At 50.0% G+C, this 137230-nt stretch overlaps 7 protein-coding genes and 1 non-coding gene across 16 annotated transcripts in view; 4 read left to right on the forward strand and 4 right to left on the reverse strand.

Annotated features, from left to right (window-relative positions):
• Positions 1-10426: 10426 nt before the first annotated feature.
• On the forward strand, positions 10427-13404 carry HYI (hydroxypyruvate isomerase (putative)). 3 transcript variants are annotated; one of them, XM_061412242.1, is made up of 8 exons: positions 10432-10813; positions 10893-11004; positions 12017-12131; positions 12527-12605; positions 12695-12744; positions 12846-12915; positions 13092-13136; positions 13247-13404. In XM_061412242.1, the coding sequence occupies exons 1-8, from the start codon at positions 10615-10617 to the stop codon at positions 13318-13320; spliced, it is 744 nt and encodes a 247-aa protein (XP_061268226.1). In that variant the 5' UTR covers positions 10432-10614; the 3' UTR covers positions 13321-13404. The 3 variants fall into 3 exon arrangements, with proteins under 3 accessions (XP_061268224.1, XP_061268226.1, XP_061268225.1); XM_061412241.1 differs by having other exon boundaries at positions 10433-10813; positions 13002-13136; XM_061412240.1 differs by having other exon boundaries at positions 10427-10813; positions 12846-13136.
• SZT2 (SZT2 subunit of KICSTOR complex) lies at positions 13397-65310 on the reverse strand. Of its 2 annotated transcripts, XM_061412232.1 has the most exons (72): positions 65208-65310; positions 53599-53724; positions 53124-53297; positions 52657-52827; positions 49233-49364; positions 48336-48477; positions 47821-47927; positions 44104-44314; positions 43752-43922; positions 43163-43397; positions 42846-42975; positions 41781-41923; positions 41379-41531; positions 41132-41246; positions 40706-40923; positions 40408-40623; positions 39937-40015; positions 39653-39747; positions 39219-39387; positions 38936-39050; positions 38707-38820; positions 38348-38518; positions 38133-38227; positions 37773-37896; positions 37517-37681; positions 37226-37430; positions 36816-36931; positions 36461-36707; positions 35523-35664; positions 35322-35414; positions 35089-35167; positions 34694-34987; positions 34389-34530; positions 34115-34210; positions 33964-34027; positions 33547-33732; positions 33060-33230; positions 32885-32972; positions 32715-32786; positions 32336-32537; positions 31438-31537; positions 30607-30736; positions 28701-28853; positions 28496-28598; positions 28305-28410; positions 28108-28219; positions 27463-27581; positions 27191-27355; positions 26865-26949; positions 26565-26729; positions 26313-26480; positions 24955-25088; positions 24400-24566; positions 24189-24286; positions 23967-24099; positions 23737-23867; positions 23498-23598; positions 23248-23424; positions 22792-23059; positions 22609-22688; positions 22401-22526; positions 22097-22296; positions 20697-20787; positions 20392-20472; positions 20235-20309; positions 17524-17737; positions 17010-17163; positions 16747-16869; positions 16247-16652; positions 16017-16133; positions 14388-14456; positions 13397-14229 (listed from the first exon to the last, which is right to left on the reverse strand). In XM_061412232.1, the coding sequence occupies exons 1-72, from the start codon at positions 65232-65234 to the stop codon at positions 14086-14088; spliced, it is 10290 nt and encodes a 3429-aa protein (XP_061268216.1). In that variant the 5' UTR covers positions 65235-65310; the 3' UTR covers positions 13397-14085. The 2 variants fall into 2 exon arrangements, with proteins under 2 accessions (XP_061268216.1, XP_061268217.1); XM_061412233.1 differs by lacking the exons at positions 52657-52827; positions 53124-53297; positions 53599-53724; positions 65208-65310 and adding an exon at positions 49823-52269.
• A 23-nt stretch (positions 65311-65333) lies between these two features.
• On the forward strand, positions 65334-90976 carry MED8 (mediator complex subunit 8). Of its 5 annotated transcripts, XM_061412234.1 has the most exons (15): positions 65334-65418; positions 67001-67119; positions 68081-68225; positions 68762-68902; positions 69097-69178; positions 69538-69786; positions 70516-70576; positions 86205-86311; positions 88819-88878; positions 89009-89199; positions 89419-89499; positions 89601-89657; positions 89748-89853; positions 89936-90072; positions 90241-90976. In XM_061412234.1, the coding sequence occupies exons 1-15, from the start codon at positions 65413-65415 to the stop codon at positions 90460-90462; spliced, it is 1764 nt and encodes a 587-aa protein (XP_061268218.1). In that variant the 5' UTR covers positions 65334-65412; the 3' UTR covers positions 90463-90976. The 5 variants fall into 5 exon arrangements, with proteins under 5 accessions (XP_061268218.1, XP_061268222.1, XP_061268219.1 ...); XM_061412235.1 differs by lacking the exons at positions 65334-65418; positions 67001-67119; positions 68081-68225; ... (2 more) ...; positions 69538-69786; positions 70516-70576 and adding an exon at positions 85606-85690; XM_061412237.1 differs by lacking the exons at positions 65334-65418; positions 67001-67119; positions 68081-68225; ... (3 more) ...; positions 70516-70576; positions 86205-86311 and adding an exon at positions 87016-87089.
• Positions 71067-85570, forward strand: LOC133244704 (transmembrane protein 258-like). Of its 2 annotated transcripts, none has more exons than XM_061412244.1 (3): positions 71067-82638; positions 83245-83291; positions 85485-85570. In XM_061412244.1, coding segments are annotated over exons 1-3 (270 nt in total). In that variant the 5' UTR covers positions 71067-82416; the 3' UTR covers positions 85486-85570. The 2 variants fall into 2 exon arrangements, with proteins under 2 accessions (XP_061268228.1, XP_061268227.1); XM_061412243.1 differs by lacking the exon at positions 85485-85570 and adding an exon at positions 84864-85075 and having other exon boundaries at positions 79225-82638.
• Positions 90977-91150: 174 nt separating the features above from the next.
• Positions 91151-95172, reverse strand: CDC20 (cell division cycle 20). Its single transcript, XM_061412239.1, has 11 exons — positions 95026-95172; positions 94665-94853; positions 94402-94550; positions 94219-94315; positions 93930-94058; positions 93633-93829; positions 93428-93522; positions 93055-93283; positions 92772-92897; positions 91757-91874; positions 91151-91408 (listed from the first exon to the last, which is right to left on the reverse strand). The coding sequence occupies exons 2-11, from the start codon at positions 94843-94845 to the stop codon at positions 91230-91232; spliced, it is 1500 nt and encodes a 499-aa protein (XP_061268223.1). The 5' UTR covers positions 94846-94853; positions 95026-95172; the 3' UTR covers positions 91151-91229.
• A 4010-nt stretch (positions 95173-99182) lies between these two features.
• On the reverse strand, positions 99183-114209 carry MPL (MPL proto-oncogene, thrombopoietin receptor). Its single transcript, XM_061412245.1, has 12 exons — positions 114045-114209; positions 113747-113879; positions 113224-113402; positions 112430-112728; positions 111634-111796; positions 111142-111268; positions 106179-106357; positions 105874-106016; positions 103401-103560; positions 103112-103208; positions 100983-101070; positions 99183-100777 (listed from the first exon to the last, which is right to left on the reverse strand). The coding sequence occupies exons 1-12, from the start codon at positions 114121-114123 to the stop codon at positions 100490-100492; spliced, it is 1935 nt and encodes a 644-aa protein (XP_061268229.1). The 5' UTR covers positions 114124-114209; the 3' UTR covers positions 99183-100489.
• Positions 107250-107353, forward strand: LOC133245417 (U6 spliceosomal RNA). The gene has a single exon (XR_009735681.1). It is a non-coding gene; the product is annotated as a U6 spliceosomal RNA (small nuclear RNA).
• A 16454-nt stretch (positions 114210-130663) lies between the features above and the next one.
• TIE1 (tyrosine kinase with immunoglobulin like and EGF like domains 1) overlaps positions 130664-137230 on the reverse strand; it is a 19859-nt gene continuing 13292 nt past the window's right edge. The window contains exons 15-23 of the mRNA XM_061412246.1: positions 136140-136350; positions 135868-135978; positions 135469-135659; positions 134367-134480; positions 134186-134256; positions 132989-133029; positions 132791-132887; positions 132606-132705; positions 130664-131132 (exon numbers count right to left, since the gene is read on the reverse strand). Of these exons, the coding sequence (XP_061268230.1) occupies positions 131061-131132; positions 132606-132705; positions 132791-132887; positions 132989-133029; positions 134186-134256; positions 134367-134480; positions 135469-135659; positions 135868-135978; positions 136140-136350 (1008 nt within the window). The 3' untranslated portion in view covers positions 130664-131060. The remainder of the gene's footprint in view (positions 131133-132605; positions 132706-132790; positions 132888-132988; positions 133030-134185; positions 134257-134366; positions 134481-135468; positions 135660-135867; positions 135979-136139; positions 136351-137230) is intronic.

Below are 137230 nucleotides of genomic sequence, written 5' to 3' on the forward strand. Positions count from 1 at the left end.
CAAGGTAACTGTGCACTAGTGAAAGGCACATACTAGATCTTCCAGAGGTTAATAGACATTGGCTCTGAATTCACGCTGATCCCCAGAGCCCTGAAGTGCCACCGTGATCCACTAGTGAGACTGAGAACTAATGAGAAGCAGATGGTGTATGGAGTCCTAGCCCAAGTCTAAGACAGTGTCCTTGGGGTCATGGACGCACTGTGTTTCCCCCACCCCAGCTCCCAGAATAGATGGTGAAAAGAAAGATGTTAATAACAGGTAGAATTCTTATATTAGTCTTTTCACCCATGAAATGAAGGCTATTATGATGAAAAGGGCAAAGTGTAAGCTCTTAAAATGATCCCCCCCATTTACATGCCCACCGCACCAAGAAAGTCAGTCAGAAGCAGCACTTTCACCCTGGGGAAATTACAGAGATTAGTGCTACCATTAAACTTAAGATGTGCAAGGCTAGTGTTTCCCACCACATCCCCATTTAACTCACTTAACTGGCTAGTGCGTGAACCAGGTGGGGCACACAGAAGGAGAATAAATCTCTGCAAACTTAGATAGTGATGCCAATCATGACTAGAGCACCAAAGAGGAAATCTTTGCTGTTTGCTGGCAATTCAATACAGCCCATGGCACCTGGCTTTCAGCTTCACCATTTTCCATTTCACCTGGAAAATATTTTCTTTCCAGGAAAAGCTGAAGCAATTTGAATTTATACAGCAGGGAAAATAGTATAACTTTACCATCTTTACCATGACAATGTCATGTCTCGTCCTCCCTGCCATAATATTATGTGATGAAAAATTAAGCATTTCTGTCTCTGACAGGACATTCCCATTGATGGTATTATGATCAACTGATCTGTGAGTAGGAAGTGTCTCACACTCTAGAGGCCTTTGTAAGTTAAATGCGTCCCTGAGGCAACCTGACCCACCATACAGGGGAAGTATCTAGGGGTTCTGTGGTCTGGAGCATCCTTCTGAAGGAAGAGACAAGTTGCTGTCTCTTGAATTTCACACCACAAAGCAAGAGACACACTGAGGTTGGAGGGAGGCCACTGTGGACCCCTCCATCTTGGAGGGAGCAGAGGTTGGTTCTCAGGGAGTAAATACATATTCCGATTGTCTTCTCTGTCTGAAGTTCTTCTTCCAAGATCATTTGTAGAGTTACAGAATGCCTTATCCTTAATTATGCTACCAAATGCTATACCATCACCTCTGACAAGGGGACATGATTTACAGCATAAGAAGTGTGAAGTACTCAAAGCCACCCACATTCCTTCTCCATCTCCAAAGCCACCGCTGGACAATTTCTCATGCACTAACTCCAAATCTCTTTCAGCAGGAAGAGCTCTGGCCCTTTTAAGGGCTCACCTAATTAGGTCAGACTCATCCAGCTTCATCTCGCTTTCATACCTGATTGGGACCTTAATTGCATCTGCAAAATCCTTTCATAGCAATTATCTAGACTAGCGTTGGATTGAGTGACTGGGAGACGGGGCGTGTACACCAAGAGCAGGAATTTGGAGAGACTGTCTCTGGATTCTGCCTACCATCCCTCTCCTCACTTTAACCTGATTCCTTATTTGAAGAACGCCAGTGGCAGTAAAGCCACGGTGTCGGGGGGATTATGCAGATTGAGAGCACCTCTTGATGAAATGGTAGTCAGTGCATCTCGTTGACAAGAACACGAATTTTTTACCCAGATGAAGAATGAAAGTGCACACCGAGGAAAGAAAGAGAATTCTGATGGATATTTTCTGTGTGTCTCTCATTGTATTCTACTCCTTGCTCTCTGTCCGAATAGATGGACCAGTGTTGGCTCCATCAACAGGTTCCCTTTCCCTCGGGCTTTGACTGGTTTATCTAGTGGGAGGCCCATCAGGAGACTAGAGGGGAGAAGAGTCAGGTAGGGTATTTATTTTTCAGGCTTCCTCCATACAGGCTGCCTTAAGCTGCCTGTGTCCTGCAAGTGAGGGCTTCTGCTCCTTGCTATAGAACCCTTTCCTCCTGGATTTCAGTCCCCTTGCCTGCACCCCCTTCACCCTTTCAAGCTTGGGAGGAGGAGCAGCTCTGCTGTGACAGCCCTAGGGTGCTTCACTATCTCATGGATCCCCCTCATGCCCTGCCCACGCCTTCATAAATAGTCCCTTTATTCAATCTTCCGAATTATCCTAATTTGAATGTGCCATCTGTTTTCTGTTTGGACTCTGACTGATACAAGAACCTATTAGGAGATAGGCACTGGAGTGTGGCAGATGGAGATACAAATATTACCTTTATTACCACTACAACTGACACTGGACAATATGGCTTAGGTCTGCTAGGCAAGCAGGTGGCTGAGACTTCACCCCGAGGTCAGCCACATGAGGGCTCAGCCCTGTAAACCTTACAGTGGGGGGAGTGGACCAGAAAGGTACTTTTTCACACAGAGAGGGGAGGATGGAACTCAGCTGAGCATTTAGGCTCCTCTCCGCCAAAAGAGTCACTCTGCTTCCCTGGGGAAGACCGGGAAGGCCGGGCAGGTGCCCAGAGCCTTCTATACTGGGCAAACTTCCTTCATATTGGGAACACGAAGCCTGGGGGAAAGGCAGCACTGCCCCAACACTCTGGACAGCAAATACTAAAGACAAAGATAAGTAAAACAGCCAAAGACTTAACATCCAGAATTTCTATAAGGAACATCTATAAACTAATTAAGAATCCTACTGAAAAGCGGACAAAGGCTGCAAATAAGCAATTCACAGAAAAGGGAATGTTCATGGCAAATAAACATCTGAAAAGATGTTCAACTTCAGTAATAAGGAAGGACTTGATTTTTTAAAATGTTTTTTCCTGCGTCAGATTGGCAAAAATCCAGCGTTGATGAAGATGTGGGGAAACAGGCACTCAGGGGCTGTCAGAACAAATGTAAACTGATCAAGTGTTCTGAAGGGTGCTTTGGCAGTGAATGAGAACTTTAAATGCGCTCATCCTTTGACCAAGCAAGTCTACTTTCAGAGACATATACTGGAACAATATTCACATTTGTACCTACATACAAAAAGGCATCCACCAAGATGTCGTATTATTGTTGTAATAGTGATCGCTTGGAAGCAATCTTTTTGTCCATCAATAGGGGAAGGATAAAAACTTTGTATTCTGGAATAAAATGCAGTTATTCACACTCGCACCCTTTGAGTCATACGCACACTGGTTATATTTAACAAAGTTTAAAGATTGCATGTGGATGGGTGTGTAACGAGCTAACACTCCATTAACAATACTGCCGAGAACAACATGCATATGTAGGGGAGGGGCACAGAAGCGTTTCTGGACACGATCCAGCCACTCAGTAATAGCATTTAGAAACTAAAGATAAAGGCCCAGTTATAGGAGCCTCCTTTTAAAGATAAGGGTGTATAACATGGAACAGCAAATATTATTATATTCTTCCAAGAATATAAGGATTGTTCATGCAAGTACAAATTTTGTAGAGTGATTCAATGCTGTTTCACATAATGATATTATTATTCAATGTACTGTGTGAATGAGATGACTCTGTTTAAATGTGCTGAAATTTTAGTTGTACAGTCCTAATGTAGATGTACCATGGGTACTCCTCTAGGACATACTTGGATACAACAGAAACCTATGAAAGAAAAACTTTACCAAAGATTTAGTTTCCTTTTTGACACAGTTACAAGCGATCATGAATCCATGTGATACGGACTATTACTGGTAAAATTGAGTAAAGTAGAAAGTTAAATTCCGAAGCCTTGGAAATGCAAACTCAGTGGCTCAGACAAATAATAATAATAGAGTGACACTAGATTCTTAAACGCAGGCAGCTGTAACTGAACACATGGCTGGATGTGAAAATACCTAACATGATATAGGGAGCCTGATTTGAACATGCCATATAAAAATGATAAAAAAGACTGGGAGCTCAAATAAGAAAGTTAAAATAGAAAGGAAGATGCTCTTGTATTAAAGCAAGGTAAGAAAGAGCTTAATGAAGATTGGGTGAAATAAAAATCATGAGCATAAATTCATTACTTTGAAAGATAAAGATTCTCTCATAGACACTGAGATCCCTAAGTTGCTGTGAGTCATTTAGCTTACTGCTACCAGCTATATGAAATTATATAAATTCATAAAATTATGCAAATACATAGCCCAAGTGCCCATGGTCCAAGTCTTTAAATTTTTTTTTACCAAAAGAACCAAGTGTTTTTTGAAATGTGCACAATTCTTGGTTTGGTGATGGGAAAAGCAAGTTAGTTCTGAGACATCTCTTTCTGGGGAAGAGTTAAGATGAAGCAAGAAGACTATCCTGATTGATTCCCTTACAGAAGTGAACACAATGCCTCTCTCAGTTTTTCTTGCCACGTTTCTCTGTTGTTGCTTAGTTGCTAAGTTGTGAGCCCTCTTTTGTGACCCTATGAGCTGGAGCCCACCAGGCTCCTCGTTCATGGGATTTCCCAAGCAAGAATACTGGAGTGGGTTGCCATTTACTTTTCCAGGGGATCTTCCTGACTTAGTGATTGAACATGTATCTCCAGCATGGTAGGTGGAGTCTTCACCACTGAGCCACCTGGGAAGCGCTCTGTACATCAACTTTATTCTCTCTGGCCAAGTGTCATCCTGCTTATTTTATTTATATGCAGAGTACATCATGTGAAATGCCGGACTGGATAAATCACAAGCTGGAATCAAGATTGCTGGGAGAGATATCAACAACCTCAGATATGCAGATGATACCACTCTAATGGTAGAGAGTGAAGAGGAACTGAAGAGCCTCTTGCTGAGGATGAAAAAGGAGAGTGAAAAAGCTGGCTTAAAACTCAACATCCAAAAAACTAAGATTATGGCATCCAGTCCCATCACTTCATGGCAAATAGAAGGGGAAAAAGTGAAATCAGTGACAGATTTTCTTTTCTTGGGCTCCAAAATCACTGCAGACTGTGACTGTAGCTATGAAATTAAAAGATGCTTGTTCCCTGGAAGGAAAGCTATGACAAACCTAGACAGTGTGTTAAAAACCAGTGACATCACTTTGCCGACCAAGGTCCATCTAGTCAAAGCTATGGTTTTTCCAGTAGTCATGTATGGGTGTAAGAGTTGGGCCATAAAGAAGACTGAATGCCAACGAATTGAGGCTTTTGAATTGTGCTGTTGGAGAAGACTGTTGAGAGTTCCTTGGACTGCAAGTAGATCAAACCAGTCACTCCTAAAGGAAATCAACCCTGAATGTTCAAAGGACTGATGCTGAAGCTAAAGCCCCAATATTTTAGCCACCTGATGTGAAGAGTGGACTCATTCTAAAAGACCCTGACCTGGGAAAGATTGCAGGCAGGAGGAGAAGGGGACAACAGAGGATGAGATGGTTGGATGGCATCACTGACTCAATGGCCATGAGTTTGAGCAAACTCTGGGAGATGGTAAAGGGACAGGGAAGCCTGATATGCTGCAGTCCGTGGGGTCGCAAAGGGTCAGACAGGACCTAGCAACTGAACAAAGTGTCCTGATGAGGTATGGTTCAACTAAGGAGAAAAGAGGGAACAGACATTGGGTAGGCAACCAACAATGTCTATAACAGGTACTCTGGTTGGTCTAGCTTGGGTCAGGCGTCCACTCACTGACCAGTCACTGTGGCTGGGTCGAGAGAGGAACTTGTAAGAAGACGGTAGAACCTATTCACACTTAAGATGAAGAAGTGGTGAAAGTGATATAATTCTCCCAAACAAGAGAAGAAAGAGAACCTCTATTAGATATTGATTGCTGCTAACAAATTACCCCAAACTCAGGGACTTAAACGACAAATGTTTACTACCAAAGAGGTTCTGTAGCCAGGAATCTGGGTGTGGCTTAGTTGGATCTCTCTGACTCAAATCTGGTCTGTCATGAGGCAGTCAAGGCGTTGGTCAGAATACAGTTATCTTAAGGCTCAGTGGGAGTGGACCTGCTTCCAACCTCATTCACAGGTTGCCAGCCAGAGGCATTGGCTCCTAGTTGCTAAGTTGTGGCCAGTTCTTAGTCACTTGGAAAGAATCTTAGACATAGATCTTTCCATAGGACAGCTCACAATACGGCATCTGGTTTTCTTCAGAGCAAGTGAGTGAAAGAGGATACCCAAGACATAAGCTAAAGCCTTTTTGTAACCTAATCTCCGAGGTGACATTGTACTATTTTTGCTGTATTCTATTTGTTTGAAGTGAATTGCAAGGACCAGCCCATATTCAAGGGGAGGGGACATGACGACCAGGAGGTGGAGATCACCAGGGATCACTTTACAGGCTGCCTCCCACAGGTTCTGAGCAGGTAGTACAGAAAAGGACCACTTGCCTGAGTAGAGACATGCTGAATCTAAAAAGTAGCAATTATAGTCTAACACAAACAAGCTGAGCCTGTAGAAAAACCCTGAGATTCTCATGATAGTGAAATGAAGATATGAATATAAAATGTGCCAACAAGTGGTAATAAAGCATATCAAAAGTTTTAAAATGCTATCATTTTAAATATAAAACAGGTACAAAATATTTATAAAATATATGTAAAATACAGAGAATGTGATAAAGAAAGGTATGTGATCACAACACACCAGAAAAAGGGGACGACCCTTAATCTTGAAGTTTCCAACACCACCCCCTTCTCTCCCCCTCCAGAAGTCACCATCATCTTGGATTTTGTGGTCATGATCACTTGCTTTTCTTTATAGTTTTACCACAGATGTTTGTATCCCTACACAAGGTGTTGCTTGGTTTTCCCTGCTTTCAACTTCATGTTAGTGGAATCACACTGTATATATTTCTCTGTGATTTGCTTCTTTCACTCACAATTATGTTTCTGAGATTTATCCATTTGATGTGTTCATACTGATGTTTTCAATTTGATCCAAAGTCACTAAGTCTTCATGCATTACTCTAATCCAAGAGCAACTCAATTTTATCATTTAAGTCACCTGTTTTCCCTTCACTTTTATAAACAACACTGCAGGGTCATACTACATCTCATCTATATATGTATCAATGGACATTTGAGTTAGTTCCTTATTTTTGCTGTGTAAATAGTGCTGTTATGAACATTACTGAATTATTCTGGGTACTCTTCTCCACAAAGTTCTCCAGGGGATAAACCTGGGCATGGAACTGCTGGATCAAAGGTATATGAATGTTCAGTTTTAAGAGATAATGCCAAATTAATTTCCAAAGTGGTTGTAGTAATTCATACTCCTATCAGCAGTGATTAAATGTTCCAGTTGTTTCAAATCCCTTCCAATACTTGCTACTGTCTACCTTTTAAGGTGTTTTTTTCTTTTTTTTTTTTTTGCCAATCTGGAAAGTATAAAATGAAATTTCATTAAGGCTTTGGTTTGCATTTCACATATGAGCTGTAATATTTTTTATGACCTTGGCAAGTGCAATCAGTGATCAAATGAGACTCTGAACTCTACGTGCAAGTTTCAGCCATTATCCACATACTTATTTACAAGCTCTTGTTCTCTTAACTGATCATCATACCTGTACACATTCTGTGATTAAAGTTAAATGCAGGGCCTCCCTGGTGGGCCCGTGGTTAAAAGTCTACCTTGCAACGCAGGGAAAACCGATTCAATCACTGCTCTGGGAAGATCCCACATGCCATAGCTTGCTAAGCCGGGGAGCTGCTGCTACTGAGCTCACGCTCCGCTTGCTACGGAAGCCCAAGTGCCCTAGAGCTGGTGTTGGACAGCAAAAAGCCACTGAAATGAGAAGTCCATGTGTAGCTATGAAGACTCAGTGCAGCCAAAAATAACTAAATACATTCAAAAGAAAAGTTAAATGCAAAGAATCAAGATTTGTAATAATAACTTAGTGTAATGCTTATTTTGCAAAGTGGGATAAGGTAATGGCAAATGATGACTAAAGAAAATAATTTTCCTGGACATTATTCTCCTCTTGTATATGCTTTGATACATTATGTGAAGGTGGATATAAGGAGAAAAGTGAGCCATGAACATCTAGTTTATACATTATCTCTGCTGCCCTAAAAAGGGTACACAAGCAAAAAACAAGTAGACCATTGGAGCCTGGACAAATCTTTTTCCTGGTGAAGACCCAAGAAGATGGTGGTGTTTTTAAAGTCTTATATAGAAGTTGCATACTCAGAGATTTATAGTGAAGCAATACTTCGGCCACATCATGCGAAGAGTTGACTCATTGGAAAAGACACTGATGCTGGGAGGGATTGGGGGCAGGAGGAGAAGGGGACAACAGAGGATGAGATGGCTGGATGGCATCACCGACTCGATGGACATGAGTCTGGGTGAACTCCAGGAGTTGGTATGGACAGGGAGGCCTGGCGTGCTGCGATTCATGGGGTCGCAAAGAGTCAGACACGACTGAGTGACTGAACTGAACTGAACTGTTGATAAGGAATTACTTACCTTAGATGTTACTCCACATTGTCAACAGTGGATCATAAACATGCTGAACTTGAGATTGATTAAAATGTTAAACTTAGTGAGGCCATATCCTGATTGGACAGTGCCCAAGAAACATGAAAGGCTTCCCTGATAGCTCAGCTGGTAAAGAATCCGCCTGCAGACCTGGGTTTGATCCCTGGGTTGGGAAGAGCCCCTGGAGAAGGGAAAGGCTACCCACTCCAGTATTCTGGCCTGGAGAATTCCACGGACTGTATAGTGAATGGGGTCGCAAGGAGTCGAACACGACTGAGTGACTTTCATTTTCACTTTCTTCCAAGAAACATGTTCCTGGAGGAGTCAGAGTTCCAAGCATAATGCAGAGGGGCAAGAAATAAAGTGATTTGATTTCAGGTGAGCTGACATCCGTCTGTTCGTGGAGGCAGTGCTGAAGAAATAGTACCTGACAGGAACTTGGATTAATTTTAACTCTCAGCCTGGACCCGGGGTGGCTGGGTGAGCCTGACTTGAGTTGCAAGTGAGCAGTGGCAGAAGACAGTGGACACTGGGTTCTCCTGATGTTGCACTTCAAGCTGCCTTTTGTCAAAGTTAGCACAGGAAGCAGATCAAGATGACTTCTATGCATGTGTCATCTGAGCATAAAATCACATTTTTGAGAAGCCATTCCCAGGTGGTGCTAGTGGTAAAAATCCGGCCTGCCAATGCAGATAGACTTGGGACGGGTTCGATCCCTGGGTCGGGAAGATTCCCTGGAGGAGGGAACGGTAACCCACTCCAGGTTTCTCCCCTGGATAATCCCATGGACATGGACAGAGGAGCCTGGCAGGCTGCAGTCCATAGGGTCGCACAGAGTTGGACACGACAGAAGCAACTTAGCGCCTGCAGCACATTAGCACAGTCATAAAAAACTTAAGCATGGCCCTACTTTTTCACCATGTAATCCCAACCTGGAATCTGCCTATTCAATTGGGTTAGTGGGGCTGAAATAAATTTATTCGGATGATCTGAACAAACACCAGGAGACTACAGACACAGAAACCAGGGAAAGTCTAAATATCCTGGCCTGGGGAAGCGTAGACCTGGGAGCTGCCGTGGGTTTGGTCAGTCCTGGGAACTCTACAGCAGCGGTATCTCAATGTGCTACGCCTACTCGTAGTGTTCGGTTATTCTCCTTCTCTGTTCTAATTTTCTTCACCACCTGACTCCAGTTTATTTAGTTTCTACAGCCAAACCCATCTGCCAAACCCACCGCTTACTTGGCTCTCAGGATTTCCTTGTTTGAACTCTCCAAGAGGGAATCTAATTGGCCAGATTAGCTTTACAAACTGGACAAGGGTCTCGGGGCCGATCGGCTGCGCTTGGATCAGATGTCTTTCCGTGGCCCAATCAGCTGGGGCTGAGAGGGGACAGCCCGCCCACAGCCGCTCGGTGCGGAGTCCAGGGGGTAGGGGCAGTTTTCCTTACAAGGGACTTTGAACTTTGTACCTACAAGAGGAACCTGAGAAAACGATTCAGAGATGGAACCAAAAGGTGCATTAAAGAGCTTTCATAGCACATGCGCGCGCGCACACACACACACACACACACACACACACTTTGAAACCCCTGTAACATGATCAGTTCTAGGCTGTTCAGGTGTGGAACGAGCAGCTAATTCAAGGTTTTCTCGGGGAAAACGAAATAATATGCTATAAGACCTCATATACACTGTGATCAGGGTTTTCTAAGACAAGACTGCGCATGTTGAGTTTTTGCCCTGTACAGGAAAGTTAACGGCTGCGTGGTGCGGCACATGGCTTTCAAAAGTTCTTTAATGAACAAGATACTCTGGTTATGATGAAGGTAAACACCAAGCATTTGTTAGCATCCACGTTCCTTCACCCTAACTGGGCCCGCGCCCCCTCCCCATGCCTTCCTCTCGCGTCCGGAAAAGTGCACTTTCCTGGCAGGTCCTCGGCCCTTACCACCCACGGGTCTCCCAGCCGGAGAGGGCCGGCACCCAACTCGCGGCGCCAGCGCGCCCCCGCGCGGCCGGGCCGGGTTCCTCCACCACTTCCGGGTCCTCCACGCCCCGCCCCGCCGCTCCCGGCAAGTGCGGCCCTCCAGTCTTTAACCCGGCCCTGCACGCAGCTTGGGCCGTGAAGTCCCCCGCTCAACCCTGCCCGCCATTGCAGCCTTCTAGCTGCGGAGACTCCGCCCCGCGCGCGCTCTCGAGAAGCCATGGCTCCGCTTCGCTTCTCGGCCAACCTGTCGTGGCTGTTCCCGGAGCTGTCGGGCTTTCCCGCGCGGCTCCGGGCCGCGGGTAGTTCAGGCTTCGAAGCGGCCGAGATCGGCTGGCCGTATGCGGAGCCGCCAGAGGCGCTGGCGCGCGCGGCGCGGGAAGCCGGGCTACGAGTCGTGCTAATCAACACGCCCCCGGGTGTGCCGGGAGGGCCCGGGCCGGGACAGGGTGGGGCAGGGGGGAAGGAGCAAGGAGCTGAAGCCCATTCTTTCCGCAGGAGACAGAGAGAAGGGGGAGAATGGGCTCGGGGCTGTTCCCGGGAGGCAGGCGGCCTTCCGAGAAGGGCTGGAGCAGGCGGTGCTGTACGCTAAGGCTCTGGACTGTTCCAGGTAACCTCCCCTCTCCATTCCCCCGCCCCCATAATCCGCGAGAGAAGAGGCTCAGGGGTACTCTCTGCCTCTTCAGGCCTGGGCCCTTGTAAATTGCCTTTTGCATTTCATCTGTGTGTATGTCACTCTCAGTTTGCAACTCTTTCTTGCTCACCTCATGCTGGGAACTCAGTATGACCTAGGACATAACATAGTCAACAAAGCAGTGATCCATTAAGAGGACTGGTCAGTTCAAGGAGACCTTGGGAGCAGAGCAGGTACTAACTCGGTCTGGGGTCAGAGAAAGCTTCTTAACAGGTAGTGATGTTGAGCTGGGTCTCCGTGGTGGGTGCTTTCTTGACCAAAGGAGCATTCCAGGCAGGGATGCAGTAGCCACACGCCCCTGGGGGCTTGGTGTATTCTGCAGAGATTATGAGGCTGGAGGTGAAGCCTATCTGCTTTGGAGGTGACTGAGAAAGATGAGGCGGTGAAGGGAGAAGGTGCGGGACTCAGAGTGGGGCTGATAAGGTGAATGTCAAATCCTGCACAGGGCAACCAGGCTGAGAAGGAACTGGCAACAAGCAGTTATGGGGCAGAGGGAGGAGTGTGTGTGCAGAAAACAGATGGGGAGCAGCTAAGAAACAGATGCAAGGAGGAGAGACAAGCAGCATGGAATAACTGAGCGTAAGGGTCAAAGTAATTTTTTAAAGGTGAGGCTTGAGGAGAAGGGCCATGGAAAAGGAGAATCTGGATGTACAGGACAGGCTGCATGAAGGCCTGTGGTCTCTGAAGCAGGAGGATGGTGGGCCTTCAGAAGGAATCTGGGAAAGGTCTTGGTCTTAGGTTGACACAAGTATCTGAGGGCACCGGGAGGCCTGAGCACCACAGCCAGGTCCCAGCTGGAGACCTGGGGAGACGGGAGGCTGGTGCAGTTGAGGGCAGCTGGAAGAGAAGTCCCCAGGGAGCGTGGGAGTGAAGGCTTCTTCCAGGAGGATGGACTCCACAGCCCCCTCCAGTCCCATTTTCCCCACAGGATTCACCTGATGGCTGGCCGAGTGCCCAAGGGGGCTGACAGAGCCGCAGTCAGGAGTGAAATGGAGATAGTTTTCCTGGAGAACCTCAGGCATGCAGCTGAGGTTTTGGCTCAGGTGAGACAGTGAAAGGGACTTCTCAGATGGCACAGTGGTAAAGAATCTGCCTACCAATGCAGGAGATGTGGGTTTGATCCCTGGGTCAGGAACGTCCTCTGGAGGAGGAAATGGCAACCCACTCCAGTATTCTTGCCTGGGAAATCCCATGGACAGAGGAGCCTGGGGTCACAGAGTTGGACATGGCTGAGCACGCACACGAGACAGTGAAAACACACAGACACACATACTCCATGCATGTACGTATGTGGAGGGGAAACACAGTAGGGAGAGCAGTGAGGTGCAAGGCTGGGCCCTGGCCCAGGCCAGAAGGGCTGGAGATCGGCTTGAGCAGTGACTAACTGAGGGGGTCGAACTTGGGGAGAGCTCTACCCATGGATCTGGCCTGGTGCTAGGAGAACCTCGTGGGACTGCTGGAGCCCATAAACACCCGCATCACGGACCCCCGGTACTTCCTGGACACGCCCCAGCAGGGTAGGCCCCCGGCCCCCTGCCGCCTCCTGTCCATTGATTCTCCAGCCCTCCTTGAGTCTCATGACCCCCCTCCCTGGTTTCTCTCCCAGCGGCTGCCATCTTACAGAAGGTGGGAAGACCCAACCTCCAGCTACAGATGGTAAGTGGGGGAGAGGGCGTGCTTCTCAGAGGGCCGTGTTCTCCAAAGCTGGGGACAGTGGTGTGGGCTGCAGGGTCTGACTGTGGGAATCTCTGCCCCAGGACTTATTCCACTGGCAGATCATGGACGGGAACCTGACAGGGAACGTGCGAGAGTTCCTGCCCATTGTTGGTGAGGGCCCCTTTCTTGGCTTCTTCCTGGTCTGCGATGAGGCTTCCTCTGTCCTTCCACTCTCTCTACCCCAAATCTACCCCCAGGGCACGTGCAGGTGGCACAGGTCCCGGGTCGGGGGGAACCCGATAGCCCTGGAGAGCTCAACTTCTCCTATCTGTTCCAACTGCTGGAAGATGAAGGCTACACAGGCTTCGTGGGCTGCGAGTACCAGCCTCGAGGTGAGGGTGGGCTGAGCCTGGCCCCAGGGAAGGCCTCTGGAGGGACAGTGTTGGACAGGGGCTGTCTTCCTCCTCATGGGCTGAGATGCTGCGCACCCTGCTCCCCTCAGGAGACACAGCAGAGGGCCTGAGTTGGCTGCGTTCATACTGGGAGATGAGGGGCCGCCCACAGGCTGGCCAGTGAGGTCCTGTGCTCCAGCCACACGCCTCTGGGACGGTGAGCAGCACGACTGAGTCTCCTCTAATTAAAGACAACCTGCTGAACGTTTCCACGTGTGTGTGTTATTGGAGGGGAGGGGAGGACACACAGTGTCTAACTCTTCAGTTTCTTTGGGTCGCTTCCTCCTGCAGAGAAGGGCCGTACAGCTCCTGTTCAAGTCCTCCAGTCTGTGCCGGTGTTGCTGTGTCCGTGCGCCTTGTGTACAGATGAGAAACCAAGGGTACGACGGCCAAGGGACTTGCCCACGGTCACAGCTGCTTCAGAGGCAGAGCTGGGATTCGAACGGAGGTGTCTTATCTCAATGGCAATGGTTTGGCAATGATGTCCCAGTGGGAACTGATGATCAGAGGACTCGAGATGGGGGTGGGGGAGGTGGGTGTCGGACAGGATTCAGGCAGAGCAGCTCTAAGGGGTCTACCTGCCACCTGATATGAAGAATTCCCAGACTCAGCCAGGTGAGCAGAAAGGAATCTCCTTCTGGAAGGGCCCGGGGACCTGAGAGGACATGGGCACCTCAGGAGGTGAGTGGACCCTCTGGAGCCCTGTGCTGGTCAGTGGCAGCAAGTGTTTAGGGAGCACAGCTCCTGCTACAGGCCCCCAAGACACATTCACACGACCTCTGGCGTCCCTCAGTGTCCAGTCTTGCCCAGGGACCTGGAAGGGCTGGCCAAGATTTCAAGAGGGCAACCTTCTAGACCCATGATTCGAGGACATTCAGTGGCCCGTCCCTCAGAGGAGGCGGGTCCAGAGGGTGAAGCAGGCTGTGTTGATGACGGACTCCAGGTGGTGGTAGGTGGAGACCAGCTGGGCGGGGGGGCTCTCGCTGTCCTGGGGCTGCACAGGGAAGGGCTCTCGGAAAACCACTGTCAGAGACTAAGAACAGGGAGTGGGTGCAGTGGTGAGAGGCGGGCAGGCTGGGCCCAGGAAGCTGGGCTCCCCAACCTCAGCAGGCTCTGGGGTGGAGCATTTGGGGTATAGCCTCCCACTAGGGCTGACACAAAGCCCCTCAACAGCCCCCCACCCGTTCTCACCGTCTTTCCCAAGTGGGAGTCCAGAAACACTAGCACAAAACAGTCCGTGAACTTCTGATTCAGCACGACCTAAAGACACAGACAGAACGAGATGGACAGTGCGGCAGACAGACCCTCCACGAGCGCGTCCTGGAGGTGGGGCCAGCATGAGGAAGGCCGGCTTTCATCACCACCTGACCCCCCTTGCGCTGCAGCCTTGCTTCTCATCCTTACTGGCTCCCAGTCAGCCTGTGCAGGACGTCAGGATGAGGGGAGTGGTCCTTGACTGGAAGGCCCTACACAAGCTGGCATCAACACCTGAAGCCCATCAACAAAGGGAGGCTCTCTCCCCTCGACGAGAGTCCTCCTTGCCTCCTGGGTTTTGTGTCTCTGGCCTCCCGGATGTCTGTCCCTGTAGCTCAGCTTTGTAATCTCTCCCCAAGCAGTTTCTTCTATGCCCGGGGCTTCAGTGACCTCCTGTTCATATAAGTGCTGCCTACACCCCTCTCCTGAGCTCCAATCCCCGATGTCCACAGACCTTCCAGACTGTGGTCCTGCAAGGTCCTCTTGGGCCTCAGACTCAACTCATTGCCCTTCCCCCAAACCCGTTCCTGCTCCAGCATTCTTGCCACCCACAGAAGCACCCCCATCTGCTCTCACTCGCCCGCACTCCCGCAGCCTTACCCTAACTAACCTCAGCTTCTGGGTGATGCTTTGTCACACCTTGAAACTAAGTCTTCCCCACAAGCACCATGTGGCAGGACCCCTCATCATGGGCCAAGTACTATTTTTTCAGAAATCTTTTGAACCTTACCCCTCCTAAAGTGCTGCTCTCAACTGGGCCATTCTTGAGCCTTGCAGTCCCCAGTGCCCACTGCCATAACTCTCTTCTCTTCACTGCCCTTCCCAGCAACCTGTCAATCTCTAATGTGCACATCAATCACTTTGGCTGCTGCTGCTAAGTCGCTTCAGTCGTGTCCAACTCTGTGCGACCCCATAGACGGCAGCCCACCAGGCTCCCCTGTCCCTGGGATTCTGCAGGCAAGAACACTGGAGTGGGTTGCCATTTCCTTCTCCAATGCATGAAAGTGAAAGTGAAGTCGCTCAGTCGTGTCCGACTCTTCTCGACCCCATGGACTGCAGCCCACCAGGCTCCTCCATCCACGGGATTTTCCAAGCAAGAGTACTGCAGTGGGGTGCCATTGCCTTCTCTGGAGATGGTGGAAAAACAGCTGCTGGGCCAGCAGGTTGGGGGTGGGGCCTTGGACCTGCACTCAGCCAGCTCCCAAGTGGGGCTGATGCTGCTGGTGTGAGGACCACACTTTGGTAAAGAGTCCTGAAAGCCCAAGAAGTCCTTTCTGGGACTTGAACCTACATGAACTAACTACTTATGAGGTTCCAGAGCTTGGCCCCTGGGATCACTAGCCAAGGTTTGTGCCTTTGAGGGTCCTGAGAGCATAGCTCTAGGTTCTTCTCAGTGAGTCACAGGCTATGGCTTGGTGCTTGAAGCATTTTCCTCCTATCTACCTGTGTCATCACTCCCTCTCAGCCTCCCTCCAGAGCCTATGTAGTCAGGCTGGGGCTCCTTGAGGGGGACCCTGTCCTCCCTCTAATGAGGATTTCTTTCAGAGGAAGGCCAAGGAAACTTACCAGGTACTGAGTCCCCAAGTCTGGGCTCTGGAAATGGCGACAGCTCTGGGGAAAGCGGCTCAGGAGAACCTTGATCAGGCTTTGGTACCAGGAGACTGTCATAGACAGGAAGCAGTCCTGGGGGAAAGGTCCACAGGCATGGATCTGCTGTCCCAGAGCCACCTCTGAGACTCCCGCAACCTTTACCCTGGCTGCTGGTGGCATTCCAAGCACCCACCCCAGCCCCTTACCAGCTGCGGGTCAATGTCCCCAATGGATTTGGCATGGACTGCTTCTAGGAGCTCCTCCAGCTCGGCCAGGGCCAGGCGCCCCCCTAGCCTCAGCCGATCAGGTCCTGGTGGTTCCAGCAAGAAGAGGCGCTTCCAAAGGGTGTCCCGACGGCAGTGCCCTCCAGCCAGCCGGACCAACTGAGCCAGCCGTGTGCGTGCCACGCCCACCTCTGCAGCCAGTGGGGGGAAGAGGGGAGCTGGTCCGGGGGCCAAATTGGCCCCAGAGGCCTCCCCAGGGCTACTGGCTGAGCTCCCAGGAGCCTCCGGCTCTGGCGTCAGTCTGGGCGGCTTCCGGAGCCGGCGCATGTCCACAGTGAGTCTGGGGAACAGCTCTCGTTGGCTGGTGAGCACCACGAAGAACTGTAGCCTAGGGTGGGGAGGAGGTAGGAGCGTGATGGTCACAGTAGGGGAGACGGCCATTTCAGGGCAAGAGCCACGTTCAAGGTAGGGGATCTGCTGACCGAAGAACGTGCCGCTCGGCCTCTCCTTGCTCCTCAAAGGGTGCAGCACAGTGACAGACAAGCAGAGACACGTCAAAGTCGTCCTGGTGACGAAGTCCCTCAGAGTCGAGGTAGGAGCCAGAGCTGAGCAGTGGGGGTGGGGGAGACGTCAAACCTGAGGTTCTGATGAAGCCAGGCCCACCCTTTCAGCCTAAGAGAACACGGGTCCCCCTACTGCAAGGATGGCCCTGGCTCCAGCTCCACCTGTCCCCATCCCGCCTTACCTATGCCATGCCGACACCAGGGCATACTCATTGTGTTCCGGGCCTCCTGGCCGGGCCATCCGAAGCGGCTTCATGTGGTAGGAGCTGGCATGGTCGGCCACGTAGTTGTACAGCTGGTGGGCAGCGATGAGCGGGGTGGGCAGCTCCAGGGTCCCTGAGAGGCGAGTTACAGTAGACACTGAGCCCCAGACAGACTCAAGATCTGTGGGCTGGAGGACAAGAGTCCCTGAGGCTCTGACTGACAAGCAGGCTGATTCTTTCTGGGGAGCTCCTGTGGGACATGGGGGTGGGACAAAGCGGCTCAGGGCACACGGGGTATAGGACCTAAGCTTATGAAACAGACTGGGAGTTACTTAAGACAGAAAGGTGAGGACAGGGTCCAGGTGACGCAAGGCGACTGACGACACAGGAGAGGGGGGACAAGAGACAAGGTCTGGCCCCCGAAGTGGTCCCTTCGGTCCCGGCTCGCGGCCTGTTCTTTTCCGGGCTCCCTGGCTGGCCCTTGGGCACTGACCTTGGTAAATGTGATTGCGGCCAAAGTGGGGCCCATCCGGGTGGTGGGCCAGGAAGTGTCGCAGGAAGGTGGTCAGCTGGTAGCCGTGCCGTAGCGCCAGGTGGGCGCCCAGCACGTGCTGGTGCACGAGGCGCAGGTGGAAGTCGTAGCTGAACGAGTGCACGTGCATCAGGTCCCGCACCCGGTCGCACTCCTCCGTGAACAGCATGGACAGCTGGGGAGGTGCGGGGGGCCAGGTCAGGGGACGACGGCAGGCGGCCCAGTGCACCCCCACTTCCCTCCTCCTGCCTGGGAAAACGCCGCTCACAATTCACCCTGTCCTGTGGGTCCCTCTGCCAGAAACGCTTCTGTGAGAAGCCCTCCTCATGACATTCAACTGTGTTGTAACTGTTGACATGAAACTGACCATTTTGAGAGATGAACCTCTGAACTCTGTATCCCAGAGTCCACTCAAATCCAGCACAGATTTACTCATGTAATAAATACTTGCTGAGTGCCTACCACCTGCCTACCTGGTACTGTTCTAGGTGTTGGGGATACACACCCTTGCCCTCAAGGAGCTTACAGTCTAGCAGTGGGGACAGGATAATAAACATCACAGTAAATGAATACACAGCAGATTAGTAGATTGTTATGGAAAATCAGGTGGTAAAGCAGGTGTGGTTTTAAACAGGGTGGGCTGGGTAGGCCAGGTGTGTAATTACTATTAGAAAGGTTTTTCTGGGCACTTCCCATTTCTCCAGCTTTATCTTCTCATCAAATTACTTGCTGTCCCCAAGTATATATCACATATTTTCTCTACACTTTTGTACCAGCCATTCTCTTTGCCTGAATGCTGCTCCCACTGACCCCCAAAGCTGGCTAACTCCCACTCATTTGTAAAGCTTCATCTGGGACATCCTGTCAAGGCTAGCCCAGGGTGCTGCTGAGTCACTTCAGTCGTGTCCGACTCTGTGCGACCCCAGAGACGGCAGCCCACCAGGCTCCCCCGTCCCTGGGATTCTCCAGGTAAGAACACTGGAGTGGGTTGCCATTTCCTTCTCCAATGCATGAAAGTGAAAAGTGAAAGTGCTCAGTCGTGTCCGACTCTTCTCGACCCCATGGACTGCAGCCTACCAGGCTCCTCTGTCCATGGGATTTTCCAGGCAAGAGCACTGGAGTGGGTTGCCATTGCCTTCTCCCAGCCCAGGGTAGGCCTTCTCTAGTTGATCTGCGAAGGAATGAATGAATGAACAAACCACTGATGCAGGAAGAAAGGAAGGCAGAGACACGGAGCTGGGCTTCTCTTGGAGGAAATCAGCATTACTGAGAGTGTATTAACAGTTGGATAAGTGAGGCTGGAATGGCAGAATCTACATGAGCATGCCCCTTGGTGGCACTGGGCAAAAAACTAGTAGGAAAGGAAGTCAGTGACTGTAAATGAGGCAATTGCCTAGGAGTCAGAGTAGCTGCAGGACCCTGGGTAAGTCACAACCTCTCTGCTTCCGTTTCCCCATCCACTATGGAAATAAAGGAAAGGCCCTCATAAATCTGAAGCAGCGTGATAAACACTGCAGTCGCCAAGGATGAGCCTCAGATTGCAGCCCCAGTACTGCCACCAACTAGCTGTGTCCCTGGGGCACACCACTTAACCTCTGTGAACCTCAGTTTCCCCATCTGTACAGCAGGAATAAAATTCTCTTTGCTTAGAATGTATACTAAACACTTACTAACTAATAGCAATAATAAAGCATCTTAGAAATCTAAGTAGGAATACAGATTAGATATGCAGGGGCAGAGAGAACCAAGCTGGACAGAGATCAGGGGTCAGGGAAGTCAGGACTTCAGGAAGCTCAAGAGAATAATGAAGTGGGTCCGTCCTGCCAATACTACAGTAAAGTGTGGAAGAGTACCTGCCCGTCCAATCTCCCTGCTGTGCCCTAGGCCAGGTAGGTTCCTGCACCGAAGTCACCAAACTTTCCTGGATCTCACTCTCCTGTGATGACTAGACGAGGCATCCATACCCGAGTCAGAGCCCACCACCTACAAGCTGGATCTGAAGCTGTCCAGATTTGGGAAGAGTCTATGCCGTCTGTCCTGGAGAGTGACAGCCTGTGCCCAGTCAGACCCTGATCTCTTAGAAACTCAACTTGAGGTACAGGGAAGGCAGAGGCCCTTGCACGACAAGCCTGACAACCCAAAGGGGCCAAACTCGCTCAAGGCTGGAGGGCTTCAGGTCCCTGACCACACTCGGTCCTGACTCATTCATTCATTCTGAGCCCTCCTGAGTGCTCAGCCCTCATGGGGTACAGAGGCCCTGCCTTCAGGCAATCAGACAGGGCTAGAAATAAAACCAAGTGTGGGGGTATGCTGTATGGGTGGGGACTCTAGTCCACACTCTAAGTGTTAGTGACTATATGAACAGTGCCAGGCTGCCCCCCCTCTAAGCCAGGACTGGCACTGGCCCACCCATGTGTCATATTACCATTCAGCTCAAATGTCCTCACTGTCCACCCATCTACGGTCAGTGCCAGAATGACTCCAGGGCCAGACTGGCCCCTGTGCTGCACTGCCTTCTGCCCCCAGTGCCATGCCTGAACACAGCTCTGGACTATCACAATGTGACTGGTAGATGGGCCAGTCATGGCACTGGAATGACCCAGCTACCCACAGTAGCAAATCATTGCTGGGGTTACACTTAGACCCCACAGCCCTCTGTCCCCACCACTTACCTGAGAGTTGACAGCTTGCCCCATGGGGATTCGGGAACATTCCAGGGCAAACTGTTTGACACAGAAATAACAGCCCTGGAGAGAAGACAAAGATGAGGTCAGGAGGGCAAGAGACAGGAGGGCCTGGCTCTCCTCACATGGTGCTCCTCCTGTTTACCTGAAAAGCCAGCTCCATGAGGATGATGCCCCCAGGCAGTGCCCGCTGCAGGTGGTATGTGGTGACTGGAGAGCCCGTGCTCTGCAAAAGGAGAAAGACTGGGGTTAGGGGCAAGTATGGGGGCTCTTGGGGAAGCAGGCCCCTGGGCCAATGACTTTAGTGGTGTCAGGCTGGGATCAATGACCTCAGTCATTATCCAGGGCCCCTGACTTTAGGCCTTGGGCAAATAATTCAGGCTTAGTGATGCTGGTGTCTGAGGCATCGCTGATTTCACTGCTGGGGAAGGCACATGACAATGTGTTTACCTTGGGGCTCCCTTCAGCCTTGGTTTTCGGGCAGGAGAAGGAACCCCGTCCTTCTGTTCCAAGGATAGCCATGGCCCGAAGCCGACTGGTGCTGCAGAAAAGGAAGAGGGACAAGGGGGTGAGGCAGGCTTGTGGGGTGAAGGGTCCCTGCTATCAGACCCAGAACCAGTTCACATGGAGTCACTGTGGAGGCAAGGAGACAGGCTCAGAGGTAACCTGCTTGGGTCCCACGGTAGGTCAGTGGGCAGGCTGAGACTGGAGTCCGGGGCTAGACTGTGGTGCGGGGCTCTCTCCACAGCAGGTGCTGCTCTAAGGGGAGGTGGAGACAGGTCCCTCTCTTCCAGCGAGAGGATGAGTGTGGGGCCGGCGAGGCTGCCATGACTAAGGGGAGACCCCGGTGGGATATGGCAGTACCTGCTTGTTGGAGGCAGCAGGGGAGGGTGGGAGGGGAGTGGGTGATGTCCATCTTGAGACTTCACGGGGAAAGCTCAAGTGGATGCTTGATGCCCTGGTAAGGACAGTTCCTCTGAGAGGGAAAAGGGGTTCTCTTTTGAGCTGGGAAGGTCAGTTTCAGTGATCTAAAGCCTATTGTCCTTCCTTTCTCAACTCAGAGACAAAGGGGAAAAAGAGAAGTACTGTGAATGAGGACAAAATAGAAAGAGCCAATGAGACCCACTTATCATACTCAGGACTACAAACTCCTGGAACTATTGCTGGGGGTGGCGGGGTGGGCAGTGGTCAAAGCCTTTGGCAAGAAGAAATGTCCCACTTAATTCTCAAGGAAATAGGGATCAGGCCTATTGATTGGAGAGACTTGAGAGGGAGGAAGGTCTGATTTAAAATTTTCCTCTAGAAACATATATTTAACCTTAGTGTCTTTGGTTTTAAAAGGGCATTCTGACTTTTGGGAAGAACATAGCTGAATGGGAAGGACGTGAACACCAGAGAAATCCCTGCCGCTGGGACCTGGCTGTGGAGGGCAATGAGCAGAGTTCCTCCTGGGGTCTGTCCCAGAGAAATGAGAGGGGCAACTGAATGAAACATCCTGGAGGCGCAGGCTTGTCCTCCTCCTAAGGCCGGGGAGAGAACGGGAGGCCGGGGAGATGGAGAGCTGGCTACAGAAACACTAAGGAGGTGGGAAATGGCTTTCTGGGCCTAGGGGGCATCTTGAGTAAGAAAGCATGACTTACATTTACTACTTTGAAAAGGCATCAAACTGAAAACAGGAGGGAGAAAACAAACTCACATATCTGGATACGTGAAATGAACTGTCATAGCGTGGGCCTGGTGAGCTGAATGTGCACATGGCCCTAATTACCCAAACAGGACCCAAGGGGAAGGGAGTGTGGGCCCTCACCTGCCATGGAGGAGAGGAGAACAGGGAGACAAGAGGGGCTCACCTGCGGGCAGGCGAGGGGGGCCGCAGCGGCACCAGCACAAAGCCCATGCTCTGCAGATACTGCACGTACTGCTGCAGGAAGGCCAAGCTCAGCTCCTTCAACCAAGGCTCCTCCCGGGCGCCCAGCGGAGGCCCGTCCGAGGAGTCGCAGTTGGCAGGGGATTCTCGACTTCCAGAGGCCGACTCAGGGCGATGGCGCCGCTGTGGGAGTGGAGGTTAAGAGAGACTCTACCCACCGGCAACCACCCTATCAGGGGTCAAGGAACAGAGGTCCTCCCGGAGAAATCCAGAGTCTGGAGCCTCACCTGTCCCTCCAGGGGCCCCGAGGTCTCTGGGGGCCCATGCAGCCAGGCTGCAGGGTCAAAGAGCAGGGCCGTCGCACAGTAATGCACCAGGCGGGATGACTGTTTCAGGGTCTCCAGCTCCCCAGCCTGGAGAAATAGAGTGAGCGCTGGGCGAGGGGCCAGGGCAAGGGTCACGGGGCAGTCCGGAGGACGCGGGCGGGGCACTCACACTGATGGGCATGCTGGCTGGGGCGGAGCGCTGCTGCCACGTGACAAACAGGTTCTCCATCTTCATCTGGCGCTCCAGCTCTAGGGGTTGGAGGCTTTTACTGGCAGACCCCAGGAGCAGCCACCCCTCTTCCTGCCGGGCTCCACAGCTGGCCCTGCCTGCCGCCCGGCCCAGCACGCTCACCTCTGCGCTCTGCCATCTTGATCTCCAGGAACTGTTGTCCATGGTAGGTGACGGGATCGGGCGGTCTGGGCACAGGGCCGAGGGAGGAGGTGGGGCGGGCGGCCGTGATATCCCGCAGGGCCTCATCGAAGGGGAATGTGTCCAGGGGAAGGGGGCCCCCGCCCCGCGAGGACCCACTCAGCCGGCCCTGCTCACGGCTCAGCGGGGGACTTGCACTCCGGATGAGGGTCTCTGCTTCTACGGTCGGCAGCAGGAATGGGTTTGGCTCCTGAGAGAGACGAAGTCTCACAATGGGTCCAGGGCCTCTGCCCTCAGACCTCCTCTCCTACCCCGTGGCTGCTTCTCTGACTCGCCCTCCCTGCGACCTCTGCTCTCAGTCTGTCCCCTCTCCTGTTTCCGGACGGCAGCTTCCTTTAGCTGACCACCCAGGAGAGGAGGGGCCCAGACGGCAGGCACCTTTTCATCCCGCACTGGGAAGTCCAACTGGCCGTAGTGGTGGAAGAGCCCCAGCTTCTGGCTGAGGAGGCAGAAGATGAGGTGGGCGCGTGCGTTCTGCCACTGCACGAGGCGAACCAGAGCACGGCCCAAGGCTGCGCCCAGGTCTGGAGCCCAGTTGTAGGTCAGTAGCTGGAGCTGGAAGTCAGGGCTCAGCGTCAGTGGGATCACAGAGCCCCTCCTACCACCCAGCCCCTGGCCCCACGCCTACCTTTTTGTCCACGACCTCCAGCAGCAGGAACCTCTGCCGGGGAGCATTTCGCCCCATGCTCCCGTCACCTCCCGGCTCAAAGCGCTGCACGGCTTTGGCAGCTATGGGGTCAAGGGACAAAATGAAGGTCTTGGGACTGATCCCTCTCAATCCCTCACTGACCCCCAGAGGGTCAGAGGCTACAGGATCAGTCATTCTGAGAGCCCCACCCCCACCCCTACTGCAGGCTGTGGCCTCACCCTGCTGGGTGGGTCTCCTCCACTGTGAGAAGTTCCTGCCCAGAAGCAGCAGGTGCCGTTCAGCTGCCGGGCGGGGCGGTGGGCCCAGCTGTCCAAGGGAACACGGACTGAAGAGCTCTGGCTCAGGAGTCCTAGTGGGAGGGAGGGACGGACAGAAAGCAGACCATCCATGGCCCCATTCCCTGGCCATCGCCTCTCCCACCTCAGCTTCCGTGAGATCCCAAACTCACAAATGTTGCTCAAAGATGCGGACACTGGTGTCGCCAGCCATTGAGGTGACCAGAGTGGTGAACTCAGACAGGACGGATGGGAGGAGGAAGCGGGACACCATGTGAGTGGAGCTCCTGGACACCGAGGCGCATCCTGGATCCCGGGCACAGAGGTTGTGGTGGGGCTTGGGGCTGGGGGTTGGGGACTGGGCCACAGGCTCGGGGGTGGGAGAAGGGTCTCACCAATCTGAACCATGAACTCCATCCAGTGCTGAGCGACACGAGCAAACACAGGCTGCAGGGTGCCCGCCTCGCCCTCTTCCAGCTGTGTGGTCCTCCGTCTGAAGACACAGCAGGAGTAAGAGCCTCGCACCCACACACAAGACCTGTATGGTCACACGCGCTCAACAACCCCTGTGACCTCACAGCACATTTTCCATGACAACACACATACCTTTGTCTCTGGGCCCCAGACTCTGGGCCCGCTGCCCGCTCAGTCCCACCTGGAGTCCGAACGCTTTCCGTTTTGTGACGCCTCCGGCCCCGAGTGTCTTCTGGCCGATCCAGGACAATGTCGTCAGTTGTTTTGGGGGAACCCAAGTCCCCACATTCTGTTTTACTCTGGGGGCAATGCAGTGAATGAGGAGGGGCTACTGGGAAGGGGAATGTGGTGGAGGATGGAGGCACCCAAGAATAGTTACAAGAACCCAGAAGAGCTGGAGGCTAACCGAGCAGCCTTGAGCAGGCTACTCAACTTTCCAGATCCTCAGGGGCCTCGCTAGTAACAGGCCTGCTGAAATCTTGCAGGCTGTGAGGATCTGACAAGGAAAGTGGAAATGAAAACATTTAAGCTGAGGCTATCTGTGTATAAGTGGGAACGTGCCATGTTCTGTATACTCCTGTCTAAGGGACACAGCTCTGAGGCAGGGCCTCCAGGGAGTAGAGAGGGGAGACAGGAGGCAGGCAAGAAGGCAGAGGTCAACCTCACCACCTCCCTTTATTCCATTACCAGCATATCCCAGAAGCTACGCCGGCCAGCTTTGCTGGGGGGAGTCACAGGTTCGCCAGGGCCAGGGCTGGGGGGAAAGGTGCTGGCTCGGCCTGCAGGGCTCTTGGTGTCCAGCGACCCACTCCTGAGACTCCCTGTGAGCAGCAGGCATTACAGACTCTTGTCACTGACCGTCAACCCTCTTTCAGACAACCCAGCCAGCCCCAAGACTGGTAAGAGACAGATATGTATTTACATACTATACCTGTTTTTGAATGGCAGGGTGTGTGTGTGTGTGTGTGTGTGTGTGTGTGTGTGTGTGTGTATGGAGTTCCTGGTTATGTGTGTGTGTGTGTGTGTGTGTGTGTGTATGGAGTTCCTGGTTGTGTGTGTGTCTGTGTGTGTATGGAGTTCCTGGTTGTGTGTGTGTGTAGGGAGTTCCTGGTGGTGAGTGTGTGTGTGTGTGTGTGTATGGAGTTCCTGGTTGTGTGTGTGTGTGTGTGTATGGAGTTCCTGGTCGTGTGTGTGTGTAGGGAGTTCCTGGTGGTGAGTGTGTGTAGGGAGTTCCTGGTCGTCTGTGTGTGTGTGTGTGTGTGTGTGTGTGTGTGCAGGGAGTTCCTGGTTGTGTGTGTGTGTAGGGAGTTCCTGGTTGTGTGTGTATGTAGGGAGTTCCTGGTCCTGTGTGTGTAGGGAGTTCCTGGTCGTGAGTGTGTGTAGGGAGTTCCTGGTCATGTGTGTGTGTAGGGAGTTCCTGGTCGTGAGTGTGTGTAGGGAGTTCCTGGTCGTGTGTGTGCGTAGGGAGTTCCTGGTCGTGTGTGTGCGCAGGGAGTTCCTGGTCGTGAGTGTGCGTAGGGAGTTCCTGGTCGTGTGTGTGTGTAGGGAGTTCCTGGTCGTGTGTGTGTGTAGGGAGTTCCTGGTCGTGTGTGTGCGCAGGGAGTTCCTGGTCGTGAGTGTGCGTAGGGAGTTCCTGGTCGTGTGTGTGTGTAGGGAGTTCCTGGTCGTGAGTGTGCGCAGGGAGTTCCTGGTCGTGTGTGTGTGTAGGGAGTTCCTGGTTGTGTGTGTATGTAGGGAGTTCCTGGTCCTGTGTGTGTGTAGGGAGTTCCTGGTTGTGAGTGTGTGTAGGGAGTTCCTGGTGACAGACCCCCAATCTCAGCGAGTGACAGCCGCACACAGGCACTTCCATCAGGTGTGTCACCGTGCTGATGCGGAGAAGGTGATGGACAGCCGAGAATGTGTATCTTAGATGCAGCCTCCGCCACATCTCCCCAGACTCTCCTTGCACCCTGACCTGGAACACCATCTCACCTGGATCTCTGGGGTTCTCCCCTCAGCCCTGGCCCTGGCGAACCTGTGACTCCCCACAGCAGGACTCCATGTACCTGCGGATGTATCCTCTGTACACAGCGGCGCTGGCAGCAGCCAGAGCTCCATGATGGCATCCGCCAGGGCCTGGCGAGCTGCTGTTCGGAGCTTCTCCTCCAGCTGCACAATGCTGATGTTGCCCTTTTCCCACACATCCAGTCGAAGCCGTGGGGCCCCGCTTGGAGCTGGAAGAACAGGGGCCACTTGAGTGTGTCCCTGGTTTCCACAGCATTAAATGAACACCCCCTCCTCTGACCAAGCCGCCCCACCTGAAGAACTGCCCGGCAGGACTGGGCAGCGAGTGACTTGAGTCAGCTGCTCGAACTCTTCCTCCTGCAGTGGGTCTGGGGGCCCTGGAGAAGAAGTGGGCCATGATGCCAGCGAGATGGGGGCTCCCTCCTCATCCACAAAAGCTAGAGTGATGCAGGCGACCCCTGGGTAGAAATCCAAAAGGAAAGCTCAGCTCTGCGACTTCTGGGCCCTGCCCTCCCCACCCCCCATCCAGCTTCGGGACAGGAACAGGCTTTCCCACACCCCGTGGCACCACGGGCCCAGGGGCTGCGCTGTACCTTTGCCCCCAGTGCCCTGTCCTCCAGGCTTGTTGTACAAGTAGATGTCCAAGTCGGGGAGGCCACCCTGCGGCGGGAGTGGATGCTGCGGAGAGAAGAGCCTCTGAGCACTAAGACCAGGCAGATGGACACAGGCTTCAGGGAACAGGTATCCACGGGGAGAGTGGGGAACAGGCACACGCAAGAGCAAAGGGAGACACAGGTAGGTGTTACGGGCCGGGTGTACAGAGGTCCACGGGCGCACAAAGGTACCCGGGTGGGGATCTGCAGAAAACAGCTACTTCAGCAAGCATGCACGCAAGTGTGGACGGGGGGTGCAGCCTCACCTGGAAGTGGTTCCGGCTGTTGCTGTCCGTGTACTTGGGGGAGTGCAGGAAGATGAGCAGGTTCTGCCGCAGGTACCAGGCCAGGGCGGGAAGCCAGGGCCGGCAGCAGGGTGGCAGGCCCAGCTGCAGCACCTCTGAGGGCAGACTCCCTGGGGGCTGGATGAACTGCAGAGAGGGAAGGAAGGGGAGTCAGAGCTGAAGAAAGAGGTTCTGGCTGCGACTGTCCCGGCGGCTGCGGTGGAGTCACGCAGGGAGCCTGGGAGGGAGCTGACCTCCACGTCAGCTGGCGTCAGCTTGCAGTTCCGCACGAGCATGACCGTGATGACGTCTAGTGTGGCCTCATCCAGGCGCCGACGCAGAACCCGTACGAGCTCATCCGTGATCTCAGGACCTGGACACGGCCACGGTGCGGAGGTGGAGACACTGGCAGAAGATCCAGCCACCCCATCTCATCCCTTAACCCCAGACTCAAACAGGCTGCCATACATCAGAAGCTGCCAGCACTAATTTCCAGTTCTGCCAAGCTACTCAGCGTGTGACAGGCGAGTCTTACCTCTCAAAGCCTCGGTGCCCCCCTCATACAGTGGGAATAATAATAGCATCTATCTCATCAGTAACATTCTTAGTCCAAGGCTAGTATACATTTATTGAGCCATAAATAAATGAGCCAGTTGCCTACTGGATACCTTGGGTTCAGTGTATCCCAAACCCGCCCCAGTATCTGGCCAATGGGACCACCATCTATCCACATATTCAGTCAGTTTAGACGTCTGGCTGCATTTTAGCCAGCTATAGGTCCTACCCTTCAACATCCCAGGAGCCTGTCCTTTCCCACCCAGCTCCTGCTCGAGAGATGCCCGGAGCTAGTGTAAGAAGTCCCAGACAACTGTGGAACCACATCTGGCCACTCCCCTCACCTGCCTGCCCCACGCCATGCACCAGCAGCTGGATATGTCTGTCCACTTGGCCCACAGGACGAGCAGCATCGGAACTGCGGCTGGACGCCATGTCCAGGGGAGAACGAGGACCCTGCAGGGACACTGTGGTCAGGGCCTGGCTCCAGGGAGCAAAGTCTGCAGGAGCACGGGGCAATCGGGGAGTGGGGGATACATGCCGAGGCTTCCTCGGAACAGATGGGCTCCTGGCTTCGGGACAGAGCAAGGGACGGGGGCAGGGCATCACTGTCCCACGGCCGCTCACTGCAGGACGTCTCCAGGAGCCTGGGAGAGAGTGGCACGGGAGGGCTTTGGACCACAGCTCCTCCACTGCCCCAGGCTGTAGCCCGGCTTCCCAGGACCCACATACCGCAGGTAGTACACAGCTTTTGTTGCTCGCTCCTGATAAACAAACATGTTCTTCCGGTTCACCACAGAGAAGGCATTAAGCACAGAGCGTAGGGCCTGGATGGCTGTAGGGGGAACCTGGGTTTAGAAAACTCTTTTTTCCAGATTCCCCACCCCCACCCCTGACCCCGCTACACTCCACCTGCCCTCTCATGCCAATCACATACCCCGAGAGACGCCCATGCTGGGTCCCATTTTGAGGCGTGAGTGGACTCGAATCACGGTTCCCCATACGACGTCACAGGAGAAATGGCCAGGGACAAACTGCATCGTGGCGGCCAGGTACCCTCGGGGCCCACAGCTCTCATCGGCAGCATAATCTGGGGGACGGGAGATGGTGGATCAGAAACAGGACACAGCCCTCTGCCCTCAGACTTCTCACCTGTGAACTGGCCTACCTGTCCCCAACCCACGACTCCTCTGGCCGATCGCTCTGTGGGGGGAAAGACGGTCACTTTGGGTATTAAGATAAGCTCTTAGGAAGACAGGTCATAGCACAGAGGTTTTCAGAACTATCTCAGGAAGACATGGAGAAGGAGCTAAGAAGAGGTATCAGGAAAGGCAAAGCATAGTCCTGGGGATGCTGCCAGGACACTCTGAGCCTGTCGGAATCTAATATAGAACATATCCTACTCATGTACTCATTGGGCAGTGCAATAATAATACACACCCCACGAAAACAGAACGTGTGTGACTGCTCACATACCCCTACGGCAGGGGCGACACTACGCCCTTTGCTCTGGAGGACAGCTAGCCCAGAAAACCCGAAGGGTTGGGTGGCTCTTTGCAAGACTGTGGCTGCAGCCCACGGCCTTGACCGACCCCTTCCAGGTTGATGAGGAACCTTCCAGTAGGTCAAGGTGGCAATCTGGTTTCCCACAGAAGCTGCTCTAAGATGTGAGCAGTGTACAGGACACCCAGGGGGCTGCACAGTCTGGACTGGAATGCTGGTTACTAAGGGTTTCAGCGAAACCATATGGAAAGACTAAAATGAGGAAGGGCTGGGTCTGGGCTCCGACTAGTCTCACATCCTGGGCTGCTGGGAGCCACTGGGAAGGAGCGCTTGGCGGTTGCAGCTCATACTCAATTTGCAGAAGATGTCTTCTAAACCCTGGGAAGTCCATCAATTACGGGGATTCTGCTTTGATATGGAACACATCCCAGGACGTGCTGAGAGACGCGCTCTCCCGTAGCTGTTAGCAACATTTGTCTACAGACTTGCCAAGCATGTTAAAGATAAGGCGTGATCTGACATGACTTTTAGAACTGAGGGAAAACGGCAAAGGAATGGCACAATCTGGCTTTTTCCTGTGAGCTGGGGTGAGAGGTCATGAGGAATAAGAGAAGGGAGCAGAAGTGTGGAGATTTTGATTCCCATCTCAAGTAGATGATCATGTGTTTTCTAACCCCAAAGGTTTCTGTGCCTGCCTGTCCGGAGGGACAGCCAATCAGAGGGAAAATCCTATGGGCACTCAGGCTCCACCCCTCCGGGCTTCTCGCCTGTGACCTGGCCTACTTGTCCACCACCCCCTGCCCTTTCCTTGGCCCCGGCCATCACCCAGCAGGGGCGAGATGGTCATTTCAGAAAACAAGGCAGGGCCAGTAGAGCATGCCCTTAGGAAGACAGGTCACAGCGGCGCCTGCTCCATGTCCCTTCTCTCCTGTATTCTTCAACGGTGCCCCCTCTGCTGGCTCTTTCCCATGGAACAGAAACATGTTCAAGTCTCCACCTTATTTTAAATTCCTGCCTTGCCTCCCACCTTCCTTTAGTTTCTGCCGGATCTATTTGCTTCTCCCTTCATTGCCAGGCGACTTGAAAGAGGAGTGCCTCCCGGCTCCTCCAGCTTAATATCCTTTCATGTTTCCACTTCCTCTGGTTTCCTACTCCTGTCTCCACTGAAAGCACTTTCACTAGCCACTGATGACCCCGTGGCAGCCAAACCTGGTGATCCTTTTCAGTCCTCTTCTCCACTGTATTACCTGGCACTGAGGACCAAGTAATGGTGAGTGACTCAGTCCTCCCCCAGCTTCTCAGCAGTCTTCGGTAAAGGAAGGCTCCTGAGTGGGACTCACCATCGCTGGGCAGTGGTACCCGCTGACGGGAGTGGAAGGGGGTCTCGCTACGCCACAGGTCTTCTTCGCTCTCAGCCACCAGAAGAGAGTTGCACACATGACTGTCGTGCAGGTCCTGAAGAAGCAGCCGCTGAGAGAAGAAGGAACCAGCTCTCAGGGAACTGAAATACTCCCGCATACACTGCTGGTGGTGGTGGAGGGGGTGATCAAAGGCTAGAGAGAATGCCCATTATCACTGGGGGTCGGAGGTCAAAAAGAGCATCAGTAATCACTGGGAGCTCAGAGATGGTGTCTGACAGTCACTGGGCTCTGGGTGCTGCAGCCAGTGAGGGACATCTGTCCCTCCTCTTTGCCAGAATCTATTTACTGCCCTTCAGATCTCAGCTTAAAAATCTCTTCTTCCCAGCTTTCCCTGACACTGCAGATGGTCAGATCCCTGTTAAGTGTTCTCACAGTCTCTGCTTTTCCTCTGCAGAAGCCTTCACAATTGCAGCGGAAATAATTTGTGTGCTTTAGTGGTTTCATATCCATCTCTCCCCATTTGACATAAGCTTCCCTCTGTCTTAATTCATTATCTCATCCCTAATGCTAGCTGAGTGCAATGAGAGGGAGCATCTCACAGTCACTGGAAGGGAATGAGAGAGTAACCCACTCTGGGGGTGGGTTGGGAGAGCTCCTCAGGTTGTAAGGACACAGGGGAGTAATAGCATCCCAGTAACTAAGGGTCAAAGAAAATGTCCAAGTTGGATCAACAGCCTCCGAAAGTCAAGTTCCTAGAAACTCCTTCCTTATCTGGGCTGCATCCCATGCCTGGAGAGCCCTGCCCCTTACCTGGTTGACCTCCCTGCAGATCTCCCCAACTCGCCTCACCAGGAGCTGCTGCAGGTGGCGACACTCGGTGCCTGGCCCCCCATCCTCCCGAATCAGGCTCCTGGGGAGGATACATCAGACACAGAATTGCAGTGGGGCGGGAGAGGCGGGAGGGGGTCATGGGAGGAAGGACCAAGAGGAGGGAAAGGAAGGAGGACTGGACAAGGCGAAGTAAATGTGAAGGGAACTAGGAAAGATGGAATTCTCAACAGCAATTCTGGAAGTCTGGGCTCCAGGCTGGCCTCACAGCCTCCACGTAGGTACCACCTGAGGTTTCCCTCATGTAGTTCACCTCTTCTTTATCCTCCGATCTTCTTTGTCAGAATGGTGGGCCTCCCTTCTCTTAACATGCCCACCCCCATGATTAGAGATGCCTAAGTATGACGCTGCTGCTTACTAAGTGGGACCTTGAGCAAGCATAATATAGCCTATGTGTGCTGGAGTTTCTTCATTCTGACCGTAAGGATAATAATACTTCGCAGGTATGTTACAGATGAGTGATCCATATAACAAGCAGCACAGTGCCTGCCACATGGCAAGTACTTGTTAAATACTACCTATTATCCCTTATTTTTATATGCCTACAGCTCCTGAGCTGCTGTGAACTATAGATTCTCTTAATGCTTGGCTAGGAGCCAAAATCCTCATCAGCTTTTCAACTCCATTAGAAGAGCGGAGTGATACGCTTTGTTACAACCTGTGGGAAGTGGTCAGGAGCCCCCAACCTCAGAGCACAAGTCAGATCCCTACCCAAAACCTGAGTCCCAAGTCTAGCCTTCTAACAACACTGAAGAGGGGAGTTGTGGGACCAGGGAGAGGCTAACGTCGGCGTCAGGGTGCAGGCCCAGCTTTTCCTTACCTCGCATGTGCGTACACTTCCACACGGTCCTGCAGCACCCGGACAATGAGCCAGAAGTCAGGCAGGCAGGGTCCAGGGAGGCCTACGAGCGAAGGCTGTGGAGGTGGAGGCCCGGGTGGGGTCCGCAACATGAAAGGGGGCTTCTCCCCTGGGGTCTCACTGGGACCCTCACTGTCTGAGCCACTGCTGCCACCATCGTAACCTGTGTCAAACATGCTCAAGTTCGACCTTACCCTTAGGCTCATGTGAGCCCCAAATGCATCAGCTTGGTGGGCCCCCCTGGGTTAGTCCCTACTGATGGACCTGCCCAGACCTTTCACTATGCGGCCCTGAGTCCACTTCCCATCAGCTTGGTCTTCCCTGCTCTGCTCCAACTTACCTAGGTGGTCCGAGTCCACACTGCCCTGACTGGACATGAGACTGAGTCCCCGGCTGGGCCCAGGCTGGCTCCCTGGGAAGAGAAGGGAAAGCCTGGAGCCTCTCTCGATCCTGCCAAGGACGCTTTCTGAACATGGGTGCAGGGCCAGGGAGGTGCAAGTCCTCTCTTACCTCCCTGGGGCAGGTTGGGCAGACTGATGAGCAGGGGGCTCTGAGAATCCTCTGGGGAGCCAGGGGCTTGGGGGCTGGCTGTCAGGGCCTGAGGGTCAGGAGGTCAGGTTGGAGCACAGCCCCATACTTCCACCACCACCCGCTCCTTTCACAGGTCAGCCCAGGCAAGACTCACCTCCCCTTCAAGGCCTTCAGCCCTGTCCTCCTGGCTGCGCCAAGCCCAGGCCGGGGAAGTCCCAAGCTCCCTGTGGGACCCACCTGGCTGTTGGCCCACTGCCACAAAGAAGAAGCCACTGTCAGGGTCCTCAAGAAGAACATGACCAGGGAGGTGGAGGCGGCGGAACTCCTAGGGAGCAGGAGCCAGGCAGAGGTTAGGCAGGAGCAGCTCTCCCTACTGGTGGGCCCCACACTTCCTCATCAGACCCCTCACAAGTAGCCGGTGAAGCACAAGCTAGCATCCCCGTTGTGATGAAAAGGCTCAGTGACTCGCCCAAGACTCAACAGGCCCGGGGGCAAGGGTGAGCTGCCAGGCATGGGGTCAGAGTCAGACCACAGGGTGAGGAGGTGGACTCCAACCGAGAGAGGGCCTTCTGGTTCTATCCATGCAGCCTGGGGAAGGACGGGCCCCAGGGTGACCAGGGAGCGTCTCGAGGGCAGCATACCTCCTTAAACTGTGTGAGAGAACGCTCTGGCCCAAACACAAAACTCAGGGGCAGCGTTTGGCGCAGGCAGGTGGAGCGTCCGGGTGAGCTGTGGATGTGGGCGGCTGCGCGGTGCAGGGCTGGGCTCTGGGGGATGCCCCCTCTTCGGAGCGCCCCCACCATCTCATCCTCCAGCAGCCAGCGGATCTACAGTCAGAGAGCGATGCAGGGAGTGGTGAGGGGCACCCCCCACGCCGACTGGGGCATCACTGTACTCCTCTATCAGAAGACACTGGAAGAGACTCTGCCTCACAGACTGGGACAGGCCTCACTGGACCCCAGAATAAAGGGGGTGTCTTATGTCACCATCTGATGGAAAGGGTGTCAGTTACAGTGCTGAGGGGTGGTTACTTAGGCTGGGGGAGGGAAGGCCCTCACCTCACTCATGGTCGTCTCAACAGCCAGTCTGTGGGGTGTGGCCAAATTAGACAGTCCTGGGTGCCTAATTGGAAGAAAGGTTTACATACTGGTTTCCAGAGGACAAAAACCAATGGGGAGCAAGGAAGTCTAAGAGGGAGACAGGAAATACCTGTCTTCTCCTGGAGGTGGAAGTGGGGGCCCCAGCCCATCATCGGATGGCTGCCCTGGGGACCGTGGGAAGGACGCACTGCTTTCAGAAGTTGACCTGAACAGAACAGGAGCAAAGATCAAAGGTCAGCACCTATCATCCTCCCAAGGCCTCCTCCGCAATCCTTTCTTGGAATCCTTAAGGTACCTTTGGTCCCCAGGCACCCCTAAACTCCTTAATGGTTCCCATTAAGGATCCCAAGGCCCCAGATCCCCCACCAAACTTGCTGCCACACCGGTGGTGCTGAGGATCTGAGGTCGGGGGAAGCTCCACTTCCAGGGGCAAGGTCAGCACAAAGACGTCCAGAGTGACACTGAGGTCCCGCAGAGCAACTCGGCCTCCAATAGGGGGGCCCTCCAGGCTAGAAAGCACCTGGCCTGGGAGAGGGGGGAGGTTAGGGGTCACTGGAGCCCTGGGACAAGCACAGATTCCAAGTGTCTAGGGCTAAAGAGTTATACCCAGAGGCTCTCTCCCACCCCCAGACAGGCAGGCAGGCTGGACCAGGTCCTATGGCCCTCCCCTGGGGACCTCTAGACTCACCCAGGCAGGTGGGCAGGCTGCACACAGGTACTGAGCTGTGCTGGCCACGCAGCCGCACGGAGCACGTGAGGTGCAGGAAGAGCGGCGGTAGGTCATGCGCCAGGCTCTCAGGCCCCGTGGGGGAGTCGCCCCCCAGGATACTGAAGGAGTCTTCGTCCGGGTTCACGGTGTCTGCATCTGACAGCGAGGCACAGTCCAGCCCAGCAGGCCCCAGGTCTGGTTCACGGCTCTCGCGGTACTCCACTTCCAGCTCTGGGTCACTCTCGGTGACCACGCAGCAGGCAGATGCGTCTCCTGGAGACACATGTCACGTGGTCAACAGGAGAGGCTGGCGGCGGAGGCCCTGGATGCTGGCTGGAAGCAGCCTTTACCCCTGTACCCACTGGCCTATGTACCTTCCTCTCCCATGAGCTCAGCCTCTGAAAACTCCAAGTCACTGACTTTTCTGTCGACTGTGTCCCGGGGGCCCTCATCCTGGGCAAGAGAAGGGGACAGCTTGACCTGAGGTGGGGCCTCAGGGGACCAAGCATCAGGGATCAGGAGGATCTGGGTGGGCCAAGCAGGCTTTCAGGGGCTACAGGCTGTGGGGAGGGAGGGAGGGAGGGAGGTAAGGGAGATGGCCGCTCACCTCACGCCTGCTGGATGGAGGGCAATAGAAGAAGTAGTGGGGGTTGGAGGGCACGGTGCGGAAGTGGAGACTGCTGATCTCCAGGAACTTCTCCTGTTTGGGGTTAGAAGGCTACGATGTCAGCTGCTATTTGGCTGAGCTTACACACCCCCAACCATGAGGGACCACTGCCCAGCCAGGGCTCTGTCTCTCTGCCCTCACCTGGATGAGGCTGTGAAGAGCATCATGGGCCTCTCCTCTGAGCTGGCAGACATCTGTCAGAGAGATCTCCAGGCCCGGGTCTGGATGCCCAGGGACACGGGTGCTCTGAAACTCAGGCTCGCTTAGGTCCTCGGTCTCTATGCTGAGCAGGGTGGGGGGTAGTGAAGTGTTAGGAAGCATTGCGTCCTAGAGGAGCCTGCTTCCCAAGTGGGAGCAGCACACGATGGTCTGCCTCCGCCTCTCAGAAGGGTGCTGAGCACAGGACGCTCGCAGGAGAGGGCGGGAGAACCCACCCACCCGTCTCCGCTCTAACCGCCATATTGCTTGGTGGCTGGACATTTCTGTGCAACAGAGTGAGTAAGGCTGATTCCTGGCTTTCAGCAGGTGGAGGGAGAGGTCATTCATCGTGGAAGAGAGACCCAGGTGGAGAAGCAAGGTTTGGTGGGAAAAGTGCACTCATCTGGGGGGCATGAAAGGTGGGGGATGCAGACCTCCAGAGAGGGAACTGGGCACCACCAGTGTACTCAGCCCTCTGCTCCTTCCGTTCCCCCAGTGTTGACCCCTGCAGACACCAGACACACAGCTGTCTGCCTGCCTGCCTCTCTCACTCAACAGTTTCTGTCTGAGACTCAGCAGTTTAGGGGATTATCACTACAATCTGGATGTCCTCGGACAAGCTTCTGCTTTCTCTGATGGCCACTGGCAACTCCCCACCACTAACCTAGCTCAACACTCCACACCAAAACAGGAAAGCTGGGAGAACCAGGAGAGTAAGACAGGGAGACTGCTGCCCATGTTGAATGGGAGACAGAAGCCTGGGCAGGAGGTGGGAAACCAGTGACCAAGCATGCCTGGTCGCTTCCCCAGGGCAAGAGGCCCCAGGCTATAGGGGCTTCGTCTGTGTGCCCCCTTATACATCATTCAAGAACCATCCCAACCTGGACTCAGAAGCCAGGACAGCTCGTTCCCGAGGCTCGGGGCCCTCCTCCATGCTGCTGCTGAAGAGCCCTGGGCTGAGAGGACCAGGGCTTGGGGGTGCATGAGGCAAACCCCGAGTGTGGCCACACAGTGCGAGCAGAAAGGGGGTGATGTCTATTTCCTGCAGCAGCTCCTCACAGGCATCCACTGCTATCAGCAGGTCCTGCGAGGTCACACTCTGTGCTTGCTGCAAGCTCCGGAACAGCCCTGGGGGAAGCAGAAGGGGCCACGAGGTCAAGCTCTGCGAGGACCTCTCCAGTCCCCATGGCCGTCATCTGCAAAGTGGGCTCCTCCTTGCCGCGGCGTCGCACTCACCGCGGACGTAGCATCGCTGTGCGTGCTCCTGTAGCAAGGCACAGTGGCTGGCTGCCCCCTTGTGCCTGGGCTCCATCCAGGCTGAGGAGAGGGAAGGCTGGTCGAGGAACTGAGTCCTAGGAAGGGAAGGAAAGAGAGGGCTTGGCCAGCTCCCCTCAGTGACAGCCCACACTCAACCATCCCCACCTTCCAGTGGATTGTCCCTAGGTCCCTACCAAAGGCAGTGACGGCCCAGAGACTTCAGCTGATGCACTGAAGGAAGTCTAGCACTGGGCAGGCAGGACATGGCCAAGAAGCTGAGCTCCTGACACTGATCATCAACTTGTGTGTCTCTCCCCTTGAGCCATGGCTGGGGGCCATGGTTGGCTGGGGGCGGGGAAAGGACCCAGGTCAACACAGAGGGCACTCACCGGAAGACGAGATCTCGGGGTGGCTGAGGGGGCTGCATGCCAATCATCTGCTCCCTCAATGCTTCCAGAGAACAGCTATAGATGTAGACAGGACACCGGGTCCGGGGCCCATCTGCACCCTCTGTCTGTGAAGCCTGGCGCCCAGGGTAAGCTGGTACGTCCTGACGGAAGGGTGGGCTCAGCTCTCCTGGATTCTGGGCACTGTCTGTGGGCAAGAGGTAGCCCATGGCATCCAGCCCTCTGTTCCCGTTCCCGCTGCTGCTTAGCTGACTTAAGAGTCAGCAGACTTACCACTGGCTGGGGTGACACTGAGGGTGGGGACCTGGGACTTTGTCACCGTGACCCCAGTTTCTGCCAGATCTTTCGGGCTGGGGGCCCCGTTCCAATCTTCAAACTTAGGCCTCATCTCCTCTTGAGGGGGTCCCTCTAGGCCATATGAAGCCAGATGTAGGACATCTGCAGAAGAAAAGTGAGACATAACTCAGAGCCGCCTGGCGGGCCAGTGAGGGAGCTGAGGGGATGTGTGGGAGAGGTCAACAGTCAGTACCTGAGAAGGTCGCGGGGAGGAAAGTCAGAAAAACATGCTGGGGGGTCACAAGCCTTGCATAGCAGCGCCACTGAGGGGGCTGGGCAGAGCCGACGGGCCCGGGAGTTTCAGGAGGGCCTGGACTCTGTACAAGAGAAGCAAAATCAGAGCCGCCTGAAGGGACCACCCAGTGCCCACTTCCTTCCTCTGCCCGAGACTCCACGCTCAGGGACAGCTTGCAACACTGGCGACCAAGAGGAACGACGGCACCCTGTCAGTGGCGGGCGGCACTGAGCCTGCCCAGACTTAGAAAGCTGGGGAGGAACATGTGGGGACGGCAGGAGGTCACCATGATGAAAGGCCCGATGCACCAGTGCTGACCAGGTTGGGAAGACCGGGGTCTCCGATGGCCTGGGCGCTGCTGCCTGCTTGATCCTTTAGGATCCCAGGGTCCCCCACTGGTGGCCCCTCTGGACCTACAATGAAGGTAGAGGTGGATGGGAGAGCAGAGCTCTGAGATGCAGGAAACGGGAGGCCAGAACCCAGACGGGAACCGCTCTGTAGAGTCTGGTGCCTGGAAAGAGGCGGGGGCTCACCTGGACTGTGGCGGGTCCGCCGAAGCACCTCGCGCAGGAAGGCCGCCTGGTCGGCGGCGGGCAGCGGGAGCTCCCGGTCACTCAGCTCCTGGCCCAGGCAGCCATGCAGCAGGCACAGCACCATGTCATTGGCAGGACAGGGCCCCTCGGCGGGAGGGACGCCCTCTGGCTCTGCCCAACACACACTCCACTCAGCACCCAGGGCCTCCTGCTGCCCAGCGCCCCCGGCTCTGCCCCGGCCAGCCCGGCCCTCCTGCAGCCGCCGCCCCTGACACCCTCTGCTCCTTCGCAGACTCATCTGCTTTCTGTGCTCTAATACCCCTTGGCTGGCCGGCTCTCTAGGCACAAGGTTCACCCACCTCTGGAAAGCAGGAGGAAGAACATCTGGAGCTGCTGGCACTGAGGCAACAGTCCCATGAGGTCAAAACGGAAAGGGATCTCGTGGACGCAGGCGTCTCTTCCCTGGTCCAATCCTGGGAGGGCGGTAAGGGCGGGGGAGACGAGCGCAGGGAGGCCTGGAGTTCCCGTCTGCAGCTGACTTCTCCCCACTCCTCCCCTGCTCCTGCCCAGAGGCCCCTCCCCACTGACCGGCAGAGACCCTTGGCTCCAGGGGCAGGGGACTCCACTCCTTGCTCTGGCAGAGCTGTATTAGGTACTCGAAGCTCAGCATGGAGCCTATGCAGGCAGCGTCCCGAGGGTGGAGCTAGGGGAGGAGTAGCAGAGGGCAGGGGTGAACTCCAGCTTCCAGCTCTCAAGGAAGCCCCACCAACACAGACATTCAGAACACAGAGACTGAGAGGGACCAGGAAGCCATCAGGCTGTGCTACTCCCAGGGGACTAGGGAACGGTGGGGTCCTCCGAGGCCACTCACAGCTCGAGGGATCTCACAGTACGTCAAGTCCTGGAGGTGCCTCCAGCTCTCAGGGCCGGGTCCCACCCGTCCATGCTGTGGCTCCACCCACACCTCGGTGACCAGGTTGAGTTCCGAGTCCCCCTCCAGGGCCTCCACCTCCACATCGTTGTCATCATCTGTTGAGAAGCTAAAGGAGGAAGGACTCTAAGCCTGGAAGAAAGGAGAGTCCAACCCACCACCACCTGGTCAGGAGTTGGTCTACAGAGGGTGGGAAGGCCAGGGCTCACGGGACAGCCACAATTCACACACGGCCTTCTGTCACTGTATCTGCCCCATGAAGCGTCTAAAGACAGTATCCCCTGCCCTGACTTTCAAGGTTGGGAGACAGACCTTCAGGGCGCAGTAGGGGGAAGGGGAACTGGAGCAAAGTGGCTCCGGGGGTCGGGCCTCACCTGTCCTTGGTGGAGGTTGAATGAGGCGGGAAGAGGATGTACTGGACCACGCACGTGTGCCTCTCCTCGGCTGCAGCCTGCCCCGGGGGCTCGTTCTGAGACAGGAGGGGAGAGTTTAGACCCACCCCAGCCCTGGCCTTCAGAACTTTAGGCCCCTCGCCACACTCCTGGGATTGGCCCCAGGCCACAGGGTCCCAGTGAGGCAGTGTTTCCATCAGCGCCGAACCCGCTCAGAGCCCTGAGATGACGATGGACCTTGGTGGGATGTGAGGGATGGCACGTACCTGAATCGGGAGCTCCAGGACCATGGTGATGATGCCTTCCCCACTGCAGGCGAAATGGAACCCTTCCGAGAGCCGAACTCTGAGGCCCCAGAGAAGCAGCAGTGGGACGGGATGAGATGGGGAGAGACATTCAGCATACAACCCCTGGCTTCCGATGCCACTTAAGACGCCCACTTTCCAGTGGCCATCCAGGCAGACTTGTCTGCTGGTGGCCCTGTTCAAACCACTGGTCCTTCAGGGGCAGCAGGTCCAATGAGAACCAGGGGCCAAAGTCACCAAGTTGTGGGGAAAGATGGTGGGCAGGGGAGCAGCGTGCCAGCTCTGTGCTGGCTCTTCTGCAGAGCTGGGGCCTCAGAGATGAGGGCAGAGAGAGGGACCATGTCTGGCTTAGGCTTTCTGCCAGCATCCAAGCCCAGCGTTGATGCTTGCTCCCTCCCTGCCCCCCGTGGTCCGGTAGGTTGAGTGACGTACTCAGTGAGGATGGAAAGGAGCTGGGCAATGGCGCTGAGCGGCAGCGCAGGGGCCAGTCCTGACGGGACGCTCCAGAGCCAGCGCTGGTGGTACAGGTAGCGGGACAGTGATGCCAGGCTAGAAGAGGCTGAGCGGCCTGACACCAAGGGCAGTGGCCCCGGTGGCTCCAGGGTCAGCAAGAAGGGTGCCCGGTAGTCCAGGGGCAGCTTCTCATACCTGGGCAACAAGGGCAATTCCCAATTGACCTCTACTCATGCCCAGCTCATGTTCCTGGCCTGTCCTCACCCTCTCTACCAACCTGATGAGCAGCTTGTCCAGTGGCTTATGCAGGACCACAAGGCAGGGCCGGTCAGACAGGGCCTGCTGTGGCCCCAGCGTTGGGGGGGACTTGGAGGGAGAGTTGCCTCCACCGGTGCCCCCCAGCCCTTTTCGTTTCACCTTGGGTGTTGGCTCCTTGCTTTGAACCCGGTGGGGGAAACGCAGGCGCAGGATTTCTTCCCGCAAGTCCGACACAATCTGAGGGGAAACTGTGATCACAACCTCCTGCTCCCATCTGCTATGGACATGCAGAAGGGGTCCACAGACGAGGCAGGAGAGCCTGGTGCCCCACGGCTTATTGGTCTGGGGGGCTCCTCCTTCGACTGGCCCCGGGAGTGCTGGGGAGAAGGAGCCTGTTGACACTCCAGGGCTTGTGGGTCGGAGAGTGAGCTGGGGCCCCGCTCACCTTGTGCCGAGCCTGTGCTGGTGTGCCGATGAGGAAACCCAGGCGGAGCACCATGCACGGGGCCTTGGAGATGATGCGGACCATGTAGAAGGAGGAGGGGGGCTGGTCTGGGGCACTGGGGAGAAATGGAGGGTCCGTGAGCAGCCCTCGGCTGGGAGAAGATGGGTTTAGGAGGAAGGAGGGAGAGGGTCTGGGGTGAGAGGAAGAGACACGGGATGGGGGGAGGAGGGGACATCACCGCGCCCACCTGGAGAGCAGCTTCACATAGGAATAGCCCTCAACTAGCACGAAGCTGCTCCAGTCACGGAGCAGGGAGGTCAGCGAGGAGTGCGAGATCCTGCACTGGACGGTGCTGTATCGGCCGTTGCTGCCCGGGGTGTGCAGGTGCTTGGGGATGGGCCTGGGGAGAGGGTGTGCGGTGAGGTCAGCCGGCCCGGCCCCAGGCTGGGGGAGGGGGACAGGCTGCTACTTCTCTCTTCCAGGCCCTGTCTGAGGGTCTGGAGGCTCAAGAGCAGGAGGGCTAGGACAGCTGGAGCTTTCCTTGGCCAAGTCGGTACGGGCTCATCCACTGCCTCCCTTCCCCGTCACTCCGCGTCCCTCCCACGCCCCGCTCCTCCACCCCAGCTGTGGCCCGACCAGGGATACCCACGTGTCGTGCTCCAGGACGAGCACCAGGCGATGCATGTGCAGCCAGCGCTGCCACGAGTTCGCGTCCATGGACAGCACCGGCTTCCAGTAGGCAGCAAACTGGGCATGGGAGGAGTCGGAGCCACTGTGCTGAAGCGACAGCACCTGGGGCACGAAGAGGTCATGAATGACCTCTGCAGGGCATCAGAGCCTGGGGTGGCGGGGGGGTCAGAGGCGGCAGTGGTGTAGGGCTAAAGGAACCTTCAGCCCCGCCTGGGACAGAGGCAGAAACTGCCTCCAATAGGAAGGCTAGGTCAGGGGCCCCCAGCCTCTAGAATCTCATGCCTAAGGGTCTGAGCTGGAAATGTTGAAATAATAGTAAGAAATAAAATGCGCAATAAATGTAGTGCACTTGAATCATTCCAAAACGACTCCCTCAAACCCCAGTCTGTGGAAAAATTGTCCCACAAAACCAGTCCCTGGTGCCAGAAAGGTTGGGGACCAATGGCTAGATTAAGACAAATGGGCCCAGGGACAGGCAGCGTGGCCTCTTAAAGCTGAATCCAGACACAGGATGGAACTTCCATCACTGACTTTGGGGGAAAGCCTCTGAGTGATGGCAGGACCTCAGGAAGAGGGTATGATTCATACCCTCATGAGGGTAGAATAAGCCCCCAGCCCCTCAGTGCTAGGCTGACAGCTGGGGCCAAGTGTGGAGAAGGCAAAAGACAAACGGAGCCACAGTCCTTGAGAAGCACAGCAGTTGTGGCTGGCGGGAAGTGCGGGGCAGGCTGGAGGGCGCGTGTGGAGATGGCGAAAGGGCTTGCAGCTGGCTGGGAGACCACTTCTGAGACATTCTGCTACTCTTGACCCTGGACTCCAGTGATCCGTGGAGGGTCAGCTTTCTCTAGAGACTCTTTCCTCCCCTGGGGTGGGGGGTGGGGGTGGGGAGGAAGGGGCTCTGACGGCTAAAGTTCAGGGTCCTGGTTTGGGGGCCTCAGATTTGAGAGGTGAGGAAAATGAACGTGGTTCTGGGCTCCAGAGGGAGAGCACAGGACAGGGAGAACGCGCGTCAGGGCCCCCTCACCGGGGTGGTGGAGCCGGGTGGGATGTAGAAGAGAGGCACTCCGCTCTTGGTGCTGTCGGGCAGCGTAAAGTGTTCCGGGACGGAGGAGAAGGACTGCAGGTGGGCGAGCATCTGATCCGTCTGGTTAATGCTGCACAGCAAGGGCCACCCTGAGCCTCCCCGGCCTCTGGGGAGTCAGGGGAGGGGAGCCCCGGGGCACGTGGGAGTCTGGACACAAGCCCGAGTGCTCAGGGTGACTCTCTCCAGCCCCGCTTTCACACCTCCGCCCCTCCACACAGCGAGTGGGGCCTCCATCACTAAGCGGCGACCCTGCTTACCTCTGCAGCGTGTTCCAGAACCGTCGGATAACGTGGGTCCGATACAGCGAGCGAATGGGTTGTCTCAGCGCGCAGGACACGTCATGCAGGATGTCATAACCGCCTTCCATTGTCACTTCCACCCGGGTGCCTCGAGGGCCCTCAGGCTCCAGGGGCCAGGGTGCAGTAGCCACGTACTCAATGCGCATGTTGTGTTTCCACAGCAGCACCAGCTTCACCTCCAGCTGGGACCCGCCTTCAGGGGAAGCAGGAGGGGAGGAGGGCCTGGGACTGGGTCCTGTCCGCAACCTCCACCTACAGCATGCAACTCTAGCCTGGCCAAAGGTTCCAAGCCTGGTTCCACAGAGTGCAGGCCAAGAGCCCGCCAACAGACACAAACTGAAGTTCGCAGGCAAAATCTGAAAACAAGCTAAGTCCAGGACACTACACCACTCTCAGCTGACTCACCTGGAACAGAAGGAGATGAAATTGGGAAGCTAAATGCGAAGAGAAGCCCAGCTCAACTGACAGGCAGAGTCTGCCATGCATGGTACACGGGGGTCTCCTGCTCTGTTTAGATGTGTGGGATACAGCAGGGCCTAGACCTTACCTTTGGCCAGTGTGACCTCTCGGACGCTGTAGCCCTCTCGAAGCCGCACAGACACGGTGCTGACCAAGTCAGCGGGAACCTCCTTCTCAGTGTGCTTTTTCCGGCGCAGGGCCAAGGCAGGGTTGCTGCTTGCGGAGACCAGGTGCTCATTAAACAGGCGGTGCTGAGAGCCTAGGGGCCGAGGGGAGGGGCAGGGGACAGTGTTACCTGTCAGCTGATGGAGGAGAACAGGGTGAAGTCATCAGCCCAGTTACACTGCCCGGGGACTCGAGCCCTAGACAGATACCTGTATCATCTCTGGGTCCACACTAGGATCCCCCAGTTCCCACACCTGCCCCAGTCTGCCCCTCACCGCAGTAATATTCAGGGTTCAGGGCTTCCCCGCTGCGCAGGAAGGAGTAGAGGAGAAATGCCCGGTGGTAGACAGTCAGACCCAGGTTGCCTGGTTCGGGCTCAGGACAAGTGGACAGGTAGGAGCCGAATGTTGCCATGGCGATAAACTTCATCAATTCCACGTTGGGTACATGGCCAAAACTGCAGTCATAAGAGTAAACTCCTCCCACCTGAAGAAAGTGAGCAAGTAGAGACCTAGCTCCAGGAGAGGCAACGGAGAAGGTGGTGCAAGAAGAGACTGGGCTGGGTGGCAGCTCCCATCCCTGGCCCGCACAGCGGCAGCTTTCCTTCCCTGAGCCCTTCTGTCTGAAGCCAACGCCAGCTGGCCACACCCCTCTCACCCCACATCAAATACCAGCCTGACCTCATTCACTAAGATTTTGGCCAATGGCTCACCAAATTCCTACCATCATGTTAAGACTGCAGTGTCTGACAGGGTGCTTCTCAAACTTCAGGGTGCACACAAAGCACCTGAGGTCTGGGGTGGGAGCCTGAGATTTTGCATTTCTAACAAGCTCCCTGGCAATGCCAAGGCTGCTGGTCTGTGGACCGTAGTTTGAGCACTAAACCTATAGATCAGAGACTAGCAAACCACATACAACCTGCGGTCAACTCTAGTCTAGCATCTATTTTTGTAAATAAACTTTTATTGGAACACAGCACGCCCATTCATCTTCCTACTGTCCATGCCTGCTTTCAGGCTACAAGAGCACAGCTGAGTAGCTGGGACAACCATACGGCCCACAAAGCTGAAAATGTTTACTACTTGGTCCTTTGGAGGTATACTCTAGAATTTAGTAGTCCCCAACCTTTTTGGCACCAGCGACCAATTTCATGGAAGATGATTATCCCATGAACCAGGGTTGAGGGGGATGGTTTCAGGATGATTCAACTGTATTACATTTACTGTGCAAGTTATTTCTATTATTATTATTATTCCATCAGCTTTACCTCAGATCATCAGGCTTTAGGGATCAGAGATGGGGACACCTACAGATGGTTCATTCAATTTCCTGGCCACTCAGCTCCTTAACCCTCATCTCCAGGAACTTTATTCCACTCACCTGCCCCCTAGCTACACACTGGCCCCTGGCTTCACCTGGAACTACTTCCTCTTTGTGAACTCAATTGCCACATCCCTGATTACACATAACTCTGTCCCATTTTTAAGTTCCTTTCGTCCTCCTCCTCCTGCTGCTCTCTGATCCCATTAAGACTCCCAGGCCTTGAACCTTTGCTCTTTTCAAATCTATCCACGTCCTCCTGGGCCTCTTTTTACAACCTAGCCTGGACCACATGTTCAAACAACTTCTTATGCAACATTCCCAACTCCCAGGCCCTCCTCACCATTTTTCTGCTTCCACCTGGAAACCCCAACTAAGATCACAAGCTCTATACCCAGATCCCAAATGAGATCTTCAGTTCAGTTCAGTCTCTCAGTCGTGTCCGACTCTTTGCAACACCATGAATCGCAGCACGCCAGGCCTCCCTGTCCATCACCAACTCCCAGAGTTCACCCAAACTCATGTTCATCGAGTTGGTGATGCCATCCAGCCATCTCATCCTCTGTCGTCCCCTTCTCCTCCTGCCCCCAATCCCTCCCAGCATCAGGGTCTTTTCCAATGAGTCAACTCTTCGCATGAGGTGGCCAAAGTATTGGAGTTTCAGCCTCGGCATCAGTCCTTCCAATGAACACCCGGGATGGTCTCCTTTAGGATGGACTGGTTGGATCCCAAATGGAAGAAAAACTGCACAGTTGTGTAGGGTGGCGCCACACCAAAACGTATGACACCCAATGCAGCTGGTCCTTCAGGCTGGTCTTCAGCGTCATTCCTCCTCCTCAGCTCTGCCTCCCTCTCTCACAGCACATGTCTTCGCTTCTATCCTAGTCTCAGAGAAGCAAGGACACCCTTCTGCTCCAAGAATCCCTCAATTTATTTTTTGAGCCACCGCCCTCCTGTTAATTTAGGAACTTCAGCTTCCTTTCCTTTATTTTCAAACTCTGCTCCACCATGACCCTTTGGAAACATGAAGTCTCTAGCTTAAAACACAAATCAGAACAGCCCTCTCTTTCCACACTATCCTCCCCTCAGGCTGCCGTTCTCTCTCTCGAGCACGCTTGCTCCTCCCTTGTTCTGAACAACCAGATTCCACATGTCACTTGTCTCTACATCCTTCCCTTCTATCCACTCTTCCACACACTGCAATCATTTCTCTCACCGCCTCTTGACTGTAGTAGCCTCGAAAAAAATTTCCATAACCTCCTAATTGCCAAACCCAAAGGGCACTTTTCATTCCTCATTGTACAAGATCTCTCTATTGCCTCTCATGCTGTGAAGTACTCCTTTTTCCCCCCAAACCCTGAAATTCTTGACACCAGAGCCTTCTGGTTTTTGTCTGATTATTTCCTCTTCATTCTTTGCTGGGCCCCCTCTCTATGAACGGTCTTTAAACCCCAGTAGCCCCCAGGTTCTTTGGGGACGCTTATCTATTCTCAAATGCCCTGTGTAGGCTGCCCAAATCCTAACTCCCTCTCAGTTAGTGTGGACTCCTGAGTGTCTGAGCTACATGTCCGACTGCTAACGGCTACGAATAGCAGTCATTCACTATGCAATTCTGCACTATGCTAAACCCTTCAAATGCATCACCTCACCCACTGAGGAAGGTACTGTTACAATCTCCGTTTACAAATGAATCCACCCAAGAAGTGAAATGATGTGTCCACATCACACAGCCAGTAAGTGGAGCCAGGATTCCGGCCAGGCATGCCTGACTCCAAAGGTGACACAGAGCCCCCTGGAACAATGTGCACACGCCTGGCCTCATCGTACTGTCCGCACTCTACCCCAGCTGCTGCTCTGTTGACTCTGCTGGCTCCCAGTCATCAGTGAAGTCAGAAACCTGGAGACACCCTTAGCCCCTCTTTCTTGTTCACCCCTCCCACCTCGCTAATCATAAGTCATGTTGATGCCGCCCCTTCATTTCCTTAATGCTAACCCCCATTCTCTCTTACCCTGAATTCCCCTAGTTTAAGTCCTGATCCTCTCACCTGACCACTGCAATTAACAGCCTCCTCGCCTCCACTCTTGTCCCTCCCCCAGCAATGAGTGACATTTATAAAACATAAACCCAGTAAGTGACTTTCGTTCCCTCTATCAGCATCACCCACACAATTATGCTGGAACTCCTCTAACACAGCAGAAGCGCCTTTCCATGCTCTGGCCTATGCCTACCCTCTAGCCTCACTTTCCACAGCTCTCTGCCTTCTATCCTATAGCCTGTCAATCCAAACTGGCTGCAGGTCCCTGAATATATGCACTCCCTCCTCTGCTTAAGCTAGTTTGAGCTGGGTTTTCTGACCCTTGCAACTGCAACAGGAATAACTAATCTAATGAGGGAGGTGGGACTGGAACTGACTGCCAGACAGCAAATTCTGGATTCTTCTTACTATAACATGCTGTCTGTCACATCCTAAGGAAAGAACAAAGATGAGAATCCTCTCCCACCAATTTACTATCCTGTTCTAGACATGATGCTCCCTCCCCATCCCCACCATCCCTCCAGAACTATGCTATGGGCTTTACCTGGGAAACCACTGCCTACAAGAAAGTAACCAGCCACATTCCACCTGGTAAGGTGTGATACTTTCCTCTCCTCCTTCCCAGAAAGTCCTTACCTGCACAAAAGAACAGGCCACAGTGCCACTGCGAAGCTGGTTCAGCAGCGTCTCACAGACAGCAACATCGGGGACGCTGGTCACTCCATCCGTGATCACAATGATACCTGGAGCAGGAAGCATCAGACTCAGACCTGGGGTCCCTCCAGATCAGAGTCACAGGGAGGTGCCGAAGGGACAGGACCTCAGTGTCCACCAACCACTGTGTTTTATAATCCTCCAATACCTTTCCTTCTCCCCTTCCCTCCTGCTCCAACCTCTTGAGGGCTGGGTCCCAAACTCCTCCCAAGAGGTGATCTTGGAGCTCTGTTCCTTCCCACCAGGGTCCCTGCTGGTTGTCAGAGCTGGGGGTACTCGAGATACACACTACTGAACACTTACCTTTCACAAACAAGGAAACAGACGCACTTCCCTGCGGCCCACCAATCCTTTGGAACTTCTGTCTTTGCTGATAATACCACCCACCCTTCTGGTATCCCCCTTTCCCCAATCTCACCAACATTCCTCCTACTGACCTGCACTGGAGTTGGAGGGCAGCAGCTGCAGTGCCAGGATGCCCTGACGAATCATACTGACCAGTCCAAGATCAGCTGTCACCATGGAAACGCCCACTTTCCGGCCTGAGGGCTCCCCTGAGTCTGGGGACTGGTCCTCGGTCTGGCCCAAGTTACAGAAAAGACTGAATGGGACAGATGGCGCTGCCACCCCATCCACAGCAAAGCCAGAATTGATAGTCTAGCATTGCCCAGGCCAGACAGGCCTAATCCCATGAGCCCTCCAGTTCCCCCACTGTGTGGCCAAGTCCTGACTGTGCTCCTTCCCCGGCTGTGTGCTTGGAGGCTGATCCTCAGATGAGCAGGGCGTCCAGCACCAGGTGAAGCACCTCACTGGCCTGGAGCAGGCCTTCCCCACCTTTTGCCAGTAAGGCCCCCTTTACGTATTCTTCCATTGCCATTACGATATATATTAATACATCAATCAGATTAAGTCTTCAGACACACAGACCTGCCATCTGCCTGGCTACTTCTCAGATATCTAAAAGAACAAGAGAGTGCACTGTGGTGAACCCAAGCAGCTTTATTCCAGATTATACAAAATAGTGGAAATCAAAGTCACCCATGATCACCTTCTCAGATCCACTGGGGGAGAAGATTCAGGACTGAAATAACACAAGCAGCCTCCACATTTTCTCCCAGCAGCAGTGTGTATCTTGGGGAGTCTAGTAAGCCCTCTTCCAACAGGGACCTGCTGTGTGCACTCACTGGCACTTCTTTCCTTGGCGCCCTCTGCCCCTGGCTTTTAGCCCTTTTTTCCTGCTGTCTCTTCCCTCTATGACATTTGGCTTGTCCTTCCTCTGTCCCTTAACAGCTCTTCCTTCTAAGTGGCCTCTACCTGCTTTCTCTCCCACATACCTGGTTCTGGGGGTCATACTGCTGCTGTAGCATGGTGGCCACCTTATCCTCAAAGAGACAGAGCTGCGCATACACCTGCTGCAAGAACACCTCCTGCTGGGAAGGGTCCAAAAGGCAGCCCTGGACCAGCACCTGAGAAGCACAAGGGCAAGAGCGAGACATGAAGGGCAGGGGGACGCCGGGCAGTACCCCTCTGGCCTCCCTATTTATTTGCCATACTGGGCTGCCCCAAGCTCGCGCATGTGGGCGCCACTAACGTCTTCCAGTTTCCTCCATCTTGGCCTCCAGGACATCGTCTACAAGCTGCCCTATCTGGCCAGGAATTTGACTCATACTTTCTTATTCTTGTTGATTTCCAAGCATTGCACACCAAGCTGCTCTGGATCTTTTCTATTTCTTAAGCTTAGAATCTTATTCCCCCAATGAGTGTTCCTTCCTTCTCTTTACCCTTAGCAGATAACTCCCACCCACCATTTTCACAGAGAAAGGACACCAGTCAACAGGAACTCCCCACTCACCCTAACCTTCAGGGTGACTACTCTCTGACCCACCGAAAACGCCCTCAGCATTTGCCAGGCATTTGGATCTACCTGTGTTCTTGTTCTTCCTTTCAGGCTCCGAAGAAGATTCCTCTTCCTCTTTTTTCTCCCCAAAGCTAATACCTCCATCTAATCTTGGATCTTTTGTCTAACATCTTGGTTCTCTCTCCATGGGGTTTCCTTCCTTCTACTTTCAACGTGAGTACGTTCTCCCATCCTAAAAATTTGATACAGACCTGGCAGCCCCTGTGCTGGCCTTGGGGTCTCTCCTCTCTCCCTGTTCTCATCAGACTCCTACAATCTGCCCACTTCTCCCCAACCCCTGCCCTCCCACCCAACAGCTACTGCTTCACTCTCCATTCAGAACTGGGCCAGTGCGTGGGGACAGCCAGAAGAGGGCAGAGCGGGACTTAGGACGACTAAAGGCCTGACTGAGGAGAGGAAGACTGGGAACTGGGGCTGTGAAAAGATGAGCAAAATGTTCAGAGCTGTATTGTTCAGAAGAGTGAAAACTGAGTCAACCTAAGGATCCAACAACAAAAGTCTGGCTAAATATATAATGACAAAAACACGATAAAATATTAAGAGAGGCAGTCATTTAAAACTGCGCTTTCAAAAAATATTTAGTGATGTGGAAAAAATGCCCATATCATATGTTAAAAAAGCAGGGGTACCACTGGGTGTTTGGAATAAGCCTGATATTTCTTCTGTCTCTGGACTGAGTAGAGGTGATGAGGGAAATAAACGCATACTCAAAGAGAAGAAAGACATTCCATAACATGTCAAAAATAGCTATTTCTGAGAGGTTTATTACGAGCAAGTTCTGTAGGTTTTTAAAAAAAATATTTTATATATTTTCCAAATCTCCTTCAAAGGGCATATAGTATAAACGTGACAACTTTTTGTTTTGAAAAACAGCAGGATGCCTCTTGAGGAAGTTGCCTCACTTCTTAGCTGACTTAGTAACAAGTGGCCCTGGAGGCTTACCTAAGCTCTCAGTCCTCATCTTCTCCACAGTGGTTGTCCTTGTTCAGAACTCACCTCCTCTGCCATGCTGCAATAATCTTCCGCCTGTTCTCCCTAGTCCAGAATTTGCCCGCAATTCTTCTCATTGGCCACAAACAAGTGTCATCTTCCTAATGTACACATCTGATTCTGTCACTGACATTCCAAACCTCCAAGAGTTCTCTACTACCTGTGACTAATAATTTCAGTAGCTAACATTTGCACGTTTTCTGTGTGACAGGCATTGTTTTATTAACAAATGCTTGATATGTATTAATTCAGTAACCATGCAATATTGGTGACATCCCCATTTTGGAGAAAAGACCCAGATGCACACAGAGGTTAAGTAACTTGCATAAGAACACATAGCTGGGAAGGGGTACAGCCAGGAAGCACATGAGGCATCTGCAGATACAGATGCTCTTTACCACCAAACTCCCCTGTAGAATAAAGTGCAAGTTCTTAGCCATGACATCCAAGGCGTTTCCTAATTCTGTCCCCGCTTCTCTCTCTAGTCTCCCCTTTACCACCCTCCTAACCCTCCCATCACTCAATCTTCATTGTGGCCAGCTGAGTAACATGTGGCTCCCTAGAACCCCAGTGACTGACAGCACAGTTTCACAGCTCTATGTCTTTGCTTCTGCTGGCCCCTCTGCCTGGAAAGCCCATTTCCTCTGTTTTCAATAATTAACATCAATTCATCCTTCAAGACTCAGTTCAAATGTCTTGGTCCAAAAGTCTCTCCTGCTGCTACTCCAGGCTGGCTGGGTGCTCCCACAGCACCTGAGTCATAACTTATCAGTGCCCTTATCACTTTCAACTGAAATGATCTCTTTCAATATCTGTCTACCCCACTAAGCTCTCAACCCCTCCCAGTAGGACGAACAGGGTCTGATTCATCAAGGACCTAGCCCAGGCCTGGCATCGATTGGGCTTCACTAAGTGTTTATCAAAGTGAACCAAGTGTTGAGTGATTACCTAACATCTAAACTTTTCTCACCTTGACCATGAGTACCTGCAAAGCCTGATCTCTGCCTGGGGATGTAGTCCACCACCAACAGTCCTAACACCAGCACTAGGAGAATACTTTAATCCTGGGTAGAGGGCTGGGACCCAGGCATGTACCCAATGCCATATGCATATTTCAGCTCCTCAGATGCTGTTTCTTGCATCCTCCTCTCTCAAAGCCAGTTTGATAGCTAAGCTGACAATGCAGCCATCAGGAACAGTTTCAGGGTAAGCCCCTACCAATGAGTTAAGGGTGGTTACAAGCAGATGAGAGGAAACTAGGCCAATACTTATCTAAGCCCAAAACAGATATTCCAGTAACAGACTTGGCCATTCTCCAAAAGGAGTGCCTTCTGATAGCCTGTCTGGGTGTCGGATAAGCCTGTAATTATCTGTATGGTCAGCATTAACACCCGACAGCTCGCAGGGCTCAGAAGAAAAATGACCCTCCTCTCTCCTTGGAAGAAATTATGTTTCTGGGTCTTTGTTATATTTCAAAACCACAAAACTGTGCCAAAAGACCATCTCCTAGAGGCAGTGCAAGGAGTTAGGACAGTATCAAGTCTTCCGATGGAACTAAAAGGGGCAGGGGAGAGAAGAGATGTCCAGGAGCAGAACCAGAGACTGACAGGAGCCATGAGAGAGGCATTTGTCCAGTCAGTGCCAACGCACCTGATGCTTATGGGAAGGCCCTTTAAGGCCAGAGCAACAGACACTTTTAAAGAGGAGAGAGACTTGCAGAGATGACTAGGAATAGGTTTGAGGAGGGCTGGGGACTTTGGGCATGGAGAGTAGAGACAGGATAAGGACTTGGTCAGTGGACTACCCAAAATGAGGTCTGAGGATACAGACATGGAGAGAGGATGCAATACCTGATGGGACTGCAGGCCAATGATGGAGGAGTAGGCCTGGATAGTGACGTAGATCTCAGGCTGGAAGTCGATACAAGATCCAGGCACTCGGAAGGGCCGGAGCAGCCCGCCTAGGCAGCGGGAGAGGGCATGGAAAACTTCATCAAACAAGATCTCCCCTGTGGAATCATCCTGAGGGCAATGCAAAGAAAGGTCTCTCAAGGGTAACCAAACACAGCCCCGAGCAGAAGGCAGATATAAGCAGCTTCTGGGGTTGAGATTCTTCAGGTTGATCATACCCCCCAACACAGTGCACAGATGGGACGGGCTCTGTCTTCAAACACCCACCATTCCTTCACACACCTGTCTCCTTTTCACCATGGTACCACTGTGGGATCATTCTTCACTTATCTCAGGCTACCTCTTCTTACTTCTCACTTCCTACCCAATCCTTTCTTCCCACTGCCTCCCCTCAACCAACCCCTTACCACAATGCCGGTAGATGGGCTGAGGTCCAGCTCAATGACAAACCGATACTGCCAGGCCAGGAAGGTGACCCGGGTGGATGGTACAAGGAGGAAGGGCCTGGGCACCACCGGCTCATCTGGCTGCCACCCAGGAGGCAGGACACTGAGGACTTCCAGCTCCTGCTCAGACTGAAGCTGATGATGGAGAGAAGAGGGAAGAGTCAGGGAAGTCGCCCCTTTCTCTCCAGGACCTGACTTCCAGACCCAAAATGACACACCACTGGCTCTACCTCCCGCAACCCAACCAAGTACTTCTCCAAGCTGGAAAAATGACTAGACAAAATTTCCCCTGTGAAATTTTGTGGGCAAGGTCACTTGCCCCTCCTCGAATTGGACCCCTCAAGAGTTAGTCTCCCCTCCTGTTTCCAGCAGTCTCCTAAAAAAAAACCAGATCCTCGGGGTCAGCCCTCACGTTGCGCATGCTTCTGGGCCTCACCAGCGTCTCTTGGGGTGTGGCCTGCACAGTCTGGTGCAGGTGATTGAGGAACCAAGCCAGGCGAACATTTCGGGAGATTCGATAATCCTTTTTCATCAACAGGAACACCTGCCCAGCTTCTTCCACCTAGAGATAAAGAGATATTTTAAAAATCTATAAAAACTCACTAGTCCCAGGGACTTCCCTGGTGGTACAGCAGCTAAGACTCCATGCTCCCCAAGCAGGCGGCCTGGGTCTGATCCCTGGTCAGGGAACTAGGGGCTTGCCAGGTGGCTCCATGGGTAAAGAATCTGCCTGCAATGCAGGAGACACAGGTTTGATCCCTGGGTCAGGAAGATCCCCTGGAGGAGGACATTGCAACCCTCTCCAGTATCCTTGCTGGGAGAATCCCATGGACAGAGGAACCTGGTGGGCTACGGTTCATGGGGTCACAAAGAATTGGGCATGACTGAAGTGACTCAGCATGCACACAGGGAACTGGATCCCATGTGTCTCAACTAAGGGTTCACATGCTGCAACTAAAGATTCGTGTGGCCACAACTGAGACCTGGCACAGCCAAATAAGTATTTTTTTAAAATCCACTAGTTGCCAGTACATATAGATCACAGTGCAAGTAACTTGTCCAAAAAGCTCGGAATCCATTACCGAGAGGCGAGGCAGCAGAGGTGAAATGGTTACCCCCACTTCAGTGCAATGGGCTTCCCAAGGATTCAATTCTCATCTCTTGGTTCCCATTTCTCCTCTAAAGACATCTATGCAGATCAAGTGACCTTTGTACACTTCAATGGATATGTGAGTTTCTCCTATAAACTCTAAGTTCTTTGAGGGCAGGGATTGCATCTTGCTCTATTTTTGTGTCCCTGTGCTTAGCAAATCGCTTAAAACAGAACAGACACTCAATAATGCCCGGCAGTTCCTCCTACTAAGTCTTGACAACAGCAGGGAGTGAGAGCTCTTCACTGGGTGAATGGCAAGCCTACTGAAGACCTCAAAGCCCAACTTCTGTGGGTCACAGTCTACCTCCCCATCCTTCTCAGCTGTCAACGCTCCAGTTCCTTCCTTCCGTTGCCTCACAGGCAGTCAGTTCAACTGTGTCCTAACGACCATCTGTTCCGTTGCCTGTGTCCTCACCTGTCGCGACAAAAGCCCAGCCAACTCTTGACTTAGGATGAATTTAACTTTCTTCCTTATCCACACATACATTGCACCGGCTGTACACTCTGATGGAAAGAAGCTTCCCACCTTGCCAGTGGTGCCACTTCTAGAGAACGTCACCAATCATCTCACCTTTTCCTGCTCAGCAACCCTTCCTTAGTCCCCTCAGGTTTTACAATCTGCCTACTCCCGTGGTCCCAGCAGATGAACCTGCCTACAGTTTTGCAGAGAAATAAGGGTCAGCTGGCCTGAACTCTTCAATGTTTCCTCAAGATTAACCCTTATCAGTAACATCCTTTACTCCCTTACTCTTGCCTCAGATGAAAAGCTTACTCTCCTCTCCTACTTAGACAAACTGCAAATTTCTCTTCCCATGTTCCTAGTGAGGGGGGAAATGCCAGGCTACGAGGAAGTGAGCAGAAGTCAGTGATATCCTGTTGAGAAATGGGATGTTGAAATGAAGATTTTTTTTTCTCCAATAATGGGGAAATACCCATGGAGAAGAGATGGAAAAAGTCCTGGAAAAGCAATAATGATGGATATCTGATGCTGGAGAAGAGTTTGGAGAGCAGAGATGCAACGACTAATGATGAAGAAAGACCTTTCTCTCCAAGACAGAAGGCAAGCATAAAGAGATACAGAAGCAACGGATAGACGTACAAGTATATGGCTGAGTGCTTTCACTGTTCACCTGGAATTACCACAACATTTTTAATCAGCTATATCCCAATACAAAATAAAAAGTTTAAAGTTTGGGGAAAGAGATACAAAAAGGGACACTGGAAAATGGCAGGGATGAGAGTAGGAGTAGGAAGAGGGAAGAAACACATATTTCTTGAGTACCTAAAATACATTCAATAGAACACTGGAGAGGTTAAGTATAAGAACTTCAGATTCGGACAGCCTGGGTTTGAATCCCAATTCAGCCTCCTATTAGCAGTGAGATTGTGGAAAAGGTACTTAACCTATATAAGTCTTAGTGTCCTCATCTATAAAATGAAGATAGTACTGGTATTAGATTTACCAGCACCAATCCTAATACCAATTGAATTGCGCTGTTCTGCGGATGAAGGAAAACCATGTATATGAAGTCGTCAGCAGAGTGCGTGGCACTTAGTTAGAACACAATAGAAGTTAACTATTACAGATTATGACCAGGCTCAACACTAGGCCCTTTACCTACGTAACCACGTTCAGTCTTCAGACAAAACATTTAACAGAAGTTAAGTGGAGATCCAAAAAAGTTAGGCGGCTTAGCAGAATTTGTAGTTCAGTTCAGTCGTTCAGTCGTGTCCACCTCTTTGCGACCCCATGGGCTGCAGCATGCCAGGCTTCCCTGTCCATCACCAACTCCCGGAGCTTGCTCAAACTCCCGTCCATCAAGTCAGTGATGCCATCCAACCATCTCATTCTCTGTCGTCCCCTTCTCCTCCTGCCTTCAATCTTTCCAAGCATCAGGGTCTCTTCCAATGAGTCAGTTCTTCGCATCAGGTGGCCAAAGTATTGGAGTTTCAGCATCAGTCCTTCCAATGAATATTCAGAATTTTCTTTAGGGTTGACTGGTTGGATCTCCTTGCAGTCCAAGGGACTTTCAAGAGTCTTCTCCAGCACCACAGTTCAAAAGCATCAATTCTTCGGTGCTCAGCTTTCTTTATAGTCCAACTCTCACATCCATATATGACTACTGGAAAAACCCTAGCTTTGACTTTTGTCAGACCTTTGTCAGCAAAGTAATGTCTCTGCTTTTTAGTATGCTGTATAGGTTGGTCATAGCTTTTCTTCCAAGGAGCAAGCATCTTTTAATTTCATGGCTATGGTCACCATCTGCAGTGATTTTGGAACCCCAAAAAAGTAGTCTCTCACTGTTTCCATTGTTTCCCCATCTATTTGCCATAAAGTGATGGGACCGGATGCCATGATCTTAGTTTTTTGAATGTTGAGCTTCAAGCTAGCTTTTTGACTTTCATTAAGAGGCTCTTTAGATCTTCTTTGCTTTCTGCCATAAAGGTGGTGTCATCTGCATATCTGAGGTTATTGACATTTCTCCTGGCAATCTTGATTCCAGCTTGTGCTTTACCCAGCCCAGCATTTTGCATTATGTACTCTGCATATAAGTTAAATAAGCAGGGTGACAACATACAGCCTTGACATACTCCTTTCCCTATTTGAAACCAGTCTGCTGTTCCATGCCCAGTTCTAACTGTTGCTTCTTGACCTGCATACAGATTTCTCAGGAGGGAGGTCAGGTGGTCTGCTATTCCCATCTCTTTCAGAATTTTCCACAGTTTGTTGTGATCCACACAGTCAAAGGCTTTGGCATAGTCAATAAAGCAGATGTTTTTCTACAACTCTCTTGCTTTTTCAATGATCCAATGGATGTTGGCAATTTGATCTCTGGTTCCTCTGCCTTTCCTAAATCCACCCTGAACATCTGGAAGTTCATGGTTCACATACTATTGAAGCTTGGCTTGGAGAATTTTGAGCATTACTTTGCTAGCATGTGAGATGAGCGCAATTGTGCAGTAGTTTGAACATTCTTTGGCATTGCCTTTCTCTGGAATTGGAATGAAAACCGATCTTTTCCAGTCCTGTGGCCGTTGCTAAGTTTTCCAAATTTGCTGGCATATTGAGTGCAGCACTTTCACAGCATCATCTTCTAGGATTTGAAATAGCTCAGCTGGAATTCCATCACCTCCACTAGCTTTGTTCATAGTGATGCTTTCTAAGGCCCACTTGACTTCACATTCCAGGATGTCTGGCTCTAGGTCAGTGATCACACCATCGTGATTATCTGGGTCATGAAGATCTTTTTTGTACAGTTCTTCTGTGTATTCTTGCCACCTCTCTTAATATCTTCTGCTTCTGTTAGGTACACACCATTTCTGTCCTTTACTGTGCCCACCTTTGCATGAAATGTTCCCTTGGTATCTAATTTTCTTGAAGAGATCTCTAGTCTTTCCCATTCTATTGTTTTCCCCTACTTCTTTGCATTGATCACTGAGCAAGGCTTTCTTATCTCTCCTTGCTATTCTTTGGAACTCTGCATTCAGGTGGGTATTGGGTATATCTTTCCTGTTCTTTGCCTTTAGCTTCTCTTCTTTTCTCAGCTATTTGTAAGGCCTCTTCAGACAACCATTTTGCCTTTTTGCATTTCTTTTCCTTGGGGATGGTCTTGATCATTGCCTTCTGTACAATGTCATGAATTTCCATCCATAGTTCCTCAGGCACTCTATCAGATCTAATCCCTTGAATCTATTTGTCACCTCCACTGTATAATTGTAAGTGATTTGATTTAGGTCATACCTGAATGGTCTAGTGGTCTAGAATTTGTAGGCACAGGGTCAGAAGTCAAGCCCATGCCTGATGAGCTGAAAGCCCATCTACTGAGCTTAACATATGGATCAAACTGGGGCTTAGGAGCAGAAAAGTTTTAAAATGGTTACAAGAAGGAACATGATGGAGGTTTATAAAGGATGCTGTGACATAATTCAAAAAGACAATTTAAACATCAATGTGATGCGATTCAGTATTACTCTGTGTTGTCTCTATACTATCTAAAATCACACTTTGGGAAATACCACTGTTATACTGTTATCCTGCATGGGCCTGAGGTAGGCCCTGGCTACCTTGTTATTTCCTAGTTATTCCTAGTTATTTCCTATCATTTCTAACCATCATTCCCCTCAGAAGGTCCCATCAAATCGAATGCTCTTATTGCCAAACTCTTAAAAAGGCAAACGGGGTCTAATTGGCTTGAAAGGAAATAGCGGCAATTACATGCCCTCTTTCTCTGATCCCTGGTCTCAGAATGAGTTACTTTTACAAACTAGGCAACCTCTCCCTCTGGATTGGCTGTGTGGCCTTAGTGACCTCTCTTGTATACATGTTGACTGTGCCACGGTTCTTATCTTGAAAAAGGCTGGGTTGGGTTCAGAATTATCAGAATAAGAAGGATATCCCAGTTCAGCAGCCCTTTCTGTTTATCACTCTATCCCCGGAGTCTGGTGCACGGCCTGGCAATAGGATGCGCTATACAATTTTGCTGAATAAGTGAATTCACTCTATGTTCTAAGCAAAGCAAATGCAACATTTAAAACCAATCATAGGCAGTACAACTCTTCTCAAGGTGAGGTCATCATAACATTAGTCTCCATGCTATTTTCCTTTTGTTCTTCTTTGGTGGTGAGTAAAGATATATTTTTTTTTAAATGCCAGTTTGTTTCAGCTGTGCAAGGAAATAGCCAGGAAAGGGTTTTGTGGCCCATACTGGGCCAGGGTTAAAGGAGGGAGAGCACAGGTCTATGTGTCAGCACCATAAGGAGAGTTGGGGACACCTGGTCACTTCATCTTCTAGGACTAAAATCTTGGCCACTCTGGGCTTAATAAACGAACCTTTCTTTCCATGATTCCCTGTACTGTTTGGTACCTTGTTAGGCATTCGCAAAGTGGCCTGGATTTCTTCATAGCACCCACCAGAGTTAATACTGAAAAATTTGTAAAAAATACTTTTAAATGTTGATTTCCCCAACAAGTGTAGACACCACGGGGAGGCGGGGCTGTCTACATTGTATTGTTCTTTGCTGTCTCTCTGGCAACCAGCACAGTGCCAAGACACTAAGGGATGGAATATTTGTTGAATGAATGTATGAATGAGAGAAATACCTCCGACAAGTTATATTCACTCTCTTCTCTGTTTTAAGCTATGTTCTTAGTATCTTACCAGTGATTCCAAATTTTTCACCTTTATCAATATCTGGCTTTTGCTATTTAAGAACTCCTATCCTTCCTCATCTGCTTTGTCGAAAAACTACTGTTTGGATTTTTCCTTTGCCTCCATGAAAGTTGTTTTTACCAAGTTTTTTTTTCCCCCTACTAGTATGTTCTTTATTGATATTATGTTCTTCTGTACAATTCTGGAATGGGGGGGGGGGTGGTTCTGGTGTAGACTCTTAATAGATTTGTTTTAGATGCAATGACAGTATTGACATCTGAGACTCCGGCCTTGACCCTTAGTTTCCTCCTCTATAAAATATCATCACCTATCCCAACGATGGGTGAAAGCACGTTGTAAAGTTAAAAGTGCCACATAAATGCATGTGTTAATGGTAACAAGGTGCTGCTGCTTTGAGTCTGGAGGAAGTCCTGCACAGCCACTCACTTCAGCTTTTTGTGCTCACCCTCACTTGGTTGGCAGAATTAGAAATTTCTTCACACTGAGCCAGAATCTGTCTTCTTGATATTACATTGACCTGCTCTGGAAATTTGCTCTCTTGAAAATACATAAATCACTTTGGGTTTTACCTCCTGAGGCCATAGAGGGAAAATCTGACCCTCTGCCAAAGGAGAATCTATCAGATATCTGATGATGGTTCCGAGTCTTTGCTGCTCCACAATAATCATCTCCAGGTTCCTTAAGTGCATCTCTAACAGCATGGTTTGAGTTTCCTATTTTATATCTTAGATCACAAGCCCATGAACGAACTCTGGCTGGTCTACTTTTCAACTTAAAATGTGGACGCCAAAATGGAGTATAAGACCCAGGTGAAGGCACAGATTCAGAGTATCCCACATTCTACTTACTTTGGGGAAAGCTTTACCATGCTGTTGACCCAAGAAATCTCTATGACTTTCTTGCTTCTGCTGCTTAGACACATCCCCTATTCTGTCCTAATGCAGCTGGCTTTTTTTGGACACACACAATTATTCAATTTGTCCTATTACATTGGATAAACCCAGCCTATTATTCTATTGTGAAGCTTAGGCTGCTGTTTTGTCTTCTAGTAAATCTCTTTACAGCTAAATTTCCCTGCTGATCCAATCCTGATGCCATCAAGTCCTTATCCAAGTCCAAAGAGGACAAAGGTAGGTGAGTATGCATCCATCTGTCACTCAACAAATTTATGGAGAGTCTGCTATGTGCCAACATGGGGCTAGGTCCTAAGGATACGATGGAGAGCAAAAATTGGCATTCTCTGCTCTCACAGAATTTACCCTATAATGAAAAAAAAAACCAGTTAGATAATCACTCTAATTATTATATTAATACAAACTAGGTGTGCCCAAGGATAAGAATGTGGTTTTATGAGAGCATGTAACAAAGTAACCTGACTCAGAGGTGGGTCTTAAGAGAAAGTGACTCTGAAGGTTGAACACAGTTGACTAAGTGAGGAGGAAAAGGGGGATACAGCAGATGGAGGGTACAGACAAGCATTGTCCCATTAGAAGACTTTCTTCAGACTATTTGTTAGTAAGCTGCTTAATTCGAGTACTGTGTAGCTTCCGTTTCTCCACCTTGTTTCAAAGGTTATCTTGAATGACGGACTAACTCTTCAAGGCCAAACTGAAGTCTAGTTCATTAATCGGTTCTTACAGAATCCACACTCTTGAAACCAGGAACATTTCCTAACTCGAGCCTTCTTGCAACATTCCCCCTTGTATGTATCCTTCAAAGTCAACAACTACATTTTCACAAACATCAGCTCTAAGTTTTCTTCACTTTCAAGATGCAATTTATCGAAACCAAAAGATTCAAGAATTAATTCAGGCAGCTAGAGTGGTATTTTTCCAAGTGTGATCCAAGGACCCAGTGGCATCAGAACCACCTGAGGTGCTTGTTAAACTGCAGAAACCTGGGCACCACCTGAGACCACATGAATTAAGAGTTGAGAAGGCTCAGGAGTCTACACTTCATGAGCTCCCCCAAGTCACTCTTCCACTGCACTGGTTGAGAATTCCTGAGTTAGCTGTGTTCTCACAGCACTGACACTTACGTGGAGATTTAATCCCTGATACTGAATCCTCCTGCGGAGAAGGCAATGGCACCCCACTCCAGTACTTTTGCCTGGAAAATCCCATGGATGGAGGAGCCTGGTAGGCTGCAGTCCATGGGATCGCTAAGAATCGGACAGGACTGAGCGACTTCGCTTTCACTTTTCACTTTCATGCATTGGAGAAGGAAATGGCAACCCACTCCAGTGTTCTTGCCTGGAGAATCCCAGGGACAGGGAGCCTGGTGGCTGCTGTCTATGGGGTCACACAGAGTCGGACACGACTGAAGTGACTTAGCATAGCATAGCATAGCACTGAATCCTCCTGAGTTTGAAGTACATTGGAGTTGTCTGGCAAAAAGAAAGCAGGGTTTTGAAGGCAGAGACCTGGATTCAAATACGCTCTACTACTTGGTATCCAACTGAGCTTGGACAAGTCAGTTTTTCCAGGCCTCAGTTTCTTCTGTAATATGTGAATAAGAATGTCTATTTCAGAAGGATGCTGTGGCAATTAACCAGGAGAATAAGACAATGACAGAGAAAGCCTATCATTCTGGAACATTCATTGACAGCAAGCTGAATAAGACATGAGGCATGTGCTGCACACTATGTACGCCAGCATGAAGGAAACCATGTCCATCTCAGTAATTTGTTTTTTGTTTGTTGCCCCTGTCCCTTGGTGGTTAAGGTACAAATTATTCTTGAAGCCTTTTCCAACCCTGAGCTGTTTTCTGTTAACAGAGTTCCACAAGAATTTTCACCTGCCCTTGAACCACTGTACATATGCCAAAGTCTGAACCTCAAGCATGGCTTCAACCTGGATCTTCTTCACCAGTCTTATCTCTCACCCACCTCCCCCTGAGTCTGAGCACCTAAGATCACACACTGGTTCCACTGCTTATTAGAATAAGGCCTTGGTGAAGTTACTTAAACTCTCTGTGCCTGAGTTTCCTCACCTGTGAAAGAGGGATAACAACTGTGCCGATTTCACCGGGATTTCCCAAGTATTAGACGGTAACTCAGGAAGCACTTGTGTTAGCTATTCTGTCACCGAGCCCACATGAGCAGCTGCTTCCTCTAAGTTCTCTGAAGGCTCACAGCTCCTCCTTCTCTGCTGCTGCTGCTAAGTCGCTTCAGTCGTGTCCGACTCTGTGCGACCCCACAGACGGCAGCCCACCAGGCTCCCCCGTCCCTGGGATTCTCCAGGCAAGAACACTGGAGTGGGTTGCCATTTCCTTCTCCAGTGATGCATGAAAGTGAAAAGTGAAAGTGAAGTCGCTCAGTTGTGTCCGACTCTTGGCAACCCCATGGACTGCAGCCTACCAGGCTCCTCCGTCCATGGGATTCTCCAGGCAAGAGTACTGGAGTGGGTTGCCATTGCCTTTTCCTCCTCCTTCCCTCCAGACTGTCAATTTCCCTTTGCCTGCAGTGTATTCCGCCTCTCCTCACTGCCACCCTCCACTCCTCCATGCTTAAATGTCATTCCTCTGAGAAGGCTGTAGGATCACCCACTTCACTTAACAACTAGGTTAAGAACCCTTGTTAAACATTCACTCGCTCTGTACTTTTCCTTTGAGGCACTTATTATCATAATCCAATGTTTGTTCACCCCATTAAAATAGGGAGTGTCTTACACTGCTTCCTATCCACCCTGATACTTAGCACAATTCCAAGTCCATAACAGCACACATCATTTAAGTATCTGAGGAATGATGACGTCTTAAATCTGACTAGGCTCAATCTTTCTCTCTTGGGATTATAATAACCTCTGTCAGTCACTTTTCTGCCAAGGGGCAGAACTCTTCATTCCCTTTACTTTCTGGGGTAAGATTTTCAGAAATGCAAATCAAGGATTTAACAAATGGACTTGTGGCTGAGTGAGACTGCCAGGAACGTGTGTTGATTCAAGTTATTTTAAGTTTGCATTGCTCAGTACGGTAGCCATTACCGTCTGTGGCTACTGAGCACTTGCGATACTGCTAGCACAAAGTGCCATATGCTTAAATGTAAAATACACTCTGGATTTTAAAGACTTGGTACAAAAGAACATTAAATATCTTGTAATTTTTAATATTCATCACATGTTGAAATGACACTATTTTGGAAATATGGGGTTAAAGAAAATATATTATTATAAATTAATTTTACCTATTTTTTTTAACCTCTTTAAGCAGCTACCAGAAAACTGGCATATACGGCCTGCATTGGGTTTCCATTGGATAATGCTGTTTTAGACTATATGCATGAAAGGTCTGTTGTATTTCACAACATCCCTCCATGTCTTCTCATTTTAATCCACAAAACATGCTTCAAATCCCTTGAGTATTCCTCAGTAATGGTATTTCTGATGCATAGGCTACTCCACCAGCCCTGTGAGCACATTTGATCCTTTTTAATAGGGTAGTTTCCTATAGTTGTATTTAATCTTGGGTCTCATCACATCAAATCCTAATACTGGAGACTTACCATCCTGTGGCCACTTTCTTTTTGCACTGTAAACATTACGGCTAAGAACACAAGATCTACAAGAGACCACCTGTTTTGGAGTCCTGGCTCTGCCACTTACTAGCTGTGCAACTTTGTTACTCTTAAAATCTCTGTGCCTCAGTTTCCTCAACTAAAAAATGGGGATAACAGTGTCTACTTCGTAGGGTTGAGAGTAACCTTTGACACTGGTAAAGCGCTAAGATGGTCTCTGGCATACAGTAAGCATTCAATAGGTAAGGACTCATTTCATGATTATACACCTCTCACCTTTCCCATCCACTCACATGTTCTCCTGTAACATTGGGTACCTCTCCTAGTGATGTTTTCTTTCCAAATCTGACATTTTACACTTCTAATTCCAAAGCTCTGCTACTCCCCAGCTCAGAGAAGCACTTGGGTAAGGTACTTCACTTCTCTTGATTTTTAGTTTGTCTGTAAATGAAAATGGCTATTGTCATCTTCCTTGCACAAGTCTGAACCACACAATGTATACAAAAGTTCCTTGCATGGTCCTTCCTACTTAATGGATGCTTCATTTGCATTTTCCGGTTTGAAACGTGTGATCCTCACAACAGACCAGAAGATAGGTATTTTACAAAGAAGAAAACAGGATCAGGGAAGTCAAGATTTGCCCAAAGTTGCACAGATAGCTCCAGGGCAGCGCCAATACTAGAACGAGGTTTCACTCTGAATCCAGCGTTTTTTCATGAAATCTAAGCTGCTCTCCAAAAGCGTGAGCGCTGCTGCTGCTGCTAAGTCGCTGCAGTCGTGCCCGACTCTGTGCGACCCCAGAGACAGCAACCCACTAGGCTCCTCTGTCCCTGGGATTCCGCTAGAACCTAATTAATTTACGCTGTTTATGGCATTCCAATAATATTTGAAAGATGCAGCAACCGGCAAACCTGTCCACTGAAACTGCAACAGAAGATCAAAATACAGATTTTCTGAATGCCATTACGAGGTCAAAGAACCCAAGAGCCGTAGAGTTGAGAGTCGTGGATTAAATTTCGGCAAACAAAACTGAGCCACGAGTTCCTCCTCTAGCCCCCGCGAGGAAAGTAGGGGTGAGGAGATGCTACTGTTGGGCCTTCAGGAGGGCCAGGCGGCCCCCAGACCCGGAGGAGGCCACGGCCACGCCTGGCCGCCGGACCCTCCCCCTCGGATCTCCAGGCCCAGCGCTGCGCCCGCCCGCCCCTCACCTCCGGCTCCGGGCGCTCCGAGGCCATCACACAGCCCTCCCGCGCCGGCCCGGGCCAGAGACGATGCTCCGCTCCTGACCCCTGACCCGGAGGTCTCGCGACTGGCGGGGCCGGAAGTAAGTGGGAGGGTCGAGTTCTGGCTTTCTAATTGGCTGACTTGGGAACCGGAAGAGGAAGTGATTGACACCGCCCCCCCGCCGCCGCAATGCAGGTGAGGACCGGTTTGGAGCTAGTGACCGCTAACTAGCTTTGGGTAACGAGACAGAAAGTGGGCTGGCCGAGGAGAGAGTGAGGAGTTAGGGCTGAGAGGACGGGGTCGAGACCGCGACTGTGAGATAAGGGGACGCGCGATGGGGGCGAGGACCTTTAGAGAGGGATGGGGTGGAGCCCGGCTGACAGGAGACAGAAACTGCAGTTAAGTTGGGACGGAGAAGGCAGCACTGTCTTGCTAGGGTGTGGAAAAGGATCAAGTTGTAACTTGGGAAGGTGCAGTCCAAGAAAGATGGCTGAAGAAAGAGGTGGATTGGGCTCGGGTCAGGCCCCAGCCTAGGCTGTTGGATGTCGACAGAACAGAGAATCTGTAATTGGAGAGAAGCCCGAGGGTGGAAGGAATTGTGGGACCGTGGTGGCCAGAAGCCAGACTAAATAATCTGAGACCGTGGGTGGAACCCGGCTCCTGTCCTGCACGTTCGGGGTTTTGCAGTTTTGCTTCATTCTTCCTAGTGTGTACCCCTAGTAGTTAAAGGGTGAAATGAGATAAAACTGGAGATCGTAGACGTAAAGGAAATGCCATGAAGACCCCTCCGCTTTTAATATAGTTTGCCTAGTGCTTAGGGGCCTGTGCAGCTTTGTTGTTGTTTTGTTTTGGTTTTCATTTGTCACTGTTTGTTGCACAAGAGTAGTTGTCAGTACATCAGTGGCACCCCACTCCAGTACTCTTTGTCTGGAAAATCCCATGGACCGAGGAGCCTAGTAGGCTGCAGTCCATGGGGTCGCCAAGAGTCGGACACGACTGAGCGACTTCACTTTGACTTCTCACTTTCATGCATTGGAGAAGGAAATGGCAACCCACTCCAGTGTTCTTGCCTGGAGAATCCCAGGGACGGGGGAGCCCGGTGGGCTACCATCTATGGGGTCGCACAGAGTCAGACACGACTGAAGTGACTTAGCAGCAGCAGCAGCAAGCTTGAGAAAGGGGCACAGGAATATTGGTACAGCAATAAAGTGAGTGCAGGTTGATTTAGCAAGGAAGAGGTTGAAACAGCAAATGCTGAGGGAAGAGGAAGGTGGGGGTGGCAGAGGTGGTGACCGTGGCAGTATTCAGAGGAGCCTTTCTGTGTAGGTAGGTTTTCAGAGATTATGTCATTGCCAAGGAGAGCCAGGTTCACAAGGCAGGTTCTAGAACAGAGGACGCCAGAGGATGTATGCTGCTGAGGTGTCCCAAACATAATAAATCCCAGGTATTACATCTGGTGAAAATTGTCCAATGAGGGAGAACAGAGAAAAACCAAGCCTAATATAGGGAAACAGTCACGCCTGGATTAAAAGCAATGAGAGGAAGGAATCAGTAGGTAAGAGGAATTGCAGTCAGATGAATGGGTTTAAAGGTCTAAGGGTTGATGCTATCTGTGATCCTAACACCAAATACAGTAAACAACCTGACTCTCCCTGTGCCAATGAGATTCTGTGTCACTGTACTGGTGTTGCACACTGTCACCCTGGCTTTTCAGCCTTCTTCTATATGCATCATCCTTACACTTATCTGAGTAACCAACCTATTACTGTTGGCTCAGAGGGAGGAAAAACAGCTTGAGGCATCATTAGACGCACTGCTGAGTCAAGTGGCTGATCTGAAGAACTCACTGGGGAGTTTCATTTACAAGCTGGAGAACGAGTATGACCGGCTGACCTGGTAAGAGTTGCCAGGGCAAGCTGGGGAGGGCTCCATGGGTGGGCTAGGCCCCCTGCTGGATAGGGTATCTCCAGCATGTATCACTTTGCCAACATCTTTTGATTTAAAAAGAGCTGGGTTTCCCAACATTTAACACTGAAGTTGGCCTTGGGCCCCAATTGTATGGGAAGTAGAGAAATGCCCAATTTCTCAACCCAGGTTCTTTCTAGCTTTTGATTCTCCCTGTTTGACTTCTCCAGGATGAGGTCCTCCTGCAGTGGGTCCTCCCACTGCAGTATTCATACTGGATTTCTTGCACGGGTGTTGCCAAGTCTTTTAGGTCCAATCTACTCAGAAAGTTTGGATCTGGAAAGGGATCTTTCACCCAGTTTCTGAAGTTCTAGTGATTAATAGTGTAGCCATCATTCCTATTTTGCCATTGTCCAGGGATAAGTTCTAAGACGCACTGTGGGTTCCCGAAACTATGATAATACTGAATCCTTTTCTGTATATACTGTGGGTTTTTTCTTTTTTTTCCTATACTACTTGTGTGGGTATACAATATGGATATGCTGGACAAAGGGATGATCAACATCCCGGGTGGGACAGAGTGGGATGAAGCAAGATCTCATCATGCTCCTCAGAACACCTCCCAGTTTAAAAACATGGATTGTTTATTTCCTGGATTTATCATTTAATATTTTTGGACTGTGGTTGACCACAGGTAGGTGAAACCTCAGAAAGTGAAACTTAGGATAAGTGGGGACTGCTATAATAACCTGTCTTTTTTCTGCATCTGTGTCAGAAATTCAAAGTGTATCCCTCTTTTTAACCCCATAATCCCTGTGAGCCAGTCTAGTTCTTGCCCAGGCCAGTGTAGGGCTGTGAGTGTTTTGGGGGTAAGTCTGGTTATTCCTAGTCCAAGGGACCCTTTTGAGGCTCCTTTACCAGGAACATTCTGACATCTTCTTACCACCACCAGGCCATCTGTCCTGGACAGCTTTGCCTTGCTTTCTGGACAGCTGAACACTCTGAACAAGGTCTTGAAGCATGAAAAGACACCACTGTTCCGCAACCAAGTCATCATCCCTCTGGTGTTGTCCCCAGACCGAGATGAAGATCTCATGGTAAGAGGAGGAGAGGGATGCAGCTTAGAAAACAACGTTCTTACGTGAGGACTGACAGCACAGTGGTTGGTTTCTATTCTAGAAATTTTGAATATGCAATAATGTATGGCAATAAGTGGGGGCTACATTTTGGAGGCCTTGCTTTTTGTCCTTCTGGAGTTTGGGAGAACCACTCCCAAAGAGTGCTAAATTAACCTGAGGCCTACAGCACCAAGATAAAGACCTTTTCCCTCTTTCCTCCACCTCCTGTCTCGAGCAAAACGTTTGTTTTTTGTAACCTTTCCTAGTTCAATCTTTGATTAAAATGTGGCAGAGAGGGGTTTATCCTTAGATCTGGTAGAGATGGGGTGTGAGTAGATAGAGTTGAAGGATGGAATGAGGGGAATGGTGTCTTAGGAAGCCAGATATTATTAGTCTCAGGTTGTGTTTTCCCTGAAAATGCAGTGTTTGCCTGTGGAAGGAACTATGTGTATATCAGGCCAGAATTGAATCTTCTTGGAGTCCACAGTAGGATCAATAAAATCTGTGTGTTACAGAGGCAGACTGAAGGACGGGTACCTGTTTTCAGCCACGAGGTGGTCCCTGACCATCTGAGAACCAAGCCTGACCCTGAGGTTGAAGAGCAAGAGAAGCAGCTGACCACAGATGCTGCTCGCATTGGTGCTGATGCAGCGCAGGTTGGACTGAGTCACTGCCCTGCTGCCCTACACCCTCGAGTTTTACCATGAGAAGCTGAGTATTCCCACTCCTGTATTGTAGGGTATGGCAGTTGGTTATGCCTCCATTGCCCCTGAAATAGCTCAAAGAAGAAACTTTCCTGTAATCATTTCTTGCTTGCCCTAATTTCTGTACAAACTTACATGTGTTACAGAAACAGATCCAGAGCTTGAACAAAATGTGCTCAAACCTTCTGGAGAAAATCAGCAAAGAGGAACGAGAATCAGAGAGTGGAGGTATGGAGGGATTGGTGGCAAAGTGGTGGGGGAATGAGGGATAAGATCATTGGAATAGGAAGGGTGGTGTAGGTAGTGGTGAAATGAGGATGCAGGGATGTGCTGTTTAGCCAAGGGTATGCATCTATTCTGTTGGCCTTCTATATGTCAGGCCAGCGCTGGGGCAGGTGGAGAAAGGAGCAAAGGGAGAAGGGCGAATTCTGAGATGGTCATGGGGGTCCTCTGGCTCTTCCTCTGGGTTGCCAGGAAGTCTGGATGCTACTGAAGTCAGAACTCCAAGCCCTGGCACTCATACTGGTGCTAAATGAAGTCCAGGGCCAGAGGCATACCTCAGGGTCTCCACTTACCTTGCCTTTCAGGTCTCCGGCCGAATAAGCAGACCTTTAACCCAGCAGATACCAACGCCTTAGTAGCAGCTGTTGCCTTTGGAAAGGGGCTTTCTAACTGGAGGCCTGCAGGCAGCAGTGGTCCTAGCCAGCCAGGCCAGCCGGGAGCTGGAACAGTCCTCGCAGGAGCCTCAGGATTACAGCAGGTGCAGATGGCAGGAGCTCCAAATCAGCAGCAGCCAATGCTCAGTGGGGTGCAGATGGCCCAAGCAGGTCAGCCAGGTAAGGTGACAAAGATTGGCTTGGTGACAGACCTTGAGCAGGGATGTGAAAATAAACTGGGTTATCTGCCACACTTCCCCCTTACCCCATCCCCAGGGCTGGAGAGATTCTCCTTTTCTCCCTTGGACTGTGACCTGGAAAAAAACTCTTGAGAGTGAAAGTCCCATTTGAAACTCTGTTAACAGACACCAGACAATGAGAAAGAACTTTGACTGAAATTGCCCTTAGCTACCCTTCTGTCCCCTTTAACTTTGGGTAGGTGTATTGTCAGTGTCTCACCCTAGGTATTAGGATCATTGGGTAGGTGTGTTAGGAGTTGACAAGCAGGCAGGTTTTCCAGTGCTATGCGTATTCCTTGCTCTGTATACTGTCTCTTCTGCTCACTCTTAGTAATTATAAGAACAGTCTGGAGGAGTTTGGATATAAGCAGCTAGAAGAAATATTTTCTTCCAAGCTGTCTAGGCAAAGGGACAAGCTCTCTTTTTCTATTAGGGGAGGAGCAGGAACCTCCAGGGATGTGTTCCAGCCCTTCCCACTATTCCTCGTCCTGACCATCTTCAGGTAGAGGGCTGGGCAGAGAGCCGTACCTCAGCCTTGTCACCCAAGGTCAGATGCCACAGATTCTGAGCTGATGGAGGAGGTGACAGAAGGGAACCTGGGAGGCAGCACTTCTGATTTATGATGAACATCTGACTATGCTTCAGGTATCTTTCTTCATGTTTTTTTTAGGGAAAATGCCAAGTGGGATAAAAACCAACATCAAGTCGGCTTCCATGCATCCCTACCAGCGGTGAGTGTGAGTGGCAACCTCCACTCCCAGGTGTTCTTTTCAGAGTTGGGCAGTGAAACTGCCTTTTGCCCAAAGCTGACCTGGATGGGTACAGTGAAAAGAACACAGGCTTTCGGCCACAGACAGATCCCATCTCCACTGCCAACTAGCTGTGTCACCTTGGGCAAGTGACCTACTTTTTCTGAGCCTGTTTTCTGGTTTATAAATGATGATAATACCTACCTCATAGGGTTGTTGTGAGGATTAAAATGGGAAAACGATGTAAAACACTTAGCACAATCTATGAAATAATGAGTATTCAATAAATGAGAGTTTCTCCAGCCACTTCTTCCCACTGTCCCCTCCTCAGTCCTCGATCCAGAACTTGCCCTGATCTGAGACTGCTTCATGTCTGTGGTGAGCTGATGGACACAAGATCGTGGACCGCTCAGCTTTGTTTGAAATCCTGTGCTATTCTGTGCTGCCAGAGATGGTGACAGCTTCTGTGTCCCTAGAGGCCCACTGCCTCCACAGGCCTGGCTTCCCAGATTCCAGCCTGGCCATCTCTCCAGGCTGCAGGTGACGAGGCCTCTGGGCTGAGACAGACCATCCACTTACAAGTCTGGAGAAGCTTGGGCCTGCTCTACTCTCCATCCTCTCAGAAGCCAGTTCAGCTCTCATCTGGGAAATAGTCAGAGTCCCCTATCCTTTACCCAACCCTGGGCCTGTGAGGGAAGATGTTGAAGTCCCAGTAGATGGGAGCTTCCTCAGGAAGTGGCTCTGCCAGGCAGGGCTACATGAGAAAGGGTTTTGTGAGCATGTGAAAATATCCCTTGTTCTCCAGACCTTTTTTTTTTTCTTTCATATTTTGGAGGGAAAGAGGAATTGCACCTCACACCGTCTCTCGTCATGGTTGAGTCATCCTCAAAGTATGCCTGGTTCCTGGGCTCAGTTAGCATGGCTTTTCTCCAGTCCATAGAGCCAGTAGTTCCAATAAGGGTCAAGTGGATGGTGGGAGGTGGCAGCCGCCAGCACTTTTGCCTGCTTCTATAAAGCTGGAGAGGAGAGTGGGCTTGGGTCACCAGCTTAAGCTGCCTTTCTTGGCTCTCCTTTGCAAGCAAGGGCAGGAGTTGAGTCAGCAGAAGTGGACCAAAGGATTGCTCTGAATAAAGTTATTTAAGTTGATGACCACTGTGTCAGGGTTATCTACAGCAGGTAAATTGAGAGAGCTATGTGGGGATTGGAGACTACATGTCAGAGACTTTCAAGGTTGCTGCAAGGCAATATTTGTAAAAATTTTACTCATTTATTTGGCTGTCCTGGGTCTTAGTTGCAGCCTGCAGGATTTTTGGTTGCAGCAGGTGAACTCTTAATTGCAGCATATCGGATCTAGTTCCCCAACCAGGGAGCAAACCCAGGCCCCTTACAATGGGAGCTCAAAGTCTTAACCACTGGACCACCAAGTCCCAAGGCAATTCTTGTTTGTTCTCCAATAAAAAGTTTTCTTAGGTTTTTTGTTTTTTTTTTTCTCTTATCTGTAGGTTTGATCTAAAAGTCCTGAGAGGTAATAAAATGGCCTGCTCATTCCTCCCAGCTGCCTTTTTTCTGTTCTCTTCTGTCACGTATTAGTACTTAGGTATTTGTTCAGTGCCAGGCAGGACTCTGCCAGGCTGTGGCAGCAAAGGACTGGAAAAGCAGTCACAGATGTCACATCCATTCTAGTTCCATCACGACCAGAAATGTGTCCACACAGCTCACTGATCATAGTACACAGAGCGTGGAGAGTCCTGCCGTCAGCTCTGAGGCAGTGTCAGGGGTTTCCCCACTACAGCAGGGCTGCCTTAGCGATCTGTCAGCCTGCTCACCTGTTCCTTCTCTCTTCCGTTTGCACTGGAAATACCCGAGCTCACTGTCACATTGGATAGGATTCAAGGTGTGTGTCTCCAAAACCCCTGGAGTAGCTTGGTGACCACTGTCCTTTATTCCACCCAAAGATTCCTTCCTGTTGAAAGTTTCTTAAAAACTTTCAAACCTATTGAAACCAACCCCAAGTGTCTTTGTTGTCTCAGACTAATAGCAATGTCATTCCCAAAGTACTATTTGAAATGGATTCCTTGCCCTCCCAGAGTTGAAGTGCCCTCCTGTCCCAAGAGGAGCATACTCGGGACCCCACCTCCATCTCATGCCCTTAAGCAAACCGTCCTTACGTCTGTATTCCCTCTGAGAGGACATGCTCTCGTTCCCAGCGTCCCAACCCCGGGTCCTCTGGAGTGCACAAACCTAGCAGCGTCACCAACTGTGGGGCTCATACAGCCCAACAAGTGTCTCAGTGGAGAGCATCTCCCACCCCTAACACTCATCCCTAACGGAGGGTATAGAGAGAATACTACAGAGTTTCAAGAAGAGCACATTGACCTGCTGCCCCCTTGCTCAGGTTTAAGATAAAAAGATGGCACTCTTCCTCCCTTCTGGTAGTGTTGTCCAGTTTCTGATGTTTCTGTTTTGCCTGGGGCCTGTGCTTGCTTCTACTCTTGGGGAACCGGGGAAAATGAGATTAGGACACACCATTGTCTCCCAGGTGTGTGTCTGGGATGGCGAAAGAAGCAGCAGCTGTTAAACTTAAGTGCAGCACAGAGGTCATCCTGTTGAAGGTGGAGGCTTACTGCATCGGTATTTGCATGACACCCATTGCTAGGACCGCCCCCTCTCCAGCTCTGCCCTGAGGCTGGGACTCTCATTGCTGAACCTCTCTTTTGCACGTTGCCCCAGTCACCCTGTTTTCTTCCTCTGCTGATGTCTATTGCTGCCCTACCTAGTTAGGTCATGTAACTTGACCTTGCACTTTCTTGGGAAACAGTCAAGGTAGATAGGTTTCAGCTAAGTGCTCCTTCAAACTCCATAATCAGTCCTGGTGTTTGGACTGAACCAGAGCCGGTATAGTGCCCACCTCCTGTCCTGCTGTTGAAGGGAAGAAGCTGATCTCTGCAGGAATGCCCTAGTGCAAGGCCAGTCCCTTTCCCACCCCCTTCCCACCTCCCCCAGGCAGCTGGGAACAACCTCTCCCTTTGTCTAAACTTCTTGTACAGAATAATCCTCCTTATGGACAATGTATTCTCTGTGCCTTGTGGACACAGGAGCCGTGTGAGCTGATCCCAGCACCAGGCAGGACGGGGGCGGAATCCATCCAAAGGCCACTTTAGATCAGCTCCTGATTACTGTCTAGAGAAACCGCCAAGGGATGTACGTTTTCTTCCATCTGTTCCAAGTTGTGGGGGTTAGCCTATTGAAGTTTAGCAGTAGGCCAGGAGTAAGGCTGGGGGCTGTGGTCCCTTTGTGATTCAGTCTGGAGGGTTCACTGTACCAACTTATGGAGGCTCAATGTGGCTCTGGCCTGACAGCCTTGAACACACAGAGGCTAACATTTGGAAAGAGTTTACCACCCTGCAGGTGGGGCTTTCTAACTGAAACTCCAGTCATTGCTTCAAGATGTATTTTGTCCTACGGGACAAATTTCCTCTCTTCTTCCCTTTAGCTTCTGTCTCTTACTTTCTACTGAGGCAGGTTCTGGCTCTCTGTTGTCACCTCTTGATCAGCTCACATGCTCTCAAGATATCACCTACCATATGTACATGGCAGTTCCCCCAAGTACACAATGGACAAGGCCCCTGACTTCCCTGGGCCTCAGTTTTCTCACCTGGGTGCTCCCAGTGATACTTCCTAGCTTTCAAGTCTCTGGCAATGATTCTGAAGCCTGTATATCCCCAGGCATTTTTCATTTTCCTCATCACATGACTATGTTATGATAGGCAAAGTTTTTCTTAGACTAGCCTGCCAATCCCTTGAACCCCTCCAAACTGTTTCTAAAGTTCCCTGTCACCTGCAGCTTAAAATACAGACCTCCCTCTGGACCACTTCCCTAAAATTATTTCCTAACTTGCACTAGTTCTTTAGTAAAAGTTACAACAGAGATAAATGCATTGAATGCCAGAGGTCACCTTCCCACTCAGGCATCTCTTTCTCTCCTCTGGGCAAGATAAATGTACCAGAGATTCCCCCACCTAAAGACAGCAAATTATACTTTTCCACATGATAACCTTCCCCATGGAATTGAATCCAAGGCACCACGGGCTGCTCCCCTTCCTGTGTTTCCTCTGCCATGTCATTCCCTTCCCTGCTGTTGCCCAAATTTCCCTCCTTCATGGTCATTTTGATAATTAATCTTCCGTGGCCCACAACCCATGTGTAGACCATCCTTGTTCTTTTGTACTCATTTCTCTAGGCTGCACACATTTTCATGACCCTGGTTAGTATCCTTCCGTGTTAATCCTTGAGCCCACGTCACCACTCACTTGACTCTCAGCCATGCTCTTGAAATACAGAGGCTACCACCACCATCTTCCTTCACGCCCCGTACTCACTCTTTAGCCCCACTTCCACTCTTCCTCAGGAACTAGCCTGTCTCAGATCACTGTTGACCTGAGAGCTAAATCCAGACTTTTTTCAGTCCTTCTGTCTCTTACTTATCTCCATGGTTTTAAACAGTGCTGGCCATTGCTCTTCCACCTTTTCCCCTTCACTGACTCCCACTTCTCTGACCATCCCTTCTCTGCAGGTTTTGGCCTTCTGTCCCTCTGCCTGCTTCTTGAATGTTGTTATTCTCCAGGACTCTGTTGTTAACCTTCTTTTCTAATTCTACTTGCTGTCTCTGTGACCACCACCTTTATGTACATAACTCAAACAAGTTTTATCAGACAGCCCAGACCTCTTTGCTGACATGCAGATGCCTATTGCGTATTTCTGCCCCTATGATCCACAAATACCTCAGGTTCTGAATGTGTCAGTCCAATCATCTTTCCCTTCCAACCTGTTTCTTTTCTAGTATCCTAGGTGTGACCTAAGCCAGGTCTATGGAAACTGTCCTAAACACTTCCCCACTCTGTGTCCCAGCACTGCCCCACCCCCTACTCAGTCAGATACAAATCCTGTCAATTCTGCCTCCCCAAGATCCATCCATCCTGCCTTGTAGTTTAGGCCTGGAGCCTCGCCTTAAAAGTATTGTTTGGATGCCCTGCATCCAGGCTTGCCCACTCCAACTCATCTTCCATGTGGCTGCCAGAGATTTGTGCAGATCTGATCAAATTCAGTTCAGTTCAGTTCAGTTCAGTCGCTCAGTCGTGTTTGACTCTTTGCGACCCCATGAATCGCAGCACGCCAGGCCTCCCTGTCCATCACCAACTCCGGAGTTCACTCAGACTCACATCCATCGAGTCAGTGATGCCATCCAGCCATCTCATCCTCTGTCGTCCCCTTCTCCTCCTGCCCCCAATCCGTCCCAGCTTCAGAGTCTTTTCCAATGAGTCAACTCTTTGCATGAGGTGGCCAAAGTACTGGAGTTTCAGCTTGAGCATCATTCCTTCCAAAGAAATCCCAGGGCTGATCTCCTTCAGAATGGACTGGTTGGATCTCCTTGCAGTCCAAGGGACTCTCAAGAGTCTTCTCCAACACCACAGGTCAAAAGCATCAATTCTTCGGTGCTCAGCCTTCTTCACAGTCCAACTCTCACATCCATACATGACCACAGGAAAAACCATAGCCTTGACTAGACGGACATTTGTTTGCAAAGTAATGTCTCTGCTTTTGAATATGCTATCTAGGTTGGTCATAACTTTCCTTCCAAGGAGTAAGTGTCTTTTAGTTTCATGGCTGCAGTCACCATCTGCAGTGATTTTGGAGCCCCCAGAAATAAAGTTTGACACTGTTTCCACTGTTTCTCCATCTATTTCCCATGAAGTGATGGGACCGGATGCCATGATCTTCGTTTTCTGAATGTTGAGCTTTAAGCCAATTTTTTCACTCTTCACTTTCACTTTCATCAAGAGGCTTTTTAGTTCCTCTTCACTTTCTGCCATAAGGGTGGTGTCATCTGCATATCTGAGGTTATTGATATTTCTCCCGGCAATCTTGATTCCAGCTTGTGTTTCTTCCAGTCCAGCATTTCTCATGATGTACTCTGCATAGAAGTTAAATAAGCAGGGTGACAATATACAGCCTTGACGTACTCCTTTTCCTATTTGGAACCAGTCTGTTGTTCCATGTCCAGTTCTAACTGTTGCTTCCTGACCTGCATACAGATTTCTCACATTACTGATCACATTACTCCCTTGATTAAAGTCCTTTTGATAGTTTCCTTCTTATGGTTCTCAAACTGGGGTCCACATACTGGGCAGGTTGGTAGGGGCAGTGAGCCAGGCATACTGAATGTTATAGGGTAGAGCTCATCCTAGCTGCCCATTTTACTCGAGGGTAAGTAACTTAAACAAAATGCAGAATTATCAGGCATGCAGTAAGGAGTAAGCAGACTTTGGGGAATTACCACTAGTCCGAAGGGTTTCATACTAAGCTGCTAAATTCTCTGGGGATATTTATTCTTTTTTTTACATTTACTGCAGCAGACAAGTTTGAAAAACAGCTTAAATTTCCTGGAAAAGCAAGTCGAGATTTTTGTCATCTAGCTCCCTGACTTCTCCCAACTTAATTTGTGTACTGTCCTGCCACCCAATCTATTCCCATGTTGTACAAATTGCTTGATGTTTCCTGAATGTAACTCTCTTTGGCCTCCCATACCTTTATTCCCACTGTTCCCTCCGCACAGAACATTTTGTCCCATCGTTCGGTGATGAATATCCAATTTTCTTTCGAAATTCAGCTCACAGGTCACACTCTGAAGCTTTCTGAGAAAGCTGTCTGTCCATAGCCCAGTGCCATTTCCACTAGGTGTGGTCAATGACCTGCTCTTTTATGCTGTACATTTGTACCTTGTACAAACTTATCCTAGCTCCTGCTGCTCTTTATTGCCCCCCCAAGTTCAAGCACCCTGCACTGTCAAAGGGTGAATCCAGTTCTTCTATCTGAGAGCTATATTTTCTTCTGCAAGAAATGTGCATGCCTGGCATACATGGCATCTGGCCCACTGTAAACACTTTAAGTGGTCGCTGCTGCTATTACTGTTGTTATTTGGTTGACCTTGGAGAGAGAGTATAATCTAGCATTTTGGTTAAAAGAGCATTTTCTAGTGCCGGGTTGTTCAGTTGCTTAGTCGTGTCTGACTCTTTGCAACCCCATGGACTGCAGCATGCCAGGTTTCCCTGTCCTTCAGTATCTTCCAGAGTTTGCCCAAATTCATGTCCATTGAGTTAGTGATGCTATCTAACCGTCTCATCTTCTACAGCCCCCTTCTCTTCCTACTCTCAATCTTTCCCAGAATCAGGGTCTTTTCCAGTGAATCAGCTCTTCACATCAGCTGGCCAAAGTGTTGGAGCTTCAGCTTCAGCATCAGTCCTTCCAATGAATATTCAGGGTTGATTTCCTTTAGGTTCAAATTCTAGCTGTGCCACCTACTAGCTGTGTGGCCTTCAGCGAGTTACTTTACCTCTCTCTGCCTCAGATTCCTTATTTCTAGGGATGATAATACTAGTGGCTATTTCACAAGGCTTCTGTGAAGTTTAAATATATTAATACATACAAAGCACTTAGGATAGTGTGCCTGACAATAGTAGAAGCTCAGTAAATATTAACTATCCTCAGGGTAGTGTCTGAAAGTCTGCTGTCAGCAATTGTTGCTTCAATCAATCATTGACCAGTCCCTCTGTGCGGAGGTAACTCTTCCTCCCTCTGTAGCTCATCTGTGCTCATAGCTACGTTCACACTAGGAGAGACTCTCCATGCACATTTAATCCCCCACTGTGTGCAGAGCAGACACTGGAACATTTCTGCATTGGCTTGCCTGATGCAATGAGTCATTTCCAGATCTAGTTGTGCGAACTTTCTTTCTCCCTCTTAGTTGTCTATTAAAGCCCAGTTTGGTCTCCTAAACTGTGATTTTGAGTTGAGACCATATGACAGGCTTCCTCACTGGCAGTGTTCCTTTTCACCCCTTCTAAGTTCTATCTGTTCCCTGTCCACACCATTTGAAGACCCAGTTCCAGTCTGCCCACATCTCATCTAAAGGGGGGCCTTCACCATTCAGAGGTCTCCCTGTGCAGCTGGGATGTGTTCTTCTCTGTCCCTGCTCACTCAGTCCAGGCTTAGGTCTTCACCGGTGGCTGTGTGATCCACTGGTTATCGCACACCAGAGCTCCATGCTTGCTCTCTTCCCTTCACAGTCGCCACCAGTCCTTTAGGCCTTGTTTTGCCATGGCAACTCCATGGTTCTTGTCACTATACTCTAAGCTATGGCCAATACCTGCGGACTAGGTGCTGTCTCACACCTCCATGCCTTAAACATGCTTTGCTCTCTCCTTGGTGTGTCTGCCCTCTCTTTTTCTTGCTCCAACCTCCTGTTCACCTAGGGAATAATTCGTCCTCCCAATAGCACCTACTCCTGTGAAGTCTTTATCACTTCCTCCCTTTTACAGTTGACCATTCTTAAATTATACCCGACCTGGAAATGGTGACTGCAGCCATGAAATTAAAAGACACTTACTCCTTGGAAGGAAAGTTATGACCAACCTAGACAGCATATTAAAAAGCAGAGACATTACTTTGCCAACAAAGGTCTGTCTAGTCAAGGCTATGGTTTTTCCAATGATCATGTATGGATGTGAGAGTTGGACTGTAAAGAAAGCTGAGCGATGAAGAATTGACACTTTTGACCTGTGGTGCTGGAGAAGACTCTTGAGAGTCCCTTGGACTGCAAGGATATCGAACCAGTCCATCCTAAAGGAGATTGGTCCTGGGTGTTCATTGGAAGGACTGATGTTGAAGCTGAAACTCCAGTACTTTGGCCACCTGATGTGAAGAGCTGACTCATTTGAAAAGACCCTGATGCTGGGAAAGGCAGGAGGAGAAGGCGATGACAGGATGAGATGGTTGGATGGAATCACCGACTCAATGGACATGAGTTTGGGTAAACTCTGGGAGTTGGTGATGGACAGGAAGGCTTGGCGTGCTGCGGTCCATAGGGTCACAAAGAGTTGGACATGACTGAGTGACTGAACTGAACTGGACATTTATCCATTATGTGACCTTAGGCAGATTACTTTACTTCCAAGACCCTTGATTTCCACCTCCTAAATTGGTGCTATAATCCCATAATATGCTCAGTGAAAGGTACCTTCCACTTAGCATATTTAAAATTCAACTTAAGTAGCTCTTACTTTACTATAGGATAAAGTCCAAGCTTCTTAGAAGGGCATATACAAGGCCTGCCAGGCATATAGTCAGCACTGAAATGCCAACACTGTTCTCCTTCCCCTGAGCAATCCCTTACACTCTCCTGAGAAATCTTGTGTTTATCACATAGCATGTTAGACTATTTTGATTACAACATAGTACAATTAAACTAGCTTAACTGAAAAAAAAAGAGAGACCCAATGGATTTGGGTTATACAGATGGGGAGTTGAAGGGTGACTGGCTCCAGGCAGGTCAGGGGCTCGGTGTTGTCTCAGCTCTGTCTCTGCATTTCTCCACTCTACTACATATAGCTCATCTTGTGGAAGAACTCTCCTGTTGCTTGGATTCTGTGCCATTAGAAGCACGGAGGGAAATGGAGAGAACACCATGACTAAAGCACCAGTGGGGCTGGGCAGAAATTCCATAAAGGAAATGAAAGCAGGGGGATGGGAAAGTATCTGAATGCAACCGGACTTAAAGCTACAACAGTCCACTGTGTGTGGTTTTATCTCTGCAGACAATTCACAGATATCGTCCCCCACGCCCCAGCCCCCACCACAACCAAACCCCATCCTTTCTCCTAAACTTACAGTACTGTGTTTCAGATTGCCTGTGGAAGGGGCCATCTTTCCTCAAACTCAGGATATCCCAAACTGCATTCACTCCCTCCATCCTGCTCCACAGGGTTATCCAGCTTGCCAGCCTGGCTGTCAGTTCTGGTCCCATCCCCTCTTCTCCCTTCTTGCTCCATTGCCCTAGGTTAGGCCCTCACCGTGTCACACCTGTGCCTCTGAGCTGGTCTCTTTGCTGGCCTCCCTTCCTCTGCCTTCCTCTTGATAATCTCACTGTCACCAGGTTTTTCTTTGTAAATAACAATGGGGATCATACCAACCCCTTAAAAATCTCCAGGGACATCTCAGTACAAACAAAACTCCTCTTTCTTTCATTCAAAACACTTCATGATTTGGAGCCATCTACTTTTTAACCTAGCATATGAAGGCCTTTCATTCACTGGATCCTTTCACCAAATAGAACTGCTTCCAGTTCCCTGCTCCTGTCCTTTTCTTCCCTCCATCCACCCCTTTGTCCATGCTTTTTCCTCAGCTTGAACCATCTATGTTACTTCCACCTCATTTGCTGTGTCACCTTGAGAAAAAATCCTTCGCCCTTTCTGATTCCATCCTTTCCCCATCTGTTCAGCAGTGATCACAGTACTTGCCTTAGAGAACTGAACCATAAGAGCATATGGGAAGCAGCTGGCCCCATGCTTGCCAGGGAAAGTGTTGTATTTTCTCTCTCCCCCTTTTGGCCTTTCTCTCACATCTTCCAGATCTTGCTAACTCTCTTTCGTCCACCTTGATAATCTCCCCTGGTTTGTCCCCTCACCAAAAGCCTTCCCTTTTCTCTCTCCAGAACTCTTCTAGCACATTTTATCACAGCCCTTTCCCCCAAACTGAATTTTTTTTTAAACCTCAGTTCAGTGAACACTGAACAATACTCATAGGGTGTTGGCACTGGCTACCTACAACAGATCAGGCTTTGTCTCCCTGACCTCTCACGGGTTCAGGCAGCCCCCCAATTCAGATAGTATGATGAGTGTTTGCATGCAGTCTCTCTCTTCTGCTGGCTGGATGTCCTTCCTTCAGCCAAGGTCCCAACCTTAGGCAGAGGACACCAGCGAGCTGACTGAGGCCCATGGACATGCAGAATCATTAACCGACAAGCCCTTCCCCTCATCTTCATTCCTCTGTCCTCAGGTTGCAGCCCTCCCCTCAGCTCCTCTGTGCGGATACAGTTAGAAAGTGCCCTTTGTCCCTTACAGGTGGGGAAGGGAGAAGCTCGACATAGGGCCCGGGAGACTGCTTCCATTTCTACCTGCCACTCCTGTGGCCTCTCAGCCTCTGACCCTCAGTACCTGTTGTTCTCAGCCATTTCGCCTGTCGCCCCCATACCCTGTTCCCTCCACTGCTCCACCGGCTCCCTTGCAGGCGCATACAGATAATACCTTTTACCATTTTTTCTTTTCCTGCTTCTTTGATCTGGTTTCCCTTTAGATTTTTTTTTCCCCAGAAACACATAAAACCACATGATCATGGAAATAAGAGTTGTTAGAGTTCAGTTCATACAGATGGTGGTTTTCAGACTGAACCCTTGGAGAAGGTAAATCAGTAGTTTATCTTCTGGGGAGAGAGAATGGAGAAAGGCCCATGTGAGTGAGGTGTGAGTCAGAGAGGGTGGGGCCCAGGGGAAGTTGTCACCTCACTTCCCTTTAGTCAGGAAGGCTCCATGAATTTCAGGGGGAGTTTCAGCTGTTGGACTTGGTATTCTTCCCTACCCACATACACATCTGGCCTTTATCCTTATCAAGAACGACTTCCTGGACTCTTTCAGCTTCTCCAGTTTATCAGCCTGCCTCCAGTGTAGGTAGCGTCCCATGGACCCTCTTACCTCCAAGATCTTCCACCAGCTTCCCTGCAGGTTCTAAGTGGTCCCATTTCCTAGCAGTGCATTGACAGACTTACCCTTCTTTTCTGTATATTTCAGCCTATAAGCTGTTTTCCTGAGCCAAAGTCTAAACCCTGTGTGTGCCGTATCTCATTGTCTTCTACACAGCACATAAACACGCTTAAGCCTCTTTCCATTAAAAACAACCCTTAGAGGAGCAGTGGATTACCCTGAGCCCAGCAAAATGGAGCTAGAGGCCATGAGTAGATATACCCGTCCAGTGAACCCAGCTATCTTTCCCCGTATGACTGTGGTGCTGTTGGCCGCTGACATGTTCTTCACCTCCTGGTTCTTTGTTTATAAGGTCACCTCCACCAAGTACACTTGGCATATCTACAAAGAACTCCTCATCTCTTTGGTGGCCTCACTCTTCATGGGCTTTGGAGTCCTCTGCCTGCTACTCTGGGTCAGTGTCTTATGTCTGAGCTCCCAAGGGTTTCAACCAAGGGTCCTCACTGAGTCCTTCCTTTGGTAAATTAATTTTTGGTTTTTGTTTCTACTATTGCTGGAAGTATCCTACCTGCTGCTCACAGTAAAGGCATATATGTGAAAAAACAAAGTCAAAACCTTTAGAATCAATCTGGAGGTGAGAGTCAGGCACTGATATTTTTAAAACTCTCCAGATGATTCTGGTGTGCAGCCAGGGCTAAAAAAGATAAACAGCTAAATCCAGACTTTGTAGCAGGCCATACAGAGCTCTTCATGACTGACTCCTGCCGACGTGCCCCCCTTACCCATTCGCCCTCTGGACTGGAGACTCCCCAGAACTCCCCATGCGGGCCATATCTCCTGCTTCCATACCTTCACACACATGCTTCCATCCGCCTGAAAACGTCTCCCTGCCTTCTTTAACACCCAGCTTTGGTGTAATTTCTATGAAGCCTTCAAGAACTAACCCCCACCTTGGAGTAAGGTGCCCCCCCCCCAACCCCTGCTGCTCTCTTAACCCTCTTGGTTTAACTCACCTCTTGCTATTGTAACTGTTAATTTATCTATCTGTCTTCTTTTCTAGACTGTGAATATTTTTCAGGAACCCCAGTGCCTTGGAGAAGCCATTTGGTAGGACCTGGTTTGGTGGTCTATATCAGATATTTGAAGGTGTTTTCTCCCAGGACTAGGACTGGAACTGAAGGAAGTGAGTCTTTGGCCATGTTCATGTAGTCAGTGGGCATTTCCTGAGGGCTTGCTATGGTCATTCATCAATACCAGTGTGGTCCAGGTGACTAATGGATAGTGGAAGATCTCTCTCTGTGCCAGGTGGCACAGTGGTAAAGAATCCTCCTGCCAAGGCAAGAGATGCGAGAGATGTGGGTTTGAGTCCTGGGTTGGGAAGATCCCCTGGAGTAGGAAAGGGCAGCCCACTCCAGTTTTTTGTCTAGAAAGTTCCATGGACAGAGGAGCCTGGTGAGTGACAGTCCATGGGGTCGGAAAGAGTTGGACAGAATTGAGCACAGCATCCACACACACATCTCTACCATATTTAACCTCAGGAACTGTTTCATCATTTGTAACAGTCTGCTTTGTTTGTCTCTAGATGGACACTTAGTCTAAACCTCTCAATAGTGCTCTCCAAACAGTGCTTTGCACAGTTTATTTAGGAAGTATTTGTTGAACAAATGCTCATTAATCGACATACAAGAATATACCTTCTTGCTTCACCCCTTGGCTATGAAATGTCGAGGTAGAAACAGTGCTGAGTACTTTACCTGGGTCATCTCCTTTAATCTTCACAATCTAATGAGATAGGTGCTGTTGGAGGTTCAGCCACTTAACATTAAGTCATGTAAGTACTAACTGGAGATTTAAAATCAGGTCTTTGGAGTTAGGTGTGACCCCCAGGGCTACTGAAGTATACCTAAAACAATAAATATTTATTGACTCAACTGATACTGTCATCCCAAGGCAAGTAGAAAAGCTTTTGAATTCTTACTGTCTTCCCCACTTGACTCTGGGTCCCTCGACCTCTCTTCCCCTTCTCATTTCTCATTCACTCTAATACTCTGCAAACACTGTGGAGGGGCAGATGAGTCCAACATTGGTCAGATACTAGAGGTACAGAGACAACCAAAATATTGGTCCTTGCTGAGAAGAACTTACAGTGAAGGGGTATGCAGATAATTGCATTGCAGGAGATTGTGAAAGCGAAGGGAGGGACTGCTTTATTGCCTGGAAAAGCTGCTTTTATCTTGAGTTAGGAGACAGGGCTTGGAGGTGTGGGTGTATATGAAAGATGCTGATATCCTTGGGGAACAGTTAAAGCATAAGATGTGGCCCAGGAGAATGCGGGGAGGCTGAGGACCAGATCAGATAGGCCTTCAGGTACAACGCTAATTAGTCTGAGCTTTTTGAATATCTGAATTCTCTTGCCATTTCCTTTCAAGGGTAGGTACTGGTAGGTACTCTGTGGACTGGATCAGAACTGTACTTTGGCTCTGACCTCTTAACTCTAAGACTACACTTCCACATAGCTTGTTGTTGTTCAGTGGCTAAGTGTCTGACTCTTGCGACCCCATGGACTGTAGCCCACCAGGCTTCTCTGTGCATGGGATTTCCCAGGCAGGAATACTGGAGTGGGTTGCCATTTCCTTCTCCAGGAGATCTTTCCTAACCAAGGATCTCCTGCATTGGCAGGCAGGTTCTTTACTGCTGCAGCACCAGGGAAGCCCCTCCACAAAGCTGCATTCCACTGCTGATGAACACATTGTTTCTCCCAAACCGCCACCTCCTCTGAATTCCACGTGTACGTCAGACAGTCCTGTGCACAGTTACTGATCACTGTGTGCAGTTATTAGCACTGATCCCGGAGCTGCTGGAGATACAGATTTCATTTTGCTGAAACCTAGTCCTCAACCCCAGTGGTTCTGTAGAGTTGGTGAGTGTATGGCGTGAGGGGGGTTCAGGGAGCCGGATAGACAACTAAGTGTACAGAGTAAGACTAGCTGTCTCGGGGAAACCTCCAGTGTCTATTTTTCCAACCCTGTCAGTTTCCAGACCTTCTTGGGTGAGGGTGCTCTCTCACCTGCCCCCGCCCCCCCACCCGCCAAGTACCCTCTCTCACTGGCTGCCAGTGTGAAGTGATTTGGCTAGACAGTAAACCCCATGTGAGGACAGCAAATGCCTTGTTCATTGATGTGCCACCAGCAATTAACCCCATCTTGCACGTGGTAGGTGGTCAGTAATAATGTGGATATTTACTAACACAGGTCTGATAGTAGCCTCCTCAAAACTCTTTGGTTTCTCCTCTGCTTCCAGAATAAACCAAACTGCTCCATTTGGCCTTCAACATTCAGCCACAGCTGGCTTCATTTCCCCTTTTTCCTTTCACAACCTTGAAGAGGCCAGCGTAGCCAGTGATTCATTAATTTCCCCTGCCCCGGGCTACTTGTATTCTCCCACCTCCGGTCCACACGGTCCTCTCAACAACTCCAAAGGCTGGGCTCACCCAAGTTTATAGGATGGTAAGGAAGCTTTCCCCACACAGCGGCTCCCTGGGCTGAGACCTTCCCGCCGACCGAGTCCACTATCGGGGCATAGAGAGGCTGCCTGCACCCCTCGGGTCCCACTCTCTCGAGAGGGAGCTCTCTGAGGGGACGGCTGACCCCGGAACTTGCTCCAAGGTCCCAGGTTGGGTGGATCGGTTACGAATAGAAGCTGTCGTGCTGGTGGACGAATCCCAGAGGGTCCAGAAGGAGGCCACGCAGGGGCTAAACATTAGGAAGGCGCAGGGTACAGCCTGGGCGGGCAAGGGCCCGGGGCCAGGCCGCGCGAGCTGACCGAGGCGGGAGGCGATGCGGCGGAAAGGGGTGGGGAGCTGGGGCTGGGCGCGCTTCCTGCCAGGGGCCCAGCGGCCCGCCCCTGCCTCCGCCCTGCGGGCCCAGCAGAGCCGGGGCTGGCCGGCCCCTCCTGCCTCGACCAGAGGCCCAATCAGCGTGCGCCCCCTACCCGGCCCGCCCTCTCCCCCTCTGGTGACAGAGAGTCGGCCCAGCAGATGAGGAAGTGGCAGGCAGGCTGGCCCTGGGGACTGCTCTCCAGCCTTGCTCCATCCCAGCCCTCCACGACTGCCCGCCTGGCCCCCACTGGTGAGTCGGGACCTCCCAGGGCGGGCTCGCCACGTGCCCAGGCCCCTGACCCGCTGGGCCACCCGGCCCGGCCCGGCCCTGCCCTGCCCAGGCTGTGGGCGAGGCTGTGCCTGTGGAGAGTGGGTGGGAGGTCCCAGCTCTCCGGGGCTGGGCCTCCCCAGCAGCCTCCCTCGCGCCTGGCCCCCATTTGCTTGAACCTGGGCCTTCCTCCACCACCTCCTACTCTGGCCCCTCTCCGTCTCTTACTCCTCCCTCCCCTTGGCGCCCTTTTGCACCCCCGCTGCTCCCTTTGCCTGTCTCCTTTTCCCTTCCATCCATCTTAAAGCAAGGAAGGACCAGACCGAGTTTCCCTACTGGGGACACACCCAGACTCTCCTCAAACTTGGGGAGAGGGCCTTCCAGAAGCCTGGAGCCACCCCTGACCTCCAGGGTGCCTGCGTGTGTGGGGTGGGGGAGGTGAACTTGGGGATGGTGGCAGAGAGAGACTGGGAGATAACAAGCTGGCAAGCTCCCATGGGTCGAGGAGGAGCTGTGTGTTAGAGCACATGCTTCTGGGCAGGCCTTACCCTGGAATAAGCAGCCAGCAAAACTCTGTGAATGAATGAATGATGACTGCCATCGGTGAAAAGAGAGTTGCGGGTGTGCATGACCCCGGGTAGGTCTATGTCTGCACATGGTGTGGGTGATGTTGGCTTCATTCACCTGCAGGTGGGCTGTGTGAGTTTATGTATGTGACCGCGCTCATCTGAGACTCACAGACGCGAGAGGAAACCTGCATGTGAGCACAAGCCCTTGCACATGGTAATGCGGCTCCTGTGAAGGAGCATGTGTGTTTAGGTGTGTTTGCCAGTGTGCGCGTAGCTAGGAGCAGGCCTGAGTATTAGAGACCGTGCATGTCAAAGTCCACAAAGACTTGTCCGGGTAGTGTGTCAGACAAGGGCAGTTGCAGCCGGCAGGAGGCAGGTGGGCTCTGTGTGTGCATGCGTGTGCTGCCACTGGCGAGTTGTCGCAGGGGCGGAGGGAGAGCTGTGGCAGGGGCTGTGTGTATGGGACGGCTGGGGGCCTGACCGAGGTGGGGCAGTTGTGGGTGGGCGTAGAGGTTGGGGGAGCGTCTGTGAGATGTGTGTGCAGCCCCCGTGACTGTCAGAAGTTGTGTTCTTTACTTGGTACCTGCAGGGTTGCTTCTCTGGGTGGAGGGAACCTGGCCAACCCAAGTTAACACAGCTCGCAGAGCACCTGCTGTGCTGGCTGTTTGGGGAGCGCCTTGCCCCTTGGGGGCTGTCTGTCTGGAGTCCCGGGCTCTCCTCCTGGCCAAGGCTTTTGTGTCCCTTTGAGCCCTCCCCCGACATTCCTTCAGGCTTGGAGAGGGAGAGGGCCTAGTCAATTATGAGCCCTCCTTGAGGGAGGGGAAGATTCCTGAGACCTCTCCCACTCGCCACCTCCTCACATGCCACTGGCTCCCGGCCCCTCCCTGGGAGAGGGGGTGATGGTACCCATTCTGAAGTAGGACAGCCTGAGAATTTATGGCTCATTTAGGAGAGGATGCCCGGGTATGGGTTTTCAGCAGTTCTCTTTGGGCAGAGGCTAGGCCTGTGGCAGGAGTCCAAGTTTTTGTCTCAAAACCTAGAGTTCATCTGACTGATCCGGGGTGGCTGGGTGGGTGGTGAGTCCTGCACTTTACTTGGCTTTCTCAATCCTGGTGGGTCCTCCAAGCACTGACCTGTGACCTGGACCCACCCTCCACCTCGGATGCTGTGCTGTGGGGGTGGGCAGAGGGCGGGGCTGCTGCCAGATCTAGTCAGACAGGTGGAGCCGCCAGGGCAGGAGTCTCAAAGAGCCAGGCTTCTGGAAAGGAAGGGTGAGAGGAGAGCGTCTGAGACAGAGGAGAGGCTGGAGGTGAGAGCCCAGGAGGGCAGAGGAGAGCCCGAGGGAGTGTCTCAGCAGGGGGGAGGAGGGAGGGACAGTTCCTGAGAGGACAGGAGGGACCATCCTGGGAGCTGTGCATCCTAAAATGGGGCAAGAGAAATCAAAGGGGAGGACCTCTGGAGAGGTGAGAGACTGGTGAGGAAGGGAGAGGAGGGTCGTCCCAGAGATGAATTCCCTGGTGGTAGGAGGTAAGCCTCTGTGGAAGGAGACCAGAAATTGAGAGTCCTCTTGTGGAAGAAAAAGGGAGTGGAAGTCAGAAAGTAGAAATCCCTGGAGAGGAGCAGAGTGTGAGGAGGGGAGAGAAAGGTGTGGAGAGAAAGGGCAGAACAGCCTTTCCCAGGCATGCAGGATGTGTGGGAAACAGATCCCCCACACACCCCATCCCTGCCCCCCATGGCCGCCTCCTCGCTCTGGTCCCCAGCAACTCCTTCCTCTCACTGCTCTGTCCTTTCTGCAGCAAGGTGTCTGGAACTGTCCTGTCTGGTCTGTGTTCTGTCTATGGGTCAAGGGTGAAATTGGGGGTTGGGGGGGCGGTTGGGGGAACAGTCAGCCCTCTCTGACACCTATCCTGACCTCGCCAGAGCCCTTAGCGAGGATGGAGGCTATTGTGAACCTGTACCAGGAGATGATGAAGCATGCAGGTGAGATGCTGTCTACTAGCCCTTCCTCCTTACAGACCCCTTGACCCTTTGTGACCTGACCTCATGTCTGCAAACCTGGTGGGGCCTGTTTGGACTCTGTGACCCTTCCTTTTTTGACCCTTATTCCTAGATCCCCGGGTCCAGGGCTACCCTCTGATGGAGTCCCCCCTGCTAATGACCTCCATCCTCCTGACCTATGTATACTTCGTTCTCTCACTGGGCCCTCGCATCATGGCCAACCGGAAGCCCTTCCAGCTCCGTGGCTTCATGGTTGTCTACAACTTCTCACTGGTGGCACTTTCTCTCTACATTGTCTATGAGGTAGGCCCCTGGGATGCCTCAGCTTTATTCCTCCAGGATAATGGGTGGGCCCTCGGGCTAGAGGAGGCATCTTCTTTCCAGAGAGGCTCAGCTCTGTTTCTCCATCTAGAGCAGGGGTGCCCAACCTCCAGGCCATGATTGGGGACCGCTGGTCTAGAGAACAAAAGAGATTTGGAGGAGGGAGGGATGTCTAGCTCTCTAATCCACACTTCTTCATAGTTCCTGATGTCTGGCTGGCTAAGTTCCTACACCTGGCGCTGCGACCCAGTGGACTTTTCCAACAACCCGGAGGCACTGAGGGTAAGTGGCGGCGGAGGCCAGGCCCCAAACAGCCAGGGGTAAGAGCACTTTGGATGTGCCTTGGCTCTTGGCAGTCCTAAGGATGTCCTGACTTCTTACAGATGGTTCGAGTGGCCTGGCTCTTCCTCTTCTCCAAGTTCATTGAGCTGATAGATACAGTGAGTAATTTCGTGAGATTTGAGAACGTGTGGGGAGAAAGATGTGAGAGGCCTTGGCTCTGAAACCCCTTCCCCCTACAATTCTCTCAGCTGATCTTTGTTCTCCGGAAGAAAGACGGACAGGTGACCTTCCTACATGTCTTCCATCACTCAGTGCTTCCCTGGAGCTGGTGGTGGGGGGTAAAAATAGCCCCAGGTGAGTGGTGAAGGCCACTGGGGGAGGGACAGGTACTGGGGACCAGAGGCTTGACTCTGCTGACCCTGTTGTCCACTCACAGGAGGAATGGGCTCTTTCCACGCCATGATCAACTCCTCTGTGCACGTCATCATGTACCTGTACTATGGACTGTCTGCCCTTGGGCCTGTGGCTCAGCCCTACCTTTGGTGGAAAAAGCACATGACAGCCATCCAGCTGGTGAGGGGCCCGAGCCTGACCCACAGTCGTCCCCCCGACATTTGGGTTTGGACCCTACCTTTATCCAGCCTACCTCACCTTTGACCCCAGCCCTCCCCACTGTGTTCTGTCCCCTTGCTCTCCAGTCCTCTCTCCCTGTGTCCTCTGACCCATGCCTTTTGGTCCCAGATCCAGTTTGTCCTGGTCTCGCTGCACATCTCCCAATACTACTTCCTGCCCAGTTGTAACTACCAGTACCCAGTCATCATCCACCTCATCTGGATGTACGGCACCATCTTCTTCGTGCTCTTCTCCAATTTCTGGTATCAGTCTTACACTAAAGGCAAGCGGCTGCCCCGTGTATCTCAGCAAAATGGAGTTCCAGGTACCACCAAAGTCAAGGCCAACTGAGAAACATGGCCTAGCTTGGTGCCCACCTAAGTGCCTCAGGACTGCACCTTAGGCAGCAGCTGTCATTGTCCTCCCCAGCTACACCTGTGACCAGGGCTATGTGGTCAGGACTGAGCAGCAGACAGCTCTCTGCTTCCCACAGCTGGTACACAGAGACCACCGCTTCCGTTCCTCCCTGACTTCTCCCGGCCAGCCCCAGGGATGTGGCCTCATTGCCCTCTGCCACTCCAGAGCCGGGGGCTGAAAGGGCTGGACACTTACTTCCCCCTCCCTGCCTTACACTTGGGAGAGGAGCACTCAGGGCTGGCCCCCACCAGGGTCTTGTGGCCTTTTTCCTCACACTGAAGAGGTCAGCAATAATCTGTCACTGTGGACCCAGGCTCCCCACTTCTCCACCCCACAATGAAGTAGGAGCTTCTTGGCCAAAGGTCAGGGTGGGTGAGGGGCCTGGGAATACAGCCTGTGGAGGCTGCTCACTCCTTTATGTCTTTATTAAAAGTGACAGAGGAAAGCATGGTGGCTGTGTGTGCACATGTGTCAATGGAAGAGTGGGTACAAAGCCTGCCAGCCTGTCTGCAAACAGGAGGGATGGTCAAGGTGCCCACAGGATGGATGTTTCTAGCTCTCTGATCATAGTAGGGAGGAGCCTCTGGGAAGGCTGCTGGCTGGGACAGAGGTCGTGCCAGAAGAGAGGGAGATGTGACTTTATTAGAAAAGTAAAAAACAACAAAAAACAAACCCCAGAAAACACTGTGAGGAGTTGGTCCTCAGCGGATGCTTTGGTGGATGAGGCTGCTTTTGGCCGCGCTGGCCTTCTCCCGCTCCCGCCGCCGGGCAGGGTCCAGCTCAAAGCAGCGCCACAGTCGCAGGGTCTCATCTGCTGCTGCGGATGCCACTGTAGCCCCATCTGGGCTCATGGTCAGACTGAGCACCCGGGCTGTGTGACCTGGGATGTGAGGAGGAAAAAAGTGAGAGCAATACATAGGATGGTAGGTACCTACAAGCCCTCCAATTTTGAGAGTTTTTGTAACGTTAATTGAGATAATTAATAATTCACATACTATAAAATTCATCCTTTTAAAGCATATAATTTATTGGTTTATAGTAATTCACAAAGTTGTGCAACCATCACAATGATAATTCACTCCATAAAGACAGTCACTCCTCAGTACTCTCTCCTCCCAGCCTCTGGCAACCATTAATCCGTTTTCTGTCTCTGCATTGCTTCTACTGGACATTTCATACAAATAGTCATACAGTGTGTGCCCTTTTGAGTCTGTCACTTAGCACCTACCTTTCAGCTCAGCCACCTTGGCCATGGTTGGGTACTTCCAAATAACCAGCTGGTTCTGGGCAAAGCCGTGGCCTGAGATAAGCTCCTTGTAGTGGGGAGACCAGAGGATGGAGCACACCTGCGGACAGGAAATGGCACGGGCATGACACACACAGAGCCAGGACTACTCAAATCACAACCGCATCCACCATGGTGTTAGGCACTCCCAGAGGCTACAGACTCAGACTTGAATGACTGTAGTCCTTACAAAACCCTTTTGAGAGTTAGAATTGTTAACCATTTTACAGATGAGGAATCAGTTGGAAGGATGTTCAGTACGTTGTCTAAGCTCACACACAAATTAAGTTGAACTCTGGCTCCAGAGCCTGAGGCTCGAATAAAGCAAAGTCTGCATGTACTGGGCAGGGGGGTGTCAGGAGAGGAAGCTGCAGCACTTGTAGGGAGACCCACCTTTGAGCTAGGGCCTCAAATATCATTCTAAAACATTTGGATTATACACTGTAGGTAATTGGGAGCCCTTGCAGGGCTTGCGGAGGACAAAAATAGACTACCCAGACCAATATAGAGGACAGACTGGAAGCGATAAAAGACCAGTGCTGTGAGTCTCCACAGGAAGAAGGATGAGGCCGAGGGGAGGGGACACATGTGAATGATACTCTGAGGGAAAACTGACTTATTTTGGTGACTAGGTGAGGAAGATGAAAGAGTCTTACTTGTTCTGATTTCTTAGTATCCTTTTCAAATAGCAGAGGAGGAACACACATTTCAGGGAGGCAAGGGGAAGCGACGAGTTTAATTTGGGACATACTAGTGTGGTGCCACGTTATAGAACATGGGGTTAGAGACAGGCTGGCTGTGGACTGTTGAAAATGTGTGTCTGGAGTTCAAGGGTGACATCTGAGCTTGGAGATCATGCCAGTATTGCGTCGGTGAAGCCATTGGAGGGGAGGAGGTTGCCCAGGAAAGCTATACAGGATAACACATCTGGGAGTGAGGCTGGAATAATGAAAACTACCTGGGAATGGGCATCCACGGCACTCAGACAGGCCCCAGAGCAGACGTTCCAGATACGAATGTGTCGGTCACTTGTGCCCCCGCCAGTTGCCAGGACGTTGGACTGCCAGGGACACCAAGCTACAGCCTAGGTGGGATAAAGGTGAAGTCAGCAGGTACTAGAGCAAGACAAGGAGTTATCGGGCACACAGATTAACTCAGTCCACTTTCACCATCCCATGTCCTCTTAACAGTCCCCAGGTTCTAGGTGAGAGTGCAGAGGCCCGGCCCAGCCCCACTCTCACCTTGACAGCCCCTTGATGCTGGGTGAAGGTCTGCAGAGGAACCCAGCCGCCCTCTCCAGGAGCACTAGGCCACACGTTGACCAGATTGTCGTTGCCGCCACTGGCTAGATGCCTTCCATCCGGGGCCCAGCGCAACCCACACACTTCCTGGCTGTGGCCACTCAGCGTGGCCACATGGTGTTCCGCTACCCGAACGTCATGGTGGTGGATGTGGCCGGAGCGTGAGCCACTGCCGGAGGAGAGAAGGGAACCAGGTCCTGCAGCAGTGCCAAACAGGTGGCAGGCCAGAGCTGCTTCTGCACAGTGTACAGTCTCCCCTCCAGGGAGAGGGGGCCAAAATCTGATTTTTTAACAGATTAGCAAAGCCACTGACCTGGACAGGATATAGCTATTCCAACAGAGGGAGCCCACTCGGGCAGAATGACTGGTCATGTTTCGAAGCCGTTTCTGCTGTTGCACATCCCATAGCTACAGAGAGAGAAGACCATGAGGATCAGGACTTGGCATTAACATCGTCCTGCTGGGCAAGCCCCCTGGGTCTGGGGACAACAGAGCTGCAGCACCAGGACAAGTCTCACCTGCACCTCGGCACTGCTGGTGCCCACAGCCAGGTAGTTGCCCTCTTTGATCCAGGCCACAGAAGATATATAGTCCCCAGGCTGCTCCATTTGCAGCAGCTGCAAAATGTCACCAGTGCTAGCACTCCACAAGTATACACTGTTGTCCAAAGCCACAGCCAGCACATTCCCAGAGCTCCAATCCACAAGGTTCAGGTCTGCCAGAGGGGGAAGGGAAGAGCATGAGCTGTCTTGTTTGCCTTGTCCCTCTCTCTCCCTCTTTCTCCATCCGCCGGACAAGGAGAAGACTGCACTTACAGTAGTCATTCCGGATTTCAGGGGCATCCAGGATGCGGTCTGGCAGGGAAGGAATGTAACGACAGGTCTTCCTGCTGGAGCCCGGCGTGGCCTTCTGGCTATAGAGTACTTTTAGTCTGTTCTGGTAACCTGTGGCAACAGAGTGGGTCTAGACACCGGGAGGATTGACACTTGCGCATGCCTTTAGCCAGGAAGGCCAGATAAGCACTTCCTTCCCCTCAATCTTAGGTGGAAAAGGCAGACAGCCATCTCACCCACCCTGAGCCCTGGGGATAGAATGACGTCTTACCCTCTGGGGCATTTTGTGGTTTTCCACTGAGCCGAAGGATCTTGGCTTCCTCCATGTCAAAACCGTTCAGATTCAAAGCCCATGCTTTCTGATGTTCCTGGCACATAAGGGTGGGGATGAGGTGGCGGTATTATCTAGATTTCACAGACCAGTTTCCTGCCAGAAGTCCCCTGGGACACATACCTTCTTGGTGGGCGTCTCACTGTTGTCAGGCTGGTTCTCCTTGCTCAGGAGGAAGCTAGCCACCTCCATCTGGGAAGCATTGCGATGGGGGATATAGCGGTCACCGCCAGGTTTGCTGGGAGTGGTCTGAAGCTTGGAGCTCGATTTGCCTGGGACAGGGGGAGGGAAGCCAGACTGTCAGACCCGACTCAGGGGGAGGAGGCGTGAAGGCTGCTTCAAGCCCTTGCCCTCCCCTCCCCCGCGAACCGCCGCACCCTACTGACCGGGAGTTCGGCCTGGGGTCCTGCCGGCGCTGTGGGATCGGTTGGCTGCCCGCATAGGCGAGGGGGCCGGCCCCGCGGCTTCCTTCGCTTTGCGCTGCCAGCGCGCAGGGGGTGCATTGGGGATGGGTGTATCCAGCTGCAGCAGCGAGTGCAAGTCACTCTCGAACACGAACTGGGCCATGGGAACGTCTGGAGGGAGAGGGTTCCTTGCAGGGGCTGCCTGCTGAGCCCCAGAGTGAGATAGGCGACCGTGCTCTGGGGCGGCCGACCACAGTCAGGACCACCCTGGCCGCAGCCCTTCCCGGCGCAGCACCCTCGGCCGCGGTCCCAGACCGGTTCCCTTAGTCCAGCCGTCTCTCACCGTCAGTTTAGAGCAGGTTCCGATCCCAGACCGGCTTTAGCAGTGAGGACTTGGACAACTTAAACTCGCCGCTCCAAGCACTCATTGGCTCCTTCAAAATCCAACCGTCGGAACCGTCGCCCTAGCCCATTGGCCTCCACGGCACAGGGGGCGGGTCTTCCGGCGGAAGCTCCAGATCTCACGAGAGTCCAGCAGGCGAGCGGGATTTGAAGGCAGCTTCTACGCCACCAGGTGTCGGGAAACGCGGCGGGATGGGGCGCGCCTGGGGGCGGGGCCTGCTCTGGCTGCCTTCCCCTATTGGTTTCATTCATTCCTCAGTCTCCCCCGCACCCGTCCTTCACGCTTCATGCTTGAGGATAGTTTTTATGATACGAAGTGCGGAACTTGGTGGAATGCCCTAAAGCACTTAGCCTGTTTAGAGAAGGCAGTGTAAGGCAGTGGCCGACCAGCCGGACCGAAGGCAGGCAGGCGGGTTGGGAGTGGGGTGCTGCAGGCGTTGATTGAGAAACTTAGACGAGAGAAGGCCGGAGCGTCCATTGTTAGCTTAGTGCTTGAGGGAACACTACTAGAAGGAAGAAGTGCCTGTGTTTGTTTTCAAAAACTGTTTTGTTTGCTGTTGTTTAGAAACAAGGAAAATGAGGCTGAAAGAGGGGTGAATTCCTTTTTTCTTATCAAGAAAAAAGATCAGGATTCAGACCTGCCCATCTGGGAGATAAGATTGGATAGCCCTGTGAGGGAAACTGGGGCTGACCCCTATGGAGCTCAAGAGATGTCAGGATTTTTAGAGATCCACGAGTCTAATCTGCGCATGGTGCATCTCCCCATCCCAGCAACGCACCTGTATTTTACAGATGAAGAAATCGCAGCCCCGAAGGATTTGTGCAAGGTCACATGCTGGTGGGAGTCTAGATCTGACTCCTGTTGAATAGAGTGCTCTAACAGTGACTTCAGTGAATTGTATGACATACTTAGAGGTGAAGCAGCAATCATAAAAATGATAATGGGCACCATTTACTGACCATCTGCTAACTATGATGTTTAAAGAGTTTACGTACATTACTGCAGGTAATCCTTAATCCCATAAGGCAGAAACTTTATTCCCTTTTTACAAAAAAAAAAAAAAAGAAACCAGATCAGGGAAATGTTCGAAACTTGCCCAAAGACACACAGCCAATAATAATTAGTGGAGCCAAACTAACTAACCTCAGAATCTAACCATATTCTACACTGTCCTAGAAAAAGGCTAGGGAAAAACAAAAATCAATTGTTAGCCTAAAATCAGTTCTGATGATGACAGAAAAAATTTTGGAGTTTTCACCCAAATGATATTGTTATTATCTTTAATTTTGAAGCATTCATGTTATCTCTTTCCAGTTACCTTGGAAAACAAGGATTTATGTGTCCTAGGGTTGGAAATGGGGCGTCCCTGAACCCTAGAGGACATAAAAGGAGTCAAGCTGGTCAGGGCCATAAATGTTAAGCTAAGGAGTTTGGACTTTTATCTGCTAGGCATTGTGGAGTCAATGAGAGTCTCTAAAGGCATGGCCAGCAATTTGCAGTTTCTGGAGGGTCACCGTAGAGGAAAAGAACAACAGGGTAAATAAGGGTACAACTTCAGGGAATTTGAACCTTGAAAAGTAAAGGAATGACAGGGCTTCTTTGGTGGCTCAGTGGTAAAGAATCAGCCTGCTGGTGCAGGAGACACTGGTTTGATCCCTGATGCAGGAAGATCTCACATGCCATGGAACAACTAAGCCTGTGCACCACAACTACTGAGCCTGTGCTCCAGAACCCAGGAGCTGCAGCTACTGAGCCCACACGCCACATTACTGAAGCTTGAGTGTCCTAGAGCCTGTGCCACAATGAGCAGCCCGTGCACTGCAGCTAGAGAGTAGCCTCTCTGTGCAACTACACAAAAGCCCCCACAGCAACAAAGACCCACCACAGCCCAAAAATTAAGTAAAATTATTTTTTTAAAAGACAATTAAAAAAGGACTTTAATTTAAAAAATAAAAACAAAGGAATGGCAGAAGCCAGTGGAAACTGTACTGACATGGACCTTGAAGTAGGAGGAATTCTAATATGCAAAATAGTCGAGTGGTGACAGAAAAGGTCAGAGTTGGCTATTGAGAAATAAATCATGGGTGACCTTGGAGAGAAAGGGATCAGGGGAGGGGGTGCTCGGGTTTCCTTTGGAAGGGGTTGCAGAAAGGAGGGTGGGGAGAATATGGAGGCAGCAAGCATGGGCTACTTGTATAAGAAATTTGAGAGTGGGAAAGAGGGCAGTTCATGGGAGCTGGAGGGAATGCCAGCACTAAGATCCTATGCATCTTTTATTTAAAATTTTTATTTTTGGCTATGCTGGGTCTTTGTTGTTGCCCAAGGGCTTTCTCTAGTTGTAGAGGAGGCTACACGTTGTTGGGTCACCTGAGCTTCTCATTGCAGTGGCTTCTCTTGCTGAAGAGCAGTCTTGCTAAAGAGCAGGGGCTCTAGGGTGCTTGGACTCAGCAGTTGTGGTGCACAGGCTTAGTTGCCTCGAGGCATGAGGGATCTTCCTGGACCAGGAATCGAATCAGTGTCAACTGCATTGGCAGGTGGGTTCTTATCCACTGGACTTACAGGGAAGTCCTGCCTATGAATCTTTGAAGGTGAAGGCAAAAGAGCCAGAGGAGATAGAAGAGGACAGGCAATGGCCTGTTGGTAGAGCAAAGTATCTGGATACCTGATGAGCTGCTTAGATAAGGGAACTCTTACCTAAAGGACCTGAGGGAGAGGGTATGGAGGGAATAAAATATAGGTAATATTCATGGGGTGGAACAGTCCAGTTGGGATAATAATAAAGATAACTCTGTAAATGCTGAGTATTTACTATGTGCTTCTCATTGTATTAACACTTTTAATTCTCACATAGCAAAATAGTAGAAGAGAATAAGATCGGTTCTAAAGAGCCAAACTAAAGATTTAGAGGTAAGGAGTGAGATGAACAGGAAGATCAATCTGGAGGCAACATACAGGCTGGATTTAGGGAGAGAGACTGGAGGCAGAGGCCGTTGGTAGAGGCTGTAATAATAGCTCAGTGAAGATGGAGAAGAGGATACAGAATTTGGTAAGTAAAAGGGGTTAAGGACATGATGGCTGAATTGGTGTAGAGGCGAGAGTTTCAGTGGTTTGGTTCTTAGTCCTAGTTTTGAGTCCCTAGGAGTCGAGTTGGAGCCTTGAATGTGGCTTGGGGAAGGAAATATGGAAAGTGAGTATACTAGGTGTCATCATTTGTCCCGTCCAGGGCCACATTCATCCTGCTCTGCTCTGTGCCCTGTGAGGCTGACTTATATGGCCTGCGTCAGTGGACTCCCCTGGGCTCTGGTTTCTGTTTGTATTTCACCAATAGGAGGATGTTATGGGTTAAATTGTGTCCCTCACCCCCAAATTTATATGTTGGATACTTAAGTCCCAGTACTTCAGAGTGTGACCTTATTTAGAAATAGAGTCACTCCAAAATATAATTAGTTAAGATGAGGTCATTTGGGTGGGTCCTAATCCAATATGACTTTCATCCTTATAAAATGGAGAAGTTTGGACATACACACAGGTAAAGGGAGAACGCCATATGAAGATGAAGGCAGAGATGGAGGAGAGGCCTAGGAACAAGTCTAGGAACACCAGGAAAGCCCCAGAAGCTAGGGGAGAGGAATGGAACAGATTCTTCCTTACAGCTTTCAGAGGCAACCAACCCTGCTAAAACCTTGAATTTCTAGCCTGCAAAACTATAAGACAATAAATGTCTGTTGTTTGTGGTATTTTGTTAGGGGGGTGCTTGCAAACTAATACAGAGGGGGTCAAGGGGTGGTGTTGGAGGGAGGGGGAGAACAGGCAGGAGCTGTTTGTTCCCCGGGCTCCATTACTGTTGCATCCCCACAAGCTGGCTGCAGCTCTCTGCCACAGCTCCTGCCAGGCAGCCTTCTCTGTAACCACTCTCTCCCGGGACCCCTTGATACCCAGGGTGGGGAGGGGTGGGCCCCACCTCCCAGTTGTTGTTAGCCCCAGGACACTGCACTATTCCTTGATGTTTTTACTGAATCCTGCCCCATCTTTGTAAATATGCCCTATATTAAACTCTCATCCAGATACCCAGGTTGAGTGTGTGTGTGTCATCTATTTCTGCCAAGACTCTGACTGATACAGTGGGTATGTTTGGAGTCAGCAAAAAAATACCATTTGTTTGAGAATTTGAATGGGTCAGGGAATCCATAATCAGAATGGCCTAAGCATATTTACCACTGCATATGAATGGCATAGAGGATGAGAGAGGTTGGCATGGGATGAGGTGACATTGTCCAGAAAGATTTCCTTCATTTAGAAAACATTTATTGGAGGCCTTCTATCGTGAATCAAGCACTACTCTAAGTGCTAGGGGGTAGGGGAGGTGGAAGGCAAATGAATCACAGCCCTTGCCCTGAAGGAGCTCACAATCTAGTAACAGGAGACAGACATGTAAACAGTTATTTGCATAAAGCATTACAGGTGCTATAGTATAAGTCTGGGCTGAAGATAAGAGCTTTAGAACGGTCAGCATGTAAGAAAGGCTATGAGAGCAGATGGGTTGGAGACTTAAGAACTGCCTCTTAAGTGACTGCAATAATTAAGGAGTGGAAGACATGCCAAGATAAGAGATTAGGAAGGAATAATTACTATAGTCTAGTCTAGATATCTCAAACACTATGTCTTAGTCGGCACTATGTTGGCAGTGCTGCTGACATCAATCCGGGACCCTCTTTCAGTATGCTTTACTTAGACTATCTCACTAAATACTCTTTACAACTCTATAGCATTCTGTATTATCCCTATTTTATAGATGAGAAAATTAAGGCTCAAAGACTTTGAGTTATTTATTCAAGGTCACACAGCTAGCAAGTGGGAAAGATAGGAATTGAACCTAGCTCTGACTCCACAAAGTTTATGCTGTCAACTATCAGTATACTCAGAGAAGCCCAAGCAGAGCCAGGAGAGATGGTGATGCATGCAAGCCATGGAGGAGAGAACTTAAAGGCGAAATAAGTAGTCACCATGACAAATGCCAACAGAGAGATTAAACACGTTGAGGATTAACAAGATCTGATTGGATCTTGTGATGAGAAAGCTTGAGGTGAGCTTTGCCTGAGTAGTTTCATTAGCAGAGTGGTAGCAGGGGAATAAATTGAAGCAGTCTGAAGAGCAAATGGGAGTTGGGAAGTGGAGACTCCTTTTCAAGGACTTTGGCATTAAAGAGCAGAGAGAAAGGAGGTGAAATTTAGAGGGGCTTAGTCAAGTAAGCCTTGCCTGAGGAGAAAGAGTCCCAGATGGATGCCAGCAGCAGTGGTGAAAGATCAGTGTTATGAAGTGCAGCCAGAAGGGCAGACAACAGGAAGGACGTGAGATCTGAGATGGTTGTTGGGATGGGATGGGTTAGGGAGTTCAGGAGGGAGAGCTAGAGAGTTTGGATCTGTCCAGGGTACTGGGAGCGAGGGACCTGCCAGCAGCTGAGTGGTAAGTAGGAATGGTTGGCGATGTGAGTGGCACAGTAGGACCCTGGCTCAGCCATTGGTGGGCACACAGACAGGGGCATGGTCCCCAGGCAAGAAGGCTGCAATCCTCGGTAGTCCAACTGGGCCTGGGAGGAACACAGGGGCAAGGGAGCCTTCTCTGAGGATCTAGGTAGAATTTCAAGGAGGCTGGGTTCCACTTCCTCATAGACATCTGAGACTGCAGCCTTGGGCTGGGAGAGATGGGGGGAAAGGGGTCTGGATTAGAGCAGGTCCTGTGGGAGCAGGACCTGGACTGTGCAGAAAGGAGGGTTGGGCTGGAGATAGGGCCCAGGGATGGTATATTTGTGGGCCAAGGGCCTTGGAGAAGTTGTGTGATGGGACAAGGAGCTCTAAGCAGGGCTGGTGGTGGGCAGTGGTATGGGGAGGTGCACTCACCGGACTCAGGGCTGCAGTATCCCTAAGGTACTGGCCAAGGACCCGGTGTAGGTCTGGAAGTGAGGGCCACAGGGCATGCCTCAGGCTCCTTGAGGAGAAGGAAGAGAAGGACACTGGGCTGTGGGAGTGAATTAGGAGGGGGGAGAGACCACTGAGGTGTGTGGGGAGAGGCAGTGAGGTGCGGGAGTAAGCTTGAAGAGGTAAGAGGAAGGTAGAGGAGCCCTCAGGTGGTGGGGTGAAGTCAGTGGTGTGGAGGCTCAAAAAAGCAGTTTGAGTGTCCTCAAACATTCTTGCCTCAGGGTCTTTGCACTTTGTATTCTCTCTGCCTGGAACATCGACTCATTTCCTCATTTTACTTAGGTTTCTGCTCAGATGTCATCCCGACAGAGAGGCCTTCTCTGACTACCCTGTCTAAAATAGAACCACCTCCCTTCCCCATCACTCTTTGTCTCCTGCTCTGTTTATTATTCTTTATAGTACTTGACTTATTGTATATTTATTAGAATCTTATTTTATATATATATATATATATATAATGTAAATCCATGAGAGCAAAGAGTTTGTCTATTTGCTAACTCTTGGATCTAAAGGGTATAGAACAGTTTCTGACCCATAATAGATTCTCAAGAAATTAGTTGAATGAAGAGAACTCGTGGGGGCTTTTATTAAGTTACTGGGGAAGATGCTCTCCCTAGAAGAATGTGGGTTAAGGTATGCCAGGGGAATCTCCAGTTCCTTAGGCTCATATTTCCACAAGGAAGGACTTTAGCTGAATGACCTTTGGGCCTCTTCTTTGTTTTTTTTTTAATTGAGCCTCTTCTGTGACCACGTTTTTATCTCTCCAGGGGAGGAGGAGTGATGTATCTGGTAAACTGGGGGAAAGGAACTGGGTACACCCGGGCCAGCAGTGCAGCCTCCCTCTTCTCCCTCAACCTTTTAGCTGGATCCGGATACAGGCTACATCCCAGTCTGCTCCTACATTAGAGAGGATTAAAAGCTCAAAGACGAGTTCAAGGAGAGATGTGAGCCCCAAAGAGGGGCATCTAATCCAGCCTAGGGCCATCAGAAGAGGCCACCTGGAGGAGTCACCTTCTGAGCTGAGTCCTCAAGAATAAAGAGATGTTACCAAAGGACTGAGGTGGTATGGAATCTATCCTTTATGTTTATAACTTCCAGTGACATTTATCCTCAGCCTTAGTCTCTTCACATAAACAACTCATTTATTAACAGCATTTATTTAAGGGTGTGCTATCTGGCAGGCACTGTGCTGAAGATTTAAGGATGACCACGTAAGGCACAGGGAAGACATATAAAGAAATGAATGCAGTAAAATGCTTCCTGCACTATGAAAGAAGTCTGTATTGGGGCACGAAGAGAGTAGCCAATAGGGGAGGGTCAGGAAAGGTTTCCTAGGAGTTGGTGAAGAAAGTTATTTAAAGATAAATGGGTGTTAGTCATCCAGGGAGGATATTCCTGGCAGTGGGGACATTATGTTCAAAGGCACTGAGAAGTAAAACCACTGGACTTGTGGAGGAAATCACCGGCAGTGTGGCAAGGCTGATGCGCAGGGTGGGAGCTGGAAACACTGGCAGGGGCACAGCCTTGCTTGTTTTCCTAGAGCCTGGACTTTATCCTGGGGAGCTAATAGTGAAACTTAAGGAAGTGGAGTGACAAGTTCATGTGCGCCGTTTTAGAAAGATTATTCTGGTGGCTGTGTGCGGCTAGATTGGAGGCAGAAGGGGCTCCCTTTTGGTGAGTCCGGTAGTTCCTGCAGGGCTAGAGAAAGGGTGCTGTTTTTGAGTGAGGTTTAGGAGGTGGAATGACAGGACCAGACTGGATAATGGGGAGGGAGGCGCCCAAGTGGTCTGGCTTGGGTGACAGGTGGACTTGTTACTGAGATGAGGAGCCAGAAGGCAGGGCTGTTTGAGGTGTCCCGCAGAGTGGACACTTCGAGTGTAAGGGGGCGGTGGGACTCCCAGGGAAGACGTGCGGGGAGCGGCAGATACCACAGGTCTGGATGTGAGATTGTCTGGAGAGCGGGCGTCGTAGAGTGACCAGAGGATGCTTCTTTAGGGGCCGCCGGCCTTGCCCGGATCACACCCCCGTCTCCCACCTGGCCGGAGCGGTACCTGTAGTGCTCAGGAAATTGCCACCTCAGCAGCAGCAGGCCCAGGAGGGCGCTGACGCTCAGGACCAGGAGCAGAGCAGTCACCAGGAAGATCCAGACTAAGGGACAAAAAGCAGTCAGCCCTCAGGGGGAGGCGCCTGGCCAGAGCCCTGCCCGCAGGTCCACCAGCCCCACCCACTTGCTGTCCCGGGGCGCCGGGTAGGTCTGCACAACCTCAGCCTGGTGAGGTCGGAGCCCCGCCCCTCCACTCGCGCAGCCGCAGAGAGCCTTTGCCCCTGCCCGGCCCTCACCCGTCTCCGAGGCCGTCTCCACCCTCACTGGGTCGGACCAAGAGCTCCAGGGACCTTGGAAGGTGGGGCCATGGAGCCTGGCGCGCAGCTGTACGCGGTAGCGGGAGCGCGGGCGCAACTCCAAGGTCTCTCCCTGAGCCCCAAGAGGTGGCTCCAGCACCTACGCAAAGGTGCAAGCGGGTGGTCAGGTCCCCGTGGGACGGCGTTGGGGAGAACTCGGCCTCTGTTTGACCCCAATCCTACCGCCTTGAATCCCCGGGGATTCCTCCAAAGCGCCTCACTGGCAGAAAACACGCATCCCCGGCGGAAACTGGCTGGAGAGAACACTCGGACGGAGAGCCTCGCCCTGCCTGGCGTGGTACACCCCTGACACACTGACTCATCTACACACAGAACTACTCATCCTGACACATACATATGATCCATCGGCAGACATCCGGTACACACACACTGACCAGGGGGTGAGGGAAACCCCGGACACACTCAGATACTCATAGCCGTGTAAGTGAAGTTGCTCAGTCGTGTCCGAGTCTTTGCTACCCCATGGACTGTAGCCGACCGGGCTCTTCGGTCCATGGGATTTTCCAGGCAAGAGTACTGGGGTGGGTTGCCATTTCCTTCAGCGGATCTTCCCGACCTAGAGATCGAACCCGGGTCTCCCACGCCCGAGCTACCAGGGAAGCCCATAGCCATGTAAATCAGGCCACAAATAACATCCTTTCAGTAGAGGATGCCAGCACTGTGCTAGGTGCTGGGGGTACGAGGAGAGTCCAAGAAGAGGGAACAAACATCGCGTATACCAGCAGGAAGACATTATTAACTTGATCAGTAGTAAACATTTATGAATTGCTTGTGACAAGCCAAGCCTTGGGGTAGGCATTGGGGAAAAAGAAAAACAAGGTCTCACATGTCTTATGAAGAAGACATCCAAACAAGTAAATAGTTACAAGAAGTAATGAGTGCAGTAATAACAATATAAGTAAGGTACCACAGAGCCCTCAAAAGAGTGTTAAGCTGACTGAGTTGCTTGATTGTGGGTTACAGAGTGTTCTGTGTACCAAGGGCATGCATAGGTGGGCTAGAGGGTCAAAGATAAAACAGTGGTAGTAGAGACGTGAGGCCTATTAGTACAATAAACTCAACTAAATTGTTGATAGAGGGAAGGGGCAAGGGAGAAGGAGAGAAGAGTCAAGAATAATTCCAGGCTGAAGTAACTGGGTTAAGTGTTGGTGCCATTGTCATGGACAAGGAACAGGAGAAGTAAGTTTGAGGAAAAAATGCTGTATTTTTCGACTTTATTAAGTTCAACAATAGCCAGAACTTATGAATGGTAATGTCAGAATTGTAGTTACCCCGGAGGGTGTGTATGTGTGACCAGAGGGCATAAAATACTTCTGGGGTACCAGAAACAACCTTTCTCTTCATCTGGGTAATGGTTACATGGATGTATACACATGTACAAATTAACCAATTGTATATTTAAGATTTGTGTTACTTTATGTAATGTATACCTCAATAAAAAAGTAAAAAAGTCTGGGGAAGAAAATGAGTTCAGTTTTGGATATACTGAGTCTGAAATGTTCTAGGGGGCTTTTAGGTAGAACTGTCTAGTAAGAAGTCATATATACCTGTGGTCAATGAGAATAAAAGTAGAGAAAGAAACTAATATTTAATGTCTATTGAGTGCCTTCTATCTACCAGGCAATATGCTAAGTATCTATATATTTAATTTTTACTATAACTCTGGAAAGTACATAGCTTTATCCCCATTTCACCAGTGAGGAAACTTAGACTTTTCAGAAGTTTAGGTAATTCACCTATGGTATGGAAGTTATTTTCCACATAGGTGTTGGAATGAGTTTGGGATGGTTAATGTATAGTCATTGAAAACATGGAATCGAAGCACTCACCTAGGGAGAACAGCTAGATGTCGGTAAAGAATCTCCTTCAATGCAGGAGACCTGGGTTCTATTCCTGGGTCAGGAAGATCCCCTGGAGAAGGGAATGGCTACTCATTCCAGTATTATTGCCTGGAGAATTCCATGGACAGAGGAGCCTGTCGGGCTACCGTTCTTGGGATTGCAAAGAGTTGGATACAACTGAGCGACTAACTCTTTCACAGAAGAAAAGAGTCTAGGATGGGACTGCAGGAAGCACAACCTATTAAGGAAGTGTGGAAAAGAAGAGCCCGGGAAAGAGTGAGGAGGTTCAGTCAGAGAAGTGGTAGGAGAATCAGGAGAGAATGATGTCCCAAAAGCAAAGGGAAGAGAACATTTTAAATGGGCATAGTCAGCAGTGTCACATGTCAAAGAGAGATTAAGATACCAGTTGAATCAGATAGAGATAAACAGCCCAGACAGAGATACACATGAGTATACAGTGATATCTTGGTTATCACTCCTGATAACAAACATCCTGAAACTCAGAAATACCCCGAATATGAGGTCTGGGGTCATTTGTAACTTGACTGTACCTTCCAGTCCTGATGGCCTTCTGCTGTGTATCGGAGCTGATAGCAGGTTTCTTGGGCTGCCCAGGCTGATGGATGCTGCCATTCCAGTTCCAGCTGCCCGCTGGAGACCTCCCTCCAGTGCAAGTTTGGAGTAGGGATGAGCACTACAGGGATGTCACCAGGGACTGACCTAAGCCCTTCTGTGCATGAGACATCATGTCACCGGGGCCATGGGTCAGAAGTATCAGAGCTGGTGATCCTGGGCATGGGGTCAGACAAGGTAGGGGTGGGAACTGTGTGGGAGGAGAAGGGAAGAAAGTCCTTACCAGCCTGGTGGATCCAGAAAGGGGAGCCCAGGTAGCTGTGAACAGCACCCTGGGCTGTGGTCACCTCCACAAGGATGTGAATAGCACTGTTATTTTGTGACTTGAAGTGGCAGCGGGAGAACTGGGAGGACTGTGATCCTGAGTTTTTCTCCTCTTCACACTTCTCCCAGACGGGGTCCCTACAAATCAGGCAAATAGAGTCATTTGATTCAATGCCTGCTTCAGAGACTAATCCAGTCTCACAGGGAATTCGATTATAATCTAACTTGTTCCTTGGACAGGCCTCCAGGGCTTTCTCTCTCATGCTATGTATTTTTTTCTGAGGTTTGCTTTGGAGTTCAGCCTCTTCTTTTTAATAAAGAGGTAGGGACTTCCCCGGTGGCCCAGTGGCTAAGAATCTGCTTTCCAATTCCGGGGGTGGGGGCGTTGATCCCTGGTTGGGGAACTAAGATCCCACATGCCACCCGGCAACTAAGCCTGTGAAGAGCAAATAGAGAAAAAGCCCAAGTGCTGCAACAGAGACCCAGTGCAGCCAAAAAAAAAAAAAAAAAGCAAGAGCTAGATGAAATAGGGAAATTACATGGGCTACAGAGTTCAGGTCTTGGCTTATTGGTGTAAAACTCTGGGCAAATTACTTAATTTTCATCTTTTCCTCAGTTTCCTCATTTGTGAAATGTGTCAATAATACCTACTTTGAATGGGATTGTTTCAAAGAGTAAAGCAAAACATATTTATGTTCTGAATCTGTTCTCATTAGGCAGCCTTCTTAGTCACCTCTAAATGCTATTTTACTAACAAATTATTGCGACAGTCTCCTAACTAGCTTTTCTGCCTCTGTTTCTGTCACTCCCTTCAATTTGTTCTCCACACAGCAATCAGAATTTAGACCCAAAATGTTGATCTGATAATGTCCAGAATATATGTCAAAGCTATCCCTTTATTTTGACTTTTATTCTTGCCACATTAGATGAAACCATTATCTGCTGCCTGGATTAAGGCATATTTCTAAATGGTGATCCTGCTTCCACTCTTACTTCTTTTTAATTGCACAGAGAAACATCTTTTAAAAATGTAAACACTTCAGCAGCACATATGCTAAAATGGGAATGATACAGAGATTAGCATGGTCTCTGGGCAAGGATGACATGCAAATTCATGAAGCATTTCATATTTTTTAAAACGAACTTATGGTTGCCAGGGGCAAGGGATTGTTAGGGAGTTCGGGATGGTCATGTGTACACTGACTGCTATGTTTAAAATGGGTAACCAACTAGGAACTGTAGTATACTGCATGGAACTCTGCTCAGTGTTACGGGGCAGCCTGGATGGGAGCAGGGTTTGGGGGAGAATGGATACTTGGATATACGTACGGCTGAGTCCCTTTGCTGTTCACCTGAAACTATCACAGCATTAGTAATTGGCTGTACCTCAATACAGAAGAAAAAGTTTAAAGTGAAAAAAACGTGAACCGTACGGCGTCACATTGCTGTTTAGTCGCTGTGGTGTCCGACTCTTTGCTGGCCCCATGGACTGCAGCCTACCCGGCTCTTCTGTCCAAAGGGTTTCCCAGGCAAGAATACTGGAGTGGGTTGCCATTTCCTTCTTCAGGGGATCTTCTTGACCCAGGGATTAAACCCGCATCTCCTGCATTGGAGCTGGATTCTTTACCTACTGAGCCACCTGGGAAGCTCATATCATATCACTCTTGCTTAAATCCTTCCATGGCTCCCCATCCCAAATAAAACCCAAACTCCACCCCAGAGCCTATAGGACTTCATATGGTTGAGTTCCTCCCTGCCTTGCCATTCTCATCTCCTACAAGTCTCACACAAGGTGATGACCCTTCACCCACATGGGCCTTTTCTCTGTGCTGCAAACATACCAGATCCACTGTCTGTGCAGTTCACCTTGCCCTGGATTGCCCTGCCTCTAGATCTCACGTGACTCGTTTCTTCTCACCACTTGGGTCTCAGCTCATCTGTCACCTCCTTGGCAAGGCTTTCTCCATCCACTCATGAAATTAACACCCACCCCCACCCTTCCACTTAGTTTTTATCATTTAACCTTGCTCCTTTCTTTCTTGTTGGCCTCCCCCCATTCCCCTCCCCCAACTAAAATGTAAGTCCCCACAATGCTGGAAGCTTCTCTGTTTTTTCACTCTATCCCTGGGGCCTGGTACATAGTCACCTTCAAGAGTTGTTTGTTGAACAAATAAATCCTGTCTCCTTCCTGGTTATAACCCCTAAATAGCTAGCTATTACTAAAATCATTTACCATTTTATGTATTTTTATGTTTACTAGGTTATTCAACAAATAATTTATACTATGTGCTAGGTACTATGATAGACCCTATGAATACACAGAGGAAGAATTTTCAAGGAGCTGTCATTTCATTGGGAAAGGGAGAAAAACAAACAGATGATATTTTTCTGTAATGTGCACAGGCTGGCTTAGGAGTAGCAAGGAAGATCATCTAACCCAAACGCAGAGGGTCAGAAAATAGTTCTTGTACAAGGCAGTGCTGAGAATGAGTCTTGGACTATAAATAGGACAAGCAAAGGGTACAAACAGGCATCCCAGGCACATGCTTGTGCACAGATAAGAGATATGGTACTTTGGGGGAAACTCTAAGTGGTGCAGAAAGTTTTTAGCACAGAGGGCTTGGTGGGGAGTGGTAAGTGTGGGCAGATCAAGGTCACAGGTGGCCTTAATGCCTTTCTAAGGAGCTTGAACTGAATCTTGCAGCAATGATGGAGACATTCAAGGATTTTAAGCAGAGAACTGTCATCACTAGCTTTGTACTTTAGGAAAGTCTCTCTAACTGCAGTTTGTGAGAAAGGATCTGTGAGGATGGACTAGAAGCAGAGAAATTTATTAGGACAATGTCATGGAATTTTCCATGCAAAGTGATGAGGATCTGAAAGCAGGATTGTGGCAGTGGGGGTAGAGAGAAACAGATGGATTCAAAGAGGGTACTGAAAAGGTAGAAATGACCAGAGTTTCTGATTGGATGTGGAGGGTGTAGAAAAGGCAGAAGTTCAGGGTGGAAAAGTGAGTTGATGGCAGGATGGACAAGAAGAGGAGGAGCAGGTTTTGACAGAGAGTATGTGAATTCAGTTTTGCCACCCTTTCATTCATGGCCCTCTTCATAGTATGGAAATCTATACAGCTATTAGAAAGAATGAGTTACATCATTACAGATGTCCAAGACATATTTTTAAGTAAAAAAGTAAGTTAAAAAGAAGTAAGTTAAAATGAATCATACATATAATGTGATCCAATTTATATTGAAAATTAAATATTATGTTTGCTGCTGCTAAGTCGCTTCAGTTGTGTCTGACTCTGTGCGACCCCATAGACGGCAGCCCATCAGGCTCCCCCGTCCCTGGGATTCTCCAGGCAAGAACACTGGAGTGGGTCGCCATTTCCTTCTCCAGTGCATGAAAGTGAAAAGTGAAAGTGAAGTCGCTCAGTCATGTCCGACTCTTCACGACCCCATGGACTGCAGCCCACCAGGCTCCCCCGTCCATGGGATGTAAATGCATAGAAAACTGGAAGAATACACTAAAACTGTTAATGGTTTTTTTCCATCATTCAATCATTTTTTCTTTTTAACTGAGCACTTACTCTGTTCTAGGCCCCATGGTAAGTGAGAATACATTGGTGAGTAAAAGCAGACACTGACTTTGCCCTGATGGATCATGTTTAGTTAAGATCAGCCTTTCTCAACGGAGCTCTGAGAGAGAATTTTGTTATCAATCAAATAACCATGTGAGGTATAAATGTAAAATTATAACTATGTTAAGTATTTAAGAAGGAGAGGTACACGGTGCAACAAGGATATATAATAGTGCCACTGGATCTAAGAAGGCAGGTCAGGGGAGGTGACATGTGAGTTTCGATCTGAAGGATAAGTAGAGTTTAGGTCAAGATAAACAGGCTGGGTAAACAACATGTGCAAAGATTCAGAGGCAGGAGGGATTGTGGTAGGTGAGAGGGAATGAAAGTAGGCCAGTATTGGAGCAAAGAGCACAGAAGGCAGCATGGAATAAGATAAAGTTGAAGGCACAGATACGGGCTGAGTCTTTTAGAACTTTACACAGTCACAATAGAATTCTTTTCTTTGTCCTAAGATCAGTGAAAGCTATGGATCTTGGATGAGTTTTAAGCAGAGAATGTTGCATTTATTTTTCTGCTTTTAAAAACTCACTTCAGCTCCTGTGTGGAGAATGTTTTGGAGGATCCAAGAGGTGATCAGTTAGTAAGTCTTCTCAGTAACCAAACTCAGAGAAGAAGACAGCTTGTACTAGGGTGATAGCTGTGATGAACAAACATGGACAGATCCTAGAGATGTTTAATAGGTAAAATCAACAAGACTTGGTTATATATTAGATGTGAAGGAGGTGACGGATCAGTGAGGTGTTTGGTGGGAATGCTTGACGACCAGGTGAAGTTTTGATTGGATCCAACAGATAGTGAAAAGTTGCAGTACATATTTGGAGAAGGAAATGGCAACCCACTCCAGTGTTTTGCCTGGAGAATCCCAGGGACAGGGGAGCCTGGTGGGCTGCCGTCTATGGGGTTGCACAGAGTTGGAAACAACTGAAGTGACTTAGTAGCAGCAGCAGAAATAGCAATACATATTTGAGTAGGAGAAAGCCATGCAACATTTAAGAAAGCTCAGTTTGTCAACAGCATGCAGGGGCGGGTAAATTGGAAGTAATAGAGAATGTAGGCTGTTGTAATGGTCCAGGTGATATGATTACACCGAATCAAACCAATGCATTCCCAGGGGGTGAAGAGATGTTGAAAGGATACAATACCCATTGGCGGATGAGAGCATGGAGGGCCTTTGGTTTGGAGAATAAGGAAGGGGACTGAAGAGGATCAAGAACAATCTCTCCTTTCTTTCTGCAGAGTTGTGCCTCTCTCCCATGACATCAATCAGCGGTTCTCTTCTCACCTGTCTCTGGGGCAGCACCGTGCCCTGCTATGGTAGAAGAAGCCTTGGGAGCTGGCATGGTCCTGTTGTTGCCACTGACAGGTAACATTCGTCAGGTCCAAGGTAAAGCATTGTAGTCCAATTTCCCCTGGGATCAGAGAAGGAGAGATCCCCTGGAGGAGGGTGTGGCAACCCACTCCAGTATTCTTGCTGGAGAATAGAGGAGCCGGGTGGGCTACAGTCCATAGGATCGCAAAGACTGAGCATGGATGTGGAGAAAGAAGCCCTATCAGAGCCCACGTGCTCCTACTCCATAGGGTATCCAGATCATCTTTACACACATAACTTGAATGTTTGCTCCTATCCTTTCTTCTCTCCTTGAATATAGTCCATCCTGCGCAGTAGCAAGTTTGAGATCATCAGGAAGGACCATGGTTCTCTGAGCTTCTATATCTAGCCCAGGCATCTCTAGAGATCTTTTCTATCTCCTCCTCTACTCCTCTGTTGACTCACCTGCATCACCAGGCAGGTCCACAGTCACTGGGAGGGACCAAGATCCCCAAGAACCACGGAGAGAGACCCCATCAGGTTGGCTGCGTAGCTGGAGCCAGTAGGAGTTACCAGGCTGGAGTCCTGAGATGAGGCAGCTGCCACCCTTCGTTGTCAGAGATGGAGCCTTGGGAGAAGAATCCCAGCCTCACAATCTAGGTCTGCCTCTCAGCCAAGATAGCCTCCATCTCTTATATTTGAAGCCCCACAACATGCCTGTGGAGAGACACTCAGTTCTTCACTGGATATGATACGTGCACAGACTGGGGGCCAGGTCTGTGGGTTTCAGGTGGAGTTCAGGGTTTTTTAGGTTTCCCTGGTGGCTCAGACAGTAAAGAATCTGCCTGCAAGGTGGGAGACTCAAGTTTGATCCCTGGGTCAGGGAAGATCCGCTGGAGAAGGAAATGGCAGGCCATTCCAGTATTCTTGCCTGGAGAATTCCACAGACAGTGGAGCCTGGTCGGCTATAGCCCACAGGGTTGCAAAGAGTCAGATACGACTGAGTGACTGATACTTTCACTTTCAGGGCTTTTTAGGGAAACCCCCACTAACTTGGGGACCTGAAGCGCTCAGTTGTGTTGGTCTGAATGACCTAAAGTGGGAGATTCCTAAATAAACATGGCTTCTGAGAACTAATCGGAGCCTATGCTAGCTCTCCAAGGGCCAACCCAGTCTGGAATGCCCAAAGCATAGCCTGTCCTTTCTTGGGGCAAAATTGAGGGTAAGAGATAGGAGGTGGAGCAGAAGAAGGCCAGGGTACCTCTCTAGTTGGGGAGGTCTGCTCCAGTCCAGTCTGTTGAGGCATCATGGGCTGTGAACATGGAGACGGGTCCAGGGCTGCCGCTAGGTTTGGCCTCCGCCGAGCTGGGCAGCAGGTTTCTGCAGACAGCAGCTGTGTGACTGTGGCGCCACTGGAGTTCCTGGGGTCCTTGGGGCCATAGCGGAGTTCATGCCTCAGAAATTCATTGATTTCGGGAGCTGGGGCCTCCCAGCTGATCTGAAGTTCCCCTGGCTGGCTCCCACCCATGGCCTTGATGAGACTGGGGGGAGTTGGCAGGCCTAAGGGAGAGACAGAGCACATCAGAACTCTTTGGGTGCTGCAGTCTACAGCTCAGCCCGTGGACTGTGGAGAGGGGTGCTGGAGGCTGGGGTGAGGGCAGCCCCTGGGGCAGGGGCAGGGAGGCTCCTTATCCTGTTCTGCACCACCAGTGGGTAGGCTCAGTGCTCCTCAAGAGCAGGGACCCCTCCTCATCTGTGCGTCCTTGTCCTGATTTCCAGTGCCTAGCACAGGGCAGGAATTCTGTAACTGATGAATGAGTAAGCCAATGAATAGGTTAATGATGGGAAGGTCAGGGTGTCTCTGGTGTGAAACGAAGTCTAGCTCTGGACGCCGAGGCTAAGAGGAATGAGAAAGGGGGGCTCGAGGTGCCTCTGGGAGTCTGGTAGTTGGGGGGCACCCGTGTCATCTTGAAAGAGCACAGCTCTGTCTGATTCCAAGAGCTGGCCCGAGGGCGGCAAACAGAGGGGCCAGGTTGACAGGAGGATGCTGCTTACCCACGGCATCCACAGAGAGCACCCGCTGGGTCAGATTCTGGTTCAGAAACACGTTCTTCACCCAGAGGTGCAGTTGAGAGAAGAGGCGAACTTCAGCCTGGGCCGGAAACTGGCACACGTAGCGGGTTCTAAAGGGCATCACATGCTGGGAACTCAGGGGGCAGGTGCGGGGCTGCTCCCTGTGGGCACAGGAGAAGTCTGGGCTACCTACACGCTCACCTGTCCAGCCCTGAGGACCCAGGTCTGGGCCCAAGCCCGACTGCTGTTTCCATTACCGCCATTTCTCTTCTCAGCGCCTGGGATGGATGGGATTAGGGGGTATGTAGGGGCTGGAGCTGGCTGTATCCAAAGCACCTCTGTTCATTAAGTGGCTACTTCGGTCTCGTACTTGGACTAGTCCTCTGACAGGGCCAAAGGCAGGGAAGCTGCTGGAATAGGGCTCAGCTGTAGTATGCACAGGACAAATACAGGGGAGTGGTATATACACGATACACATATGTGATACATATGATACAACACATACCCCGGATAGGCATACAGCAGCTGATACATTTCACTGGGCGCTCCCTCTTCCTCATCCCAGAAGCAAGTGAGGTCCTCAAAGGTTCGAGAGAAACAGTTCAGGGACTCTGAGTCCGAGGCCAGCGAGGAGACATCTGAGGAACAGCTGGTGAGTTGGGCTCCTGGTCCTCCCCGGCATGTTTGTGGGCAAGAGTAGGGGACCAGTGGGGGCCTCCCACTTTGCACTTCCCTCCCCACTCCGCCCGCCCAGGGCTCCATCTTCCTGGGTATGGGTGTTTGCTACCCTCCACACACCTCACCTTGGCTGGTGACTTGTGCCAGGTATTGGGGGACCGGGAGGAGGTAGGAGATGACCGCCAAGAGGGCCCAGGAGGGCATCTTCTCCGGCACTGTGTGCCTGCCTCAGCCCATCCTCCCTTCAGGAAGCTGGGCCCCAGTCCCCTCCCAGGCCAGCCCCTCAGGTTCCTGTCAGATACAGCCCCACGTCCTGTCCCTGTCCCTGCCCTTGTGGGGCCCATCCAGACCACACTGGGGCTGGGGGCCAGGGGAGGGGGCGTGGGAGTGGGCAGGAGGGAAGGGGGAATTTGAAAGGGAGGATACAGGCCTTTCATCAAGAGAGAGATGGGGGATTGCGTTGGTTTTTTTTTGACCACGTACCAGAAGCAGAGTAAGCCTCTGTGTTGGTCCGCGTTCACTGCTGGAGAAGGCGTATTGTGAGCACGGAGAGCGACACTTACTGAGTGTTGTTCACTGCTGACACGTGTTAGGCACTTTTTATCCCCTGATTCAGCCTATCCTCATAATAGTCTTATTATTTCCATTACAGTGATGGGGAAGCTGGAGACGCAGATGAATTGCACATTTGCCTAAGGTGACGCACCTCCTAAGAGGCAAAACTCAGGACATCAAGCTTAGAACCTAAGTGTTTAACAGCCATGCCAGTGCCTCTGGAAGGTGAAATCCACCAAGAAATGACTGTCTGCCTTGCAGTGGTGACAAGATGGTGGCTGTTTCCACTTTAATAGGTTCTGTCACTTTGTGCACAAATAAACACGTTCTCCTTGGAACTGGACAGCCCCCTCCACCGTGGGGAGCCTCCACAGCTACCTTTCATCCTGTTGCTACTCAGAGTGTGGTCCATGGACCACTAGCAAATGCACTACCTGGAAGTTTATTAAAATGCAGACTCTTGGGCCCCGCCCCAGACCTTCTAAAGCGGAATCTGCACTGTCCCCAAATTCCCCAGATGATATGAGTACGTATTAAAGTTTGAGAAGCTCTGGGCTTCAGTGCGTTTATCTGGTTGGCTCAGAATCAAGGGATGGTTGGTCTCAGCTCTCCAACTCTAGCTCATCTTCACATTTGTGGTGGAAGAGTTGGTGGAATCCCTTCTCTGAAGCCCAAGTCCCCTCCTGCGACTATTGTAACTGTGGTGGCTTTTGCGCCGACTCTCAGGAGCTTTGACTCTGGCAGCGCGTGGGGCCAGTGCAGGCCATGGTAACTTCCCACATTTAGCCCCGCCGACCTCACCTGGGGCTCCTCTCATTGGCTTTACAGACTGAGTATCCTTCTTTCTTCCTCCTGAATTAATGTTATTAACAGAGTGCTGTAGGGAGGGGTAGGAGGATTGTAGGATGTGAAACCTTCAGCCTCACCTGTGAGGTCTTAGCTTCTCTGGCATCACTTCTCTGAAGAAGTCCCTGAGGCCAGATTTGCCCTGATTCCCATCCGTCTCTCAGGTTCCATGGGACCAGCTTCCTCTGCCCAATGGAGATGACGTTGGATGCCTCTCCCAGCCCCCAAGCAAGGGGCACCAAATTTGTCGGGTCAAGTGAGAGGGGAAATAACTGTAATGTTCATGGAGTCCCATGGCTTTGATGCTGCGGATGTGTTGATGATTTCAAAATTAATGTCTCTAGCTGTGACTCCCCCTCCTGGGCTCCAGATTTGGATCACCAACTGCCTACTTCGAATCTCTACTTCCACGTCTAATGGACATCTTATACTTATGATGGCCAAAATAAAACTCTTGAGTCTGGCTTCCTCCCTACACCTTTTTTGTTTCCTCTAGTCTTACCTACTCTGTAAGTGGTGTCACCATCTACTCAGTTGATTAAGCACCAAATCTCAGTACTCCTCGATTCCTATCTTCCTTTTACTCTACATTCAAGTCATTAGCAACTCTTGCCAGAAAGTCTTTCAAAATGTACCCTGAACCTGAATGCTTTTTACCACCTGTACCCCTACCATTTTAGTCCCAGTTTGAGTCACTGATAAGTTTCCTAACTGCCTCCACTATTAATCCCTCCAGCAAATCTTCCATAGAATGAAGTGAGATGTTCCAAATGCAAATCACATTTCTTCACTCCCTTGCTTAAAACCCCTATTGCTTCCTACTGCACTTAGCATACCTCCTAAAGACAAGATCCTGTCTGATCTGACCTCAGCCTACTTAGATCCCATCTCCTACCACTGTCCCCTTCTCTCTGTATTGGTCACAGTAACCTCACTGTATCTCTCATTTGATTTCTCATCATGCTCAACCTTTCTGCAATGCTTGGTACTCCTTTCCTTCCTTGGGTTCTGCAATATGTCACATTCACCAGGTTTCTTCCCACTCCTGTAATGTTCCCTTCCAGTTTCTTTCTTTCTTTGCCCCTTCTCTTAAATGTTCTTGTTCTAAAGATCTCCTTGCTTCCCCCTTTTTGTTACTAGTTTCTGAGTAGCCTCATGGCTTCAGTTCCATTTATAAAATCTACTAGTAACTTTCCAAATCTTAACACTCTTGAACTTCAAGTTTTCAGTTACTTACTAGACATCTTGAGTTGTTGTCCCATGGGTGCTTCCAGCTCACCGGGTCCCAAACAGAGCTATTCCTACCTCCCTCCTATCTTCCCTTTCTAGGTTTGCATCTCCCCATAGGCAACCTGGGTGTGTAAGCTTGGAACCTGAATGTTACCCTCAAATTTTCATTTTGCCTCCACTCCTGCATGCAGGTCTTACGAAGTCTTGTGAATTCTACAGAGAGAGTTAGGGGTGCAGAGCCCACCAGACAAGGGGCTTGTTTATGACCATCAGAGAGTTGAGTTGGGGCCTGTTTGCTCCTTCATGGAAGGAGGTCCAATTATCTGTCCCTTTCATCTTCCCATTTTTTTCTGCTTCCACACAGCTGAAGAAAGATGCCTTCCTGGGCCCTTTGCTTTTGTAGAATATCAAACAAGGACTGGGGTAGCCCTCGGGGAAAGATCATTTAGGTCTGCTACTCTCTGGTCAGAGTCCAGTGGGTCCAGCCCAGGTCAGCAGGCCTAGACTTTCCTGTTGGGATATCAAGCCAAAGCCCTAGCCTACAAAAGTCTGTATTTATTCTCTGTACAGCCGTTGCTGAGGGAACTCAAAGGGTTGCTGTGTGAGGATTGGCTCAGGCAGGTATGTGCTGTTGATCTGCTCTTTGGTGGGTGGTGGGAGTCCTGTTGTGTAGCATTTGCTGACCTTTGTGGTATAAGTGGGCTTCCCAGCTGGTGCTAGTGGTAAAAAACCCAGCTGCCAATGCAAGAGAGGTAAAAGACTTAGGTTTAACCCCTGGGTTGGGAAGATCCCCTGGAGGAGGGAGGGGACAGCAATCCATTCCAGTATTCTTGCCTGAAGAATCCCATGGACAGAGGATCACAAAGTCCAGTGGGTCCAGTGGGTCACAAAGAGTTGGAGAAGACTGAAGCGACTTAGCATGCATGCATGTGGTATAAATACTCCAGGGATTTCCCTGGCGGTCCAGTGGTTACTTCCAATGCAGAGAGTGCGAGTTCAATCCCTGGTTGGGGAAATAAGGTCCCATGTGCCACATGGTTAAAAACAAACAAAAAACCCAAGACCTGCAAAACAGCTAATTTCAAGCTACTCCTGTGATGTGCTCCTGCCCTGTCCCTCCCAGATTTCCCAACATTGTCATTTTAATCCAGTCAGAAAGCCTGGGAGAGGCAGCTTTGGGCACTTGGTTTCTCCATCTCCCTGCCTGTTTTGCAGCTTTGCCAAGCTTCTCTCTAGAGTCCTTGTTGCACTGGCATCTGGGGCAGCGTGTCAGAGCAGTGTTTCCCCATATTTTCTTCAGTGTTACGTTTGCCATTGCCGTTGTTAACAAATGATATCTCCTTACTCAGAACCTTTTCTGAAGCTCAAATTTGCTTTTATTCTTTCCCTGCTTAAAACCCTTTCATGATCCTTTGGACCAAGGCTCACCTCTCGATGCTGGAGCAGAAGCCCTTTGCCTCTCTTCGTCCCATTCCTGACTCTCTCCTTCGCGATGCCCGCCTCGCTCTTTCCCAAATGCGATCCCCTTTCCTGCCACAAGCCCTTGCTTCCCTGAGCACAAAACCCTTCAGAACCTTGCAACCTATTGGAACTGTCTTTGTGATTCAAGATTTGTCCTGAGTTATTACTTTTGGGGACTCTTCTCTCCCAACTAAATGTAATGGGTGGTGGCGGGGTTTGGGGGGAGTCTAACTGTAAAAGAAAAATGCAGTGTCACATTTCTTTCAGAGGCCTGGTAACTCTTCTGTGACCAGAAACAATGCGTGAGCCTTTGGGCCTGGGAAGGATTTAGAGAGCTAATTTGCCAAATATGAAATTCGTGAGAATTTTGAAGTGTATAGTAGTAACTCCAGAGAAGAAGAAGGAGGGCTAGTAAATGAAAGATAGCAGCCCGAGGAAAAGACGTCTTCACCAGGGAGAAATTTCAGTAGAACAGCTGTTGGAGGAAAATTTTAGAACAATGATGCCTAATACTCAGTTTTAAGTTTATACTCTCTCTTCTGTGAAAGCTTAGCTTCCCTAAAGCATACTATTGGTACAGGCATTCTATCCACGAAAACTTACATGGTGTTTTAGAAACAAAGGGAAAAAGGTGACAATATCTGAGGAATCAAGAGACAATGGCAGCCACATAAAGTGAGCAAAAAGTGATGAAAAATTTAGCAAGAGCAGGAATTCAGACTGAGAGGCAATCATGAGGATGTACTAAAGTCCTAGTCAAAATACAGACAGGTATGGACTTTCCAGAGGATGTGGAGTAGGGACAGGGCTGTTCTGATCGGATGTAAAGGGAAAAGGTGACCTCAAAGGGTAGAACGCCTTGAGGATATTTGGGTTACACCCACATTCCTCCCTTCCTCTGAGTCTCCCCAGAGTTTTGCGCCTCTGTTGGGCTGTTTTATATATAAACAGCCATGCATACCTTTGCCTTTGCTAGACAAGATGTCAACCCTGCTTAGAGGGTACCATCATTTTATACTCATGCTTCCTGGGGTAAAAGCTGGATGGGGTGGGCCAGCCTCTTCCTCTCTAATTCCCTGTCTCACCAGCTACCACTAAAGAGTGCTTGCTGTTTGCCAGCCCTGTCCTAACGCATTGTCTCATTACATCACATGAGGAATTGATTATATGCCCTTCTTCTTGGACTTCCCTGATAGCTCAGCTGGTAAAGAATGCACCTGCAATGCAGGAGATCCCGGTTCAATTCCTGGGTTGGGAAGATCCACTAAAGATGGGATAGGCTACCCACTCCAGTATTCTTGGGATTCCCTGGTGGCTCAGCTGGTAAAGAATCTGTCTGCAATGTGGGAGACCTGGGTTTGATCCCTAGTTTGGGAAGATCCCCTGGAGAAGGGAAATGCTACCCACTTCAATATTCTGGCCTGAATAATTCCATGGACTGTATAGTCCATGGGGTCACAAAGAGTCAGACACGACTGAGTGATTTTCACTTTCACGCTTTCTTACCTGGCAGAAGAGAAAACCAAAACTGAAATGGATTAACTGAGTTGTCCAAAGTCATGATTCAGGGGTAGAGCTGAGATTTGAATTCAGGTCTGTCTGACTCCAAAGCCTGTTCTTATAACTTCTACATGGACACCTCTGACGACGACTACTGTTTCCTTCCCTTCATTCACTTACAGGAAGTCCCCTACATATGAAACTTCAACTTGAGGACTTTCAAAGACGCAAATGTGCATCTGGTGCCAGCAAGGGACCAGAACCTGTGCCATCAACGTCAGACGTGAGTGAAAGTGCAGCTTGCCGTCTGTCTCCTATTGCTGACCATCCTTCAGCTCTGCCATCTCCCACGTCCTCTCCCTCCTCCAGTCAGTCACTCTTCTTGCCTGTTCACTTGATGCCAATCACTGCATCTTAGCTGTTGTACTGATTAAAGTACAACAAGGAACTGTGTTGTAAGATTAAACATGTTTATTTTTTGTGTTTTTATGTATTATTTGTGTGAAAAGTATTATAAACCTATTCTAGTACAGTGCTATATAGCTGGTTGCTTTAGTTGGGCACCTTGGCTAACTCTGTTGGACTTACAAACAAATTGGACTTCTGAATGTGTTCTCGGAAAGGAATTTGTTCATATGCAGGGGACTTACGGTATTTAATATTTTGTGCCTGGCACAGGGTCACACTAGGCCAGAATCTCCCACAGGATGAGGCTGGGTTGAAAATAGGCATCAGGAGAGACTTAATTCAAGTAAAGGGACAAATGATCCCTAGGTACCCACCAGTGACTCCAAGCGAGAGAGCTTCCAGAGACCCAGTTTGCTTAGCTCTCTGTTCTCCTGAGCTGCTGGGTTCTTTCTGAATCCATCTTTCCTGCTCAGGAAACATGAGGACCAGACCACTCCGGCCAGACTCTGGGAGAGGGCCTGGGGTGAGATAAGAGATGCACAACCCATGAGAGGCGCCTGAGCTGCCCAGAGGGCTAGGCAGGAAATCACCCTTTCCTTGGGGCTGAGAGGGGAATGACTCAGGGCTGACGGGTGGGAGTTCCGTTTTTGCAGCCCAGGCAGGCTGCAGCGAAGCCTGTTGGGCAAAGCGCTTGGGTTTGCCTTCCCCGTAGCCGCCAGCCTAATGAGGCTTTAAGAGGCATGCCTTGGCCCTCCTTCTTCTGCTTTCCATCATTTCCCTGGAAACAAGTTTGTGCTGCTGGTCTGGTCTCTTGCTCCAATGCTTATCCAACCCCGGCCAGCCTCTGTGGGAATGCAGCTGCTGACAGAGGTGGTGAGGACCACAGCTAGACAGGACTGGGGCAGGTGGGGCTGCGAAGCCAGGCACTTTGGCTTGAAGGTCTTATTTGCAGTGGCATCCTGGGTCCTATGGTACCAAGTGGACATGTGAGCTCTCCTGCTGGGGAGGATACCCTTGGGGCCTGCCCTTAGCCCAGGACCTGGTATGCAGTATGGAATCAAAGTATTGGTGTTGGATTTGCAAGCTTGTATTAGGGGACAGGGAAGGCCTGCATGCTGCATGCAGTCCATGGGATCGCAAAGAGTTGGAGATGACTTAGTTACTCAACAACAACAACAACAATCATACCTCAGCTGGGCCCTTTCTCCTGTGCCAGCGAAGCACCATAGTACTGTGGCTAACAGAAAGATTCTGGATCCAAAATTCTCAGTTGGAATCCTAACTCTGCCATTTACTAACTGCCAGACTCTGGTTAAGTTACTTAACCTCTCAGACTTGTCTTTTCTGTTAAATGGGAATGATAATAATAGTACCAACCTAATAGGGTTGTTGAAGATTAAAGGAATTAATATATGCCAAGTTCTTGGGACAGTGCCTGGCAACTAAGTATCATGTAAGTTGTTGTTCAATCAATAAGTTGTGTTGGACTCTTTGCGACCCCATGGACTGCAGCATGCTAGGCTCCTCTGTCCTCCACTGTCTCCCAGAGTTTGCTCAAATTCATGTCCATTGAGTCAGTGATGTTATCTAACCATCTCATCCTCTGCCAGCCCCTTCTCCTTCTGCTTTCTATCTTTCCCAGCATCAGAGTCTTTTCCAATGAGTTGGCTCTTTGCATCAAATAGTCAAAGTATGGGAGCTTCAGCTTGAGCATCAGTCCTTCCAATGAATATTCAGAGTTGATTTCCTTTAGGAGTGACTGGTTTAATCTCCTTGCAGTCCAAGGGACTCTCAAGAGTCTTCTCCAACACCACAGTTCAAAAGCATCAATTTTTCGACACTCAGCCTTCTTTATGTTTCAACACTCATATCCGTACATGACTACCAGAAAAAACATAGTTTTGACTATATGGACCTTTGCTGGCAAAGTCATATCTCTGCTTTTTTTTTTTTTTTAATTTCTTTCTTTTTTTAAAAAATTAATTTATTTTTTAATTGAAGGATAATTGCTTTACAGAATTGTGTTGGGTTTTGCCAAACATCAATATAAGTATACATATGTCCCCTCCCTCCTGAACCTTCATCCCATCTCCCTTACCATCACACCCCTCTTGGTTGTTACAGAGCTCTGGTTTCAGTTCCTAGAGTCATACAGCAAATTCCCATTGGCTATCTATTTTACATATGGTAATGTAAGTTTCCTTCCTTGCTCCCCTGTGTGTCCGTAAGTCTGTTCTCTCTGTCTATGTCTGCATTCAATTCAGTTCAGTCGCTCAGTTGTGTCCGACTCTGCGACCCCATGAATTGCAGTACACCAGGCCTCCCTGTCCGTCACCAACTCCCAGAGTTCACTCAAACTCATGTCCATCGAGTCAGTGATTTCATCCAGCCATCTCATCCTCTGGTGTCCCCTTCTCCTCCTGCCCCCAATCCCTCCCGGCATCAGAGTCTTTTCCAATGAGTCAACTCTTTGTATGAGGTGGCCAAAGTACTGGAGTTTGAGCCTCAGCATCAGTCCTTCCAGTGAACACCCAGGACTGATCTCCTTTAAGATGGACTGATCTCCTTTAAGATGGACTGGTTGGATCTCCTTGCAGTCCAAAGGACTCTCAAGAGTCTTCTCCAACACCACAGTTCAAAAGCATCAATTCTTCAGTGCTCAGCTTTCTTCACAGTCCAACTCTCACATCCATACATGACCACTGGAAAAACCATAGCCTTGACAAGATGGACCTTTGTTGGCAAAGTAATGTCTTTGCTTTTGAATATGCTATCTAGGTTGGTCATAACTTTTCTTCCAAGGAGTAAGCGTCTTTTAATTTCATGGCTGCAATCACCATCTGCAGTGATTTTGGAGCCCAAAAAAATAAAGTCTGACACTGTTTCCACTGTTTCCCCATCTGTTTTCCATGAAGTGATGGGACCAGATGCCATGATCTTAGTTTTCTGAATGTTGAGCTTTAAGCCAACTTTTTCACTCTCCTGTTTCACTTTCATCAAGAGGCTTTTGAGTTCCTCTTCGCTTTCTGCCATAAGGGTGGTGTCATGTGCATATCTGAGGTTATTGATATTTCTCCTGGTAATCTTGATTCCATTGCTGCTCTGCAAATAATTTCATCAGTACCATCTTTCTAGATTCCATATATATGTGTTGCTGCTACTGCTGCTAAGTCGCTCAGTTGTGTCTGACTCTGTGCGGCCCTATAGACGGCAGCCCACTAGGCTCCTCTGTCCCTGGGATTCTCCAGGCAAGAATACGGGAGTGGGTTGTGTTAGTATACAATATTTGTTTTTCTCTTTCTGACTTACTTTTCTGTATAATAAGATCCACCTCATTAGAACTGACTCAAATGTGTTTCTTTTTATGGCTGAGTAATATTCCATCATGTATATATATATATATATATATATATATATATATATATACATACACCATAGCTTCTTTATCCATTCATCTGTTGATGGACATCTAGGTTGCTTCTGTGTTCTAGCTATTGTAAATAGTGCTGCGATGTACACTGGGGTACATGTGTCTTTTTCAATTTTGGTTTCCTCAGGGTATATGCCTAGTAGTGGGATTACTGGGTCATATGGTGGTTTTATTCCTGGTTTTTAAAGGAATCTCCATACTGTCTTCCATACTAGCTGTATCAGTTACATTCCCACCAACAGTGCAAGAGAGTTCCCTTCTCTCCACACCCTCTCCAGCATTTATTATTTGTAGACTTTTAGGTGATGGCCATTCTGATTGGGTGTGAGGTGATATCTCATTGTAGTTTTGATTTGCATTTCTCTAATAATTAGTGATGTTGAGCATCTTTTCATGTGTTTGTTAGCCATCTGTATGTCTACTTTGGAAAAAGTCTGTTTAGGTCTTCCCCCCACTTTTTGATTGAGTGTACCTCTGCTTTTTAATACGCTGTCTAGGTTTGTTCTAGCTTTCCTTCTGAGCAGCAAGTGTCTTAATTTCATGGCTGCAGTCATCATCCATAGTGATTTTGGAGCCCAAGAAAATAAAATCTGTTGCTGCTTTTACTTTTCCCTCTTCTATTTGCCTTAAAGTGAAGGAGAGGATGCCATGGTCTTAGTTATTTTTTAATGTTGAGTTTAAAGCTGTTTTTTGTTCTTTTAGTGACTGGCACTTCCAGTAACCCAATCATGTAAACAGAAGTGTGGCAACCATCCTAGACTCCTTCCCTTTCCTTCCACACCCTTATTCATCGCCTGCTCGGTCTTTCACCCGAGAATTTCTTCCAGCTCATCACCACACCGTCACATCTCCACTCTCTCCCTCTCTTTTTTAATAGCTTTATTGGGATATAATTCACATACCATAAAATTTGCCCAACTAAGTGTGTAGTTCAATGACTTTTAGTATACTTTAGTGTTTATATGAAAGTGTAGTCAATTTTAGATCATGTTTATCTCCTCAAAAAGAAATTCTGTATCTTTTAGCTCTTGCCTTTATATCCTTCCATCTTTCTCCCAGTCCTAAGCAACTTGCAATTTACTGACTGTCTCTAAAGACTTATCTGTTCTGGACTCTTCAAATAAATGGAATACAAACAAATACAATGTTAGTCTTTTTGTGACTGGTTTCTCTTAGTGTGGTATTTTCAACATTCATGCATGTTATAGAGTACATCAGTACTTCATTCCCTTTTAATGGCTGAATAATATTCAACTTTATGGATATATCATATTTTGTTTACCCTTTCATCAGCTGATAGGCATTTGGGTTGTTTCTACTTTGGGGCTAATATGAATAATGCTTCTACAAACATTCATGTACAGTTTCATGTAGGCCTGTGTTTCATTTCTCTTGGGTGTATACCTAGAAATGGAAGCGTCAGGTGCTATGGGAATTTTATGCTTAATTATTTGAGGAACTACTATTTTCCAAAGAGGCTGCACCATTTTACATTTCTACCAGCAATGTATGAGGGTTCTGACTTCTTCTTGCCAAGTTGTTATTGTTTGACTTTTGATTATAGCCATCATAGTAGATATGAAGTGGTATCTCCTTATAGCTTTTAAAAAAAGGTTTATTGTCGTGTGGTTGATTTATAGTGTTGTGTTAATTTCTGCTGTAAAGTGACTCAGTTACACATATTCTTTTTCAAATTTTTCCATTATGGTTTTCACAGGATATTGAATATAGTTCCTTGCACTATACAGAAGATTTTATTGTTTATCTATCCTATATATTTATAATAGTTTACATCTGCTAATCCCAAACTCCTAATCCTTCTCTCCCCCTACCCCACCAACTCTCCTTATAGTTTTGATTTGAATTTTCCTGATGACTAATAATGTTGAATATATTTTCATGTGCAAATGTCCATTCAGAGCCTTTGCTCACTTAAAAAATTGAAATATTTGTCTTTATTGTTGAGTTGTAATATTCAACAATGGGGCTGCCCAGGTGGCAGTGGTAAAGAAACTGCCTGCCAATGCACAAGACGAAAAAGCCATGGGTCACTCCGTGAGTCAGGAAGAGCCCCTGGAGTAGGAAACAGCAACCCACTCCAGTATTCTTGCCTGGAAAATTCCATGGAGAGAGGAGCCTGGTGGGCTACAGTCCATGGGGTCACAAAGAGTCGGACATGACTGAGCGACTGAGCGTTCCACACTTCTTTATATTGGGTTGGCCAAAAAGTTCATTTGGGTTTTTCTATAAGAGCTTATGGAAATATCTGAGTGAACTTTTTGACAAAGCCAATGTATTTTAGATATAAGTTCCTTATCAGTTATGTGCTTTGCTAATATTTTTCACCATTGTGTGTTTTGTCTTCTTGATAACGTCCTTTGATACCCCAAGGTTTTCAACTTTGATAAAGTCTAATCTATTTATTTTTAATTTTGTTACTTATACTTTTTGGGGTAATGAAGATTTACCCCTATGTTTTCTTTTAAGGATTTTATAGTTTCAGCTCTTGCATTTAGGTATTTGATTCAGTTTAAGTTTGTTTATGGTGTTTGGGTATAGGTCCAATTCATTCTTTTGCATGTGGCTATCACTTGGAAGGAAAGTTATGACCAACCTAGATAGCATATTGAAAAGCAGAGACATTACTTTGCCAACAAAGGTTCGTCTAGTCAAGGTTATGGTTTTTCCAGTGGTCATGTATGGATGTGAGAGTTGGACTGTGAAGAAAGCTGAGCACCGAAGAATTGATGCTTTTGAACTGTGGTGTTGGAGAAGACTCTTGAGAGTTCCTTGGACTGCAAGGAGATCCAACCAGTCCATTCTGAAGGAGATCAGCCCTGGGATTTCTTTGGAAGGAACGATGCTAAAGCTGAAACTCCAGTACTTTGGCCACCTCATGCGAAGAGTTGACTCATTGGAAAAGACTCTGATGCTGGGAGGGATTGGGGGCAGGAGGAGAAGGGGACGACAGAGAATGAGATGGCTGGATGGCATCACTGACTTGATGGACGTGAGTCTGAGTGAACTCCGGGAGTTGGTGATGGACAGGGAGGCCTGGCGTGCTGCGATTCATGAGGTGGCAAAGAGTCGGATACGACTGAGCGACTGATCTGATCTGATTCAGTTGTTCCAATGGTATTTGTTGAAGATTTTTCTTTCCCTATTGAATAGTTTCAGCACCTTTGTTAAAAAACTAGTTGAGAAAAAAACCAAAAACAACAAAAAAAGAAAAAAAAAAACCCCAAACTAGTTGACCATAGACACCTGAGTTACTTTCTAGACTCTCAATTCTATTCTGTTGATCTGTCTATCCTTACATCAGTACCACTAATTTTTCTTGCTTTGTAGTAATTTTTAGAAATTAAGAAGAATTATTCCTCCAAATTTGTTCTTTTTCAGCATTGTTTTTGCTAATCTGTGTCCCTTGCAGTTCTCATATGAATTTTAGAATCAGCTTGTCAATTTCTACTAAGAAGCCGGTTAGTATTCTGATGGGGATTGCATTGAATCTATAGATCAATTTGGGCAGTATTATTATCTTAACAATACTAAGTCTTCTAATTCATGAACATGAGATGTTTTTCCATTTATTTAGATGTGGCTTGATTTCTTTCAGTGATGTTTTATAGTTTTCAGGGTATGTTTTGCATGCCAAATTTACTCCTATGTATTTTATTCTTTTTAGTGCTAGTATAGGTGGAATTGTTTTCTTATTTTCATTTTCAGTTTGTTCATTGCAAGTGTATAAAATAAAACTGCATTTTGTATATAAATCTCGTGTTCTTCAACCTCACTGAACTCATTTATTGGTTCTAATAGTTTTTTTATTGGATTCCTTAGGATTTCCTGGATACATGATCATGTTATTCTCAAATAGGGACAGGTTTACTTCATCCTTTACAATTCGGATGCTGTTTATTTTTCTTGCACATCTGCTCTGGCTAGAACCTCCAGTACAGTGTTGAATAGAAGTAGGAAAAGAGATATATTTGTCTTGTTTCTTCCTTTTCTTAGGGGGAAAGCATTCATTAAGCATGACGTGGATTTTTGTAAATACCCTCTATAAGGTTGATGAGGTTTCTGTTTACTCTTAGTTTTAGTTTCTTTTTTTAAACATGAAAGTGTGTTGGATTTTGTCATATGCTTTTTCTGTGCCTATTAAGATGATCATGCATTCATATTATACTAACTAATTTTTGGATGCTAAACCAAGCTTGTAGACCTGGGATAAAGCCCATTTGGTTATGTTGTATAATCCTTTTTATATGTTGTTAGATTCTGTTTGCTACTATTTTCTTGAGAATTTTTGTGTCCATGTTCATAAGCTATATTGGCTCACTGTTTTCTTGTGATATCTTTGTCTGCTTTGGGTATCAGGGTAACACTGGTCTTACAGAATGAATTGGGAGCTATTCTTTCTCCTATTTTTGAAGAGTTTGTGAATAGTTTGTATTTATTTTTAAAGCATTTGGTAGAATTTAGCAGCGAAGTTATCTGGGCACGGGCTTTTCTTTGTAGGTTGCTTTCTTATTACTAATTTAATCTCTTTACTTGTCCTCAGTTCAGTTCAGTTGCTTAGTCGTGTCCAACTCTTTGCGACCCCATGAATTGCAGCACGCCAGGCCTCCCTGTCCATCACCAACTTCCAGAGTTCACTCAGACTCACGTCCATTGAGTCAGTGATGCCATCCAGCCATCTCATCCTCTGTCGTCCCCTTCTCCTCCTGCCCCCAATCCCCCCAAGCATCAGAGTCTTTTCCAATGAGTCAACTCTTCGCATGAGGTGGCCAAAGTACTGGAGTTTCAGTTTTAGCATCATTCCTTCCAAAGAACACCCAGGACTGATCTCCTTTAGGATGGACTGGTTGGATCTCCTTGCGGTCCAAGGGACTCTCAAGAGTCTTCTCTAACACCACAGTTCAAAAGCATCAATTCTTTGGCGCTCAGCTTTCTTCACAGTCCAACTCTCACATCCATACATGACTACTGGAAAAACCATAGCCTTGACTAGACGGACCTTTGTTGGCAAAGTAATGTCTCTGCTTTATTACTTGTCCTAAGTCTATTCAAAATGCCTATTTTTTCTTGAGTCAATTTTGGTAATTCCTGTCTTTCTAGGAGTTTGTGTATTTAAAAAAAATTATTTGTGTATGGCCTAACTGGTTCTTGATGCTGCGCGCACGGGCTTTCCTCAGTTGTGGTGAGTGGGGGCTACTCTCTAGTTGCGGTGCGGACTTCTCACTGCGGCGGCTTCTCTTGCTGTGAAGCACAGGCTCTAGCTGAGCAGGCTTCAGTAGGTGTGGCTCTCAGGCTTAGTTGCCCCACAACAAGTGGGATCTTCCTGGACCAGGACTGAACCCGTGTCCCCTACAGTAGAAACCTGGAATCTTAACCACTGGGCCACAAGCGAAGTTCCATTTATCTATTTTATTGAAGGTTTCTAATTTATAGGCATGTCTTCACTGTGTTCCTCTATAATCCATTCTGTACATATTTGCTAGTGATCTTTTAAAAAATGCAAAACTGATCATGACACACCCCTACATCCAGTTCTTTTATGGCTGACCTTTGCCCTAAGGATAAAGATCCATATTCTTAATAGTGCTTATAAGGTTCAGCACAGGCTGGCTTGTGTCACCTCTCTGGGGTCATTACCCTCACAGAGCAATGTTCTCACTTTGTTCCAGCCACAGGGAACTCTTTGCAGCTCTTGAACATACCAGATATTACAGGTGTTGTTTCCTCTGCCAGAGGTTTTCTTCTGTCAAGTTCTTGCTTCTTCTTCACGGCCCATATTAAAATGTCACTTTTTCTGGAAAAGCTTTCCTGACTGCATCTCCTTTCTATGTATCCCCCAGATCCCCCTCCTGCTCCTATAGCATACACCACTGTATTTTAGTTTGTTTACAGGATCTGTCATCCCACAAGGGCATCTTTGTCTATATGTTGGTCCCTATCAGAGATAAAGTTTTAATCCTTCCACCCTGGACCTGGAAATAGCCCTGCAATAGATCAGAAATGGAATTTCATCTAAGTAAATGCCATCTCCCCTAGCATGCATAGCCTCCCATTTACTCCAGTGAATTTCTTCTTCTTAAAGTCTCTCTTAGCACTCAAGTCTTTTTGGAGTACACCCCTCCCCCAACCTCCTGTATTTGTATATAATGTTATCAGCCGACACTTACTGAATACTACTTCCAAGGTTCAGTGCTGTGATCATATTCAGTGCTGACAACAGGGAGGTACCTATTACTAACTCCATTTTTCAGAGGAGAGAGCTGAAGCTCAGAGAGATTAAGTGAGTTGACCAAGGTCACACGGATAGTAAGTGATAAAACCAGGGCTTGGACATGGTCTGTGTGATCCCACAAACTATGCTGTTAACCACAATGTCATGCTATGTTATGGCTTCTTTGAGTTTATCTGATTCTCTGAAAAAATGTGAGAAGCAAGATGTCTTGTTTTTTAAGGAGCAGTGGGAGAGAAACCTGAGGCCAGCAGTGACAGATCAGAAGGGTGGGCAAACCTGAAGCCCACACAGCAGAGGGTAGTGATGTGGGCCTAGCTTTCAGGACAGGGAGCACCTCCCCAAACACCGAGAGACTCTGAAGAAGGCACAGGCATCCTGCTATGATTGACTGAAGCTGGAAATGACTTCTGCCTTCTTCCTTTGGGGCCCACAAGGTGGGCAGTACCAAGCCAGGGAAGGTTGCCTACAGACAAAAGTAATATGGGCGCACCAGACAGGCCAGACTCTGTCTGGTGCTCAGTCTGAACTGAGGCTGGGCTAGAGCCGATGCGGGGAGGGACTGTTTGGACAGAGCAGAGAATCCTAGACTGGCAGCTGTTTAGGGAGACATATTGGTAGTATAGGCTGGAGAACAGGGAAGAGACTAGGGGAAAACTGGGCTTCTCATTATGATAGTGACGTGAGGGAGTGATTATGAAGTGAAAGTCACTCAGTCGTGTCTGACTCTTTGCAACCCCATGGACTATACAATCCATGGAATTCTCCAGGCCAGAACACTGGAGTGGGTAGCCTTTCCCTTCTCCAGAAGCTCTTCCCAATCCAGGGATCAAACCAGGGTCTCCTGCACTGCAGGCAGATTCTTTGCCAACTGAGCTATCAGGGAAGCCCGATGTGGGGGCAGTGTATGTGTAAAATGAGTCTTTCAGGACATCTCCCACCATGGAGAGCTTGAAATAATGACAGTATAACAAGGGAGAGCATTTCTTTTCTTGGAAAGTCCAGTTTCTCCCTCTTTGGTTTAAATTTTCCCTGGGGTTGACCAGCAGTAAAAGGTAGACATTGGATGGAGCTTCTTAGAGCATTTATTTTTCCTGATTATGAGGCTGGGAGTCGGGCGCAGCTGAAAACGGCACGTTAGTGGTGTGAGTGCTGGCTTGAATGGAGGGGTTGAAGCAGGGGTTTGAGTGGAGGGAGCAGAAGAGCGCAAACAGCTCTGGAGCAGCTGAGCCAGAAGGAAGAATGTGAGGGTAGCCATCAGTGATGCAGGAGGCACTGGGAGCAACTGCAAGGGATGAGGACCCACCCCACCCCTGAGCCCACCCCATCCCTGGATCCCCATTTTTATTCCTTAAGTTAAAAACCAATTCCTTGAGGCAGCTCAGGCGACAAGGATCAGCAGTCACAGGTTGGAGAGCTGAGTGTGCTCTGGCCAGCAGAGCCAGGATCTGGTTGGACAGTCGCTCAGGCCTCCTCAGCTGTAGCGTCAATGCCTGCATATGTGAAGTTCTCAAACAGCGACATGTTCACATAGGCCTGGGGAGCAGAGAAAGCTTTAGTGGGGGGCCAGGGATGGGGTATGCCTGCCCTGGAGGTCCTCGACTTCCATATGGTTGGGGTACTGGAAGAGACACTGATCCGTACTGGAGACTCAAGATGACCCCATGGCCAAGGGTGGTGCTCACCAGCCCAGAGCAGCAAGAATATCAGACCACAGCTGGGAAGCTCACATGAGAGACCCTTGACACAATGTTGGACAGGTGTTTTTTCATGCCCTTAGCTAATGAATTGATGGATAGTGCATTCATCCATTCATTTACTTATTCTTGTACTCATAAGGCTATTTCTGCTGATTTACCCATTTTTATGGTTGCTTGACTATTCCTTCATTCTTAAGATAGTTTAATAATTTCTGTAACTACTTAGCTCAGTTGGTAAAGAATCTGCCTGCAATGCAGGAGACCCCACTTCAATTCCTGGGTCAGGAAGATCCCCTGGAGAAGGGATAAGCCACCCACTCCAGTATTCTTGGGCTTCCCTGGTGGCTCAGCTGGTAAAGAATCCACCTGCAATGTGGGAGACCTGGTTCGATCCCTGGGTTGGGAAGATCCCCTGGTGAAGGAAATGGCTACTCACTCCAGGATTCTAGCCTGGAGAATTCCATGGAATGTAGTCCTTGGGATTGCAAAAAGTAGGACATGACTGAGCAACTTTTGCTTTCATGGTTATTTGATTATTCCTTCATTCTTAAGATAGTTTAATAATTCCCAAAACTATTTAGTCATTAATTGATATTTAAGAACTCTTTTCACATTACTCATTTTCATGTACTTCTTCACTTAGATTTATTTGATAATTCATTTACTTATATTATTATTATCATTTACTTATGATATTATTATATTAGATTTAGTTATTTAATTACACGTTTTTTTGCCATGTGGCTTACAGGATCTTAGTTCCCAGACGAGGGATCAAACCTGTGCCTCCTGTAGTGGAATCATGGAGTCCTAACCACTGGACCAGCAAGGAATTCAGGAATTCCCTTAATTAGTTTATTTGTATGATTATTATATCATTCATCCACTAATTCTATACATTCATTCATTCAGTTACTGTGTTACTCATCCATCCATCCATTTGGTGAGCTGACCATTCGTGCATTCCACCCTGGCTCTGTGCCAGGTGAGAAGAGGTGTCCATAAGATAAGATAAGAAAGGACTGATGACCCCAGCAGAGGAAAGCAGGGAGTCCTGGACATGGGATCTGGGACAGGGACTTGCTGCTGAAGCTAATCAGTGGTCTTGGAAGGCTTTAGAAAGGCCCAGTGTCCAACTCGGAGAGCTAGAAAGGGCGTCACGCCCCAGGGCCCAGTTTAGCTGTGGTGCAGCTGTTGGTGGGGACAGGGCCATGGAGACTGCTGCCTTCTGGCTCCTATGGGCACTATGAGGGGCAATCCTGTGAGCTCAGTGAGCCCAGCTCTCCCCACACCCCGGTGCTCTCCTCACCTTCCTGGCTTCCAGCATTCGGCCCAGCTGTAGCGCAATCTGGGCAAAGGGGGGTCGCTCGTATGGACGGTCCCGCCAGCACTGCCGCATCAGCTCGTACCTGCGGGTGGGGATCGATGAGATGAGGGTCAGGGCCTGCTGGGGTGACTGACAGGGGGCCCAGGGCTCGAGGCTGAGGGACTCACACTTCATCGTCACAGTTGCGAGGCTGTTCCATGCGGTAGCCCTGCGGCAGCTTCTCATATAGCTCGGCACACGTCATGCCGCAGTATGGGGTGCCCCCTGTGGGAGGGCAATGCTCTCTTAGCCCAGGGCCCAGGAGGAGAGGGGTGGGGGTCAGGGAAAGGTGGGGGCCCTCTGGGGAACAGGGCTCAGGGACTCACCAAGGCTCACGATCTCCCAGAGGAGGACCCCAAAAGACCAACTGAAATGAGGAGGATGCACTGAGTTACCTTCTAGGCCCTGGGGCCCAGCAGCTTAATGTCTACCTACCCCAAGTGTGCAGCCCCTCCCAGCCCCTACCTATGTCTACTTTGCAAGGGTCGGGCCTTGGCCAGGTGTGGTCTCTGCTACTGAAATTCCTTCACAGCCTCCCAGGCTCAACATAATCACAGCTAACATTTTTACTGTGTACTTGCTGTGGGCCAGGCACTCATCATTTAATGTATATGTTAATTCATCTACCCCTCACACCAACCCTATGATATAGGCACTATTATTATCCCCATTTTACAGAGACACTGAGGCACTGAGAGGTTAGCTAGCTCACCAAGGTCACACACTTAGCAAGTGGCAGAGCTGGGATTCAAACTCAGGCAGTCTGGTTCCAAAGCCCTTGCTCTTAGCTGCCTCTTATATTATAACAGCAGCTGAGCAGATGAGAGGTGGCTGAGGCCAGGGTAGGAGTTCTAGTCGGGGGAGGCATTTCAAGGGACCTGGGGCAGAAGTAGGAAGTAGGGGAGTAGTGGTTAGAGGGGTGTTGGTGTGGTAGATAGTGAGCTGGGCAGGCCAGGCCAAAGAGCTTGGGGAAGGGCCAGGACCAGGGCTGGAGTGCTGGGCAGGCCAGGTTGAAGAGCGGGGCAGAGGTGTGCCAGGATGGCTGTCTGGAGGAGGGAGCACAGAAGCGGCCTCTGGGGGTCATGCTCTGGTTAGGTTCTCCAGTGGGGATGACCTGCCCCTCAGAGAGGAAGGTCAGAGCATTCTTTTGAGTGGTCTCTCCATTTACCCAGGCGTTATCCGCCAGCAGCCCCATACCTCTCCAAGGCATCCTCCAGTCTCTTAGTCAAACACAGCCCTAAACCATTCCTACTCCAATGCTACCCTGAAACACCTTCCAAGATGAAGCTTCCTTTCAGCTACTTTCCCCGCCGCCCAACCCCGCCTTCCCATTAAGATGCTGGGCATGACCAAGGCATGCTTAAGACACATCTGTCACATCTGTGTCATACCTGGAATATACCCTAGGGGCAGCCAAGTCATGCCTTGGACAACCTGACACATCTCTGAGGTGTGTCCAGGTCACACCTACATGCATCCTTAGAGGACCAAACCCTCCTGCTTGTCTGCACTCCCACACTCACACATCGCTCTTGGTGGTGTAGACGCTGTAGTTCAGAGACTCAATGGCCATCCAGCGCACCGGGAGACGCCCCTGGGAGGGAGTGGGTTTGAGGGGTTGGGTAAGGAGAAAGGGCTGTTCAGCAGGTTTTGGGAGGCAGGGCGAGACACCGGCCCTGAAGGGGAGGATTGAAGGAGACTTACCATAGTCTTCTTTACATAAACCTCCTCCCCTCGAGAAAGGCCAAAATCTGCAATCTTGGAGGCCAGGTTCTCTCCGACCAGCACGTTTCGGGCAGCCAAGTCCCTGTGGATGAACTGCAGGCATGGTTAGAAGTCAGGGACGATGGAGGATGATGGAGCCTGGGACTCCAGGGCCAGGGAGGGGGTCCACCTCATGGCTGGCTTCCTGGGCCCTCTGGGCCTTTAGTAGCCCTTTACTCTTCTGCCCACCTACCCCAGGCCTCAACCTGAGGTAGGTTGAGACTCAGAGACTCAGAGCGACTCAGAGCCTCGTGCCTGGGAAAAACCACAGTGGGGACTGTCATCCCTTCCTACTTGTGATCTGGGCCATAGCCAAGTTCAGGCTGTATCCTTCTCCTGGGACAACGGTTGACTTTCCCCCAGTGACCACACTACATCTTCTCTTCTTTGAATGCTCCCTGACCCCGTCTCTCCCTGACCTCTCCCTGACCCCTGCTCCACTGATGACAGTGGAAAGGCCCTTCTCTTGCCCAAAGTGATCTCTCCCTTGAGTTCCAGATCCTCCTCACTGGGCCCTCCACCTTCCTCAGAGACCTTGCTCTATCATCCCTCCCTCTGCCCTGGCCCCCTGCCCTCTACTTTCAAAGATACTCAATACATTAACAACTTCAAAATGCCTCCCTTAGTCTCACATCCCTTCCTCCAACTGTCCCCTCCCTCCTTTCATTCAAGCGGGGTGTCCTTGGACTTGGGCTCAGGCTTCCCGTCTGTTCCACCCTTCTCCTGGTGAGTCTCACCCACTCCCTGGCCACCAGCACCCCTATTTCTGAAGTGACAGCTTCCAGACTATTGTCCCTGGTCCAGGCCTCCCTCCTTGGTTCTAGGCTGACAGCTGCAAAATGCTAAGCCACATCCCCAAACACAGACCTGCTTTGGGGGTGGTCTCACCCACTCACCCAGGCCAGCAACTTGGGGTTACATCCTCTCTATCCTCAATTCCATATTCAATTAGAGCCTGCTGATTTGATGTTCTGAAGTGCTTGATGGTCTCCCCTCATCCTGCTAGCCCACCTTCCCCAAAGACACACACACACACACACACCTGCTTCTCACTCAGGTACTGCATGCCATTGGCAGCATCACTGGCAAAACGCAGCAGCTGCCGGGAGCTGAGGGTGGAGGCTGTTCCGTGTTCCCGGGCAAAAGCTGGGTCAGTTTCCAGGACCCGGCTTTTGCGCAGAAAATCCAGCAGATTCCCATAGGGGGCATATTCAATGGCGATATACAAGTAACCTGGGAGGTGAGGAATACAGGGTGGTGATTTATACTCAGACAACCTGGGATGGCAGCAGGCACCTTACGGTACTAGATAGAGAACCTGGCACATGAAGGAGAACCAACAGTGATGTTTTGGTGTCCTGAAGCTTCCTATAAGCTACTAGAGGTCTTGGCTGATGATGAGGGTTTGGAAGAAGGGGTAGGTGATGAGTTGGGGGCTCACCTCGGTTCTCACAGGCCCCCAAGAGGTTGATGATGTTCGGATGATGCCCCAATTTGCACAGAACTTCCAGTTCTCCCGCAAAGTCACGATGGTCATTTTCAGAGGCATACTCTGTGTAAAGAATCCAATATCACTTTTGCCGGAAATAATCCTGGAGAAAGGGTGTGGGCTGTTGAGGGCTGGGGTCAGTTGCTGGTGGAAGCTAGGTGGGGCCTAGGGTTGAGGAAGAAAGGAGAGGGTCAGGGCTGGGGCAGGGGTTGCTCTCAGCGGACCTTTCAGCATCTTGATAGCGGCGTTCATCTTGAGTCCATCCTTCTTGATCATGGCCCGGATGACCTGGCCAAAGTTACCCTCTCCAATGAGATCCTCAAAGGTGATGTCCTCCCACTCCAGCACTGGGTAATTTAGGGGCTCGGGCTGAGGTTTTGGCCGCCGGGTCAGTGTCAAGGTGCCTGAGCTGAACTGCAGGATGGTCTCCTCGCCCTTCACAGGATGGGACAAGTAGGCAGACAGTCCACACAAGACACAGGGACAGGCAGACAAAACAGTGATCAGACAAACAAACAGAGACCCAGACAGAGGGCACCCTGGTGGCCAGCCAGGCATGGACAGACACAGGACACATACTGAGACAGAATCATATGAGATGGAGCCACAGGTGGGCCAGTGGGTAGACAGATGTCCAGAGAGAAATGCAGAGACCACAGGCTGGAGATCTAGTGTGTGGGCTCTGAAGGAACAAGGAGTAGGTAAAATTGCTGGAAGCCACGGCATGAGTCAACGGCAGGTTGATACTCCTAACCCTAAAACCAAGAGGCACTGGAGTGAGCTGTGGTGGGAGCAACAAGCGTCCCCTTATTCTTCCAATCCCCCAACCAGGCTGTGCTGTCACCAGGGAGGTTCTGGAGTGGATTCTGGCCTTGGGCAGTGGATCGGGGTATGTTTAGTGAGTACCTACTCCATGCTGAGCCTAGAGCAGCGGGCAGCCAGTGGAGTGGTTTTCTTCTCCATAGCAGAGAAGCAGAGATGACCCCTGTCCACCCACTTGGCAGCTCCCATAGCTCTCAAACCACCCAGGACCTGAAGACAGAAAGAACATAACAGAGAAGACCATCCATTTGCCCTAGCCAAGTAGGCCCTGGGCCACCTGGGCAGGGCTGAGAGCAGGGAAAGGAAATAGCTGAGCGGGACCATGGGCACCGCCAATGTGAGAATACAAAGAATGGTTAATGTTGGGGTGTGGGTCCCCATATGAGCCGCAGCCCAGCTTGATGGGAGAGGTCTGAGGACACAGGTCACACGGATTCACATGAAACGTAGACAACTGAAAGCACACACCTGCACGCACACACGCGTGTTCTAG

The sequence above is a fragment of the Bos javanicus genome, chromosome 3 (genome assembly GCF_032452875.1).
Source record: "Bos javanicus breed banteng chromosome 3, ARS-OSU_banteng_1.0, whole genome shotgun sequence".
In the NCBI taxonomy this organism is placed as follows: domain Eukaryota; kingdom Metazoa; phylum Chordata; class Mammalia; order Artiodactyla; family Bovidae; genus Bos; species Bos javanicus.

Bases quoted from the DNA above. Each gene is read 5' to 3' on its own strand.
- HYI (XM_061412240.1), top strand. From the start codon at position 10,615: ATGGCTCCGCTTCGCTTCTCGGCCAACCTGTCGTGGCTGTTCCCGGAG. The intron at 11,005-12,016 runs GTAACCTCCCCT...TTTTCCCCACAG, and splicing joins AAGGCTCTGGACTGTTCCAG to GATTCACCTGATGGCTGGCC. The intron at 12,745-12,845 runs GTAAGTGGGGGA...TCTCTGCCCCAG, and splicing joins CCAACCTCCAGCTACAGATG to GACTTATTCCACTGGCAGAT.
- SZT2 (XM_061412232.1), bottom strand. From the start codon at position 65,234: ATGGCCTCGGAGCGCCCGGAGCCGGAG. The intron at 37,682-37,772 runs GTACTGACTGTT...TTTCTTCTGCAG, and splicing joins CCTCCCCGCGACCTTCTCAG to ATGTCCTACATCTGGCTTCA. The intron at 34,531-34,693 runs GTGAGTCTAGAG...CCCCTCTCCCAG, and splicing joins CAGCCTGCCCACCTGCCTGG to GCCAGGTGCTTTCTAGCCTG.
- MED8 (XM_061412234.1), top strand. The intron at 69,179-69,537 runs GTATGGAGGGAT...CTTGCCTTTCAG, and splicing joins ACGAGAATCAGAGAGTGGAG to GTCTCCGGCCGAATAAGCAG. The intron at 89,500-89,600 runs GTAAGTGGCGGC...GACTTCTTACAG, and splicing joins ACAACCCGGAGGCACTGAGG to ATGGTTCGAGTGGCCTGGCT.
- LOC133244704 (XM_061412243.1), top strand. From the start codon at position 82,417: ATGGAGCTAGAGGCCATGAGTAGATATACCCGTCCAGTGAACCCAGCT. The intron at 82,639-83,244 runs GTCAGTGTCTTA...CTTCTTTTCTAG, and splicing joins TCCTCTGCCTGCTACTCTGG to ACTGTGAATATTTTTCAGGA. The intron at 83,292-84,863 runs GTAGGACCTGGT...CTGCATTGGCAG, and splicing joins TGCCTTGGAGAAGCCATTTG to GCAGGTTCTTTACTGCTGCA.
- CDC20 (XM_061412239.1), bottom strand. From the start codon at position 94,845: ATGGCCCAGTTCGTGTTCGAGAGTGACTTGCACTCGCTGCTGCAGCTG. The intron at 94,059-94,218 runs GTAAGACGTCAT...CTGTTGCCACAG, and splicing joins ACCACAAAATGCCCCAGAGG to GTTACCAGAACAGACTAAAA. The intron at 92,898-93,054 runs GTGAGAGTGGGG...TATCCCACCTAG, and splicing joins AGCATCAAGGGGCTGTCAAG to GCTGTAGCTTGGTGTCCCTG.
- MPL (XM_061412245.1), bottom strand. From the start codon at position 114,123: ATGCCCTCCTGGGCCCTCTTGGCGGTCATCTCCTACCTCCTCCCGGTC. The intron at 113,403-113,746 runs GTATGTGTTGTA...CTGTGCCCACAG, and splicing joins CTGCTGTATGCCTATCCGGG to GGAGCAGCCCCGCACCTGCC. The intron at 103,561-105,873 runs GTACAGTCAAGT...ACCTTTGCGTAG, and splicing joins AAGGCCATCAGGACTGGAAG to GTGCTGGAGCCACCTCTTGG.